Here is a 134,192-nt window from a genome sequence, read left to right on the forward strand (position 1 = left end):
TTCTATTACATCTGCCCAGAGAGGATAAATCACTTGGCAAGGCATTAATAGGAAAAAAACCTCTTGACAATAAACTAAAAAGAAGGATGATTTGTATGATTTAAACAGTAGGAAGTTTAAAATCTTAGAAAATGGGTATTTTAGTTTTTACCCTCAACTTTTTTTACATTTTTTGTACATTTAAAAGAACTCTTAATGTTATTTGACTCATCACTCCAGCTCGTTGTTCTAGTTTACTAATTTTAAGAGAACATGTCATGATTTTAGTTGAAATGTAGGTATGCTAGTAATGTAATTATTATAACAATTACCTATGTAATCACTTCTATCTGTAAGACAGCAGAATATTGTATTGACTTTCACACTCAAAAAAAGCTATCAAGCAGTAGTGGTTTATTCAGATTTTCTCAAGGCAGAATTATACATATTCACATCAAAGCAGAGGAGGCTCAGCTGTTTTGGGGAAGGCTGGCTGTATGACTTTGGCAGGAAGAGGCAGATCAGAGGGGAGCATGGAAGGCTCTCATCAAGTTGTCTTCATCAAGTTGCCTTTTCTTCACTGAAATGCATCTTCTAAGCCCTAATTTAACAACATGGTACTCAAGACTTCTCCTTTTCATTGTTTCTTTTCTGAAGGAAAAGAAACTCCACAGGAGCTGTGTAGCACAATAAATGTGCATTTATGTCTTTGTCATTCAGCTGGAAAGTAAGCCTGGAGTATTAATGGTAGCAGCTTTATTTTCCCATTTCTTTGGCAGGTTCAAAACCAAGACGACCTCCATTTTGTAGTACCTCTCTTTAGAATTAAAAAAGCAGATGAATTAAATGCTTCTGTTACTCTTTACCATAATTAAAATTTTTCAGTTTGGTGATGATTCAGTTTCAAAAAAGATAGCTATTTCTTCTAACTGGAGCTTAACATGGGATTAATGGCAAAAGAAATTAATTTCTGAGCAAAATTTAGCACAAAAAATGAAAAAAAATTAGAATTATGAAAGCAAATATCACACTTAACAGGAAGAAACTTCTTATTACCTCTGCTACTACCCAAATTCAGCAGTTTGCAGATTCAGCCACCAGCCATCCTATCTAATACAATTTTATTGGTGACTGAGACAAACCCCAAAGGCTTAAGACATGGGCATGCTTATTACCATTCAGTATTCTGAAAGAAAATTAATAGAACATTTCAGGTAAAATCAAATCTGGGAAGAGGTTTGCCTGTTGGCAGAGTATCCTTTAGAATTCCAGAATGATAGAATGGTTAGGGTTGGAAGGGACCTTAAAGATAATCTAGTTCCAACCCTCCTTCCATGGGCAGGGACACCTTCCACTAGACCAGGTATCTCAAAGTCCTGCCCAGCCTGGCCTTGAACACCTCCACAGATGGAGAGTCCACAACCTCTCTGGGCAGCCTGTTCCAGAGCCTCACCACCCTCACAGTAAAAACTTTCTCTCTAATATCTAAACTAAACCCAACCTCCTTCAGCTTGAAGCCATTCTCTCTGTCACTACACGCTGTTGTGAAAAGTCTTTCATTAGCTCTCTTGCAGGCTCCCTGTAGGTACTGGAAGACTGTTATTAGGTATCCCCGAAGCCTTCTCTTCTCCAGGCTGAACTGCCCCATCTCTCTCAGCCTATCTTCATAGGAGATGTGCTCCAGCCCTGTGCTCAACTTAATGACTCCCTCCTGGACTTGCTCCAACATGTCTACATCTTTCTTGTGCTCGGGTTCCCAGTCCTGAAAACAGTACTCCAGCTGGGGCCTCACCAGAGCAGAGTACAGGGAGAGAATCACGTCCTTCGATGTGCTGGTCACGCTGCTTTTGATGCAGCCCAGGATACAGACAGCTTTTTTCACTTCTAGCACACACTGCTGAGTCATGTCAAGCTTTTCATGTACCGGCAGCCCTAGGTCCTTCTCCCCAGCCCTAGCCTCTTTCCATTCTCTGCCCAGCCTAAAGTTGTTTTTGGGACTGCGCCAAACCAGGTGCAGGACCTCACACTTGGCATTGTTGAACTTCATCAGGATGACCTGGGCCCACCTCTCAAGCCTGACAAGGTCCCTCTGGGTGTTATTCCTTCCCTCCAGCGTGTTGACCGCATCACACACCTGGGTGTCATCAGTGTCATCAGAGTCATCAGGGAACTCACTGAGGGTGCACTGAAACCCACTTTCCATGTCACTAATAAAGATGTTAAAAAGCACCAGTCCAAACACTGAGCCCTGGGGAACACTGCTTGGCACTGCTTTCCATTTGGACATTGCACCATTGACTTCAACACTTTGAGCATGATCATCCAGCCAATTCTTTATCCACCCAGTGGCCCACTCATCAGATCCACGTCTCTCCATTTTAGAGACATAGATGTCCCGTGGGACAGTGGCTTTGTTCAAGTCCAGGGAGATGATGCCTGTTGCCCTTCCCTCATCCACCACTGCTGTAACTCTATCATGGAAGGCCAAGAAATTTGTCAGACATGATTTTTCTTTAGTCATGCCATGTTGGCTGTTACCAATCATCTCATTATTTTCCTTGTGCATTAGCAGAGTTTCCAGGAGGAGCTGCTCCATGATCTTGCCAGACACTGAGGGGAGACTGACTGACCTGTCCTTCCCTGGTTCTCCCTTATCCCCTTTTTTAAAAATGGGTACTATGTTTCCCTTTTTCCAGTCAGTGGGAACTCCACCAGATTGCCATGACTTCTCAAATATGTTGGATAGTGGCATAGCCACTTCCTCAGCCAGTTCTTTCAGTACCCATGGTTGTATCTTGTCAGGTCCCATGGACTTGTACACCTTCAGGTTCCTTAAATGTTTTTGAACTCGGTCTTTTCCTGCAATGGGTGGAGAAGAAAAATGGAACAACTTAGGTTATTCTTAATACAGAGCAAGAATCAAGCCAAAGGGAACACAGGGGCCACAATTTGAGCAAGAACATAATTTTCCCTTTGAGAATAAGCAATTCAGCCAAAGAAAAAGGCTCAAAGTTGTAAAGAGATTTTACCTAGTGAGTATCGGTAAAAGAGCTGTGTAATAGAAGTGGTATCTGGAAAGTGCAATTTTTACAATACTTTTCTCAAAGGAAGCATTACTGAATGAATTGCTAGGTTTTTGGACCAGGCAAAATAAAATGTATTCTAAAATTTTTACTAATCTCTATCATAATAAAAGACAAAACTGAAAACTGAAGAAAACTCTGCTTCAGTGAGAAGTATTTACAACAATAACTAACCCAGTCCTTGAGAGGTGAGGACTTCAGAACAAATGGCTATGTGGAGTATGTATCACAAATGACATGCATACACAAAAATCCATCAAGCAAGAGAAAACCCAAAAAAATGTTATGTTATTTGATTGTAAGAATTCAGCATTGGGAGGTATACTCTGTTTTGCCCATAGGTGAATAATGTGACTCCTTAGGTATTTGGCTAATTGGGAATTTCTGGAGAACTTCATTCAGGATAAATGGATAGTATACAAGCTAGAGATCGAGCGACATTTTCAGGTGTATAAATATTACATGTTTCATATTTTCACTTGCCTTTGTATTGCTTCCTTCTGGAGAACTAAAAGGTGGTAGAAATATCACCTCCTTTACAATGAATATTTAGCAAATACTACTTTAATATGTGGTTCCTGCCTAGGAACCCTCATAAAGCATTTTTAATGTCCTTTTATTTTGTCAATTCCATCCCTTCACATCTGCACTTTCAACACTACTATTCATGTAATACTTTTAATTTTTTTCTTGGCTTCCAAAATCTTCAGTTCCTGGAAAGAAGTGCTGCCAATGGCATGTAACTGAGGGCAGTCAGATGCTGACTGTCTTAAGTTCAAAGCAGCTTAAATGACCAGTGTTCTCCCTAAGGGGGTAAGTCTCTCGTTTCTTACTATACTAAGAGGTGGAAGAAAAGTTTTAGAATAGGAAAGGGAAAAGTGTTTCAGCTGCTCTCCTGAGTGCCTGTGTCCTAGCAGATAAAGACATCTCTCTAAAACTGTGCTTACTGCACTTCTATTATGTTGTCCCAGAGTTTTTATCATGGAGAATTTGGCACCTAAGCAAGACTACAATAAGCAGTCAGTTGCTGTGTATAAAAAAATCTAGCTGTGAAGTTCTAGAGCTGGGGATTGGTGGAATAAATTTTTGTGGCAATGTACAATTTACATATACTCTGTCTTCTGTTCTAAGTGGTGACCTGAAGTGTGTGACAAATAGCATTTTGTTGACTTTTAGTAGGACATGTAAAGCATCTGTGTAACAACCAGCTGTGGTGGGTCAGCCTTGGTTAACAACCAAACCTCCAACCAGCTGCTCACTCCAGACCTCAGGAAGAGAAAATTGGAAGAACAAGAATGAGGCAGCTCATGGGTCGAGCTAAGGACTGGCAGATTGTTTACTAATCATTGTTGTGAACAAAGACTTGGGGAAAATAAGCTCACAAAAATGTATGGTTTTGTGATTTGGATAGTGGGAAACAGAAAGGCAAACATTAATATCTTTCCTCCTCCTTTCTCAAGCTTAAAGTCACTCCACACACATCTCTGTCAGTAATGGCTGGCCCACAGTGGTTCCTCTTCACTGCTTTGTCCTTCTCAGACTCTCAGCCTGCTCTGGCATGGATGTTTCACAGGCTCTAGGGAAATCTCTGCCCTGGTGTGGAGCAGCTCCTCTTCCTCCTCATCTTCTGGTCTTGGTGCTCCACCTTCTGCTTCTCACTCTTTTTGTTCCTCCCCTCTTTCTCTATGGCATTTCCAAACCTTCCTTACAAATGCTTTCCCTGGGGCATCACCATCATGGCAGCAGGGCTCAGCTGTGCCCTGAGCTGGGTGTCTTGGAGCCATCTGGAACCAGATGTGTTCCAGGGCTGCTCCTCACAGAGGTCACCCTGCAGCCCCCACCAGCACCTGGGCACCTGCAGTGCTGTGCTCCAGCACAGTTAATCACTAAAGAAGACCTAAGTCTTCTTACCCAGACTTTCTGAGCACCCACTTGCTCACTGGTGCATTAGAAACAAGCCACTGAGGAAAGCTCTGTTTTGCTGGAAGGTTTTAAAATGGACAAAACTGGACTCCAGCTGTGACATAGGTAGAAGTATGAAACTGAGCACGGTCTGAGGGCTGTGGTGGGGTCTGAGGACTGCACCAGCAAGAGTGAATGGCTCTGGGTTAGGCAGCAGTGATCTGTGACCAAAATTTATCTCACTGGTCTTGCTGGAAATTCACCACTCCTGTTGACTTCATCAGGATTTTAGCACCTCAGAGAAAATTGTGCAGGCAAACTGCTAAGTGACACACCTCACATGGGATGGCTCACCAAACTCTGTGGGGCAAAGGACTCTTGAGCCCCAGTGCAGAGCTGAGCAACTGCAGCCGTATCACCTCTAGGCTGTAGTCTGTTTCCCACACCAGATCATCTGCCTTAACCATTGCTGATACAGGCAAGCCATAGTTCCTGTGGGGTGTGAGAATTGGGGATCTCACCATTTTTTGCACTCTCAGTTTCTTGGTGGCCATTTTCCTAATTGTCTGAACTATAAACTTGTCATTGGAGATCACAGCTTCGTCTGTACTGGTTGTACAGTTGTATTATACATAAATAAGCACTTTGATGAGCATGAATTATTTGGTATAGATGAAGTCCAACCTTGAATGACTGCAGCAACCATTTAGCTTTCCATATGTCAGAGTGAAATCAATAAAGTGTGTAAAAAAGCTGGCTAAGTATTGCTAAAAGCCCATTAGGAGTAAATACAATGCTGGATTAGTAAGTTTCCCAGCCTAATTGCATCTTCATAATCAACAGGTTTCTAAAGATTGCATATGTAAACCCTTGTCCTGCACTTTTGAATTCACAGAACAACATATCACAGCCACTGAAGCAGGGTTTATATTTTTTATTTTCCAAAATGTATAACAAACAGCATAAGTTTGTGCAATATTTCAGGCTAATTTGAGTAAAACCATGCAAACCAGGAAATTTTTTAAAGCTTCCAGGTGAATTTAAAGAGAAAAATGCTTGCGCTTCTGAGAGTGGACCTGTTTTTTTCTGTTTTTCTAGGCAGTGACATAGATGAGGAAACAAAATTAAATTACTGATTTTACATCACTTATGTAAAATTTTTATATTTATATTTTATATTTACTGTTATATTTATATTTATAGTTAATATAAATAAAAATATAAATATAAATTTATATAAATAAAATATAAATATAAATTTATATTTTATATTTACTGTTTATATTTCCAAAGCTTTCAGATATCTAACACTGAAACATTCTTAATTGAAACATTATGGAAATGAGATCCAGAACAAATTCTGGTTATCTCCCATCTCAGATGGGAAGGAAGGATTAAGGCTAACTATAATGACTATAATGAAAAAAAAAGTTCCAAAAGAAGATGAAGATAATGAAGGCTTATAGTATACAATTTTTTTGTCCTGATTATTTGCATTAGATAAAATCTTGAATTAAATGATTTTTCAGAAAGTTAAAATCTCATTTTTAAGACAGCTTTCACAGTAAAAACCTAGGGCAATAACATCCATCATAATATATACAAAATCACGAATTGGATGTAAAAAGTTGCTGGAAATATAAAAAGAGACACCAAGAGAAAATTGAAGATCATAATTCTACCATCAAAAATTCTCTGTTGGCAGTGCTATCTCCAGACCAGATCTCACAGGGTCTGTGGGGACATTCAACATGAGCACTCATGTCTATGGTGTGATTCTACATGGGAATAGCTACTTCTAGAGCAGGACCTGTTCCTACCTCTTTCTAGTCACCACTGCCTAAACTGCTTGTTGCAATGACAGTTTTTGCAGCACATGACCTGTGCAATATTAGAGCACATTAAGACCAAGGATCCAGTTCATGTAAGGCCATGACCAGTAATCAGAAAATACCAACTGGACCCAGCAGTGTAACAGCAAATCTTTCTGAATTGCAGTAATCTGTCAAAGAATCAGCGGTCCAAAACTCACATGAGTCAATTATTTGATTAAAGTAAGATGGATGGGCAGGGAGAGTGTAAGAGGGAGGAGGCCAATGCTATCTTGGTCTATACTAAAAATAAAAAAGTGATGTACAGTTTTTGGTGTGTAGTAGTGGGTTTGCACAAAGAGGATCATGTTGCTTCAGCAGCCAACTACATAACTAAGGTCACTGCTGTATATTTCCCAGGTTAAATGCAAAAAATACAGTAAGGAAATGCAAACAAATAGCAGCTTGCAAAAAGGCATTATTTACATTGCCAGACATAGACTGGTGATATGCCAATTTTCATTCATGTGCCTTTAAATAGATCAAATGCCATCTTGTCTCTTTTTTAGGGCAACAAATTCTTTATTTCTTCATAAATGCACAAAAGAAGGTTGAGGACAAGCACATCTACTTTCAGTTCTACTGTAAGCCACTTACAGTAGTGTGCTGTGAGGAAGTTCTTTCATTTAATCTAGTAAAATAAGATACTTGGATGATTTAATGCGTTTATGTTTCATTTTTTTTCTGATTCTTTGTTTGTTTGGGTTTGGTTTTGGTTTTGTTTTTGTTCACTGATCTGAGACAGCATCAAAATCACATAATTACTGCAAATTTGGGTTGCTTTAGTTTCATGAATGGCATCTCACATCCTAGCTTTTCATCTGGCTTAAGCTAATAGCAAATTGTTGGCTGTTATATTGTCCATTTACATGGCTTTTGCTGCAAAACAATCTGATTTAGCCACGGAAGAGAAGTGGAAGCACTATAATTACTTCATTTGTTTCTCCGAACCTCCATGTCGGTAAAACAGTGTTTTTCTTAACCTTTGACAGCTGGTTTCCCTTTCTCTTCTCACTTAGGGCCTTAGGAAGAGAAGAGCTTGTATTTCACCAACAGGCAGGGCAAACAGTCCATTTAAGTTTCAGATTAAATAGAAATATTCATCATTAACATGACTTGTGGAGTCAACTTACTGATAGTGTATTGAGCTGCTCCGAGTAAGTGTGAGATTCAGGCTACACTGGTCAATGAGACATAAAAATAGCACCAGTCACAGAGCACATTTTCATGACTTAGTGAGGCATTTTCCTGTCAGCAATTTGATTGAACATTAAGAAGAAATGGTTTAGGATTGCAGCTAGTCTTGCAATCTTGCTGATATAAGAGCTACATTCAACCTTTCACTCCTTAGATAAGATTAAATGGAAAACAGACTCACTTCAATGCTGAGCATGTAGGTAAAGAAAAACAAGAGCGAAAGAGGCATGAAAACACACGCACATGCTCACACACACAGTCACATCAATGCCTTGTTAGCATTGCAGCCTTTCCATGAGAAACTGGGCACTTTTACATTTCTATCTTTGTTAAACACCGTTCATTACTGCTTGTTCTGCCGCTGCCCCATGGAAACAGTTCCAGGTACATGCGTGCAAGTGGATCGCGTTCCTGCAATGACAAGTACCACTGTAGCTACTGTGGACCTCAGCAGAAATGATAAAGTGCAAAATGTCAGTGATCACAGGACTCAGTCTCTCTACTGCCCCGGTTTCCTTGTCTTTCTCTTGGAAGTCTTTGAGTGAGTCTTTTCTTCCTTGTTTGAAGGGGAATTAATAGGAAATTGCAGCCCAAATCCATTAGGTCCATTTAGGAAGACACATTGAAAGTAGCGGACAGGAGCTAGGAAAACAAGGAAGAGATTATTAATGTTTATGGTTTCCAAACTGGGGCCATGAGTCTATTCCATGTTCTTTTGAAAACATCTGCATGATTTCATTCCCACTAAGTCAGTTATAACATCACAAATCTCTAGTGTGATCACAAGCCAGGTTTCACATATCAACAAGATTTTAGCTAAAAAGCTCAATGAGAGATCTTGTAGCACACGATGAGAAATCACGGACAATTTCACATTTAAATACATAATTTTTCTCAGAGTTATACTACTCCTTCTCCCAGGGTACTTGCATTTTGGGATAGCTGAATGTAAGGCTCCAAAACTCACACATATATTTTCGGGTTTTTATATTTCACAGTGACTTTCAGATACACTGAAGAGTTCCAGAAAGACTCATATTTAATTCATATCTAACTCATCTCTATTTTATTAGACTTCAGGTGAATTATCTTTTATTGTGAATAAAGGGATCATAAATTACTGTACCTATTTTCTGACCTTTCACAGTCATGGATTTTTTTCTCCCTTTTAATTTTTGAGTACTGTGTATGTAGTCACACTTTTCATCATGTTTTAAAAGCTCTCAAGAGCACATGCTTCAGCACAGATGGAATTGATATCATTTGCTTGAAAAGCTGAGTTTTGCACTGTGAGATTAACATTGACAAGATTTTAAGACAGTTTTTAATCAGTTAGGTGTTTGGGAAAATGGCTGGAGGAATGTTGGCATTGGAAACAAGTCAGTTTTCATTCAGATGATTTTCTGATGACTTTTTCTTTCCCCTGATGTTCATCCCATTAAAAAAAAAAATTAGTTGTTCTCTGTGACAATTCTAAACTGAGATGGACTCTTGGGCTCCCTGCATTATAAACTGGGGTGCAGGCTTTATTTATTGACTTCCAAGTCCCATTAAATGGTGGAAAACAGAGCAGTGTGTCAGAAATGCTGGTATATTCCACCCAGTGGTATTATCCTCAGTGGTTTTCTTGCCTGACTCATGCAAAGGTTTTTTGTCTGAAAACCCACTTTAAAAGAAAATTGGAAATTAGATCCTTCTGGATCTAATGACTTACTGTTTTTTTACTAAGTCTTAGAATGCATTTTTTCCCCCCAAATTCTCAGTGTTTCTGTTTCTCTGTGAGATGGATCTCAGCATTTTTTAGAAAACAGAGATAAAGCAACTCCCCTGATTAGAGTTCACAGCCCAAATGTGTCAGACCAAGATTCTCCTGTGAGGCTTGGCAAGCCATGGACTGGGTGAATGTGCTAAGTCCTCCACCACTGACCCTTCTATGTACATGCTTGGGCAGAACTAGAAAGCTTCTGAGACATAATTTCAACAAATAGACTTCATTCTTGAGCTAAGGTAACTTATATGAGTAAAATTAACTAAAAACAATGTATTGCCACAAAACCCACTATGATTAAAATCTGTATTGTCCTACCAAAATACTTAGTCAGAGATTTTTCAATCAGATCTTTTAAAAAAATCCCACTAACACAAAATCCCCTAAAATTTAATCACAGTGGATGCAAAATTGACAAAGAGAAATTCCTTAAAGGAAGAAAAATGCCAATTACAAATTCCCCTTTTACTGTTAAAAGGAAACTATTTCTGTGTATTTCTTTTATGGATACAAAAATGAAAATTAAAAAAAGTCAATTACAATCTTCTTCATGAAGAAGGCAAGTAGGGCACCATGCACTTTCTAGCCCCACTAAATATAAATAAATATTTTACTTGTAGGTAAAAAAAATTTACTACCCCCCTTGTGTTTTACATGCTATCAGGATGCAAAAATGCACCTCTTTTTCCTTCACTTGTATTCACAAACTTCTGTAAAAAAGCAACATACAAAGCTACATACTTGCAAGTATTTTAAGGATGGTTAGGTTATTTATGTATTGCAATTATAGCATGCCTGACAGCACAGTGTTTTCCAGAAGTGTTACTTGATAATTATTCTAAAACCACTAGTAGAACTAGCTGCTGCAATCTTTCATTTGAAATCCTCATGTATGATCTCTTGTTAAAAGCCACTAAATTCCTGAAGGGGAAAGGAAAGGGCAAACTTTATGATTTTTGCAACTCAGCCAGCAGCTACAAAATAATAATGTGGCCCACAATTCTAAACTGGAAAAAAAAGATGTAGAAATTAACTAGGAATCATGTTTATTTGGAATGTGTAATGCTAAATATCACTGTATATTTTTTTATTTGGAATGTTAATACTTTGTTGCATTATTTCTATCTGCAGTGTTTGTGAAGTGATACCAGAGTTTTTTTGGCTGGTATGTACTCATGTTGATTTCAATATGGTGAAGTGATATTCAAATGTTTATACAGCCCATTACTTACCATCTATCTTTAGAAAACATCAGAAAAATGTTGCATAAAGAGGAACCTCAGGAGAAATAGGGATAGTAGTAATGAATTGTGTTAAATTTTCTCGTTATTTTCATAAGACTAACATAATTTGTTTCCAATTTGTCAAACTTTCAGTGCTGAAATTGGCTGCAGGCTATATATATGAATATATATATTTTTTTTTTTCTTTTTTCCTGCATAGATCACCAAATACCCTCAATAAAACAAAACCAAAACTCCCCAAAACCCTCAATGAACAACAGGGTGTTTTGTTTATTTCTCTGCCTGAAGAGTAAAAGCAAGATGGGATAAAGAGTGCAAAAAAGAGGACAGGAATAAGAACAAGGAACTAGAAAAGGCAGGATATGTAAAACAGGTTTTAAGGTAAGGAGGAAAAAACAATCATACTTCTTCCAGGATGTGCTGGTTTTGGCTGGAGTAGGTTTTGTCTCCTCTGTAGTAGGTAATATAGGACAATGTTTTGGATTCTGTCTGGAACAGTGTTGATAATTGAGGAATGGTTTAGTTCCTGCTGAGCAGGACTAACTCAATTGAGGCCTTTCTGCCTTTCACCCCACCCCACCAGTGCGTGGGCAGTGTGTGCACAGGGGTAGGGACAGCTGAGCCCAAGTGACCACAGGGAAATTCCATATCATATGGCATCGTGCTCAGCAGATACAGCTGCGGAGAAAAGACGGGGAGGACATTTGGAGTGATGGCATTTGTTTTTCCAGGCAATGGTCATCCATGATGGAGCTCTATTTTCCTGCAAATGGTTGAATGGAAAGGAGCTTCTCTATGGATAGGAGTGAATGAATTCCTTGCTTTGCTTTGCTTGAGCATGTGGCCTTTTGTTTTATCTATTAAATTATCTTTATCTCAATCCAAGAGCTTTGAAAAAAACTTTTGTGGTTTTTTTTTTCAACAATCTACAAATATAAAAAAAAGTTTATATTAATAATTTTTAATTGGATTTCCTTGGAATTAATCCAAAATATTTCATTCTGAAAAATCCCCATTTTCTTCAAATGTTCTTTTGAGGATTAGACAAACTAAAGGCACAATGCCTAATGAGTTTATCCTAATACTAAGGCAATGTTTACACATGATTTAAAACTTAAACAGATTCACTTGGTAAAAGATTGAACTATTTTGATATGTTGTAGAGTATGTGTGATTTAGTGGCTACACTTATAAGAGTACAAGATTTGATAAGCAAGGTGTTATGCTTCCAAATGTAGGTAGAGAAAGATGTAATTTTCAGGTTTTGGAAACAGTCAAACTATCAAAAAAGTCTTTTTTCCCATACCATCTTTGTAGATTGTGTCTTATTAATTCTCCCAGTGCAAAACTACTCACTTATAAAAGCAAATTCATCATCATTCCTCGATGGAACAGATATTTTATATTTTAGCTAATTAACAATCAGAGCTTTGAAATAGACATACTGTAGGTTTCCATATTTTCTGGTAAGTCTCTCAGATTTCTTTTTATTTTTTTTTTTTATGGCTGATGAACCTCATACTTTTTTAAAACTGAATTGTCTGTCTCTATCATATTCAAACTTTTTTAGGTAAAATAAAGTCAGCTGTCCATATAGTAAATCTATACAGGATGAAATAGTTTCAGTATTACACTTTTTATTATGTCTTCTTTACAATTTCTGTTTCATGTTACCCTTCTTAGGCTGCTTTATGTAGCAAACCTCAGCTGCAAAACATGCAGATAAGATATTCATTCAGAAAATAACAACATTTTTGCTACTGTGTCTGCAACAGTGTTATGATACAAACCATATTCAAGAGAACAATTTGAATTTTGGCATGCAAATAAGAATACAAATACTTTCCACACTGCTTTTGCAATTCCTACATTCAATATGAATGCAGAATGTGTCTTTAAAACTGAAGAGGGTTCTCACTTTGAATGTATTGTCTCATATTTTCAGAGCAAATGTTGCCAAAAACAAAAAAGGAGGAACAGTAGGAGAAAAATGTGGTTTATCAGTAGACATATTAAATAGACATTGTTATCAGCTTAAGCACAAAGAAAAAGAAAAAAAGCCTTATATTTGGGCTATACTTTAGTTTAGGATGTAGTTTATGAGAATTAATATAATTACTTAAATTCCCCTTGTGAATGCTACTGAGTAAACAAAAAAGTCAATGCTGGAAAAGTGTCATAACACTTTTTTAAGACATTAGAACTGGTGCTCTTATATGAGGACATCTGGTGCCCAAGATGAATTAATTTCCAAAAGGCTGGGGGAAGGGATATTAAGGAAATTTCTCAAAAAAAAAAAAAAAAAAAGAAAAGAGTATAACTTTAAGTCATTTTTGCCAGGATGGAAATCAGTTAGAGAGAGAACAGCCAAGATGAGTTCCAGAAAGAGAAGAAACAATCAGAACCCCCTGATTCAAAGATTCTGTGAAGTTGTTTAGGGCTTATATAGTGGAAATGTTAAGTACCTACCACAGTTGCCCAATAATGTATAAAAATGGAGCTTATTTCTGCTCTTGATCTCTAAGTGATATGCATGTCACACAGAGGGCTCTTGCAATATTCCAGTGTGAGGAGTATTGGAAGAGCACTCTCCTGGAGTTTTCAATTCTTTAGCAGAAAGGAGGAACGCATCCTATAATAAAATTTTATAATCCTAAAGAGTATAAAGGTGCTCCTGTTTATGCATTACAATGATTAAAGTCTCCTTTCTATAAGGAGATAGCTGTTTGTAATGCAAGTCACCAAATTAAATATTCATTAAAAAGAAAACTCTTTTAGGCAATAGCAGTTTGGTTATTAAGGAAAAATTACAGAGAATGTGTGACAATTATTTTCTAGTTTGAATCCAATTTCTTCACTCAGAGGCTGTCCTAATAGAAATAAAAAATGCAAAAACACAAAAATTCAGACAATCATAGTATTAGAAACTACTATTCAGTAAGCAATTACAAACAAAAGAAAAACTTTAACAACTACACTTATTTACTTCTCAGGAATGCACATGAAGTGCAAACAAATTTCAGCCATCAAAACTGAACCACACAACAGCAAAAGATTTTGTTCCAACGATTTGGTAACCAAAGATTTTTTCACTTACTAAAGGGTCAGGAAGAGAAGCAAGTGGTTCCCCCTTTCTCCCCTTCTTTTCCTGCCAATTTCAGCCCTGTTATGTAATATTTTGGTAACATTACAGTATGACAAAGTGACCAGACAAAGCACAGGGCAGATGGGGAAGATAAATCATGTGGAATCTTTTATAAATATCACAATTTTTTGCCTTCACACTTGCTAAAAAGAAGAATGTAAATCTCTTTGCTTAGTGGGCCTGTGAAACTTTTAATTACGTCTTAGTTTAATCACATTTAATTGCATTTTATTTCTTCAATAGAAAAGTTGAATGCTGAGGGCCTCTGAGGAGACCAAATACTGTTTTCTTAGGTTCACAACAAACATGGCCCATAGATACCTGCTATTCAAACCAACATATTTGGGTCAAAAATTATATTATTTATTTTTCAATAAATTCTTTTCAACTCCTTTCTTATTGATCATGCTATACAGTCATACTACTGTCATTCTCAGAAATTACAATGCTTAATGGGAAGAAGCATGGGAAAAAGAAGGGGAGAGAACATTTATATGTCCATTACAAATAAACAAGAAATATGACTACCACTTTAAGTCAATTCTATATATCTAAAAACATCCTCTACAAATGACATTTTTCTAGCATTGTATAGAAAATATATAGACAGGAAAAATAAAGCAATTATACCATGAGGACACTTATTTTGCATCTAATTTTGTGCCTTGAATAACAAAAGAAAATGAAGAATATTTGGAAAGTAGCTCCCAAAGCTCCTTTCAAAGTGTCTGTGATGCAATACAATTAATTGCATATCTTTGCAAAGACTGTCCAAGTTTTCATACCTGTTTTATCAAGGGGTTTGTCAGATAATAAGTTATTTAATGAAAAAGGGCTAAAGATGTTTGAGGAGCAGAATTAAATACTAGCAATAACATTGTTATTATAGCCATGAGAATTCAGATTCTCCTTAACAGCTCTTTTTCAGGCATTTGAGGAACTTCTCCAGCAAGGTCTGGAGAAGGTAAAATAGATTTATTCTATAAGAGTTAATATGCCTTTTCTCACAAAAAATGCTCAAAAGTGAGAAAAAGAAGATTGCTCCATAATGTGGAGTGTCTGTGGTCCCAGTTTGCCCCTAATTTTTGCTGAAAACACAAAAGAAATCAGTCTTCATCTGTGTTTCAATGTGGAAAAAAAATAGTACAAAGTCAGTAGTACATGTCTCTAATAACACTATCTTAGTATAAAATATGATGAAAATGTATCTAATCAATTGCACTAGAAGGGCACTCTCATTATAGTTAATGTCATTAGAGGGGAAAATATCACCACATATATAAAAATATATATAAGATTAAGGGAACAGAACTGGTTAAGAACAGTTATGATCTGTCATTTGTCAAAGTCAGTGCTCTTTTTGAAACATAGCAACAAAGCTCAATGAATGTGATCTTTATTCTAAGAAAACCAATTTTGCAATAGGAGGTGAAATTTATTATTTCTGTCTTTTAGCTTGAGTGTGATAGATTACATCTAACAACCATTTAAGGAAAAAAATTTTGTTAACTGGCTCTTGCCTTGTCTAGCAAGAAGGCTAAATGGATAAATAAGCTGTATATTTATGGAATATTGTTACATTCCATGTTACGGTCACTGCACACAAACCACGTAATTCTCCCGTAAATGTGTGAACATCCCCAAAGTGACATTCCCCCAAGAGTCATTACAAAAAATCCTTTTTGTTAGACAGTAAAACCATGCAAGATGTAACAGTGCAACACATATGTGGCAATGCAGACATTTCCAACAAAGCATAGCAATAATCAGAGCACACAGGTTTTACAACTTTGCTAGCATTGAGTTTTCTAAGGAGTCCAGTACTGGCATGATTTGTTGTATTACTGAAACATAGGAGCAAATGGATGAATAATTTAAAAATTGTATATAAGAAGGACCAGAAGTTATCAAACTTTTTCACAGTGCAACAGTAATAGTAATAGTACAGTGGTTTTGGTGGGCAGCAAAATCAAACTGGATTCTCTTGCTATTGCTCAATAAACACTGACAGTGTCATGGTAGGACACATTGTGTACTGGACATGAAATTTAGGCATGTTGAAATGACATTGACTCTGTCAACTTTCAACTAATGTAATTTCAACATATCACAAGAAAATAATTGTTTTTAAATAACTGTTATTCAAATTTAAAAATTGGTTTAAATTTTATAAACAAACACATTTATGTGCACAAAAAAGGATGAAACCAAAGAAGAAGGAATAAACAGTTAGGGGTCTTTTTATGTTAATAAGAATGGATACCAAGTAACTGGATGTTAATACCATATATTTATTTCACTGTAAAGGCATGGAGTAGAGAAAGAAGGTAAGGAGAGAAGAAGAGAAAGGAGAGGAGGGAAACAGTGTATGATAAGGAAGTTAAGCAGATAATTAAAGGGAAGTTGGTGTTTGAATGATGCAAGTGATTTCTTCATTTCAGTTATCATTCTAACTGAAATCTTTATTAAATAAAGGTTTGAGAGATTTTTGGATTTTGTGTAGCATTATGTTCACACACTTCCTCAATAACAACTGCTCTGCTGGGAACAGCAGGACTTCTTTTATGACAATAAAAACTCAATAAAGAGACAGTGTTGAACTGTATGATAAATTTGAACTGCTGGCAAACCCCGGTAGAACCAAATTCACCATGCTTGACAACAGGAACTGGAGGCACTACATTCTGGATTTAGCTCTAGCCATGTGACATAAAGCTGGGATGCAATTCAGATTCTGAAGGGATGAGTAACCCTTCAGATGAGAAGTTCCTCTCTGATTTACCATGGAGAAAATATGCTCTTTTCTAAGTGCTTAAGATTAGAAAAGATCAGATCTGTGCCTGTGTGCTACTTACAATGAAAAATGGAGCTAAATTAGAATATCTTCATCCTGAATTTGCACAGTTCTGGGAATAAGGAAAGACAGGAAGAAACTGTAGGAACTCAATAGGCTGCCTTCTTAAAATATTTCGAAACATCTGCTGCTACTTATTTAAAAATTGTATCACATAATTAGGATTTTTCCACAGGATTTCACTATACTGATGATAGTCTAGAAACATGAACTCACTCCAATATCCAGAAGCCTGGTTTCAGCTGATAATTTTTTAAAAACAAAACCTATGCTGATGAAAAAATATGACAGCAATTACTTTCCTAAAGCTGAAGAGGGATTTGAAGAAATGGCCATTTATCTGAAACAATGATAAATAATCTCTGACTTGGAAAACTGCTGAACAATCACATTTTTTATATAGCTTTACTTCCACAAAGTATGTCATGGGAATACATAATATGTACTTTTTTCACTTCTCTTGCAATGTGATTTAAGAAGATATGCCAATCAAATTAAAAGGCAAAATGAACACAACAATGTTCACTAAGATACTAAACATTTATATTTTGTTTGTGGCAAAATTGTTCAGAGACTTATATGGATATATTTTTGCTTCATTTGTCTTGAAATAAATTTCACATATATTTACAAATGTTTGGAGCCTTTTAGTTTAATTTTAAAAAAATGTTTTGACCCAGTTAAAGGGAAAAGAATGAACTCATTGTTAAACCAGCATAAATAACATTACTAATTGGGTTCATTTTTCAAATCTAAGCAAAACAGCTTCTCTCTACTGGACCTAAACTGGTGTACTAAATAATAAATTTTTTCATAGTCATTCTTTTCCCATAGGCTTATATGTTTAGTTTCACCAGTCTGTCCCACATTTATAGAAAACACAGGTATTTCTTTAATAATTTGCTAGATAAATAAATTTTGGAATTAACATAAGAAGGAATCAGTTAATGAGTTAATTGCAAAAAACCATAGCTTCTGATTACTTTGTGCATTTAAAAATTTTGCTTATCCTCCAATTAATTTTTTTCCCAAATGTCCTTTATTTACGGAGTTGGTCTCTGTGAGTTTTGCCTTGGTGTATTCTCGGGTAGAACTTTTTTCATAATCTTTTAATATAGAAAACCACTCCTAGCTCATGGGGCACATTAACAAGTGTAATGGGAGAGGTCTAATAATGTTTGTGCACCAAGACTTAGGGTGGACTTCAGCCACTTTGAGCAAGATTTAGGTTGAGTACCAGTGCCCACATTTGAAGTCATGTTCACCAAGCAGATCCTCAAAGACACCAGGAAATATCTCTCCATTGTAAACTGCAGAGCTCTCCAAATATTAAACTTAGTGCTGTGCATATGCATGAGCCACATGAGCCATCTCTATACATTACTAGGTGTGCCTGGGAGCACCAAATTTAATGTGCAACTATTTCACCGGATACCTGTTTTGAAGTATTTTACATAAAGAGGTTTCTGAAAGAGAAACAGGCCTATCAAATAGATGTCTTGTATATTAACCTCAGGTACCAATGACTCTTGTATTGATGGATCTGGAATTGTGCAAAATTGAGAGGAACATGCAGCTTGCACTCCACTTACATTATTTTGTAACTCAGAAACACTAGTGCCCTCCTGGAGAATAGAAGCTGTAAAACTGAGGTTTTCCAGTTGAAGAGGGCTGTGAAAGAGTATCATCTTAACCCCTTAGAGACTGCACAATGACTACAAAGGTATAAAGAAACTATCATTGTCTCTATCATTTTAAAAGCAAAGTACCTACAGCTGCATTTTGTCAAGGGCCTGATGAAGGGACTTGGTCATACTCAAAACATGTCTGGCAGATAGGAATTGAGATTCAATCTCAGTAATTCCCAATTCTACAAATCAAGACAATAAATAAATTCTAGATAAGGTAATTAAATTACAAAATATAGCCAAAAGTAAAAAAGATTAATTCAGAGCAAGGGATGGATGTTGAAGAAGCTCCTGTGGGAAAAACAACATGAACCCAAAGAACTTGTAGATTATCACTGTGAAATTGTTTTGTTTTGAAAGCTAAAACTTAAACATTTGGTCATTTAAGTAGAATCTCTGGAATTCATAATTTAATTTATAATCTCACTATGCTGAGAGGCTATTTATAAACTCATTGTTAACATAAAACCTGATATTTAGTTTTCCTTTTGGTATGTCTTTACAGATTTTGAGTTTCAAAACTTATTGCAATCTATTAGAATTTTTCCAGTGACATTTAGTCAGTTTCAGGACAGATCTTAAAGTTTTCATTCAGAAAATATGGCTGAAATTTCCCCCTTGGATGACTTTTCTGCATAGAAAAAATAAACAAGATTAATTCAAGGTAAATTAAAAAGAGATTAATTAGTGCATATAAAATGTTGTGTAGATGCTCATTCAGAATTAAAGCAGCCTCAGTGAAAATTCCAGAGTAGGTTAAACTAAATTAAATCAAGGTCACCTTAGTTCTTAATAAATGATCACTCCAGCATTTAGCATGGTTTAACTGTGCTCTTTAAACATATGCATCTTCTAAATGGTCAGTATTCCTCCACGTCTTCATTTAGACAAGTGTGATAAGATTAGTCTCTAAGTATTTGCTTAAAAGCCAACTTCAGGAAAATGGAATGACTAATAGCAAGTTGCTGGAAGGTCTACATATACAGGTTTGGTCCTCACAATTCTGACCAACATGAAATATTGAGACATTCCTGTATATCCACAGAATGGAGGATGTTCTACATGGACTCTCCTGCAAGCAGCCTTAGTGCACAGTTCATCCTGCTCTATTGCTGAATTCTTGTACTAGACTGTGATGAAAATCTTAATGAGAATAACCTACAGAGACCCAGGTCTTGTAAATAAATGAGAACCGATCTTTTACAAGAAATTCTGAAACTTAGAGTGTCAGTTCCTTCTAATGACATTCTAGCAAACAGCAGACTGTCTCATATCCAGAAAACAACAACATAAATATTAGTGATTTATTGCTGAATTCTGGTGATAAAATTCTAGTCAGTACAAGTTCATGCTGCTGAATTTCTGGAAGAAACTGCTGAGAGTATATCAGAACCATCATACATCTGAGACACAGAGACTGGGTGGCAAGGAGAGCAGAGAATATAGTTTCTGCAGTTATAGTTTCTGCAGAACTATAGTTTCTGCAGAATATAGTTTCTGCACTGCAAAGTTCTTACTTTCTCTTTTGACCATTACACAATGTTTTTAAAGTCGTTCAATGCTTCTGTATTATAGAATATTACCAATGTTTGTGCTTAATGAATTTGACAAAACTTGCTACTTCAGAATGATGAAAAAGATCATGTTTTACTCCAAAGTCTTCAAAAGCTCCAGAACCAAGGAAAAAAATGAAGCCATCTTACTCTCTTTCAAAATAATTATATATGGGAAAAATCTCACGCATTGCACTGCTGACAAGTTTACATTCTCTCAGTACTGAGGAAACCTCCTTCATAGTCTCCCAAATGGCTGTCATTTCAAACCTCACACCAAATAAAACTTTCTGCTTTTGCAGACTTGGAAGTCATCTTAACTTTGGAAAATATATTACTGAACAGAAAGTGCAAAGGACTGAAACAACCTCAGTAATAAACCAATTCCCACATGGTTTTATGACATATAATGAATTCACCCCCTGCAGTTGCTGAGGTTTTCGTGTGGTGATTAATATGGAGCATTGAATATAAATTGATAGTATGATGAAATGATTGCTCTTTATTCTAGAAAATATTTGAGAATAGGTATTGTATTTGAGAATGTCTATCATTGCAGAAATACATGAAAAATCTAGGTGAGGTGCTTTTCCTTCCGTCTTTCCTTCTTGCATAGTATGTTCATATAAACAGTGTTCCAACTCTGCTTAATGTTGATTTCAGTTTTCACAGAAGTACAAGTTCTTTAACTAAACAGTAAGTATAACAGTTCCCACATTAAGTAAAGTTTCAAACCTCTAATAATGTATGAGGGTAGATGCACAAATTATCTAAGTCTATTTATGACACATCTACAAGGAAGTTATCATGACTGGTTTGGTTTCACTTGACCTTCAGAGTAATCCACACTCTATTCTAATTAAAATAAAAACCAAACCAAACATATGGGAATAGTATCAGTTTAATGAATTCTCACTTTTCATGCTCTTGCCACACAGCCTCTCTTTATTTCTGCCACATTTGCACATCTGTGGGCAGTAAAAACGTCAACCCCTTCAACTCACTGTATTATAAATGCAATATACATTAGTTCCAGAGTTTTAATTTAAGAGGGCAGTTGGAAGGTAATTAGGATAAATATAATGAACTTTTGATCCATTTAGATTTTCTTTCTCTGATGTTAGCCTTGAAAAAAAATTCAACATGTAGAAGTGTACGGCTGTTCATATAAAGATTATGGTAGATAATCCTCATGAGAGAGTTGAATTTTTACTCTCCTTAAATTTCATTTCAAGAGTCAAAAAACTGCTTGTGTGTGCTTCCAAATACATTTGTTATAAGATAGAAATAAAAATGAAGTTCCAAGAATTCTCTTTTTTTTTGCTGCTGGTAAATTTCAGCCTCAGTACAGGTGTCAACTATGACATTTAGGGGAGGAAAAAGAAGAGGAAAGCATTCTAATTAATTGCTTGCAGATCTACAGGAGAGTGAAATTTAGTGTCTACTGCACGTTGCACCATTATTTATGAAAGGTACAGTAATGCTTAAAATTCTGTTCAAATGTGGCTCATTCTAAAATTGCAGCTATATACAGCTTTTAAAATTGCCTAATCTTTATCTGATTGCTTTTTAATATCAGGGAAAGGTTGAAGAGTTCTGATCAAAATCTAAGAACTGGGAATCTCTTCAGCTTTTGAAGGCTGACTGAAGATTTACTATTTAAAGTTTTAGATTAGCTCAGAATGTGTAAATCCTTTTCTACTTTCATTTATCAGAAAAATAAACTTATTCAGTGTATTCAGTGAACTGGGGAAAAAGCACTGTCTTAATCTGCAAACAGAACAGGTGAAAGTCATAAAGTTCCAATTCAAGTATACATGACCTAGGACTTGGTCTAAACTTTTAAATTCTCAATTTGAGCAAATACATAAAACCAACATCCAAAAGAGTAACTTTGATGTTCTTCTGGAAACCTTTTATCCATGGTCTGAAAACTAAGCATTCTTTTTGGTGGAAAATGAATATTTTAAGAACACTTACATAGTAAGTTCTGAAGCCAGTTATGAAGAACTGATTTTGCACAGAGCTGCTCATGATCTGAGAAACATCTAGCTGAGAAAAATTGCCCAGTGATAACATACAACTGAATTAAACAATCATCATAAGTAATGTAGATAAAAGTCACAGAAACACAGTTTTTGAATGATGGAAACTTTGTAGGAGTCTGGTGGGCAAGAGAAAGTCCAGTGAGAGAAAATTTGTAGTACATTTTTGTTTTACACTAAATTTGAGATTTTGTTGCATAGGAGAATTCTTTTCTCTCCTGGCAAAATCTTTGGTTCAATGTACTGGTTATATATTACGATGAACATTTCCTGATCTATAAAAAATTCTGTGTTATTAAATAGCAATAAAATTTTGACAACATGGATTCTACCTTCTGTATCTGTCAGTTGATAACATAATAATCAAGAGGAATAAAAGTGTATATCTTATCTATGTCTATATCTTATCTATGTCTATATCTATATCTTATCTAGTCTATATCTATATCTATGGACTCCTTATCTCTGTGTTCTTGGTTAAAGAAAATGAGATGAAAAAAAATGAAGCTGTATAAAACAAAGTGAGCCATGTGTGCAAATACTTTTGTATAATACACATGGTAACCAATCCAAGTTTTATTTAGCACTTAATTTGTACTCTCTCTTTCTTGAAAACAGATTGTTCTGCACTTGTTTTATACTTAGGTATCTTTTTTATTTTTCTATGATTTAAACTTTCTACATATGGATAAATAGTTATTTCTAAATAAATATATACATATAACTGCACATATGTTACACATCTTATACCATGATTGTAGGACTCTAAATCATTCTACTTACAGTAAAGAAGTCAAAAAAGCATATACAACAAAATAATCTGGATAATTAGAAGTGAAATACTTTCCTCAGTAGGTTAAGGCTACAAAGTTGCATTAGGAGGAACCATATTCATATGTAGCTCATATTTTCTGTGTAAACCAGTTAGATGTCAGGTGAGATTAAAGACTTTGATCCTTGTCTGTCATGAATTAATGCAGTTCCACTGAAGTCATAGCTATTAATTTAATTTATACTAGTCAAGAATCTGGAATATATATTTCCTTTTGCTGTAAACTAGTAAAAAAATTATTATACAATGGAGGGAGATTTTCTCCTGAGATGCTGATCTTTATTCACCATTTTTGCTGGAGTGGAGTGGGGGCAGAATGTGATGGGAGACAATATTTATTAATGTGGGAGAAAACAAATTGAACATGTGACTTTGTTACAGAAAAGATTTTCTATGAGGAGAAAACATTAGTTTTTAACACTGCACTGCCATATGAATTACAGACCTCTTGTTTTATAAGGTAATCAGATGAATATATGTTTAAAAATTTAGAAAGGTGGTAAAGCAATACCATTCCAGCAATTCATTCTTCACAGGAACAAGATTTATGGATTTGATTTGCCTGATTTGCCTGGCTTGTCTCACATTTTGCTCCATAGACTTGAATTAGAAATGTGAAAATATTGCGTGATCTCCCTTAAAAAAAACCAAAAAAAACCTACCCAAAACAAACCAAACAAAAACAAACAACAAACCAACACTTTCCTGAATCCTTTACAATAAAGAAAAAATCATGTACCTGATGTCAGGTTTTGATGTCGTGGGTCTTCTTTTACTGGTGGGACACATTAAAAAAAACATAGATAATAAATTAATCTACAGTTTCAGCTCAAAATACTGAAATAAATTTCAATAAGAAATATGTTTGTTTCTTGGAATCATCTCTCAGATAAGAATTTCTATATACCAGATTTTTTTAAAGCCTGACTCTCCTAGTAAATTATTTAAACAGATACATTTTCTGTCCAGTATAACCATATAAGTAAACTGCTTCTAGGCAGTAGTTTAGTGAACTGGCACCAGTGCTATTGCTATCCTTTGAGGTTTGAGATTTCAATGTGCAAATTTTTTATGCAAGTCATTGCATTTTACCAATCTAGAGAGGATATTTATGCCTTCACTCACTTACCTAATAAGATACTGTAATTTATTGCTATTAATTATCTTTAGAGGAATAACAGAAAGTGTTTCTCTATTTGCATATTACTGTGAGGAAACAATCAAGGCAGTGCTGTGACCAAGAGGTTAGCCAGAATATGGGTGATCATGAAGTCTGTCTTGTGTATACAAAAGGGCTTCTTGTGTAGCTATTTTGTATCACCAGAGTTATTTTATGGAATGGATGGTGACCTAAGGCCCCAGACAAGCTGTGGAAATGAACTTTGCACTACCACTTTAGGGAGCACAGGAGCAGACTGGGTGGGTCCTGCTGATCCTGGGCTGCAGTGCTGGGGCTGCACTGGTCCCTGCTGTGCCAGCCAGGGAGGTCACAGGCAGGGCAGCGCTGCAGCCAGACTGGATGCACTGATCTAATCCCTGATATTCATATGCAAAGGAGGCACCAGACATTCAATTACTGGGGATTTATGTACAATTTCGTCTTTTTGGTTTACTTGCATGTGTGTAGAAAGACTAAAAAAGCTCCTCTTTCTAATCCCATAAAATCCCCCAAACCTGAATGTTTGCATTTTTATTGCTGTTTGCAGAGATTTTCATCCCTTTATTACCTTTAGTTTTTTCATCTTTCAGCTGTTTCTTCGCAGTTGTTTTTTCTACAAAGAAAAAGTAGCACAGTAAAGTTTGGTAAACTGACAGTTGAATAGATTTTACCTAGAGTTTTCAACTAAAATTCTTTGAGAATTAACACAGATATTTTAGGGGTTGCCTCAAACATGCAAATTTGCAATCTCATACTATTTTTATTGTGATCTTCAACATATATATGAACACATAGAATAAATTCCTACCTTCTTTTTCCTTAATTGTCTTTGGTTTTTTTGTGGCTAGAAAGATTTGAAAAGAAATAACATTAAGTGACAGGCATAAGAAATACAGGGCTCTTACAGTAAGTACATTGTGCAAAGATTGTCTCACTGGTAATTTCCCTGGAAGAATTACTGTGGTAAATGTGTCTCATGGCATGTTTACAGTGTCTGTAATATTGCAACAGTGCCTGCTACTCTTAGTGGCACTAGCAGTTCAGGGCTTTGTGTAGAGTGGTTAGAAATTTTTTGAATATTGCTGGTTGTAGAGTAGTTTAGAAAATCCTGATAAAGACTAGCACTTGAATTCTGAAATTCCCTAACTACTGCCAGATTTACCTATTTGTTTGTTGCCAAAATACACTAGGGAAGGACTCTGCCTGTTGCTTGCCTCTTACTCTCCCAGAGTGATCTCAAACATCTGAAAGAAACAAACAAAAATCTCCAGGATACAGAGCTAGATGGACCTTTATACCTGCCATATGTGATCATTCAAAAGTCCTGCAGCAATAGATTGTGATTTATTTAATTGGGGGTGTTTTTCCTAGTCTACATTCACTTAGAGCATGTGCTGTTTCCTTTTCTGCATCCTTTTTCCCCAGCTGCAAAAGCATTTGGTCTGTGACTCCATTCAACCAATCATGGCAGATTGAAATTAAGCAAAGTATATCACTTCAGGCACCTGAGCCCTTTTCAGTATTGCCTGTTGACTGCAGCACAAAAATAGCTGGCTGCCTTCAAATGGTTCATTTGCACTTTGCATCATCCAACCAATAGCAATAATGCTTTCTTCAGTGTCCTCTGGCATGTGTGTCATTTCATTCACACCAGCTCTTGCAGTGAGGAACACCTGTGTGTAGCTCACCAGAACATGCTGCAGAAGGTGAGCAGTGAAAATCACATAATCAGATGGAAAGAAGAGCCTATGGCAGAGACCTCTGTAGCTGCAGTGCTCCACAGTCACTTCACCTATTCTGCTCTACATTATCGCTGTTCCTTGCTCATGAGCAATGTGCATTAATCAACACTGGTATGTTCATTAGCTCTTTCCATGAGGCATACTAGAAAAATGCAATATTTACCTGATGTTGGGATTTCAGCTGTTGGCTCTCCAGGAAAATAACCAGCAATGAAGAGAAAGGGGACAGGGAAGAGAAGGAAAAGAACAAGAATTTCAGTACCATGGTTTTTCAGGGCAAGCAACCATTTAAATAGATGATCTCTTTCATCTGCAACTTTTCTTCAGGGTATTAATTTACAAACAAATGTGTCTTGACAATGGGTATGTATGTAAAATTTCACACTGAAAGCTAACAGTCTCACTCCTTGAAGTACTATAATCCAGCATACAACGGTTCCTGCAAATGCAAACACTGTGCCAACCAAAGCTTTCCAGCAAGCAAATATTTTAAGAGACTCATTTTTAAGTGTGCCTTTAAGGTTATAGCTGACTATGCTATTTTCCAAAAAATGTATTCAGCTTAAGTGTTACCTCTCTTTTCTTATCATCCTCACTTCCCCCATCCAAAGACTGACACTGACCTTGAATAGCTGGCATTGACCCCTAAGTGTTTCTCCCACACTAGCAGTTTGACTTGCCTTTTAAGAATAAAATCTCTTGAGAGATTTTGACTAAATCTTTCCACACCACCTAGCACAAGAGAAGCATATATTCCTGTGCTATTTTAATACCCAAAATAATTGATGAAAACTGGTCAATCCAACAGATAGAAATTCTCTGATGTAAATCATCATCAGTCATTTTAAATCAAAGAAATTAATTACATTGTCATTTTGAATACAATAATTTTTAACCCATCACTGCTTCATTAGTCCCACTTTTATGTAAGAATACAATTTGAAAGAAAAAGAAAAGCCTCTTTTCTTAGAACTTAAGAGCAGGACAAAAAAGGAATAAGATCACAAAGCATTTAAGGGTATTCCTTTGACTGAGCTTTCTCTGTACTTTCTTCCTGCTGAGTTTTGGCTTCAAATGAACATCAGCTCACACCAAGGTGAAAATGTTTCAGTCAATGCTTCTTCCACAGGAAGACCGAGCAATTAAGCATCATTTTCCCTAATGCATCCCAGGAAACTTTCACTCAAGTCTTGGCCCATAAGGAGACCTGTAAATGTCAGTGCTCAATGCTTAGGTACTACTGGCATTCAACAAAGGCCAGTTTTGCTGCTATTAAATGCTAACATGCCAAAGTCCTTTAATATTTACTTTTTAGTTATGATCTTGCTCGTAGCTTCTTAAAGATGACACATTACTGCATTATGACCCATGGAATAATTAATATGTTTTTTTCATTTTCAGAAGAAAAAACTAAGATTTTTTTTCTGAGGTACTGAATCTAGGAAAGAGTTTCATGCTCTCACTTCTTAACTGAAGGAGTGTCTCTTTGAGGGATCTGGATGGGCCCAGTTATGTGCATGTACCCTAATTTAGGATTAATTGATTTCCTTGGACAGTCAGGTACAGGAAGACTGTTGACCTGAAGGGCAGTAGGTTTGACCCTCTGTTGTATGAAATGTTAGGGTCATTTCCTATTCTCAATGCATCAACAAACTTTGACTTTGAGAACATTGGGACACATATTATTCCTATTATGGAGCTTTCATTTTAAACCTAAGTGGGAATATAATTTGCCAATTCTTAAGGTCTTTTTTAAATATCAGTCTACATGTTCCTCTTGATTGCAAACTACAGTTTGGCATTCCTGTGTGTTTAAGATCTGCCACCAGCTTTGTTTTCTGTACAAGGCAATGTCTCACAATTTGTGAGTCTTTAGTCAGTATGCAGGGAGTTAATTCTGTTTCATTACACATTCAAGTTTGATGTACGGTCAATGGCTGTCAAAGACCCTCCTGCACACTAAAACAGAAAGAGTGAAAAATAAGATGATTTACTAATTGCTTTTAAAATTGAGTGAGTGACTATGTGGTGTATACCTGCCTGCAGGTTAGATCATGGCAGCAAGCTCCTACTCTGAAATTGTCTGTGTGATTAATTTGGGTAGTTCTCAAACTCAGCCTTGTCTTTCTGTTTATACCTGCATTCCCTAATTACCCGATTTCTTTAGTAACTTAAACCACATTTGCTTTTACAATAAGACTGAACAAGATTAAATGTGTGAATGAATTCAGCCCAGGATAAATATATTAATTTATTTTATATTCCACTGGACCTGAACTCCAAAATCAGTGGGTATTTTGTGTCTATTGCTACAACTCATACTGAATTACATGACAGCTACATTCATGTTATGGTAAGTACACTGTACACCTGGCTAAGAAATACATGAAGCAAAATGTATTAAATAAAGGAGGCAGTGATCTAACTAAGTGCTCTCATTTAAGTGGAGAAAATCAATTTGAAATAGACAGCTCTGGTGTTTAAAATCTTAAGCTTGATCTATTCAAGGATCGTTTACAGAAAAAGGGGCAGTGTATAGAGAATTACTTTTGTAAATGACCATAGGTCTGGGTTTTTTCCTTCTTTTTCTTTTTTCTTTTTCTTTTTTTTTTTCATTTTTCTAAAGGTACTGTTAACCTTTATAATCATTTCAAGCAGCAGAATATAAGCTCAAGAATGTGGTACAAACAACCCTCTGCAAAGGTCAAGGGAAAATATCCTGGCTATTCCTTATATTCACAATATACCAGGGTAATATAGCTCTCGATAAAAAAGCATTGTAGACAGTGATTTTTATGATGAAAGCAAAAGGAATTAGTTACTTAAATCTGTGATGAGCTTCTAACAGTAGTGAGTGCCATCACTGGGTCTCTCAGATAAATCACTGCAGAAGACATTACGTGTCAGTAAACAGATCCAGAGAAACCAAGACTGAGCAAAAGTGGATAATATAATTAAGTAGAGCAAAATTTTCTGAAAATACTGGCAAAAATGGAAATAAGCCCATGGATAGCTTCGCAGAAAGTAATAATTTTGCAATAATAACTCAAAAATGGAACATTGCAGTTCAGGGCTGAAGGATATCCTTCTGTGTAGGCACATTTCAGATGCCTTGTGCTCACACTTTTGTTTTACACCTGGGGTTCAGAGTAACCCTGTTTTCCTACAGGTGTTTCAGAGCATGATTCATCCTCTCTAACTTTAAGCACCTAGCACAGGTGACTGGTCTAGGAAGTTAAAGTGAATCACTTTGCTTTGCCTTGTCATCAGCTTACTTTCCACCAGAATAACACGTGGTTTGGTCTTGAAATGTCAGGCACAACACCAAAAAGCCCCCACAGATCCTGTGCTAAAGAGGCAACAACTAATTCTTCTGTGAAGGTCTACACTTCAGCATTTTCACTATTCAAAGCAAGCAGTACAAACACTGTCCTTCTGATTCTTGTCTGACCATGCTTTGCAGTATGTAATGTGCCACAATAAGCATAGATCCCAGTCTTCACCTGTTCAGAAGCCTTTCTTAAAAACAACCTTAAAAAGGACAATATCCCATGACTTCAGTGGAAGTTTTTGCAATGTGACAAATTCCCCTTGAATCCTCCTTAAAACTAATCTAAATTGGGAATATTTCTTTCTTTTCTTTAATTTAATTTAGGTTTTTTATTAAAAAAAGATTTTATTGGAACAAGGCCAACAACGTGCTTAGTGAATTAATAATGTAAGTAATTTCCAAATGGTAAAAGAATTAAGGAAAAGGTTCTCTAATTCAGTTATACTACATGCTATTTTCTTGTTTTCAATAAACAGTATATTTGCATAGATATAAATTATACATCTACACTCATCTAAACCCACCAGAATATCAGTTTTGCTACCAGTGTAATTTACATTATTTTCTAGGGAGCAAAAATTGCAAATACAGTTTGAATCTTGCATCTTCACAATATTGCATTATAAATGTGCTTGATTTTGTTGTGTTTGGCTGTCAGTAAGCAGACAGAATACAAGAGTATCTGTAGTATAAGCAAGAAAATAGCATTATCTAACATGAGAAAATTGCAAAAATGCAAATTTAGAGAACATGCATCTGAAAAGAAGATTTATATTCCATAAGAAATAAGTCATTACACGTACTTGCAGTGTTTTTCGGTTTGACTGGGAAGGAAAAAGAGGAAAGAAAAATGGTCAAAACAGTCAGGTTTGGCAGAATATTGTTATGGCAGAGAAAGGCTTTATTTATTCTAGATGTTTCCATGTATCAAAACATATTTTTACTAATCTCACAGCAATTAACAACAATTTAATAATGAATGATATTATTAGGGGTGTTCTCATTTATGGACTGAAATTGGTTTGCTAGAGTTAAGGATGACTAATAATAATAATAAAAAATTTTAATTCTTCCCTTATTTCCTTTCATGAAGAAGCATGGAGCAGACATTTTTTAAACCCATGATGACAGTCCACAGTGAAACTGAACAATGCTCCTTCCTGTACCAGCATCAATTTTGCTCTGTCATGTGCAAGTGTGACTGTGCATGAGCTGTGATATCAGAGACATTTGCCACAGATTGTGGATGGTGCCAGACCAAGATCTAAATACTATATCATATGATACCTGCAATGGATGAAAATTTAAGTATTGCTCATCCTGGGAGGTTAAGTGTTTTCTGAAGTCCAAATGAAAGGCAGACCCCCACAAATAACTAGAAAAATGGAACCATTTAAAGTAAGCAGTTTCAGAAAGCAGTTCAAATTCTTTGCTGACATATGTCTTTGACATCAATGGAATTACAGAAATTTGACCTTTGGTGTGTACATATATCTATATCTTAAAATGACAACCAGCCTTACAAGTATGTACTGTGCTATTTAGTTTGTGGTACAATATGTCAGGGCCATTCTATACATCAAAATAGATCACAGGACAATGGTTTGGACATTTGTCATATGCAATTGTATTTCACTATTTCTTTAAATAACATTTTCAAAATAAATATGAAAAATAAAATACAGGAGTGCTTACCTGGTTTTGTAAGGGGAACATTTTTTTCGTGTCTGACTGCTTCATGCTCTAAACAAAAAGCAATAGCATAAAAAAATTTCTATGTTTCTCAGTTACATTTTGCACTTTTTTTTTTTTTAGTAAGAAGGATAGCATGTATGTTTTTCAGGATTAAACATTCCCCTTCTCTTATTTCATGCTGTTACTTGCAAAATGAAACCCACAAATGAATGGTTATTAAGAGATTATCTGCTGAGGGATCTGCCACAAAATAGCAAAGTTCATTAGTACTGCACAAAGCTTCACAAATATAGCTACTATTAATCTACTAAGAGTCGTGCATGTGTCTTAAGGAAGAAGTAAGTTAGAAGTTTCTTCTGTGATTTCTTAAATGTAATTTTTATCCATTTTCAATTTTTATTATTGGAAAGGAGAGTGCAGAGTAAAAAACTCAGCAACCGTTCACTCATCCTTTATTCTTGATTCAGATACACTTGAGCAGAATTGCCAAAGTCTTGGACAAATACTATTACGTATGAATAAATTATATTTAGGTGTGGAAAATACATCTCATCTCCACATGTTTGTTTTCCTACACTTTCTCCCATCCTTCTACTTCATAATTATTACTGAAAAAATTATAAATTATGTTCTGTTGCTGGAAATAGAAAAGTTGAAGCAGCTTTTTTTTTTCCAAATAGGTCTAACAAACAAAAGTCAGACTTAAGAAAAACCCCACCCCACAGATCTCATAGCACAGTAGCAGCTATGCAATGGAAACTGTGGCCAAAATACATTTTATGGCTGTGGAATAAATGGACAGCTCTGCTGGCCTTGTTTCATGGTGATGCTCCCTCAGCTCAAGGACTGTGCATCACTTTCCTTTTGAGGAATCAGGACCCAAAAGCATGCTGTAAAGGGGAAAGTGCTGAAAATGTGAATGGCCTCTGAGAAAAGGGCAATATGCCTCAGCCTTTCTGCTACTCAGATGAATAATTGAACTCCTGGTAGCTGTGATTTCAGGTGGCCAGACAAGTTGAGAAATGCTGAGATGAAGACACCATACGGAATTTCAAATGGGAAACACTTTTATGAAGCATGAATGAAAAATTTGTTCATTTGAGTGAAGAGTGATTCATTTCCCACATCTGGACTTTTTTTTGATCATTTAATTATTTGGGCAATTAATTGACAGTTTAAATTATTATTATTGTAGTTGAATCTGCATTCTGAAGGTGTGAAAGGTATAGAAAATCAATAAGCAGGCTGTGTGGTAAGTTAAGGTATTGACTCTCTTGAGTCCTTTTTGACTGAGAAGAATTCAGGATGCAGTTAATATTAATTTCTATTTTTTTTCTTTAGCTTAGCAGGAGCATTCATTCAAGCTAGGTAATTTTTAATAGACTTTAACTCCTTTATGAATTTTTGTTGATGGGACTTTTGATATAGGAAGCATGGAATGAATTCACTCCTGCACTGAAGCAATTGGTTATGTCAAATGGGCTTTTAAATAGTAATAACAAGACAGTATATTAAATGAAAGGAACGGGAGACATGGTGATAAAGACACTATAATTTTAAGCAAAACTAGAAATTGCCAAGGCATGCTTTCTTATGTAAAAGTAGAAAAAGATACATGTATCCAACAATTTTACAGGAATTTTTCTAATTAAGGTAAGAATAACATACTTGCTGGCTTTGCCTGGGCTACAGAAGACAAAAGAGATAAAATTGTAATAGTTAGATACTGAAAGAAGAAAAAATAAACTCTTTTTTTCCCCTTTCTTTTTAACATTCAAGCATTTTATTGGAGTCAGTTCTCACTTGTTTTTAGCTTCCCCTACTTGTGCAGGGATGCACAGCATTCAAACCCCTAAAGTTCAGACGGCTTTGTGTTGACTGCCAGTGATGATGAGAATGTTATAATTCCTTGTCTGACACTTCACAGCTTCTAGAACACTCATTGTTACTTGACTTTTTTTCCTGTCAACATTACATTAAAAAAACTATACACTCTTAATCACAGATAAGACCCAAAGATTTAGAGTTTAGTCCCTAACATTTTCTCCATAGGACTGATCCAAAGTCCTAATCCATCTGGTAATTTATTCTCATATTTGGGATCCATTCAGAGGTCTGATTTACAGCTAGACCTCATTTCATTAGCCCAGCTCTGGCTAATGACAGGCTGAAACAAGCAGCTTAGGAGCTGAAAGACCTTGACCTGTCTTCATCATTGGAAAGACAATTCTTAATAGAACAGAAGCTGCAATTTCCACTCTGCTGGTTTTTCTTTGTGATCAGTTACATATTTCAAAACACTGTGAAAAATATTGCAATGCAAATATACTACTCTAGATGAGTGCTGAATAGTGTTTAGTACCTCCCTCCCCCTCCATCAATCAGGGGAGAATCACTTATTCTTACCTGACTTCTCAGTGGGAGTTGTTTTTTGTTGTTTCATTTTCTCCTCTGTATCATGAAAACAGCATTAAAATCACAATGTGTTAGCATAGGTTCATATAATTGGAAATATAGTTTTATAGGTGATATTATGCATATGGTTCACAATGACAAAATAAATGCATGTCTTCACCACCACTATCCCATTATAGCACTGTAAAACAGCATGCAGGCATTATGAGTTCTGACTGCATGGTGAGATCATGTTCATGGAAAAAGTAAATTACTGGGCCTAATGTCTCAGCTGCCAGAAAACAGCTGCATACCCTTCAGCATCTTTCAGGCAGGCACTCAGGTGGAAGCCATCCTATTCCTGCATCCATTACACCTTTGCCAACAGCACCTTCCTGAGTGTCTAAGTCTAACAGCTTGGTATTAAACAACACTAAGAACTTCTAAATATCTTCTAGAACTTTAAAGACTGTCTAACTACAAACATGGTGGAGGTATTCATGTGTCTACACACTGAAGATGAAAAAGGTATGGAGATGTCCAAGCACATAAAAGGTCACAGAGGGACACATGGGACAGTCTGAAATGCCAGTCCATACCACCTGCTACTGGACAAGCCTACCTAGACCTAGCTGGACATCTGTCACAGGACCTTGGACCAGCCTTGAACTTCTGCTAATCTTATGGGAAAAGCTGTCCATGCCCACATGTTCTTGAGCTGCCTGTGGATTTGCTCAGCACAATTCTCAGATGATGTAGACCCATGTCAACATTGGCCACCAGACCTGAACTTCCTCTTCTCCAAGTCAATTGGTGGGATTACACTTTCTAATCAAGTGGGGTTTGTTTTACCTTCTCAATGTCCCAGTCAGGTGGAAACTGGGATGTTTATGTTCAGATTTCTGCTCTACCCAGTTTGGTTGATTTTAAATTCACCCTACCTCATCCTTTTATAGCTCAACTCCATTTTAGTCTTTTTCCATAATTGAATTCAAGCTCCCCTCCTAAACTCTACCTTTCAACAATCACATACATTCCTAAATTCTTCTTGAATATGCTTAAGACACAGTCAGACTATATTTGCCATTCCTCTTGCTGAAAGCAGCTTGCAGCCACTGCCTCTGACCCCATCCTTTCCACTAAGACCTCTGGAAGGCATCATATCAAGGATGACAATGACTGTGTGGAGATCAGGTTGGGCAGATATCTCTTGGTCTCCTTCTCTTGCTTGTTTGGTCTATTTCTGGAAGAAAAATCAGTACTGATGGGGTCAAATATAGGGAGGGATAAAACTCTCCGGTTACTAATATTTTCTATTATTTGGAAATTGAACATATCTCTGCATTGCTATGCTTTTCATTTGTTTTCTGGTATGTTTCAATTTAATTTCTGTTAATTTGTATTAAGTTTGGGGCACTTTTATTGCCCTTACTCAGCTATTGCTACTGTCAGTTTCTTATGAAAGCCATGAATTTAAAAGAAATAAAATAAATAAATAAAAATCTCAACTCTATGTTGTGTATGTCTGTGGAGCTAGAAATGTTTTATAACACAACCAGCAGCTTGAAGCAACTTATTGAGAGAAAGTGTCTTTTTTCTGCTGTTTGAGGAGCTTTAACATATAACAGTGCATTTCACTAAATTAGATTAGGACATTAAAATTTCTATGTACCAATACAGAAGAAAACCTGGTATGCTGCCTTTAAAGAAAGACCCTGTAACATGCCCTGGATTAGTGACAAGTAAAAATAAAAAGGGTTCTCTTTCTTTGGGTATTATCCTGATACTTTTGAACAATAAATAAGATATTTTTCCTTCATAATTCTGTTGAGAATGTACAGCAATATTTGTTTGTAACTCTACGATAACAAGTCTGTGAGGAAATAAGTAAGGAAATATGTTTGTGAGTGGATGGCACATCTGATTGATTTGAAGGTAGGGGCAGTGTTTCTTCTCAGAATTAATTTATCTTGAAAACTGGACAGGCCTGTGGATTTGCATTCATCTGGGAATGAACACAATAATTCTTTGGTATTCATTTACCTACTTATTCTGCAACCTAACCACACAGCAGATATTGGTCTGCTGATTCCACTGGAGAACAGCCTGATGCATTCCCTGGCAGAACTATAGGTGGTGGCTGTTTGGCTTTTTCTCTGAGTTTCCAGACACTGGTTGTAGCCAGAAGGGAAACTGAAGGAGTAGAATATCCAGACTTAAGGAGAACTGTCTTATAAGGGAATACACTTCAAGACATCAGGAAGCTTCATAAAATCAATCTGTTCACCATATTCAGTATGAGGAAAAGCAGAGAAAAACATATCATGAGGATAATATATATTATTTTGCCAAGAACAGAAGTAATATTTCTAATTTTTCCTGTATTCTTTTTTTGCCATATCACAGGGAGTCCTCTAAATAAAAAAATTAAACAATTTTGAGGACTTCATAAAGCTATAAAGAGTAAAAGAATAAATGTTATCAATATTAAAAAAATACTGATTTTGAGTAAGCCCGAAGTTTAAAGTTCTGAAATCCTTCATTGAAGAGAATTTATTTGCTCTGCAGGGCTCCAGTTTTGCAGCACTACAAGTATTAATATTAATTTTTTCCCTGATGTACCTAATTTAAATGGAAAAAAATAAGGCTGTAAACATTTCTCTGTGTATTGCAGTATTGCAGGCAGTTTCAGCAGAATTACATCAGGAATGGATTCCCTTGCTTCACTTGCCTTCACTGACATACACAAAACACTCTAATTTAAACTTTTCCCTGTGGGATCAATATATTTTCTGAAATTCCATAGTATTTCAGTCATGTGATACTTCTAAGTCTGATGGCAGGAGGCATAAGAAAAATGGTTTGAAGCTGCACTGAATCAAGGTGAAAAAGGAGGCCACTGTTTTGTTCAGAATGAAGCTTTTATAATTCAAGCTGTTAACTCAAGAGCACTCCTTGGCACACAGCAGGCAGAAGCACTATTACCACCAGTGCCTGCAGATTAATACTTCCAGTCATCAAGTGAAACTCAAAACAGCCACTGTTCTCCAAAGCAACCATTTATCATCTGAGAATAGAGATTTTATGCTAAAGGAAATTTAGCAAGCATTTTCCTATTTATTTTCCCTTCAAGCACCTAAATACCAAGGGCTTGGGGTCTGGAGTGTGCTGTAGTATGCGAGAGTAAAATCCCAATTGGTCCAATATACTGGTTTGTGACACAGTGCTCTGATGTTCAAGAATGCCCTACCAAGGAAATTAATTTTCCTGCAGCTACGTGGATGAGATTGAACTAATTGTGCAGCAGGACTGATTTCATTTAGCAGGAAAGGTGAGTGATTATATCATCCATCCAGACAACCCACTTTCTGGCCACCACTGTGGCCACCAAGCTTGGCTTCCTTGTTCCTGCCTTGACTGAATTCACCTAATGCCTGAAGCATTCTGCTAGCTGTTAATACACAAAAAGTGATCAATGAGTTACATAAAAAGCTTGGCCTATGTGTCTTTGAAAGAAGAAGAGAAATATTTTTTCCCTATTGACTCAAAACCAATATATCTTCAGTAAATCAGATCCTCAAGGCTTCCAGAAACGTGAAAATGTCTATGAAAATATTTAACTTAAAGGTAGAATATTGTACATTAGAGAAATTACTGAGAAAAGTTTTTTTTCCTATTTTTTTAAGAAATAAAGACATTTATTTCTTAAAAAAATAGGAAAAAAATTAATGAAATAAAGCCTGCTTGCTTATCGTTGAGCACATAAGGTTTAAATGGTTTATTTAATCACTTATTCATGAGCACTTCATTTCAATGTGAAGTTCAAACAGCAGCACTTCCAGCAAAGGTCAATGGGATGTGAATACTTGCTTTCCAGTCCCCACTGCTTCTGGAGTGGGTACTGGAAAACCACTCAGGAGTGATGTAAGCTGAGCATCAGTAGCTGAGTTTTCTGTGAGGTTACCCTCTTAATCTTGTTAATTCACACCAGACCCAGCTGTGGATCCTTTAGGGCCTTCCTCCTCAAAAAACATGATTAGAACAGAGCCCTGGTTTGAAAGGGGGACCCTTTGTCCTGCTCACTGCAGCCAGGTATTACTTACAGTTTACCCAAGTGTACAGTCAGTCCAGGATTAGTATTGCTATTCTTAGTTCAGCTCCTGTTACTTTTGAGATTCAGGAGCTGGAGGCTGACTCTACTGCAGAGTGTGTACTCAATAAGATTGTAGCTTCTCCTTTTTGGGGGGCCCACACTCACTTAATGTGATAACTAATTTACTGAAAGGGTTGAGAAGGGTTAATTCCCAGTGCACCTCTTTGATGTAGTGCAGGCCATTAAAGCACTCCTTCCTCACACTCTGGGAAATGGGTTTTGCTAATGCTTTTTACTACACCAGTGAGAAAAGTCACAAGAACAGTCAAAAACTGTGGTAGATGAATCCTTTTAGTTAAATGTCACCCTCATATTTGTTCCTCTCCAAGACACTGAAAAAACCCAATGGCACAAAGCAAAAACACTTGTGCCTAGCTCAAGGAAGTGTCCAAGTTTTGCAGACCACACATATCCTGATTAAGTGGAACCCGGTGTAAGTGGAGGTTACTTCACCAAACCTACCTGGCTTGCTCTGAGAGACAGCTTTTTCCCGTTTAACACGTTCATGCTCTGAAAATAAGAACCCCTATATTAGAAGGCTTTTTAATTTTTAGAAGATTTTAAAAATAAAAGATTCTCATTATTGTTTTAAAAGATAACTTTGCATTAGAAGAATTTTTTGATAACTATATTTATCAAGAAACAATGTTGAACTATTTTTCCCCTATAAAATTAAATTAATGAAAAGTCCTTTAAACTTTTTAATGTGGTTTAATTATTTTCTGTGGATTTTTATAAATATAATAGAATTTCTAAAATTATAAATTGCTTCTAGTATTAATTGTGATTGCTATCACTGATCTTCTGTATAGAAGATTTCTCCTTGATGCTTGATACAGAAATGATGGCAGTTTTTATTACAACAGAAGTGGGGTTTTCTTGTAAAGAATGACAAATAAATGCTCAGTATTCTGCATAAAGGAAAAGAAAAAAAAAGCTTTCCAGGTTTCCCTTTGTCCTGGATTTGGCTGGACTAGAGCTAATCTTCACTAGTATGGAGATCCCATAAATATACTGTGAGGCAGCAATAAAAAAGGATATTATTCTGTATTATAATAAACATGTATGCAATTTTGTGCTATTTAAAAGCAGTGTGCTATCCAGATACCAACATTATGAGACAGAAAATATTTCAGAGGAATGTTAAAAGTATGTTTAGTTCTGATTTGCAGCTCCGAAGTCTAAGCTGTGCAGCAGGTGAGCATTGCAGCATCCCAAGAAATAAATCTCTAAAACTTGGACCAGAGGCCTGGCCAGAGAATTGCAGAGACCCTTCCCCATCTGTGACCCCCTTGATTGTTTCCCAGTGTGAAGCTGCCATGGAGACAAAAGGCATAGGTGGGTCTCAGCTGAATTGGAAAAGTGTTTCCATGCAAACTGGAACCTGTGAAACACACCTGGTCCTGCACTAACAGAGCGAGTCATTGAAAACCAGTGTCATAAGTCAAAATGTTGTGTGAGTTTGTGTTGATGAATTCCACCTTAGGCTGCAAAAACTTTTTAAAAATAAGGAAATACCTTCCTTCTGAAAGTTATAATAACAATATTGTATATTGCCTTGGTACTTACTGTGTTCATGCGGGTTCTCTGAGGTAGCTAGAAGTAAAAAAAAAGGCATATTTTAATAATTTTGTAGCTGTGATGCTAGAATTTAGTTCATTTCTTAGTGACATTTTAGACATATAAAATTTCAGTGAAATCTATTGAAGTGTGCAGAAGTTATGTTGTATCACCTACACTGTCCACCCCTGATGCATAAAGGGGACACTTAGCTAAGGAACACAGGCACCCTGAATCCCTCATTTAGCCAAAATTTGGTACAAACATCCCTGCAAGGCTCTGCACCTCTTCTGAGGGCTGAGTCACCCTCACTGAAGGCTGACCATATACTAAACCTTGGGAAACTACCTGGCTAAGCAAGGTGCTCACCTTACTTAATGCCCACTAAGAGACAGGGCTAATTCAGACCATAAGGTCTCTACCAGACAAAGACAGAAAATGAATTTTAGCTTGAGTGAGGAAACAGCACATAGGACAGTCTAAAGATGACAATCCCTGACAATTGCACCTGCTCTATGAGGGCAATGAATTTCAGATGGCTTCAGTGATACTCCAAGAAGCAGAAAGACATTTGGAAATGTTCATTAGTTAATGAAGTTTCATGAGGCCACTTCTAAACAAAAGGATTTCAGTGCTGTGACTTCTAAACTTTGTGCCATTTCATTTTCTGCATTTTTCCAGAAAAAAAATCCCAGAGGAGATAAAACAAATGAGTACTTTCCATGGATGTTAAGACAACATTTCTCAGGTAAAGAAATGAGAGCTTGGCAGCTGTACCCAATGCCATTATTGGTTCTGCAGAAGGAAGCAAAATGTCAAGACCTAGCCCTCCAGCTGGATTTTTCTTCTTGACTTGCTACGCAGCTGTTGTTTTTGAGAGAAAAAAGGCTCTACCACCTGCATGTCTTCTGTGTGTGAGAGAGAGATGCAGCAGGGCAGGGGATGAGCTGCCTTTGCAGCCCCAGCAGCACAAGCAATAAAATTGCTGCTGTGAGCTCCCAGGCTGTGATTCACTGAGCTCCTGGGCTCCTGAGCTCCCACTTGGGACAAAAACTGCTGTGCATGTGGGTTTCTGTTTCAGTTGTTTTCCCTGCAGTATAAAATCCACTCCCATTTTATATCCAGTCTCTAATCCAAGTTGGGCATTTAAGGAGACAGCAACTGGAGATGGTATACAGAACAAAGTGAAAAAAAACCTAGAACATTTTTCTGGGTAATAAAGAGTAAAGATACAAAGTAAGTGCATATGCTTGCTGCGAACTGAGGAATCAGAAACAGGAGTTCAAAAGAGAAAAAATATGGACAAAGCCACATTCGTTATTTTTATGTGTGTAAGTAAAAATGTTTTGTAAATTTAGGCTCATTTAACACTGCAAGACCAACCAAAATGTAGTTCCCTAAGCATCATAAGTTGAGGCAAATTCTACTGCAATTGTGTTTCCATGAAATATGCCAGAAATTTGTAGAGGAAATTAATTTTTTGTTGTGTCAAGACATAGTGAGATATGTTCAGGAAATATGAATTTAAATTTTCAAAAAGGAATTTCAGAGCAAATATTTAAACCAAATGTGAACATTATACCAGTAGCTAGTGTAATGACTTACATAACTAATACAGAATATTGTGCCACATAACTCTTTCAGTAATCACCCAAAATAATTAGAGCTAGGCCACATATGAACAGTGTTAATTTAAATACTCTCTACTGATGCTGCTTTGCAAATATTACAAGCAAACTTCTGTAATAACATCCTTATCTAATATCTGACTAAAATCAAAACAAAACCTTTACTCCTTAACTTTCCAGTGAAGCCAATACAGTTATTTCCCCTTTTATGCTGGTAAATATCAGCCATAGAGAATGTTTAAAGCAATAGGAACTCAGCTAAAGTCTGGTCCTTGAAGCTTGTGAAAGTATCTCTGTTGTCCTTTTCCATCTTTTCTGTGGAAGCATTAATTAGACAAATTTGTATAATGTGGGCATCAAGACAGATTGAAGACTGAGATTACTGCTATCTGTGCTTTGCCTAAAAGTCCAGCTTCCTTATTTCTGGCATAACACTCAGAGATATTTCTACCAGATATTTTGATGAAATAATGAAGATATTCTAAAGTTAAGTCTCTAGAGTGTTGGTTATTCTAAAAATATCTATAGTTTTTCTATAAAAAAGCCAAAAAGAAACACTGAGGTGAAATTTTGAAATGGTATTTGGGCCATAAAAATAAACCTTTATGTTTTGCTAACTCTTATTTCAGTCAATTCAATGTCAATGTTATCCTTCTTGTGTGTCATGATCTCATTAAAAAACGCAACTCAAATGACATGTAGACTAAGCAGAGAGTTGAAATCCCAAGACCATTAGATTCATTTTTATAGTATCACAATTATCTATAGCATGGGTACCTTGATTTTTATTTTATTTAGTGAAAATAGCAAGATGATAGCCCAGGTCAGACTCTGCAAAGTGTGTAATAATATATGTAATTTAGCCTAAAGGGTGAGAAATTAGAGGCTGTGTTATGCACCTCTGGGAATCTCACACACTTCATGTTGTGTCTTGCACTGGATGTGCAAACAAGCATTTTTTGTTTTGGCCACTGATGGCGAGAAGGTCTTGGGCTAAATCAACTCTTTGTCTCATTTCAAATGGTTGTTCTGATGTCATTAGCTAACAGGACTACCTACTGGGTAAAAAAGTACTTATTGTTCACAATGGCAGAAAATTCAGTCCTAAGTAAGTGTTTTATCTTCATTTGTTTAACACTTAATTGTACTAGAGGAGGTCAGATTTGAATCAAATGAAAACAGTTGGATTTTTGATGAAGTATTTGAAGCTACATAAGAATGGATCAATGAAATTATATGGTTCTACTCCCAGCAAAAATTTGCAATGTCTTTTCTGCCATTCTAAATTAAACTTGGAAAACAGACTTCATAGATTTCTTGCTGTTTTCCACTTCAATTTGTTTTTTACTTGCCTGGAATTCTGAAGGCCACAAGGGTATTAATTATATATGGCATATTTTTGTAAATTAGATTCTGATACAGCATTTTATTGAACCATAAATTGGTAAAGCTAAAAGCAGAATGTGCTTTTTGATTATAACATCTATTTTCTATCTGGGTAACAGGTATTTGCTGTTCAGACAGCAAATACCTTTGCGAGTGTGCACATTCTACAAGAAAAGAATATGTTGTGCAGGAAATAAAAGTAATGCCAGAAGTACTTGTTTTAGTTAAGAAAAACAGAATAATAACACGTGCTGTGGGTGGGAAAAATTATTTCCAATTAGATAGTTACAGGTGTATTATAAATAAGGAATTTACTTTCCATTAGACAAAGTAAGAGCCTGGTTTATTTCCCTTTAAAGATAGCACAGAGATTCTTTACCATGTTTTGGACTGGACATTGCATGAACACACAACACACTATGTTAATCTGTAACAACATTACAGGCTGAGAGAGATCAAGATCAACAGGAATCTTCTAATAGAATTATCAAAATTTGAAATGCATACCTTCCAGTTTATGCATCATGACAAAGCTAAAATTTGTTTTCCCTACTTAATATGAGTTCATTCTCCCTCAACTACAGACCAATGAACTATTTGTCCTTCGGACAAATTAGTGGGCATTTTTCCTTCCAAATTTAAGTTTCAAGAACTTAAGAGACCACATCATTGTGCATAATTTAAATAAGACAGTTTTGGTCTAGTTAGGTCAAGGTTTTTCAAAATGTAGCGAACTGTATTATAAAAAAGTCAAACAGAATAAAATACATTCCTTATATGTCTCAGAAAATAAATTCAGAAAAAAGGGGACTATTAGGACTTACCACTCTGTTAAGGAGCATTTCCCTACATTTGTGAAGCTGTTGCCTGTACTCTCTGCCATTCAAAGGAGAAGTCAAATGTTTGCATAAATTTTTTAGATCAGCAGACCTGATCTGTCATATCTGCCTGTGTCTTACTCAAGTTCTTCTGGCTAGATGAGGAGCAGGCAGACTGTGTTGCAAAGCCAGTCTACTGAGCATATGTCTAAAAATGTGGCTCAAAAACCAGATTAGCTGCAGCAGCATTCCTAAAACGAGAATGGCTTGTGCTCATCCTGCTCTCTGCTCTACATTAAAAAACTGCCTTGACAGAGTATGACCAAGAGTTACCCTGTGGCCGAGTCAAAATAAAGAAAGCAAGAAGTGTGTGGTGGTGGCACGAATAGGGGAAGCTGGTATATGATTAAAATACACTATAATGTTAATTAAAATGCTGTAAGAGCCTTGTCCTCACAGGATCTCTTAATTCCCTACAACATCCATTTTTAATTTCTGGCTTGCTTTAAACCTAGTATTTTCCAGGATATTTTTCCAGGTTTCTAAACATTAAGGAAGTATTATATCACATTAACATGACAAGTATGAAATGCAAAGTGATTAAGACTGTCTGGAATATTTGTAGGGAAGCAGAGAGCTTGGGCTCTTTGTCTAGGAATGCTCCTCTGAGTCTGTGCATCTCCACAGATTTCCATGGATCACTCTATCAGTAGTGGCTGAAGTATAACAATAGGATAAGTTGTTGAGACAAACCCTCCTAAAATGCTGTGGTTTTCCATTATCATTAATACTTAACCATTGACATTAGACCCTATATGGTATTCACTTGCAACAAACTGATCTTCCTATTGCCACTTTCCACTAAAAAAAGCTGTCAGGCTGCTCTCACAGTTCTTTCTGCTTTATTTTCTTTACCAGAGCAGCCTAGCCCAAGATATCTATCTGCGTTCCTAGAGCTGTCATGTTTGTGTCCTTGCTGTTTGGTTTGTTTTATACCTCAGGGCTGCATATTGAAAAATGAGCTGACTTTTGGTTTTGGAGGATTTTGTTGACGTTGTCTAGAACAACTTGTTTTGGAAGACTTTTTTTTTAACTGGCAGTTCAAGAGTACTTTATATAAAAGGGAAAAACAAAAAGTAATAGAGAGGAGAGAAGGGAGAAACTTTATCATGGTGTAAATATAATAGAAGTAGCAAAGAAGTAGAGACATTTCCAACATTTTTAAATGACTTTTAATAAGAGGAATTGCTTCAGCTTCAATCTGAGATGCATGCCTTTAGGAATCATTAGTAATGATCCCAATCTTTCTCTGTTTCCCAGTTTGTCACTTAAACAATAGAAATGCTCTGGGAAATGTAAGTTGTTGAAACAGCAATCTTGCATGATGGCACTGAAAACTAATATCTTTAAAGTAGTATAAGTCCTAATATCCCAGGAGGACAAATCTTCCATCAACAGAGCTGGAAAGAATAAAATTTCAGTCAAAATAGATGAGGTACATCTGCTGCATTAATGCATTTCATCTTTAGGCACGTGTAGTGAAAGACCTGAAGAGCTTCCTCTCAATATCATCCTCAGCTTCTGACGTTTTCATGTGCTGCTCCCTGAAACTGTGGGATGGGAACATACAGATGAGGGAGAGTATGCTAACAAGCTTTCACTTTTAGAAATATCAGTTTTACATTTGCATATAGCTAAGGCAAAACACAGTGGAGCTTGGGATGTCTTTATTGTAACATGAATTATTGACTCTTAAATGGCAACTGAGTGAAATCAAGCAGACTGAAGTTTATAGGATGTTAGAATGATTTTTCAGAATATAGATGTTAGTTTATGCAAAAAATGTTCACCACTCTATATAAAAAATTGGAACCAAAAGTAGCACCTCTTGCTGATGTTAATATTCATTATAATTCAATCTTCAGTCATAATGTCTGTTATTGGTGAAAGCTGGCAAATTAACCCCCCTGGGCCCAGATTCCATGCAAATACTTTGAAAAGGAACTTCTTGGTTGAGGTCCTTCTTATCTATGACTGGATTTGTAAGAGCATAATAACGGCTGAAAATATATTTATATATATTATTAAATAAATGTGAAACAATAATAAATTAGAAAAGAATAAGATGACCATGGAAATCATGCAAAGAAGAATTTTGGAGGAAAGAGCAGTTGATATAAGGGGTGGAGAACAATAAAAATTAATTGACTTTTGAAAAAATGGACTTTTCCCAGTGTGCTACTCAAATTAACATGGTGATTAAAGTGCAGGGCTAATGAGTAACTTCTAGAGGCATAACGTACTGAACCATCTTTGTTCCTCATGAAATGCTGCTGATGACTGCTTTTGCTTTAATTACGACTCTGTAAAAGTACATTTCTGCAAATGATGTCTGCATAGATAAGAAAAAGAAAGGTAGATTGACACTAGAAGAACTATTCATTCTGGAATTGTATCTGAATAGAATACCTCTGAGCATTCATTTGCACACATCTTTGTGCAGAGCAATAAAGTAATAGTTTATCCCATGGGGAAATTTTTAGCCAATTAAACATGTTTTATGTGGATATGCAGGTGTTCAAGCATATTATGCTGATTGACAAATGTGTTTCTGACATGATGCCAATATATATGTGTTATACCTAACTTACAGTAACAACCCAGGCCACCAATTACACAGAGCACTCTTTCTTCAGAAATCACAGCTGTTTCATAATCATTAAAACAGTAGTTTATCTGACTCCAGTTTTTGGTAACAGGGGCTGAATAAATTACTGTTGTACTTTAATGCAAGTAAGAGCATTAACACAAGCTGTAATCATAACTGCAATTGAAATGTTATGCCAGATCTATCAATATGAATAATTTTACAGGTTTGTTATTTTATAAGACTTAAAAGAGAGTAATCTTAATTTGACCTTGAATAGATTACAAAGTTGTAACCAATCAAGGTTACAACTAATTAGTTGTAAGGTTTTTGTAAATCCTACTAAAAATTAAAGTATCGGCATTTTTTGAAAAAACATGGATGCAAGGTAGCATCACTAGTTTTATGTGCTTCAACTGTGAGTACACAGAGGTGTTAGGTAGATAAACATGGAGATTTCACCTTATTGTTAAAATGTCTAGATTAAATATTTGCATTAGATTCTCCATTTAAGTACAGTGAGAGTGGGTATTCAATCAGTTTTTAAGATGTACAAATTACTTGCTCCTTCTTCTGACTTCTCTTTCAATGTCAGATTATTAAAAGAGTGGGAAAGTTGTTAATTAGCAACAAACAATCCTAATATTCATCAATGTTTGTTTTCTGTTCTTGTTACTAAACCTAAACTATGTTCCCTGTTATTATTAAGTGAGAAATATTAATATCTCCAGAGGGGCAAGTAATTGCATTCTGACACAGATACAAGACAGATGAAACACTCTTTGCAGATGCTTATTTCTCTCTATCAGCCCTAAACTGAGATTAGGGTGAACAGTTTCAATGTAGATTTACAACTTTAGACATAAAGTTTGCATGAGGTAAAGTGTCTTAATGATTACAATAATCTGAGTATCTAAAAAAAAATCTTAAAATTTATGAATTCAGTGAATTGTCATGAGCTTCAGACAGTCATTCCTCTACCTGCTTATATTGAATGGGTCATGTCTTATCCCACTGAAATATACAACCTAAACAGAGGTTGTACAGATCATCAAGTCTCACATAACCCCCTAAAACTGACATAAATTATTTATACCCCTAAGATAGTTGAGACAGGGCAAACAGAGGTCAAGAAAATTTCAGTTAACTGATTTAGTCTTTTCAGATAATTTTCTTTATTTAATATAAATTATCTGTTCATCAATATTTCTTGAAAATGCTGGGGACTTGATATTTTAGCATGGGAAATCAAAGCTCATTAGTGAGTGCATGGGTAGCCATCTATCAAATTGAAAACATCTTTAGTCAGGAATGGATTTACATTGAAAAACATCTTGTTTCCAGTTCAAAATTCCTGTAGAGTGTTCTTCAGTAAAATCACTTTATTTAACTCTTAATCTGATGCAGGATGACAATATTAACTTCAGTTTGGAAGATCCTTTGGGCTCCATCTTGTGGCTATTTCAGTGACTGTTTCCTTTGAGAGAGCTGCCTGCCTTCAGCTGCTCAAAATATCACTAATAGTTTCAACAGCACACTAGCATATGGCTGTATTTATTATTTTCTAGAATATTATACAGAATTTTTGACCCTATTTTAGGAAAATGGTTTTAAAAGTATTCACAATGATTTGAGGTTTTTGATTCCTTTGTTTTGCACTAAAAGTTCTATTGAGTCCGTGTAATACACTTTGCAGTTATAGAATCAGTTTCTTTAATTTCTTATCCTTTGACTCTTGTTAGACGTAGTGACGCTGTGGTTCATCATGAACCAGTGGCATCTGCAGCTGAGCAGAAATCCCATGCTACCATGATCATTTTCTTTATGAATAAGATGGCTGACTTCCAGTTTTTCTGGTCAATTACAAAACTAAGCAGTTTTGAAATCTCCCCATTTTGTTTTGGTTTGTTTTGTTTGTTTTTTTTTTTTTTTTTTTTCAGTTTGGAAAGCATCTTGATTTTTATATATATATATATATTGAAAAGGGATGCCACTGTGCTTTGGCCAGTTTATTCTACCCTCTGTATGCAGAACAGCAGTTTCCAAGCCATACAGTACCATTACATGGAGTACAAGAAGGAAATTGTTCTTTACTGAATTGACAAAAAGATATAGTTTGGAGCTTGAATGTACATGGCTTGCCCATTTTCTCCTTTTCTTTGATTTTAGCTGCACTCAGATGTTACACATTTTTTGCACCACAATGCATTTATTGAGAAAAAGACTGAATGTGATCCTACACACTCTCCTGTCAATTTATTTTGACAAAACCTGTTACATGAATGTGATTTTCATTTTGCTTTCTAAAACCTAGTAAATGAATTTAAGAGCAAGGTGTCAGAGTGTTAATGCTGAAATTCAGAATGGGAGTGTTGCTACTGACAGGCAACCAGGACCTGCATCTAACTAACTTACAAGCCTTCATAATATCTGACTGTAGGCAGTCTACAGAGCAGGTGAGACTCACAGAGGTCTTGAATTGGATATGCTCTCAGGAGCAAGGCAGAGTTTTCTCTCTGTCTCTTGCTCATTAGCTCCAAGGAGGATGGAGAAACCAACTCCCTGGCAGCTCAGGTTCACAAGTCACTTTCAGAAATGAGAGTGTTCTTACATGTACTTGTGAGAATGAGCAACCACAGGGATTGTGTAACGGCTGAATCCTCTTTGGTCCACTAGAAACACATATGTAAAGGATCTTTACAAAACAAGACTTTCTGACACTGACTGGAGGGACAACTCACTACTCTTACTTGCTTGACATCCCCTACTCAGTCCGTGTCCTCCATAGTCAGAAAGAAATAGGGAGGTATGAATTGAACTAAGAAATTCTACTTTATGCAAAATTAGAAAAACTTGAAATTTTCTTTGATCTGGCTCTGTTCCAAACAAGGATTTTTGTAACCCTCTGTAGTTATAAAAAAATTTTGAAATATGAAAATGCTCCTTTTGTTTATAGAAACAAAAATAATTTTAATATTTCTTTCATTTAAAAATGGCAATTAAATGTGAAAAAATGCTGAAATATTTCAGCATGTTACATTTCTGTTTACTGTTTCCTGGAGATGCCTTGGAAATTATGGGATTTATATCACTTCACCAACCCCTGGATCTATTTTAATTAGTTTGATTCCTTGCTCACAGGAATGCTTTGAATTATTAGCAAGAGTTAAAAATTTTTGTGTACTGGGAGCCAGATTTGCTCTTGGGAAATTTAAGAAGTGCCTTCCTCATGCAAAGGTTTTCTCTCTCTTGCCCTTTTGGAATTGACAAGATTTACAAATTTCTGTGACAGCTTCTCTTTCCCACACATGTTGAAAGAAGGCATAACATGATGCTGGAAGGTAAAGCTGCCCATTTTCTAGGACTTTGTGACCAAAAAGTCCTAGAGACCTAACCTTTGAAAGAGAAATAGTGAATGCCTAAATTTCATGCATTAATTGTGCCTCAAGGTTTCTGTTAGAATCATCCATATTTGGAGAAATCAGCACAATATGTAATCTTTCTCCATCTTAATTTTGTTCTTTTCTGTCTCTTGCCAGCTCCTTCAAATCTGATTTATGCTATGCACAGAATGTACCATCGACTGAACGCGTCATTCCATCTTCTTCTCTTTTATGATGGCTTGTCACTCTGTATGGCTCATTATTCTTGTTTTTCTAGATGAGGGATGTATTTGAATAGGACAAAATAATTGGAGAAAGCTTCGTGTACAGTGTGTGTGCTGTATGATTCACAGGAGAAATGGTAAAGTGCTGTTTGAACTGTGCATGTTACTACCACAATATATTTTGGATAATGAGCCAGTCAATTTAGAGCGCTGCCTGGCTACTTCTATTATTTTTGCAGCTGTGCAAAAAATACTGTATCCTTAAGCAAAACCAGTGAACATTATCCTTTTTTATTGCCAGTCAGAGGAATACACATGCAGCCTAGAGCAATTTCTTGTGACAACAGAATAAGCAGAAATAAATAAAACCTTATATTTGGAGTTAGCTAGTAGCATGCAAAATTTCCCATATGAGGCCTGCAGAGAAGGGGAAGCTAGATGAGAAAGCATGGCAACTAAAGCATGGCAACTAAAGCATGGCATGTTCATTTTTTGGAAGAGGCCTTATTACTTCTCTCCAGTTTTTCAGTTTAGCGCATATCTACTAAAGGCATGAGCATCACTGAACCAGTTCGCTTTAGTTGCTGGAAGATTTCATTTTTCTGGCATTTTTTCCCCTAGAATCACTACCTTCCTTGCTGACAATGTTGGTTATGATCTCAGAAAACCAGAGAGTGGTATAATCCAAAAAATAAATAAAGGGATGATAATCATAAGAATGACTAAAACTGAATTTCAGTTCATGCTTCCATATTTCTGTGAAATAGGTTGGTGGTAAATAGCAGGATGAGATACAGCCTGAGCCAGGTGCATGAAAGTAGCCTACACATACTTGTTGCAAAATCCTTTCAACTAAGAAATCAAAGGAAATTTTTTCAAGCAAAAGAAATATAGAAAAGAAAATGAAATGGAAAAATCAATCTAACTTCAAAGAATGTTCATGAAAAATGCATTTTTCAATCAGTTTTGCTGGGGAAGATTTTGGTTAAGAGGGAAGAAAATCCTAGCTGGTGGAAAATGAGCACTAGATGTTTAAAACAAATTCCCTTGGTTTTCTTCTGTAAAAGAATGGGCCCGCATCTGACAAGGGTGAGAGAAGTAGCATCCTTAAAAATTACCTCATTCTTTTCTTTCCATCAAGGATGTAGCAGCTCATGTTTTTGAAAACTGCAGACATTTTGATATCTGAAAACCAATGGCTCTGTGAGTAGCTGCCAGTTTTCTGATTCTCCCTGCTTCATGCACTACCTTTCACGCCTCAGTTGCTGCAAATTAATCTTTGGACAAAATATCCTGCTTAATACCTATTAAGCATGGTTGTTTTTGATAACTGAAATTAATTTTATTGTCCTGTTAAAGACATGAAGTGAAATTTTGGCCTCAGTGGAGTGAATGGGAATTTTGCCACTAACATCAACACAGCCAGGATTTCACTCATGAGCTGATAAAACAGTTGAGACTATAATTTTGTTTTTTCCAGTTCAGTTAACAGCTCTATACAGGGATAACAGAAAAAAAACAATAAATTAGTAGGATTGAAAATGTCTTCATGTATAGGCAGTAAAGGTTGGCTCCTCTGTACAATTATGTGAATCCTAGAATTTCCAAATGGCAAAAGACACGCCCTAGCGCCCCCCCCCCCCACCAAATCTCTCATCAATTATAAAGAGCTATTTTTTTTTTCTCATTGAATGAAAAATCTTTCTCATAAAAAAAGAATCTTGAATAATCCTAAGAAATATATGGATATGTTCTGAAAATGTTCCCATTACTCGATTTAATGAGAAAGACAAGATTTATAAGCCCAGTACTGAATAAAGTTGAACAGGTTAAAAAAAATACCACCTCAGTGCAAATATTTCAAATTATTTTTGCTGTTTGAATAAAATAAGAAATTTAGGAAAAAAAGTTTTAACTCAGCAAATCTTATTCTGAAAGACCACATATAAATAGATATTTAGGTTTTGATAAATACATTATATTTATCTTTAAATAAAAGTAATATCTTTTGTTCTGATTTAGGGCAAATTTTTCCACTAATCTGTTAAAATATCAGAGAATGACTTCAGCAAAGGTTACATGCAAGCTCCATATATATGTGAAAAGAGGAAATTAAATATGTCTAGGAAAGCAACTTCTGCAAAGAACAAGCAGCCAGGTCAGCATGCATGGTGCACTGCAAGTTTGTTCTCGTTGACAAATCCAAATGTGGTAACAAAGGCCTTTCATTTTCCTCCCAGCCAGAATGAGGAAGTGTCTGACACTGGTATGTATTGGCCTGTTTTAAAAAGGAGCTACCAATAGTGGAAATGACAACAGTGTTATCCCAGCAGGAGCAGATAAAGTTGGCTGATGGTAGCACACGCGGTGCTGTATGTCATCACAATGCTGTAAATCATCACAATTGTATCACTGAACGAAAGAAACATTTCTCACAGCAGTCACAGCCTGAAAGATGTTTCAGTCAAGGGAAGAGATTGATTTACCTTTCTTCTCCCCCTCCTTTTTCACTGCAGCTGAAACAGAAACAAAAATACAGTGTTTTCAAAATTGAAGTTAATAGCAGTTATCAGTAAAAATAATTCAAACACCTATATGAACATTTGTGCACATATATCAAATCATATATATATTATGCCATAAAGGAATACATTTCTTTGCCAGATGAAGAAACTGAAACATTTCCTCTCAGACACCCAGCTCTGCCATTGATGAGAGCATAGTCCAGCTTTCTACAGCCTCACACATAATTTTAGACACGGTTATCTTCCTCCCAGACATTGAGAATGGGAGAGATTCATAGAGTGAAAATTTCAAAATCAACAATGAAGGAGGAGGATAGATTGAAATGTCAAGGGGTAAGAGAAGTATAGAGAAAGGTTATGAGACATCATCAGTTTAAGAGAAATGTGTACTTTTTTGCTATGAGAAATTGTAGCATTAAAAAAGAGCAAAAAATAAGACATAAAAAACTGCCTGAAATTATGTTTCTAAGCCTCTGACGAATATTGAGACTTTCAAGACCTGATTATCCAGCAATCCCACCTCTAAACCCCATAACATGAGTTTTGTAGGAAGGAAAATGGGAAAGAGACTGGAAGAAAACTTATACTTTAAAATTTAAACCAAATTTTAAAAACCTGGAATTAGTTCCTCACTGGAAGCTGTGATGTGTGCCCAGTATTAAAATTCTGGAGACAGAATAAAAGTTCCCTAAAACTCAGCCCAGTATTCCAATAAAACCTTTCATACATCTACAATGAGTGCTGTGAAACCATAACAAAATTTTACTAGAAGGGATGAGGTGGCTAAAGTGAGAGTTACCTGCATTTACAGATAACTGCTGCAACTCTGATGGAGATGAGCCAAGCTTATCCTTAAATCTCTTCAAAATCCATGCACTACCCATTCCCCAGCCCACATTTATAGGACCAAAACTTCTAAAAATGTAGTAACAGATGTCACTTTACTTTGAAATGTATGTTAGAAGTGGTCTTAGTAAGCCTCTGCCTTAGGCTAGCATTTGCAGGCAAAAGAAGAGAGAGGAATTAAGATTCAGGGCCTATGCTTCCCAGAAAAGGGTGTTCAGCACCCGGTTGCCGATATGAATGGATCTGATGTGATATTGTAACTGGAAATGAAACAAGCAGAAGTGTGACTCTGCATTTATTGGATAATGTGCCCTGGTATAGAACAGAAATCAAGGATCATGAGGTCAGAAGAGGGCAGACACTCCCTAGTAGTTTCAAATGTTTGCACTTTGTGTGCTGATCTCTGTCTTTTCAGTGTTCTTAAAATGAGATATCATTTTACTGCAAACTGTTTGTACATTTGGATAAAAAGAGTCAAGAAGGAACTGGTTAAACCTTGAATTACTAAAATGCTATTTATCAATGGCCTGTGGCAAAAATATTCTGATTTAAAAAATTTTTAATGTTTTCTACCACTCACCCTCCTTTGAGAATTAGATAAATTTTAAGCATCTCAAGAATGTGCTCAAAAAAAAAGGTTTCGTGGCTAGAATCAGTGAAAATCTGGCACAAGGTTTCTGGGATCTGGTCCTCTCTGCAATCACTTCCCTTTTTTAGGTAATGTGTGTAGCAAAGATGTGCTGTGTACATTTCACAAACTGTGGTTACAGCAGATTGAGTAGGTTTTACCCCCAGAGACTGCTCTAGGAGCCTCAATGGCTTTTGAAAGGCATATTTATATAGCCACTTGCCGTGTTTTGAAGGGACTCCCAAATCAACCGAAACCCCAAATGTTGCAGTGTGTCGCCATTTCCTGTCTCACCTATCCCATCCCCCTCATGATGCCAACCTTTCCCCCTCCCCCTTTGCCCTCCTGCCTGGCACCTTCCAGCAAGGTGTCGTGTGATTGGCAGATGCCCCCCCAGGCCTGGGCTCATTGGTTTGTCCCAGAGTCCACATGCCCTGAGCCTTCCCCTGCTCCCACCTGGTTGGCCCTCACCTGTCCGTCCCCTCCCCCTGTCCCCGGGGCTTAAAAGGACACGAGACCATGCAGTCGGGTTGGGAGTCTGTCTGTCTGGAGCTGTTACCACATTCAGAAGTCTATCATGCTATAATAAAACTCTGGATCTAAGCTCCACGGCAGAACCCGCTCCTTTTCTCTTCACTGTCTGAACCTTTTCTACCAAAGGTAAACTGAGTTCCTATTTTGCCTGGACTTGTTCTGAGCGCCCAGCTGCAGCACCCAGCCAGCCAAAGGCATCTCTGGGGTGAAAACGCCACAGCTGCCGCCTTTGGTCCAGCAGCGAGGCCAGACGAAGCCAGGCAGGACACACCCCAGAAGCATTCGGGGTTTAATATTTAATACCCAAATACTGAGACTCTGGGAAGGGCTTATAGGTGAATGTGCAGTGCGCCTCTGGGCTCCTCCTGACTTCTGTGCTGCCAGCTCATGGGATGTGGCTCAGTGTGCTTCTGCTCCCCAGGCAGAGCAGGGCCCTTCCACGCCTGCCACTGCACTTAGGGCTGGCCAGCTTCTGTTATCATGCTATTATATCCTGTTGGGACATCTGCTGGAATTTTCACCTTGGCCACCGTCTTTCTGATGGGATGTACCGTAAATACTCAACAAATCTCATGAGACAGAAGAGGCCTCATTCCGACCACTGTAGCCAGTAACATCGCTCTGGTCAAATCCTGCTACTCAAAAGTAAAATGATAAAGAATAAATGAAAAAGGGCAGAACACTGTCCTTTACATTGCTCTTTCAGAAGCTGAGCAATGTTTCTGAGTCTGAAAAGCAGCAAAAAGATGGATAGTTTACCCAAGGAACTTGGTTTGCAGGTGATAAAAGGCCAGATTACCTGCTGAATAATGTATGGTAGCTAGGGAGAGAAGGGCGTGAAACAGAGTGATGAACTAGAAAATGTGATGCTCCAATATATGGGATGCTCTTGGCTGTAGAACTCATCATTGTAGAGGAGTGCTTTTTACCCTGATTATTTGCAGAAAGAACTAATTCTTGAGTCAACTTGTTTTTCTCTCTGTGCTGAAGAGACCTGCCTTGTAGTTCTTGAATTACGAATTTGTGCACACAGAGCTATTCAAAGAGGGTTCTATTAGCAGCCTAAAATCACAGTCTGTCTTTTCTAGGCTATCCAAATCCAATCATACTTTTTCAGTTACTATAGATAGTATACAAAGCAAAACACATTTATCAAGAATATACACACCATGTTATGGAATTACAAATCTAGATTGACAACTATTCCAGAAACCAGAAATGAGCATTGTCATATTTTAGGTTTTGTGAAGAGGTTAAAAAAATCATTTCAAACCATGGAGGACCCTGTTCAATTTTTTTTTTTTTTGTGTTGAGTGGGAAAAGAAAGGTAAATTCCAGTGGTGGAAAGGTCAGAAAACTGGGATAATGCAGTAAGTATTTTCAAGGAGGAAAAACATTCAAGTTTAAGATTGTTGTATTGTTTAAGACTTTTATCAGAAACTTGAACCTTTATCACCAGCAGTCCTTCAATCTCATACATAATGGTGTTTCCAAAGGACTTTTTTCTGAGTTGTTGAGCAAACACAAACCATTTCAAAATTGTGAAGATATCTTGAAAGCAGCAAAAATCTTCAAAACACTGGTTCCTACTCAAAACCAGTTCTTTCTATGTAGCTTTATGACCCAGAAATAGCCAGAAACAGATATTTAGTCTAAATAGTCTTTTATTTAGTCATAAAAGTATCTTCTACAAATTCTCCTTTTATTTTCTTATAAGAAGCAGTTGGTTTCCATCCTGAAACAGGGAAGTTTAACTTTATTTCTAAATGTGTAATAATTAATTATGAAAATTACATTTCCATACAGATATCCAGTTCCTCTGTGTCATTTCTAAAGAGCCCTTGACTTAGATTTGTGATTTTCAGTCTTATCATGATCATACTAATTAATCTCAGAGGAAATCTTGAATCTTTCTTATTTCACTTTGTATGAAACTTTTGTTGTTTTTCCTAGCCCACTCCAGTGCCACATTATCGTGTAAGGGTTTTGTACACAACACTCTAGACAAGATGCAGCTTTGATTTATGCAATAGCTTTGGAACATTTTATGCCTTTTTCCTAATGCATTTGCATATGGAAGAAAGTTTTTCACTGACTTGTCTGCAGCAATACTTTGGTACTTTTCTGGATTTACATAGTGAATTTAGAGATAAATATTTCTTTAATATTTTCCCTCTACTACATATTTCATTATATTTATGGACACTAAATTTTCTTTGACATCGCGCTGTCTGTTCACCTCATAAATTCAATGTATCACAGCCCCTTCTTATCCTGCATTCTTTAACTGATTTTGTCATCTGAAAATTTCATTACATTGCTATTTCTATCTTATCCTGTTAATTAAGGAATATAACATGAGTCCAGACATGGAATCATAAGCAATTCTTCTGTAAACAAGATGCAAGATGAAAATTAATCAATTGCTCTCTAGTTCCTAACCAGATATTTATTTTCTTTAATATTGTAGGTCTTAGGCAGCAGCTCCTTGGCTTCTGCAGTAATTCTTATAATGAAACTTTATAAAGGTCTATTTAAAACATTAAATAAATGTTGCGCTTATTACTTTATTAATATATTGGAAACAGTTATTATTAAGACATAGTTTCCATTTCTAGATACAACACAGGCTGGAACACAGTGTTTTTCCAGATATTTGGCTTTGTTCTTAATTTAATTATGGATTCACCAAATTTCTGACAGATTTTTAATTTCTGAATAACTCTGCTGTAATTTAAATGCATTTGCCCTGACAGAAAGGGAAATACATTTGAAAGTAATTGATATTTTGACTAAGTTCTAGTACTTATTTTACTTATAAACATGTAAGCTGTGGTGAAACAAGATCAAATGCAAACTCATCCCATGTGTCAGGTACTCTGTGATAACTGTTCATATGCATGCTGTTATGCTGAAGTGAAAACCACCTCATGTAGACAGCTACAGCAAAGCATCTGGCATTCACTGAGTTGATACTGTCTTTGCCCATCTCACCATAAATTGTCCATCTGTTCATAGCTTGAGAAGAAGATACTGTTTGAAAATACTTAAGAACCATATACAGTGATATTTCTCTCTCAGACCTTCCTAGAACATATTTTCTCTCCCTCTTTCAGTCTTTTTGAGTTCAGAATTTCTCTTATTCATGTCAAGTTAAATCTTACTCATGTTAAGAAACCGCAGTTAAGAGAACCAGTATAGTGAGTATCAGAGAGGAGAATTTAGCCTTTAAATTGGCTAGAGCATCTGTTATTTGGAATGATTCTAATTCAGTAGCAGGAAAAACCTTTCCTGCCCTTTTCCTCCTCTGGTCCAGATTTTAATGAACAGTTTTGGAGAAATAACCTCTTATTCAATTATAGTCATGCATTTTATCACTAATGGGCAAGAATTATGTTACAGTTGAACTCCCTCATAACCTGCCTATCCCTTTTGCCTTAATTTGTAAGACATAGCTGCTGACCTACTAAGAAAAAAATTATTCACTAGATAACCCCCAAAAAGTTTATAGTATTTTTCTCTTTATTACCAACAATGCCTTCTGCAGAATACAGAAAGATCTTGTCTAGAAGGAAAGTGTGCAAACTCTGCGTTGAACTATCAGTATTCACACTATATGGATTATTAACCCCATGTGCTGGATCTGGCTACAATAGGGTTAAATTTTGCAGTAGTCAGAAGGGAGCATAGCCAGGACCCAGAGGTGATTCCATACCATGTCACGTCATTTTCTGGGGATGGATTCCAGGTTGGGTAGGTGGTGGACAGAGAGGTCAGTTGTTAGTGTTTCCACAGGCAATATTTGCATGTGAATCACTTGCTTTTCTTCTTGTACACTCTGCCATTAATATCCTTGCTGTTATTGCTCATTGTCTTATTTTATTGCTGTTTCCAGACACCCTCATGAGGCACCTTTTGGGCTTCCAGTTTTCCTCCCCAGCCTGCCTCAGGGGGGAGTGAGGAGAAAGTGACAGAGCAGTGGGTGGTTTGGAGTGTTCCAGTGGGAACACTAAATTGAGGAATACCATTCCTAAATCCCCACAGTCTCTGTCACTTGGTAGAAGAGGCAAGTGTATGGTAATGTTCCTGAGCAAGTTCCCTTTGACTGTGTGTGGTCCAGTGCAATTTGGGCCATAAATCCAGAGGGACTGTGACACACTTGAGAACTTGTTTGAACCTCATGAAGTTCAACAAGGCCAAGCACAAGATCCTGCACATGGACTGGGGCAATCCTAAGCACAAATACAGACTGGGCAGAGAATAGATCGAGAAAGCCCAAAGGAGAACTATTTGAGGATCCTGGTGGACAAGTTCAACGTGACCCAGCAATGTGCATTCACAGCCCAGAAATCTAACCATGTTCTGGGCTGCATCAAAAGCAGTTGGGCCAGCAGGATGAGGGAGAAGATTTGGTCCTATTCTGGTGAGATCCCAACTACAGTACTACATTCAGTTCTGGGGATCACAACTTGAGAAGGACATGAAGAATTCCAGTGAATCTAAAGGAGGCCATGAATATCATCAGAAGGCCGGAGCACCTGTGCTATAAAGACAAGCTGAGAGAGTTGGGTTTGTTTGGCCTGGAGAAGAGAATTTTTTGGGGACACCCCCTAGCATCCTCCAATAGCTGAAGGAGCATACAAGAAAGATGGAGAAATACTCTTTACAAGAATATATAGTGACTGAACAAGGGGAAAAGGTTTCTAACTGAAAGGAAGTAGGTTTAGATTAGGTATTAGGACGAATTTTTTTACTGTGAGGGTGATGGAATAAGTAGAGGCTCTGGAATAAATCTCTCAAAGAGATTGTGAATGACCTATCCCTGGAAGTGTTCAAAGTCAGGTTTGATAGGGCTTTAAGAAACTTGGTCTTGTTTGATGTGTCCCTGCCCATGCCAGGGTGAGTAAAACTAGATGATCCCTCCTAATTTAAACTATTCTATAAGTCTATGAGAAAAATGGCAATAAAACGAATAAGCCTGATTCTATCAGCTCTTGAGAAGCAGATTGTCCCAGTCAGAGAGAATCCTTGTTTCTGATCTAAAATAATATTCTAGAATTTTGATTTATTGCATAAACATGCTAAAATAAAAAGTTAGACTGATTTCTGGGCCCCTCACTTCAAGGAGGACACTGAAGTTCTGGAGTGTGTCCAGAGAAGGGCAATGAAGCTGCTGAAGGATCTGCAGCACAAGTCCTGGGGGTGTTTAGCCATACTTTAATTTACAAACCTGTTTTTACTACCAAAAGTGCATTTCTACATACCTATGCAGATGAATATTACTCAGCTTGAATATTTTCCTTAAGGAGCAGTAATAAAAAAATCAAGTATCAAGCCACGAGGACAACTTCACTGTAGTTTGCCATAAAACATACTTTATCTTTATATGACCTACTTTTTGGAATTAAAATTTCTACTCACTTTTCTAATATAGTGTTCATTCACATTATGTATGTTACTTCTGTTCTTTTTTTTCTTATTTTCTAGTGTCTCTTGAAGAATATTTACAGAGAAGTGCTGACTCAAAATGGGAATTTTATACTTGCCATTATGACTCAGTCTTGGTTAAAAGTGTGTCATTATGCTAGTTTGACTTTCAAAGCTCTGGTATTTTCTTGAAGTATTTCTTACTGACAGTGTGAAGCAATGATGTTCTGTAATGGATGGGTCATTTGAACAGGCTGATATTGAGATTTTTGTATACCAAATCTATCTACCTTACATTTTAGTTCTCTCATATTCGTTCTCTATTTTATAATATAATTCTACATTGAACTGCTGTGAATTTGATTGTCACATTTCAGCAATGTACTTATCATAACAAAGGGGTTGCACTGAGGCCACTTCTGTTACTGCAATTTATACTGGATTTGACAGACTTCTGTAAAGTAGCAAGTGCTAATCCAAACACTGTTATTTCTCAGGGCATTCTTGGTTGGCTAGTTTAACCTGAGATGTCCTCTGAGGAAGCACCCTATGCACTGTCAGTTGGCTAAAAAAAAATAAAGAGCTCATAAAGGTGACCTCCTGCTCACACGTGGTTACAGGGCAATGGCCAAAAAATTTCTGGAATACTTTTCTCCAGAGAGGCTTTTCTCAAACTGTCTGCCTGATGTATGTGACATGTCACTTATCATTGTTAAGAAAGAGAGGGTTAGTGATGTGCAGCATCCTACACGAATGCTTAAAGCCACTTTACGCATTGGGGTTACACTCTTCTGACAAAATGTCAATGTCTTGTCATGCATATTCAGTGTCACTGAGTTAGTTGTATTTACTTTTGGAAAAGTTGTACTTGTTTGAATCCCAGAAACTAAGAAATAGCGTATCTGTCACATGAAACAGAGAAGACAGAAACAACTTTTAAAAACCTGCAGCCACTGAGCTGAACTTCCTCCAAAGGAAGATTGTACAAGGTTTGCTGTGTCATGAACTTTGATGATTAGCAAATTACTGAATCCTATTGTTGACATAAAGTGGTGTCACTATGTATGAGTATGCAACCTGAGATCTTCCCACTCAAGCTCAACTTTCCTATTCAACTTTTCTGTTGCAGTCCTGCTTCTGGGCCTTGAAGGATCTATAGTCCCGCTCACTGGGCAGACATAAGATACACAAGACTTAGCAGGCAGTTGGCCCAATCGTGTGTCTGACTGAATTTAATCCAAGTATTTTAAGTTCTTATAGAGTCAGCTATAGAGTCAAAGAGAAATGCGGTCTCAGGTGTGAGATATCATTTGTTCTCAGTGAGCTGTGCAAGGCATCAAGTACATCCATAGATGACATACAAGGTTGTATGCAATGCAGTAGGAATAACTGAAGTGGGTAGTGGTCATCTTGCTTGGGAAGCTGGTAAAGGCTGTGTAAACCGAGGGATATCAAACTCCACTAGAGTTTGATAGAGTCCATTGCTCGTCCAATCAATAAAACAAATCAATTCTATTCAGACTTTGCCCACACTTCTTTAAGAGAGCAAACATAGGTGCTTCTAATGTGGCCTTAAACTTCAGTAGAGTTAAACTTGGCATTCTTCACACTAAATATTCAAATTTTCATTCTTGTGCTTTGACAAGCAGGAAACTTTAAGACTGTAAGACAACACAGCAACATAGATTTTTATGTTTCTTACAGTGTTTTAATTGTAGGTCAAAAAGTTAGGCCATGTAGAAAAAAATCTGCATGAAATGCAAGTTCATTGCTGAACATAGCTTGTACTTTCTACTGCTATACCATAAGAAAAATCTTGCATATGTTCTATCAGCTACTACCAAAAGAAGACTTTTTACTAAAAAGACAAGAGAGATAGTAGAGTTAATCACTTCTGGGTAGTAACGTTTTCAAATATACTGAGCATAAACCGTTTCATATGCAGCCAGTGGAATTCTACAGTGTTTAATTAGACATGTCCTTTCTTGAAATAATTCAGTTTTGGAATTTTACAGGACAGGAGTTGTTATTCATAAGTTGTTTCACTGTCTGATCAAACTGAGTAAACAAAGTAGTTTTTAAATACTTATTCTTTGTATAGTTGGGTGGGTGTTTGACACTTCACTGAAGGTAATTCATTAGCATTGCAATTAAAACACTTTTACAGACATGTATTTCTTCTTTGCGATTCTTGATCTTTTGAAGTAAATAGGATTTTATTCTCATTATCACTTGAATAACTCAATCTTCCAACCACAAATATTTATGATAAGAATTAGAGAATAAACTCAATGGAAAGGTCAAGAGTCAAATACTCAAGGGTCTAATTAATGTTTAACTGTCCATTAACCTATGTTTCATAGACATTTGTGCAAGAACCTAACAGGAAGACCATAGGCTTTGAACCAATAATCAATATAGAAAAATCTGCCCACACCTAGAAGCATAGAATTAAAGTTGTAAAAGACCTTTAAGATCAAGTCCAAGTGTCAGTCTAACACCACCACCATTTTTTACTGCTAAACCGTGTCCTCAAATGCCATATCCATAAATTCTTTTTAACACTTCCAGGGAAGATGGCTCCACCACTTCTCTGTATGGCTGCTTTCAACACTCGCCAGCTCTATCTGTGAAGGGTTATTGCTCCCTGTTGGCTAAATCAAACTAAATGGAATGGTACAATAATGTGTCCCTATTTTTCTAATGCCCTAGACCTTGAACTGACAATTCAGGTTCATCTCCTTTGACTGCTGCAAGGAGTTTCAGACTATTTAAGCCCTAGTTCATTTTCATAGAAATATAAAATGGTTTGGGTTGAAAGGAACCTTAAAGATAACTCAGTTCCAACCACCCTCCCATTGCAGCAGGGACATCTTTGACTAGGCCACATAAATCAGAGACCCATCTGACTGGCCTTGAACACCTCCAGGGGTGTATCCACAACTCCTCTAGGCAACCTATTCACCAACCTCACAGTAAAAAATTTCTGCCCATAAACCTACTTTCCTCCTGTTTGAAGCCATCCCCCCTTGTCCTGTCACTACATGTTCTTGTATATAGTCTCAGTCCATCTTCCTTGAAGACTCCTGTCTGGTACTGGAAGGCCACAATTAGGTCACACCAAAGCCTTCTCTGCTCCAGACTGAAGAAACCCAATTTGCTCAGCTTTTCCTCATAGGAGAGGTGTTCTATCCCTCTAATTATCTTGGTGGCCTCCTCTGGATTTCAACAAGTCCATGTTCTTTCTGTGCTGGGGACCCAAGAGCTGGATGCAGCACTGCTGGTGGGGTCTCACCAGAGCAGAGGGAAAGAATTACCTCCTGTCACCTGCTGGCCATACTGCTTTTGATGCAGCCCAGGATACAATTGGCTCTCTGGCCTGCAAGAGTATATTGATGGTTTATGTCCAGCCTCTTATTCAGCAGCAGCCCCAATTCCTTCTTGACAGGGCTACTCTCAATAGCACTTTTTTCTGGCAGCACTTAAGCCTTTACTTTAAATCAGACCAATACAACTATGCAAAGTAATAGCTGATGTCTGCTATTCTGCTATACTCTAGGTGAAATAGCTGCACTTAAAAACTTGCAAATGGTGTCTCTCATAACTTTGTCAGAGAAAATATTACATCAATACTTCTAGTATTCCTTAGGGAAACTCTAAAGATAGGAAGCAGTATTATTCGATTATCTGAACCAGTTTTCAAAACTGACTGGAAGATTTTAAGATAGACTACTACATTTCCGTGACTCAAATGACTGTTATTAGCTAACAAGTTATTACATATTTTTATCCATATTATCCATTATTTACACATTTAACTTGAGCAACTGTTTTATAATGAAAAAGTGGATTTAATCCATATGCAAATAGGATAAAAGTAAACTAAGTTTTGTTTGAATTTATTTGATATGAATAAATAAACCTAAACATAGTTGGTTAATTATAATTACAGTGCCTAAATATGCCTAGTATTTGAGATGTACCATAAATTGTAATTGAATTTTATTTGATGGCTAGTGCTGATATTTCAATATAAGAAAAGAGAGAAAAGTGCAATCAAATTATATGTAGAAGAAGTAAAATGCAATCTGAAATGACTAATTTAAATAGAAAGAATAAGACAAAAATCAAGAAAAAATAAACTAATTCCTTTTGACTTTGGAGTCTATAAAATACCACAGCTACAACTTTGTATAGCCTCATATGCACCTGTCACTTGTTCAATCAGGTAAAAAGAATGTTCAGCAGCAAAGGATGCCATTCAAGGATATTCAGGAATAACTAACCTCAGAAACTGAGATCTGATTTGTGACACCTTGAACAATGGATTTATTTTCTCAACTGAAACTTAGGTTAAGGTTCAGTTCAACTTGGGATTGTTACCTTTTTCCTTAGGATTATTTGAAGCCTTAATTTCTTTTCGTTTTGAAGAGTCTGAAAAAGAAATCAAACACAAAAATGAAAGAAGAAAATTAGCAACATAAACATACGCTGTTTATAATTAGCAACATAAACATACACATACATTGGTACTGTAACAAATGTGCAAAACACCAGATCAGATAAATGCAGAAAAGAGATGTGTTAAGAATTAGAATTTCCATTTAATTCAATAAAAGTCAAAAACTAAAGTTGAAAGCAAACTCAAAATAAGTCCATTAAATTTGCTGGCAAGGTTTCTGAGGGGTCAAACCATACACTCATTCCTGTGCAGCCTATCATTTCAGCCTGCCATGTACATTCAGCAGCAGCTCTGTTATAATTCACTTAGAACAGACTAGCACTCCCACTGCAATATTGGCTGTGCAGGTCAGACAGCAGTTAAAGAACACCACAGTAAGAAGTGTTATGACTTTATTATTTTTGAATCATGTCAGACACTGCTCCTTTCAATATATCAGATCTTTTAAATGAGAAGAATCTAGGTTTGGTCCCTTTTTGCCAACAGCCTGTAACTCAAAATATATCAAAACTGCACTGAGATACCAGCAGAAGACTTGTTATTTGCCAGTCACATAATTATAAGACATTACCTTTTTCCTTTAAGGCTGTTGGAGGCTTCACATCTTTTCTTTTTCCAGCCTCTAGAAAGAAATATTTAACATTTATCACAAGTCAGGTTAGGGAAATAAGATGACATTTGAATAGAAGGCAAGTCAAACAATTTGATATGTGGAGAGCAAAAGAGATGTGGTAATTAAATAGATTTAACGGCATGGAAATAAAAAATAGGACAAAAAAAAACCAAGGTCATCCATTCATCTTACTAGTCTTGGATATGCAAAATAATAAGCCTTCAAAATGTCATTAGCTTCTCTGAATTTTAAGGAAACTATGAAGCCCTCTCTCAAGCAGGCAATGAAGAATTACTTAAAAAGAAGAAAGAAACTCTACAGAGCAGTTGGCATCAATGACTTTTCTTTTGCTGAACCCAAATAAAAACTAATCCACATTGATACCATTGAGATATTAGGAATACCTCTCTTGAAAGCCAGAGGCTGCTGACAAAGATAAGTGGGAGTTTTTTATTCAGGAGTGACAAAAGGACCAGCTACTCATTCAGGACTCCAAAACTCTTTTAATATTGAAAAGGCCATATGGGTATTGCCTGTGAATAGAATTTCACTTCCTATGTATATATAGCCTTTTAAAATGACAGGCACACTGGCTATAAAAGAAGAGCAGTGCTCATCCTTCAAATGTACATTCATATATTTTATGTCAAAATGAATAGTCCAGGGACTTAATTGTACCTTTAATTTTTTTTTCTTCAGTATATGACAAAGTATTAAAGGAGATGAGAACTCCTGTTATGGCAATATATGTTGCCATTATATTGCAAGGGTTCCATAGTGTTATTTCCTTATTACAAGAGTTTCATAGCTCCTTGATGTTTCTCATGGGCATCTCCTCTAAGCACTGACTCTTCCTCCTTCTTCTTCTCACAGCAGCCAACTGACTCCAGTTCCCCCTCAACTAACCTATCCACTCTTTTAAACCACTCTTCTTCTTATTGGCTACAGCTGTGGCCTGTTAAAGTCAGGCCTACTCCTAATCTTTAATAATTAGCCCAGCTGCAACCCTTTGGGGGTAAGATTACTTTCTATACTACCTTTATTTTCTTATATTCCATTTCCCTTATAGTGATATTCTAGTTCTCCCTTTCTAGTAACTGACAAGGGAGAACTCAGGGACAAAAAAACCCAAACCAACCAACTAACCAAATCCCCAAAAGCCCCCCAAAAATGCAGTGGTTAGATAAGCCCAAATAAAGGAAAAATTTGATCTTCTTTTGGTGCCCAGGTGAGACACAAGGACTGATAACAGTGGCATAGAGGAGAATTCTCAGCCACGAGGGACGTCCTGGCTTCATTTCCTACAGTTTTTACAAGGAACAATACATTCCTTGCAGAAGTGTGTCATTTTGTTCTAGATCTATTCAGCAGCCATAATCTGGACTGCATCCAATATCTCCAGCTTCCAAAAAAATGGGACTTTGTAACAATTTGGACTTCAGACGTGCTGCTCCAGCTCAAGAACCAGGCACAGTACTGACAGCCTTTGCTGTTTCATTTAAAATTTTCAGCTGTTTCAGTTCTTTCCAGAAAGAGAGTGCTCCATACACATCACATTGCAACAAATAGGGTTTGCTCCAAATAAATGCTACCAAGCAACCCATGACCCCTGTGTAAACCGTTAGCAGTGGTCTTGCAACTGAAAGGATTAGACACAGAGATGTATGTGCCCATGGTGCCAACAAATTAAGAAAAAAATTTGTCCTATCAGTCACCCTCAAACACCTGGATGTGTCAGTAGCCTCAGCCAGTTTCATTCTCAGACACCCACATTCCTGAGCTGTAGCCACATGGACCAGATTCAGTCTAGTTCCCTTCAGTAATATTGCCACTGTGGGATTTAAACAACTCATTTTTGACAGACCAACATCCAAAAGTGGTATAAAACCAAATTTTAGTATTTCCCCCAAGACATAAATTCAAATATTAGCATTTAAAAGAAGCCCAGATGATTTCAAGGGATTCTACTGGGATCTGTACAGCACAAATATTATTAAAAACAATATCATGGTTAAAATAATCTAAACAGGAACAAGGATGGGTTTGGTTTTCCACACTTCTATATACCTACTCAAGAGCTCTTTCTAGACTAAATAACTGTTGTGATATTCAGGTCTGGATTTTTTAACTTCTTCACTTACCTTTTTCTCTTATGCTCTCTGGATTCTTGAGATTTTTTACCTTCAGGGAATCTGTAGGAAGATAATTATGTTTCTGAGACTTAGAAGACAGGAGTACCCTTCTACATTTAAAAGACAAGTCAAGAAATATTGAGAAACCAAGACGAAAATTGTGAGCATAAATAGATGCAAGCTTGATCTCTCTTTATATACTCTCTAGAGACTGTCTCATATTTTTAAGATGCAATAACGTTAGTAGCAAAAGCGAGAATAGAAATTGCTTTTGGTGACTGTTCGTAGAGACCACATAGAAGAGAGAAATTTGAAAGATGAGGATAATGAGCAAGCAATGATACAGGATTAGGAATTCTTTGGGTCTTATCCAAAACTTCATGAAGACAGTTTCTGCTTTCTCCTTCTGAAGAATATATCTTTACCTCAGTCCTTCAGGGAATATGCATTCAGGGTCAGCAAGCACAGGAAAAGCATACACTATGTTGTGTAAATAGCTAAAGTTTAAATATTTTTTTTCAAGCAACAGTTGCTTGACATCCTAAGTGTATTTATCAGGGAAATTAGGAGAAAATAGCTTTTTCCAAAGTGAAGAAAGAATTTGATAGGCTTTTGAATGTATGCTGTTTGAGTGAGAGAATATCACAGCCTGCAGAATGCTAAATAGACCCAAGTGCATTCCATCTGACAGGATATAGCACCTAAGCATATAGAAAAAACCCATGCCATTTATTCCAAATGAAAGTAAACTAAATCTTCAGCAAAACAGAAAAAGCTAAAAGAAGATTCTTTAAAAAATAATTTTAACTCTGAACATCCTCCTGGCTACCATGGTACCAGGAAATGATCCCACTTATCCATCTGGATTTAAGTGTGAGTTGTAACAGAAAAAAAGCCCACTTCCAGGGTGGCTGAAGCTGGTGGAGAAACCACCGCACAGGGATAGGTTATGAAATTAGGAGCCTGATCTTCACAGCAGCAGGTGGATTCTTTTTCAGGGGACTGAGAGAAAACTTCCAGTGTGAATCCTGAAACCCTTTGAAGTAGCCTCTATATTGAACATATGAAAAGGCTTGAGGGAACAGGTGCCCCACTTGACCATTTTACTCTGGGCACACTGGTGATCTCAGTGATCAGCAGCCACCCTTGCAGCCACAGCCACAAATCTTGCCTTGTGGGTTTTGTCCCACGTGCCCACGCTGGCGTTTTGTCATCAGTGTAGCAGATCTCCCTTACATTTCCTATCATATTTAGCTCCTAAAGAAGGTTCAGCACTTTTGATTCTCACGACTTTTGGATGTAATTCTCAGTGCAGGACATGTTATATGGTGTACCAAGTTCCCCACCCTGTGAGCCAAGGATACTGAGATCACCAGTTCTGCTCTTCTTCCAGGGAGCAGGTTTTCATTTTCAGAAGTTTAAACAGAAGTTTAAACTCAATGATGACTTTTCAGAAGTTTTCAAACTTCTGCTCCCAACTGACCACTTTATTGCTGGTCTCAGAAGGGGAAAAACATAAAGCTGGCTTAAAGCCAGCTTTCACCATAATGCTTTCCTCCCACATTCTACTCCAGGGGTGAAGCTGGGTCAGGTTAGGAAGATGGTATAGAATGATGAAACAGCAGCAGTGTGATATCCTCAGGATAAAGATACAATTCTCATGCAAATGACAATGGCAGATAAATAAATGGAAATAGACAGAAATGTGAACTGCTACTGTTCACGATATAACTCCATTTTTAAGGGAAAAAAATGTTACAAGTTAAGAAAAAAAAAGCCACAGGCAAGATCATATTTCATGTTACATTTGCTTTAAAGGAAGTGTAAGTATTGCATAGCAGGTACAAATCAGCTCATTTGTTTCTTTAATGACAGTATACTATAACATATATGGCAAGAAAGAAATACGCACTATTGAATTATTTCCCCTATCAATCTGTGTATGAAAATAAATAGGTTTCTTATCCACACATAGCTGACATAAGAAAATATTCAAAGACATCCCAAAACATGTCAAAAAGTAAAGAAGAAAAAAAAGAACATTTGTTTGGAAAATAAATCATGGAACACAGGGTAAGAATGAATTTATGTTATCTATACAGGATAGATGCTGTCAATAACTCAGCACAATGAAAATATGTTAGAAAAATTCAATGAAGAGTTATATATGAAATATTACAAACTTTTAGTGCCACTGTTACACCCTCTGGATGAATGAACTTCTACTCTGGTTAGCTGGGTAAGATACCTACCCAAAAACCATGTGGCAAATTATAACTTAGAGTTTCATTGGCCTCAAGTCATTTGAATGCACTTATGTCAACAGAAAATCAGCTTTTATATTCGTGAGTATAAATAGACTTCTTTACTCTTCTTCACTGCAGGGAAGAGCTAAAAAACTAGTTATAAATTCAGAGTCTTGAGATGTCCTGTATCACTAAGAAGTGGAAAATGTATTATTCCAGTGTTCTCTTTAACTACTCTCAATAAAATTAGGCTTCAAGACTGAAGTAATTTTATTCACCTCATAAAATAGATAAAGTAACTTTGTAGAGTTATGATCTATAGAGTATCCCAGCAGCAACTCCAAATTCAGGGATTTAATTTTCCTCTTTCTGCTTTAAATAAAACCACTGTGCTTCAGTTTATGAAATATAGCCTGCTTTAGGATAAGGTTTTTAGTCTGGACATCATCCTTGTTCATTCAAACTTAGCCCATCCTTCAAAGGGAATGAGGTGTGATGATAGGTCTTTTATTGCATAAGGTGCCAGACACACATTAATCACCACAAGTATTTAACACTTCACCTAGAAGTGTTCCTTTATTTTGTTTACATGAATAGTAACAAACTCCCAAGATACATAAATAGGAAGTATATGCAGTCTTAAAAATCCTTACTTTCCCGTGTCCTTTGATATATTTGTATTTTCCAGAAAGATCCATTTTAAGAAAAGAATTGCAAAACATCAAGTCACAAAGGGTAAAAAGAAGTCCCCAGTGACCTGCTCAATAACATTTAGAGGCCCACTCATGAGGCTTGAAGAGGTGGTGGAGAGGGGAAGGAATGGCATGCAAATAGGCTTTGATTCATTTATGAACCACAGTTTGGGCAGATATGATGACAGAAATGGGGGAAAAATAATGTGAAATATATGTTTATGCAGTAGAGTAATCCATAATGCAATAAGAAAATACACAACTAAGAAAGGCACCAAAGTTTCTAGAAGTTTCTCCCCAAAGCTTTATAGCTCCCTATAGTCTTTGATGCTGATATATTTTCAACTGAGCTCTACAGCTCACTAATCAGCATCCTTGTTTTTAGGCACAGGCACAGAATTTTGCCAGTTTGATGCCCACTATGGGAAACAGTGATGGCTGCATCAGCAAGAGCTCTCAGGATCTGAAGGACAGGCTCAGCTGGGCTGGATATCAGTGCTACTGCAGGGGGGTCGGGAGCCTGTGATGTCTTTGCAGGTATATTCAGCAGCAAGTTTTCAGCTGTATTGACATTTAAAAGAAATTCCTACCTGCTCTTTTCTGAAGGTTGAGTGGAGAAAGTCTTGCCTCCTTTGTCACGTTAGAAGGACCTGTAATTACTAATTACTAATAACTTAGTAATTGAAGTTGCTGATAAGTTAAACAGGAGCATAGGAGACAGAAAATAGTGCTGTGGCCACTCTCAACAAACGACATACAATGGAAACTTTTAGTGCTGGCAAACCACTATCCATTTGCTCTAAAGAAACTCTTATCAAAGAGAAAAAAGTTTTGTGTCTTCTCTCTTTTTTTTCTCCTCTCCCTGCCTCCCTGTAATGCTTTGAAAGGAGCAGCAGGCTGAATACAGATGCTCCATGCAGGGATAGAGGGGGAAGAGTTGTCACTCAAGTGCCTCTTTTAATTTTCCAGCACAACACCATCAGGCAGACACAGATTATAGGCAGTGTTTGGAGAGGGCCATAGGACCCCATAGAGTTTGGATATACAGCTCTGGTGCAGATAACTAAGGTAGTGTAAATGGGACAGGTGTTCATTAGGAGTAGAACACACACCAATTAACAATATATGCACCAAGAGAATTTGCAGATTGCCATAATTTAATTCAAATTTTTGAACAAAGAAGTAATTGAATGAACATAGATTCTAGGATTTTGAAAATATACCTAGCAATAAATTATTCCTCCTTTGCTGTATATGTCTTTGTCATCTTTCAGTACTGCTTGAATTGATCTACTTCAGTTTTTCTTTGAAATCACATGGAATGACTATAACTTGAAATAGTTACAGACTAAAGTCTATATATTGCAGACCGTATCTATCTATATATAGCTACAGGCTTATGATAGTTATAGACTATAACTTAGAATAAATAATAACTTGACTATATATGTGGTAGATCTTTTTATTCTGAAGATGTCAAATAAGACTTATCCATAAGTAACTTCTTCCAAATAAAGTTATTTCTAGAAAGGAGGGAAGAAATAAGTGTAAAAAGCACCAAATAAAACAATTGATGAAAGGAAACTTAACTGCATTAACCATCTACTCTGATCAAATTGCCAAAAAAAAGGAAAAGGAATAAAAAAAGATTCAGACCAGCTCTCATGTTGCAGATGGTTGACTGGATGAAGCTCTGGGGTTTTAGCTATAACTTTTACAGAGTATGGAAAGCATGTTTCCCACTCATGTGCTCAAAAACCTTACTTTCTTCCTATTTTGTTCACACATTTGTGAAATTATTCAGTTTAACTGGCCCCTATTAAAGACGTAGCATTGTTCAGACCTTCTTTACAAAGTACTTAACTATTACACAGAGTGATTAATGATATTGATTTAATTAATTTTGAGAACTCTAAATTTTGTCTCGATATATTCTATTTATATTCCCCCACCTTTTTAATGCTGTAGATCCTGTAGAATATTTTAACTAATTAAATTATGATTGGTTAAGATTTATAATGAGAAAGACTGCTAATGATTGTTTAAAAAATTAGCATCTTCATTCTATTTTGTGTAGTTTTAGCAAGGCCTGTATTTTATTATATATTCTTACCTTTCTCTTTTAAAGATGTAGGATTCTTCCCTTCCTTTACTTTAGCATGTTCTGTAAAAAATAATTTATTGATTTGCAAGCGAGAGTGTTAAATGGTTAATGGTTAAATGCCGCTAGGATAATGATTGATTGAATAATCAGTGGTTTCTAACTGACACAAGATACCAATTAAATGTGTAGCACAAAATTAATTTTCATCAGTTTTAGTATGCTCACAAAGTGAAAACACAAATTTTCTTAAATTTGAAGAAAGAACAAAGATCACTCAAAACTTATTTCACTTTGCAGCTCATAATACCTGTTAACAAGTGTTCCTAAATTCTGGGTTTAGCCTACTAAGTTTTCCTAACTAGTGTAAACAGTGTACTCTTTGCACTTCTAATTCAGGTAATGCCAATTAAGTTTCACAGTAAATTTACTGAAATAGTATATTGGTTATAAATTCCTAACTAAACCATACTTTAAAAACCAATATGGCAATGCATTCCAAGGTTCCTTTTTTTTGATGCACATAGGTCTTAGTTATATACAAATTCGTCTTGCCATGTTACCTTTATTTTTTGTGGCAGCTGGAGATTTCAATTCTTTATCTTTCCCAGGATCTGCAAAAGAATTAGTCACACCAATAAAGTCACAGTCAGAAACCACAACTGACTTAGCAATGAGATTTAACCAGAGGAGAGAATGAAGCATACAGATCGTGCAACAGACTAAAACTATATATTGGAAGACATGGTTAAAATTGAGTTATTGGAAGATTTGTACAAAATTCACCAGGTATCTTTCAGAAAGTTCAGTCCACAAAATACACAAAATATGTTTTGTTGATTAACTATTGTAGAATTAATTATAAAATTTGAAGACTTCAGCTCAGTATGAGACAACAGTTTTTCAGTGCTCTTAACCAGAAAGGTCAAAACTGATGCTTTGCCAAATTTGTCTCATTGGAGCTGAGATTGCCCAAAATAATTGGAGAAAATAATGTGAAGATTCTTGCTGAGCAAGGCCAAGGGTCTTCTTCTTATAAAAAGATCAGAGACTTGGATTTTGGCTTCCTGCATTTCAAGTAATGTAACTGCTGGTTAAACTGTTTTATATGTCATCTGAGAAATTCTGATAGGTGGTTTCTGGGAAAACTAAAAATTCTAGGTTCTCCATCACATATGAAGCAAAAATTCCTTCTATTGAAACACTCAGCAGCAATTCAGTGCCAGGATATATTAAACAAAATTGTTAGAAGACCCTCTTGTTTTGTACACATAGGATAAAAAGTCAAGACTCTTGATGAGGAGGAGTTTGTGTTTAGGAGATGGAGGTTGTGTTTAGTAGATAGATATGAAAATTGTATAAGCTACAGTAGGTAGTTTTAGTGGAAATTGTTTACTGCCTTAATGACACACAGTTCACAAATTGTCTCTTTTATTATAAAAGCATAGACTGTGTAGCAGTCTAAATAGCAATTTATCATGATATCAATAAAGCTTCTTGTTCATGGCTTAGTATTTGTCTCTGACTAAGATGAACTGAGGTGCTGGGGAATCTGAATTGAAGGAATGCATAAATAACAAGTTTTATTTATGGTAGAAATAGCCATCAAGTGGAAAAACCTAATTTGCTGTTGACATTGAAAGACCTCTTCCATTGGGACTGATGTCAAGAGATAAATTTTTCATTATTTTTCTCCTTTTACATTGTGTTTCTAAAAAGGCAATACTAGATACTTCCATACAATGTAATTTTTAAAAGAGAAGACTTGGGAAAGAAATCTGTTGAACAAGGTCAAAAATGCAATTTTAGTGAAATAAAGCCGTCTCTTCTATTCCTCATTACACCTCAGACTGACTGCTTCAGAAACTACTCCTGCTCTCCAGCTTTGACCTTCATGTTTTGTGCTCACCAATTTATTATTCAGTCCCTTATTTTCAGAATGAAAAAATACACAATTTACTGCAGATATCTGTAGGCATATTTGGTGGACATATTCAGACATATTCATAGTCCTAATAAAAAAATAATTCCAATTTTTAAATATTAAGTTAATCACAGAAGACTCTGTGAAGAGAAATAAAATTCAGTGGAAAGACTGAAAAACATTTTCTTCTGTGCTTGTGCATAATGAAAAATTTCCATGAGGTTTCATATTCAGTGCAATAGTGTCTACAAACAAAAGAAGACAGCTGAAGACAGAGCTCCAGCCAAAATAAGTAATTTAAAGCATGACATAAAGCCTTTACTTTCAGAAGCCCATTAGTAAGAAATTAAAGCTGTTGTTCCATTATTAAGAGCAGTTACCCAAACTCTTATGGAAGATGTTACTTTCATAAGTAAAACTATAGCTTACTTCCTTGTTTCATCTTTGGTTTATCTGGAGAAAGAGAGGGGAAAGGAAAGAAAAGTGAAAACAGAAAAGAAGAAGGAAATGTTAGAATACATGTTCACATGGGAAATTTTTTAAAATATAATCAACTAATGAAAATGTATTTAAATGCATGTTGACCCTAAGTGCTTTAATATATCTTTAACCTCCACTGTTTCTTGACAGAGTATGTGAAAAAAGTTCATGGTTCCCACTTATTTCCTTTCATACATGCACAAAGCATATGAAATCCCCTAGTCTGATATGATCTTTTTTAACTGATGGCAAGTCTCCTTTCTTGGTACTATTGGATACCACCAGAAAGAAAAAAAACCAAAACAAAACCTTTTTATCATCTCTTTTAAATATTAATTCTCAGTAACAGGCATTAACTTGCTGGAAACCATCTGATATTTGCTCATGACATTTTTCAAACAAATAGGTCAAAGAATTAAAGTTAAGTGCCTTCTTGCTCATCTTCTAACAGTTAAAAATATTACCTGTAGTTTGGCTTTACAACTAATAAAAGACTATTGAAGTGAGATGTTGCTACAAACTTTCAGCCCATTTCCAGATGGGGGAGTTTGAGATCAAAGCTGCAATAATCACTAAAACCTTTGTTTGAAACAATGAAATTATATCCTGACTGCTAAGCACATCCAGCCTACAGCACTCCAGATTTTCTTGCAAGTCTTATACTGTTTTTTGTAGATTGCAAGTCCCAGTTTTGACCAGGACTGAATCCTTCTACTTTCTGAAGAGTGTTCTGATGCAAATACTTTGAATCATAGAAGTACATGGTAATATTAAAAAAGCATCCAGAAGGTGTTTTTTTTGGACTTGTTTGTCTTTTGGTGATCAATGGGTTGGCAGCAGCTCCATACATATAAGGTGCAGAAATGAGAAGCAGAGGGAATTGCTGTGTAAAAGTGTTTGTGCATCAGAGGAACTGAGCTGCTGCCAGCACTAGGAAGTAGCTGCAGAAATAGTTGTGACAGACATTACATGTTGCTCTTATTCCTTTGACTTGGAGACACTAGATAGTGCTGGCATGGGGAGACAGTGCTGCTGCTGCTGCTGCTGCTGCTGCTGCTGACTGCTGTCATGGGAAACAATGTGTCCCCCTTTTGAGTTCCTTGGGTATCACAACCTGGGGTTTAGAAAACCCTGCTCCATGCCAAACGTGAAAAAATAGCTTGTACTCTTCAGTCTGTGCTCTTTATGGCACAGTTAAAATGTTTGGCAGGAAAAATCCCAGCTAGTGGTGGTACATTGTAGAAAGGATAAATCTTACAGCAACTCTCTTTGCATGAGAGACAAAAAGAGGGGAAGCAGTGTAGATGTCTGGAGAAGCGCTTGTGTGGCAATGGAAAATAATGTGAAGATACCCAGCCTAACAATGCCTGAAATCTAGGCCAAGGCCCACCTAATTATAACATTTTCCATGACAACTACCAAGCAGCTGACAGCTGCTGCAGGGTGTCTGTGCTGGCTTGAGTAATTCTAAGTAAAGCTGAAGCTGAGAAACTGAAGAAAAGGAAGGGATAATAGCTTGACTGACTAAAGCTACACCAGTAAACATGTCGTACACCTTATATTAAGGGTTACTGGCAAATTCATCATCAGGGCTCTAGCTGCCAATTTGAGCATGAATAAGTATAAAAATCACCTCAATCACATAAAGGAAGTCTGAGATGATAAGCTTTGGGGATTTAGATATCCTTTTTATTACTTCGCTTCTTACCATAATAACCTAAAAAAGAATGGATTGCGTTTAACAATTGTACAAGAAGCAAGTATGCAGAATACAGAATATAATGCTGAAGTTAATAATAATAATAACAATAATAAATAGTAGAAATTTATATAATAGGAAAGGACACATCTTTAGATGGTTTAAGGCATCAATCCTTCTCTTTTTGCATTCACTCAGTGGCTTGAGTTTTGTTTTGGCCTTGGTGTAGACCATTCCATGGTATTCCTGCTGTCGTTGGTTTGGGACACTGGATATAGACTTTGTGTCCCTCTGAACTATATGCCATGCACACCTGGTTCTTGCAGCCTTTCTTCTGCTGTTCCCACTCAGACATTCCCATCCATACCAATCCTAAGATTTTTGTGAAAATTTCTACAAGGTCTGGTCTCAAAAGTTTTTGAGATTCTCTGCAGTGGTTCTTCATGGGGGTGATGTTTCATCTGGAACAAGAAGAGTAGCTCAGCTGACTTCGGAGAGCCCTTTTACTTCATTGGAAGTTATTCTCTCAGACTGAGTAGCAAAGGCTGATCCCTGTCCAGGCTACAGGGGCAGGAAAACTCTTGAAAGATCAGTGGGACACTAAGTCCCAGAACGTTTCATCTGAAGTGGGAAGCCATCTACCTGAAGCTTTTGGTTGGGGTGGTAATTTTGTGGGACAAAGCCAGTTTTATAATGGAAATTCCCTGTTGCTATGACAAATGCAGCAGAAAAAATACTGGTGAACCAATGGATTTTAAGGTTCCTGTCATGCAGCTCTCTGAATCTGAGGTTGTTGTTTCTGTGCCATTGTGTTTTAAGAGAGATAATGCCATCACATTTTGTTTTCTTTTTACCTTGCACTGCTGCCTTCATTGCTTTTCCTTCTTTTTTCTCAAGGCCTGCTTCAAATAAAAGATATGGTTTAAGTAAGATTTCTAATCGGAGGTGTTGCTACATCAGACAAAGCTCTTCTCAAATGCTTACGCATAATTTTGAGTTAAAAGATTTCAAAGATTTCCAATCATGAGATTCCCCCCAAAGATATGAATACATAATGAATATTTTTATCTGTCTGAAAGAAGAGTGATTTCTTTTTTTATTTTCTTAAATATTTATCTTATTAAAATAAATAGTAAGTCTGATCAAGCAGATGGTGTGGCTGCCCAATGCAGGGGCTTGGAACTAGATAGTCTTTAAGGTTCCTTCCAGCCCAAACCATGATATGATTCTATGATGTCAGGTGAAACGGGGGCTAAACTGCAGCACATATTTTGTAATGGAGAAGAGAGAAAAGCAAGCAGATCTTTACCTTGCCCACCCATCCCCAAGCAAGCATGATTTTCTGTTTGCACCACCAGAAACCTGCACTCTGCACCCCTGACACAGCAAAACATTGCCACATATTCTCGGTTTTAAGCATGAGGCTAGTCTCACTGGCAGGCCACAGATGGACTGTATGTTATAGCATCTAACTTGATCCTTCTGAATACTGAGATTTCTGTGGGCAAACAAGAAGTCTGAACCAGACCACTTGTGCAGCAGGGCTGCCTAACCTTTATTGACACCATGGGAAGCAGCTGTAACAGCCCAGGTCATGATGCTTGAACATATCCAATTGCTTATTCACAAGCTTGGCAAGCACAGTTTGTAAATCCATTTACACATCTTGGGAGACAATGGATATTAGGGATGAAACTATCTAAGAAGAGGTGATGCAAGAAGAGGTACCATTAGACTTTGCTCATGGAAATACGGGTATCTTTTATAGTTTCTCACAATTTACACTTCAGGTTTGGTCATGTACAAGATTATATCTGTAGGACAACTTATATATTTCTCATTTCATTGAATTATTTGGGGTTAAAGATTGTAAATCCATAAATGTACATGTTTAGCTGTAAATGGCACTTCCAACACTTCACTTCTGTGAAACCGTGCTTATGTAGCTATAATTTATAACTATTATGCTAAATAAAATCCTTGCTTTAATTTAAAAAGCTATCATCTTACAGTGTTTGAGACAAAAAATGTGGCATTAAGAAAATAAGCTTCACTGTCATTGTTTGAAAGTACAGTAAAGAACAAAAAATCAGCATATGTGGCAGGATGTAAAGTGGACAGGGAATATTAAGTTACATATGATGAGTACAGAAAATGTCTGCAGCTTCAGGGTCATTAGCACATATAATAACCTCTCTGTTATTTCACCCTATCATTTTATTAGAACCAATCACAGTTGAAAATTAAGAGTCTGCCCTTTAGAAACAAAGGAAATTCTGAGGGTCATGTTCTGTTATCACTATTTATGCTGGGAAAGTCAGGGAATTCAAAGGACCTATGAAGTTCCTCCATGTGTGCTCACTGCTTCCCTGCCACCAGGACATCCTTTCAAGAACATTCGGGAGCTGCTGGGCATGATGGCTCAAGCAGATCAGCTCAGTTAATAAGCTACAGTCTGTCTGCAATGTCTGCTGGTGGGCTGGTGGCCAAAGGAATGATCTTCTGATCCCAGATTCCCTGAACCTGAGATTCAGTGAAAAGTCAGGTATCAATAGATGAGCTGTTTCAACTTGAGAGGGATGAACCCATTCACAGGCATCAATTACTCCCTTGTGATATGAGCAGGTGTTTGTGAGCAAGCTCCATGTAAACAGTGCAAAATTGCACTTCTGCACCTCAGTTACCTCAGGGAACTCATTTTATTGAAGATAATCTTCAATTTCCCTGAAAATAAAATCTAGATTGAAAATATGCCTGACTCAATCCTTAAAGAAATAAAAGGAGTATTCCATTTCTATCCAAGTACCTAATTTTTAATCGGTGTTCATGGACAAAGAGAAAGCCAAAAAGAACCAAACACCCTTAATATTTATTGTAGACCTCTGCTATTATCATCCATATTCCCTGGGCCTAGATCAGCTGTACTACTTATACTAACCATGAGCATGACTCTGACAAGCCAAGATGAATCTGAGCACTGAACCCTGCCACTGAGCAAATCAATATCATGGTGCTTCTAAAATGCTTACTGAAGTGGTCAATATCTTGAAGAATAAGCCTATTTGAATATGGAAAGAAACATATGAAAAGAGCCACCAGAAACCTGTCCCATACTCATTTCAAAATATATTTTTAGCACTGAAACTGCAGAAGCAGCTCTTATGAGAGTTAATTGAGCTATTGAGAACTGTTGTTTTCTTCAAAGCATTTTTATCCTTTTTAGCTGAAATGAAAGCAGTTTTGGGTTGTGAAATTTCTGTAAAATTTTTCACCTGCTCATATCACATAAATACTTTTATTACATTTTAATGGAATAAAAGTATTTTTTCTGGATATTGAACTGCAGGTTAGAAGAGCAATACAGCTTTCTGAGAAAATCAGGTGTTTAGTCATCAAATGTATGTAGTGGTGGTAGACTATGAGTGTGGTTATCATGAAGGAACCATACATCCTTGAGAAACATTGAGGCTGCTCTAACAACCAGTTATATAGATATATTAGCAATGCATTCAGTAATGCAACACCACTTCCATGAGGGAGTGAGTGCTTGTAAAGAACTTGCTGAGACAGAACAGAGCTTCAGTAACTTTTGGGAACTGCCAACTATCATCACATAGACATGGCAGAGCACTATCTGGGAGGACAAACAAGACATTCTGTTATTCCCTTTGCTTTTTCAGAAGAGAAGCATGAGCTACTTTGGTGATGCTGAGAGGTCTTTTACCATGAAGGTAAGAGCTGTCATTTTGAAAGTCTCCATAAACAGGAGGCCCATCCATGTAGAGTCAGTGTTTGGAATAAGATTCAGAAGGTCTGGTTATCTCTGTTTCTCTCAGAACAGAGACAATTTTTCTGAGTAGGTCAAGATGTCATCCCTTCCACTGGGCATTTTTAAAGTTCTTGTCACTTCTGAATGGCAGCCTGAAAGATTATCTCCTTGTGAAAAATGATTCTGTTCCAACTATTCCCAGTTTGAAAAGCTGATCTTTTAGCCATATGACCTAGGTAATATGATTGTTGTAATGTATTATACTTTTCTCTGTAGAATGGCAGGCATTAAAAAAAACCAATGAAATAAAACCCCCCTATCCCAAACCAACCCCCCAAAAAAAACTCCTGCATGAAACAATACAAAATAAAATGAAGGTAAAATCAGGAATTCATCAGGGATCTATATTTTCAGTAAAATATAGTTTCAAAGAATAGATTAAATAAATGGAGTAATACTCCCACATATATTTTGTCATTTCTCAGCAAAATTCTTAACAATTTGGCATAATATAGATCAAATGGGCAATTTACTTTGTAATTGTTTCTCTGATTCCATCATAATCTCTTAGGAAACAAATGAGAGGCAATTCAGCAGATATTGTTTTATGCTGAGAATGGCCAGGAGAGCAATTCATCAGTCAAATATTTGTGCAGTCTCAATAGTTGTAGGCTATAATCAAATTTGTCAGAATATTTTTATCCCAAAAGAGACAGGTTGCATAACTAGCATCCACATCAAAAATATGCATTCTAAAATGTCACTGATTTTAAAGCTATTTTGAGATATTTGCTCAGTGTGATGGAAGACTGAAAGAAATCATTCCCACTGGAAACAAAAAACATTTCACTCACTGAACCCCGAGGCCAGAGGCTCCTCATTGTAGCATCACAAAAATCAAGAAATCATTAACCTAAGAAGTGTATGTTATGGTTTAGGAACTGTTCTGTTATATGGAGAAATGAAAAAAATTCATGCTGTAGTAGCTTGTGAAAAAATGCAAGAAAGCTCCATGTGAGTTTGATAGTTCATAAAAAGTACAAGCTGGTGGGAATGGCCCAGACCTCCTTCTATGCCAGCAGATTAATTTTCTTTAATTACCAAAGAAGAGAATTTCATCAAAAGCCTTGCTTTTTTCAGAACAGAATTGTTTGCTTTCCATAAATATGCTTAAAAAAATTTACATTTGCCAACACCTACTGAATATTGAAAATTACATTGTGTCCAGAGAGCTGCTAAGTCTCTAAGGACTAACAGCAGAAAAATGAGAAAAAACCAAATAAATAACAACAATGTAGAACAAAGAAATATGGATTTGATATCTATGACTTTCTTCAGACTTAAAGAAAGATTAAACACTACTGATGATTACAATTAAACACTACCAGAATTTGTCTGCATTACAATATAGAAGAAAATAACAGCATTTCTTTGTGATTCTTACTAATTGGGAAAAGGAACAGCTGTAACATTTTCATATAAATAAGATTTTCCCCCTGGAGTACAGGCTGTGTTTGAGTTTCAAAATTAGCAACATAAAGTTAAATTTAGATGACGTGCTAACAAGAAATTTTTAAGAAATCAACAATTTCCCCAGAGCTAAAATCAGCTCATTTTTATTTAATGAAGAATAAAACAATTATTACAATTTCAGGTTCAGTATTAGGTTGATCCTATGGCAAAACTAAGATGGCTGAGGCCAACACTTTCAGTTGTGATACTGTTCTTTTGACAACAGAAATAACAGAATTATTCCTATATTATATAATGGAAACCCACAGTTTCTACGTATCCTTAATTAACTGAACTTCCTAAAACTTTTCTTTCCCCTCATTTGTCTGAAAGAGAATGCTTATAAGAAGTATGGTGGTCATTGACATGAATAAACATGGACTAAGAGTGAAGGACAGCTTGCAACCTGACATTCCACTTTCTGTTTTTGTTCAAGTTACAACTGAGATCTTTAATGTTCTTGAGGGCAATTTGGAGCTAGTAACTTACACTGTACATATGCAAAAACCAGACACTGATATAAAACAATTAAATATTTGCTATATTTGCTCAGGTTGATCTTACATCCTTGATGTTTCTCACCAGTCTCAGTTCCCTGTGCCTTGTGGAAAGGAGGAACCTTTGGAGCAAGCATTGATGCTTTCACACCTCCTACCTTCTGCCATCGACAGTTCATGTATGAAAAGCAGGCAAAACCTGTTACACCAAACCCCCCTGCAAAACTCCCTAGACTCCTTAAAGAAAACAACTGTTCAGTCACTGGGTTTGTCCTGCAGTTAGAATGGCAAAAAGAGAAATATTACTTTGTGTCATGTCTCTGTAGAAGATTGGCTACTTCCCCTTTCTGCCTGTCACAAAAGGCTTGAGTTAGGGTTAGAAACTGAATTTCAGATTGTTGGAGAACTAAAGTTAATCCATGAAAAATTTGAGAAAAAGATGCCTGCTTTGAGATGCTGCAATGAAGACACCATTATAATTTAAAAGGCTGTTTGTTTCAATTAAATCATACTGTTAAAAGTTTTTTTCACAAGCAGTTTTTTTCATTACAGTCAAGTTAACAGCAGCATTCTTCCATTTCAATTTTCAAAACCAAGCAAATTACTCACCTTTTGACTTTGGAGTTTCCACAGCTGCTGTAAAATAAAACATTCACAGAAACAAATTGCATAAATGAATAAAGGAGTTAAAATTGATCCTAACACCTCCTCCCTTTATCAATATGCTGCTTATCTATGCAAAACAGGAGCTCATTTTTTATGTAGACAAAAACTGACACACAAATGTGTTGCTTGTTTAGATAGTCTCATGGCAGATGACTAATTAACCTGCAGATTAAAAGCAGTGGAAAACAAGGCCAATGGATAAGTTATATATGGAGTTTCAATAGCTCTGCTATTTTCAAGTGTGAGGATGAGACAAGGAGTAAAATAGGCTCCAGAATGAGCATATATTAAACATAGCTGGAAGGTCTGCAATAGAAATGGTTTTTTTAACAATTTGCAGAAGCCAGGAATTTTTCCACTTTTTTTTTGTTTGTTTGTTTGTTTGTTTTTTGTTTTTTGTTTTGAGTTTATTGAAACTTCTAGAATTGATACAGAGGAGGATCCAGGTTCGAAACTCTTCCTTTATATAAGTTTTCTCAGTTGTGTTTCTTTACTATTCTTCACAATTGCATTACCTAAATGCAAATTAATTGAACTACCACATTTCTCTTTTTTTTTTTTTTATTATTCACATCTTCATTCTGAAGCACTGTGACAAGTTTTTATGTTATAGAAAAGGACATTCATTTTCCTACAAATTGACTTTCTACTGTAGGTATTTCTTGCTTGGAATTTGTATCTGAGCAAATAGAGTCATCTGATGAATGAGTCATCAAGCTTGGCTGTAAAAGGAGAAAATCTTTATGCTCTCCTAAATTTGGATAAACTAGAGAAGTGGGTTCCACTTGAGAACAAGAGCACCTTGCTGCAACAATAAAGTGCATGGGTGCTTGACATCAAGAAAAAATAAACAGCCTACTTTTTTTTCCTACCATCCACATTCTGAATCTTGTATTTTGTGTTTGTTTTTCTATCCATTTACTGTAACTTTCTTTGAAAAGATAAACCTTCTAAAAGATTAAATAAAGAATTCTTTCCCTCTTGTTCTTCTCGACATTTAATTATATCTCAGTTCCAGAAGACCGAATGGTTGCTCCACATCCATTCAATTGCTTAAGTAACTTTAATTAAACCAGAAAAATTATATTCATGGCTTTATTCTTTTTATCCCTCTACGTAACCCTGTCTCAACTGAAAATCAAGCCAGATAAATGAGACTCTAAAACTTACAGTCTTTTACAAGACTTACCATGGACTTTTGCTTCTTTCTTTGTTGTTTTGCCTGTAAAAGCAAATTTTAAAAAGTATCAAATATTAACTTCTGACAAGAATTAATTTAAAATATTAAAATTGTTTAAAAGTAAGATAAAAAGGAGAGAATATTCACCAGATTCCATTATTTTTTCTTTTTTATGTGGTTCTGGAAAAGAAAAAAAAAAGTAAAATGTACATTTCTCTTCTTGTAATGCTTTGTTTGATTGCTTCAGACAATGATTTTTTCTTGTTACTATTGGCCATTGGATGTGCACATTCTTATGGACTCTCAGTTCAGTGAGTCCTTCCCTGCTATCCAGTGTGTCCTTTATGTTTGTAATCCATCTGTTCAGTGGTTTTTCACACTGGATAAACAGGGTCAGATTAGCTGTTAATAAGGGAGAGCAAAAGATTCATCTTTTATATGGCGCTGAAAGGAAACCATAAAAATGGTGTAGGTAAAAACATCTGCAGTTTTACTCCAGGGTGGTTTAAATGGATCTCTGCAACCCAACTATATGTGCTTGAGGACAACTACATTTTAATGGTAGTTTCTGTCATATCTCTTTCCATGCTGCAAGAATGTGCTTTAACGCCCCCTCACAGAAGGAGCAGGGCAGCCTGCCACAGATACTGACTGAACAACATCTACCAGCCAGCGCTGACATTCACAGTAGCAAAAAAAATAGTTAAGATTTTTCTGTCTGCAGATGCTTTTAAACAGCGTGTGGAAAGGCTGTGCAAGTTTGGATCCACACAGGAACATTTCCTAAATTCAAGACTATCTGAGCTGACTGATCACAAGATAGATCCCAGAATCATCAAATCATAGACTATCCTGAGCTGGAAGGGATATTATTGAGTTCTAACTCAGGATATTCCATGATTCTATGGTTCACAAGGATCATTGTGTCCAGCTCCTGGCTCTCCACAGAATAAGCCCAGCAGTCACACCGTGTGACTGAGAGCATTGTCCACATGTTTCTTGAACTGTGCCAGGCTTGGTGCTGTGACCACTTCCCTGGGGAGCCTGTTCCAGTGCCCAGCCACCCTCTGGGTGAAAAACCTTTTCTTGATACCCAACCTAAACCTCTCCTGATTCAGCTTCAGGCCATGCCCTGAGGTCCTGTCACTGGTCAGCACAAAGAAGAGATCAGTGTCTGCTGATTTTGTTTCCCCTCAGGAGGAAGCTGCAGACAGCAATGTCTGCAGAAGCTGCAGACAGCAATGAGGTCTATCCCCAGTCCCAGCTGTACAAACCAAGTAATTTCATCCACTCCTCATATGACTTCTCCACTAGACACTTAAGTATCTTCACAGGCCTCTGGATGCTCCCTAATAACTTTATACCCTTATATTGTGGTGCTCAAAACTGCACACAGGACTCAAAGTGAACACTTTTAAATACAAGCTCATCGCTTACCAATATCCAATGACTGTATTTTCTCCAGGATTATTATAGGTTGTATTTGTATTAAAGCTGTGATATAGAGTTGAGCAACACTAGTGTTTAAACAGTTTCTACTCTAGAATCAAGATATAAAGTTCCATGTTCAAAGTGGTTCTGAATGTAGCACCCTCACTAAAAGCCTTACAGATGTGACCTATCATTCAATTGAATAAGAAAAAGGAAACAAGACCTGCCAACATAAAATTAAATATACTTTTCAACAACATTAATATGAATAATATTTCCATTAAATATTAATTTGTAATCAATGCTTACACTGACTGCACAGTGAGTAAATAAAAGACATATTTCCTGCAGAGCTATGAAAATAATTAATATTTGAAAGGCCAGATTGATCTTAAACATGAAAGACTCCACAATTGTTGTTTTAAACAAAATATGTCATTACTCCATATTCCCACCCCAATAAAAGCTTATATCGAACAACATTTCAAAGCAACAAGATTAATTGACTGAAATCATGAACGAGTCTTAATATAGTTATGTAAAGAACAGTTTAGTGCATTGATTACCTAACAAATGTTAAAAATATTGTAGGCTCTTTGAAAATATTTTATATGAGAAAAGAAATTTTTGGTAGAAATGATGATGGAGCAGGTTTGTGTCACCAAAAAAAAAGAGTCATGGCTGTGATTTTCCCTGCAATATGAAAAAGTGATGGAAATAGAGAGCAAGCTGGTATTTTATTGCCTGAATAAATGTACTTTCTTGATGGTATCCTACCCTGGGTTGCAATTCTAGTACAGATCAAGGAGGAAAAATATAGCTAAAACTGAGAGGACAAAAGTTTGGGACTCAGTGGTTTGGCCGCCTCAATGCTCTTAATCGTGACAACATCTGCAGCTTTGGTTTTGTGCAGCCTGAGTGCTCTTCAAACTCTCCACTTTCTTGCAGATATTTTAGGACTCGTTCTGGAAATTATAATTTTCACTGGTATTGTGGAGGTTTCTGTTTGATTATTGCTCAGGACAGCTTCATGGAAATGAAAGGAAATGTAATTCTGTCTTTAGTGGTTCTGAGGCAATTATTTTTCTCTCTCATTCTAAGATCCCTCAGCTCTCAGGAGATCAGGGAACAGAATGATCCTAGCAACACTCAAGCAAGTGTTTTTGCAAAGTATATCCATAAAGCTAAATAATCCATTTATTTAGCTTTATTTCACAATTTTCGTTTCCCTAAACTGCAAACATAAGGGAAGGCCTGTAGAGCTTCTTTTGTAATAGTTTTATTTCTAGAGGCATATGAAATAAAATCCTTTTCCATGAGAAAATTTATAAAAATGAATAACAGAGAATTTGATATCAAGCATTTCTGGGAAATCTGACATGATATGAGATTTCAGGTGATTCATGTCCTGATACTTGAATGGAATGAACTGAAAACTTTTATTGCACAAGCCATAAACTGCAGGAAATTTCAGACCTAGATCTTTCCTGTTTGCTAAAAGTTATCATTCCTTGATGTCAATGTCTTATTCTTTACTTTTTTTTGTACTTTCAGTAGTTAATATGACACATGAAATGATATTGCCCACTGTAAACACATCAGACATTTGCCATGGCATTTGTCATTATTTTTATATTTAATCATTTTTGCATGTATATGAGACTGTACAGCATATTTTTATTCAGGGAAGTTTTGCTGGTAATATAGTATTTTTCTACCATGCATGGAATTGAGATTTGATTTAGTTTGACATTTTACCATCTTTATTTGCTCTGATGCTTTAAACAAATGGCTTTTATTTTTTATGAAAACTGGCAAAGTTATGTATAAAATGCTCATAAAACCATACAAATGTGTTTTTTGCTTCATTACTAGTGACATACTCCTAGGCAATTCAGAGTAAGTGGGAGAGAGAAGAAAACCTGAACCTGTCTCTGTAGCTCTTCCCTAAGCCACATTATTCACTAAAGGAAAAACAGTGCTGAAAAGCATCTAGGCTGGCAAATTTGCTGAGGTGTATTTTAAGTTTTAGTACCAGAATAAAGTCACAAAGTGTGACCCTCTGCCACCTGACAGGAAAGAACAGGTGATTTCCTGTCATAATTTATATAGGTATGGGATGCATGTATGAGTGTTTCTGTGAACCTGTTATTTCTTAATTCAGATAAAGCATTCATGTCCAAGAATGGGTCAAGAAAACAAAAATTGTATTGGGAATGACACAGATTGGAAAAGCCTAAATAAATGGCATTTCAAGTGGATATGAAAAAAATATGCTGTTGTGTGGGATACACCACATGTTAATTAGCCAACACCATTTTGTTTGCACTCAGTAGCTGAATAAAAATGGTGCTTTCTGTAGTTTTGTTTATCTTTTACCGCAAATATTTCAGTGAAGCCTGTTGTCATATTCTATGCAGTGTCTTAGATACCTAAATCTTTAGCAGAAAGTTAGCTTGGTCTTTTGGTTTTGTAATCGAGGTTTTATACACTATGCATAAAACTTCTTGGAACTTCATATCATGTTGGTTAATTAAAACCAAATAAGACAGAGTGGTAAAGCTCTCCAAGCTATCCTGTCATTAAGAATATTACAAACATAAGCATTTAGACAATGAGGAGGTCCCTTTAGTCTCTTCTGCTTTTGGGAATGTTGCAATGTGTGTTTAATCATGTTGTTAGACCTGAGATAATCCACATGATAAAGTCTTGCATCAAATTAGATTTTTCCTGTTCTCCTGCTCCCAAGATGTATGTGTTCTTCTCTATTTCACTGCTATTCTTATTTTCTTCTTCATTGTAGAAAACCTCACCACTGTTTTATGCTTTGATTTATAAAGATCATGAGCTGTACAAATACATTTCTTTCTGGTATAAGAACATACCAAGGAAACCTCTTACATCGTGAAATCATGCAACACATATACTCACTCCTCTATATATGATCATCTGTTGAGGAGGGCAACAGTTTTCCCAATGGATTTTTGTGAAGAAAAGGAAAAAGGAAAGCAGGTGAAAGTTCTCTGTATCAGTATCTTTGTCAGAAATCTACTACCTTGTTGGGAAATATCTGATAAAAATTTGATGCAAAGAAAAACAAAAAAAGCCTGCATGAAATGCAACTGAATTTAGTTCCATCTATTTGGTCTGAGGCTTTTCATCACAGGCAGAAAGCAATGGCATCAAAACTGTCCATTATAAATTGTAGATGTAATATAAGCACATATATTATAGAAAAGTCTATTCCACACCACTGCTCCCCTGCAAATCAAGTGGCATTTTCATAATGATCACAGTGAAATGGATGAGGCCCATTTATTCCCATTCATGCAAAGTGAAGTTGGTACCACTTCCAAAACATTAATGCCTGGAAAGATAAATACATCTGTAGGGTATGTGATAGTCTGGATTCAACAAAGCTTAAGCATGCCCTTGAATGCTTTGCTAGGTGACTCTTCTGGTGGATGCAGGAAAGGCTGTGGATGTTGTCTATTTGGACTTCAGCAAGGCCTTTGACACTGTCTCCCACAGCATTCTCCTGGAAAAGCTGGCAGCCGTGGCTTGGACAGGAGCACTCTGTGCTGGGTTAGGAACTGGCTGTATGGCCAGGCCCAGAGAGTGGTGGTGAATGGTGCTGGATCCAGCTGGGGCCAGTCACCAGTGGTGTCCCCCAGGGGTCTGTGCCGGGGCCAGCTCTGTTCAATATTTTTATTGACAACATGGATGAGGGGATTCAGCCTTTCATTGGTAAATCTGCAGACTACACTAAGCTGGGAGCGTGTGCTGAGTTGTTGGAAGGTAGGAGGGCTCTGCAGAGAGACCTGGAATGGTTGGATGGATGGGCAGAGTCCAATAAGATGAAGTTTAATAAGTCCAAGTGCTGAGTCCTGCATTTTGGCCACAATAAACCCCTGCAATGTCATAGGCTGGGCAGTGGCTGGACAGTGCCCAGGCAGAAAGGGACCTGGGGGTACTGGTGACAGCCGGCTGAACATGAGCCAGCAGTGTGCTCTGGGGGCCAAGAAGGCCAATGGGTCCTGGTCTGTTTCAGGAATAGTGTGGCCAGCAGGACCATATTAGAGGATGGAGGGATTAGAGGGAGGTCATTCTCCCCCTGTACTTGGCACTGGTGAGGCCACACCTTGAGTGCTGTGTCCAGTTCTGGGCCCCTCAGTTTGGGAAGGAAGTTGAGATGCTTGAGCACGTCCAGAGGAGACAACGAGACTGGTGAGGAGCTTGGGACACAAGGGCTGTGAGGAACATTGAGGGAGCTGGGGGTGGTTAGCCTGGAGAAAAGGAGACTCAGGGGTGACCTTATCACTCTCTACAACTCCCTGAAAGGTGGCTGTGGTCAGTGGGGGTTGGTCTCTTTCTCCAGGCAGCAGTTGACAGAACCAGAGAACACATTCTTGAGCTGTGCCAAGGGAAATATAGGTTGGATATTACGAAAAAGTTTTTATGGAAGGACTGATAAAGCAGTGGAATGGTCTGCCAGGGGAGGTGGTAGAGTCACCATCCCTGGACGTGTTTAAAAAAATATTGGATGTGGCACTCAGTGCCACGGTCTAGTTGAGGTGCTAGGGGATGGGTTGGATTTGATGATCTTGAAGGTCTCTTCCAACTTAGTCATTCTGTGAATTCTGTGATTCTGTGAACTCAAGATGGAGTTAAAGATATGTTAAATCCTTGTTGAAATTGGGCCAAATTCTAGCCAAAAGTGTACTCAAATAATTAAACAAGTTCAGGGCTATGAAAGTTTGCCAGCCTCAGAAAACAGAGCACCTTAAAATGTCTTTTCTGTAAAGAATGGACACTTCTAGAATCCTTTTAGCTCTGATTTTTTAATTGCACTTTATTTGACCCTCTTTTATTGATATTATTGTTACTTTGATGTTTGAATAAAAATAGTTTTTATAGTTAACTTGCTCCCCCTGCCTTGCTCTTAAAGTAGTGCTGTCTTTGTGTTAGCAATATAAAAGTACTTTGATGTATAGCAAATACTTGGTGACAAAAAAAGAAACAAGACTGCATTTACAGTACCGGTGTCTTCACACACATTGTGATCTGAAAGGAAGTACTGAAAATTGTATTAACTCCATATTATCCTGAAACAGAGAATACTCTAAGGAAAGTATAAGTGCAAAATAATGTGCCAAGCTATGAGACTGGGAATCTCAAATTCCTAGCAAAAGCAGAAAAAAATATCATGGATTTTAGGCCATTTACTCAAAAGCATTTTAAAAAATTGTTGAATTAAAACTGGGTTTCAGATTAGAAAGCCTAGTGTAAAATAAGCTATTTCATGCTCTATTTAAATAAATCCTACGTCTAAAGAATTCATGGTTGTAAGGTAAAATCTTCTAACATCAGAAAATTCTTCCCCTTACAGGGCATCATCTATTGTGACATAAGTACAGAATTCATTTTTCCTTTCCTATTCAGAGTCAGATAATGGCTCAGCTTACATAATCCTGTGGACAATTTAAGACATCATGCTCTGTAATATTTTCTCAGACTTCAACTGGGATGAAAATGTCAGTGGGTTAAAATGATTTGTGGAATACATCTCCATCCACACAATAGATTCCTGCAGATATTAAGTGGCTGAGTGATGGACTACTGCACCAGCAGCAAGGTTTTAGCTGCTGAGGGCACAGTGCATTCCTGGCAGACCAGGAGCAGAGGCTTCAATAAATTCCTGGCAGACCAGCTCTGAGGCTTCAATAAAGCCTAGTGGAAGCACCCAAGGACAAACAGTTGAGGACCAAGACCCAGTTTCTCCTGTCCTTTGGCATATTGTAGATAATCTCCATCAACTGTGCAAAAATAGGCAAGCATGGAACCATCCCATTGAAACCAGAAAGAAAATTACTAAGTCAGAGAAGATATGCTATTTTACTTCCCAAAAAGCTAAGGTGGGACAGAGAAGATTATGCTAAAATGGACTGAAAAGAAAGCTTTGGTGATTCAGAAGGACTGCAGAATGATCCTGGATCTAAATCCAAAGACCCTGAGCAGCAGTATTAATACAGGTAGGGCTTCATTATTTTGTTTGCTGCTGCAGAAACACCTGCTATCTGAGTGAAGATTTTTTTGTACAGAAATAAACTGCAAAGCTTGTCCTTCTGCATTCAATAAGTTATCTCTAACATTTGTAACCAAAAAGATCAACTGTAAACCCGGAATATAAACCCTGAGAATGGTTGTGCTTATGTTCTGAAAAAGACTGGGAGGGTTAACTTCAGGAAACAGAAAATTGAACTGTCTACTCCAGCTACCAGAATAATTTTCTTGGTAACATCAGTACGACAGAAATACATGCAGAGATGCTTTCACCAGGTGCAGTGGCTGCTTATGAAGAGAAATTTCAAGGCACACAGAGGCCCTCAGACATAAGATTCTGAAGAGAATGCAGGATGGAAAACTTTACTATGTCCCTACAGAGAGAGAGATAGGTGCCTTTTCCTTTCTCCAAAAGTACTTGCAGGGGTGTATAACATAAACTTGACCCTGATTTTCGAAGTCTCTCCTCTTGGACTGACTACACATATCTACACAAGATAGGAATACATAGTTTGATGGATGATGCAGAGGGTGTGGTGCTGTGAGTAAAATACATCCCTCGCACATGACTTGAATCTGAGAAACCTGACAAACAATCCATAAGTTTGCCTGTTCCACTGTGTTGCTAAATTATGCAATAGAATTACTGAATTTTATTAATCTTCTGTAGCATATGGTTTTAGCTTTCTATATACTTGTGTTCTACAGGTGATAATTAAAAGATAATCAATAATCCAGCTCTTTGATAGAACTTTTCTACGTTTCAGACATACCTACTGTGCCATAAACTTCTGGGGTTTTTTTCCTTTTCACGTGGAATAAAACTGGTTATACTTTATGGCAATAGTTTTCCTGCTGCCATTTTGATTACAATAATTTATCTTGAACCAAGAGTTAAAATAACTTCTCTGCTAAGTAAATAGTGCCCATTACCAATAAAACCAGTAGTTTCTTCCTGCTTTAGACAGAGTGATCTCAACCTATACAACCCATCCTCCAACCAAGTTTTTCAATATAGCCTGCATTCTAATACCCCATGGACCCATTTCCTATATTATTTAATACAAAATGTCCTCTTTCTGCTTCTTACAGTGAAAAGATTGGTGGCATAATAAAGTAATAGTAGTTCTGATACAACTGGCAGTCAGTTTGGGAGATTGGATGCAGCTGACATCTGAGCACTTAAAATTAGCTATTGTATGTCATATTTATTTTATTCTTTCTGGATCCAGACTTATTGATTTTCAAGGGGGAAATTGTGCTTAAAAGGAGTTTCTATTATGAACCCAAAGCGAGTGATAAATAAGATTTCTTTTGCATGTGTGTGGAGAGGAAGATGGGGAAAATTAGGCATTAAGACCCAGTAATTAGGCAGTTAAATGACAGTACAAAATCTGTTAAACATACTGTAAAATTAATTAAAAATTTCAAGACCATTCCAGGGAAATTCTAAGCAGCAATTAGGATTTAATTTTTGCAGTGTTGAAAAGAGTTAGAACTGGTTTCCAAATCAGGCAAATTATCACTGTCACTGGTGCTTAGAGGAAGTGCAGGAGTCTTGCCTGTGAAGTGAGGCCATCTCCTGAGAGGGACTCAGAGATGAGCTGCTCCCATCCCTCTCCCTAGCTATGGGAGCACCACTAACCAGTGGCACTGAGGCTCCTCACTGCCTGTCAGGGAATGCAGTCAGCCTAAATTAGCAAATTTAGCTGGAAATGCTCTCTGCATGGTTTGAGCCTGTGCTCCCTCCCCTGTCATGCACCTCCATGCCCTAACTTTTCCCACAGAGAAAAAACAGACCCAGCAAATTTACTAAACTCTGCCCCACCCTGCAGAATTTGCTGCAGCTGTGGGCATGGTAAGGATTGAGGTGTGAGGCTCCAGAAGGATGGGAATAAGAGGCAGATTTCCCTCCTAGCCCCCCATCCCCTGACAAAAGGTGTCAGGATGAGGCAGCTGCTCACCACCTACACCCCTGGCTCTGAGAAATGAGAAACCCTTCAGAGAGAGCCTGCTGGGCCCAGCACACAAGGGGTGCCTGAGGAAATCCTGTGAAAGAAACCCATGCCACTCCTCAGGGCAGAAGGACAGACTGATATTTTGTAAGGGTGGGTCACTCTCAGACCTGTTCTGCTGGCACAGCTGTGGGGGACAATGCACTGTGCAGAAAAAAGGAGGGGATGCCTGCAGGATTTAGAATGGGAACAATGTAAAACAGGATAACTGAGGAAGACGTGTAACAAAGCATCTTCAACCCTAATTTCTCCCCTTAGAACAGCATCACTTGCTTATAGCTAAGAAACTGTTCTGCTTTACAGCCAAATACTGGGATCTCAAGCCCAGTTTCTGATGACTACCAGAGAGGTGTTTTTTTTTCCAGTTAGAGAAATCTGGAAATGTTTGAAAATATCCACTTTCAAAATTAAGTGATGGAAATGTATTGAGGCTGGCTTCCTAGAGCAGCTGGGAGGTGCAGCTTGCAGATGCAGAAGTTCTCATAGACTTCCAAACTCCATATTCACTTTCTTTGTGTCCTCTGTATACATGTAGGGAGATTAAAATAATGCATGTTGAATTAGGCAGGGATTTCTCAACCAGTGACATTAGGATCAGGAACATATGTGATGTAGATGCACTGTGAGATGACCAGCTGTGCTCTCAGTCTGTTCAATCTGTTAAGAGGAGTAAACCTTGAGCTTTAGGCATTCTTGGGTACAGGTTGTGATGTAAAAGATATGTGGAAGAAAATGAAATATGAAATTGGATAATGTATTTAATTTACTGTGCTAATAGGAAGCAGTCTACTTATGATGTTGCCAAACAAGCATATTTAATATTTTGCCATGGTGAGTTATTCTGGTGGTAAATTAATTTTCAGAGAACTGGAGAGGAAGCTAAAATGTAGAACTCAAAACCTACTGCCCTTTATAATTTTTAAGGCAAACTAGATATTTAGAAATGTGTCAAAACAACAAACTTATTTTATTTTTTCATAAGAAGCCATGCCAGTTTTCCCCTTTTCTTTTTCTTAAGCAGATTACTGTCATCACCATTCCTGCCAACAAGCAGACTCATTGGAATATTTTTCAAACATGAACACAAATATTGGATGCAAGCAGGTGGAATGAATTAATTATAAACATATGGTTCTAACATAAGGATTTCTACAGAGTACTGTTGAGAATTCTAAGGGTCTAGCTATACAACACACTGTGGCAACAAAGCTGCTTTAAGAAATTATCAGTGACATGAATATAAATGTTTGTGGAGCCAGCCTCACTGACAGGCTGAACACCCTGTCCCACACACATTCCTAGCACAGCTTCCAGCTGTAAGCCCTGGCACTGGGGCGGTTTGCACTGCTCCCCCTGTTGTGTTAGCAGAGGTGAACGTGGTGCCAAGCAAACGCAGCAGGCAGGGATGGGGAGCACTGGTGGGCAAATGGTGCTTCCCAGGCCAGTTTCACACAGGGCATGGTACAGGCACACAATGTGTGCTGCAATAGCCCACATCCTCTGTGACTCCAGGCTATGAGTCCTTCTGTGGTAGAGACAACAGCAGTGTTCCTGGCTTGCAGTGGGCCTTGACCAATTCCCAGTCACCCCTACTGATGGAAGACATTATTCCCTTTTTTGGTGGAGGAGAGCTCTGAGATAGACTACTGAAACAACCTGAATTAGAGAAAGATAGCCAGAAAGCAATCTTAAAGGAAAAAAAAAGAAAAGCTATCTCAGATCCATACAGGGGGATCAGCTGGAGGCAAGAAGCAGCAGAGGAAGTGTGGGCTGGGCACTGCTGGGATGCCAGCACCAGGCACAGCTCAATGGCAGAGTCTGGTGCAGCACCAGCTATCCTGCTTTAGACTAGAATAATATTATGGTTTTATACTCCCACATTTTCATATTGGAATTCCTGAGGGGTTTTTTGATAGTTAATATAAAATGTAGTCAAACTACAAATATAATGACTATTCAGGTTGTTATTCATTATATTGGGTTTTATTTAATTAAGAAGAAATGAGATATGGCATTTTGAAAGATGAGTGTGAAGCAGATGGGATAATAAATAAATAAAAAATATTAGATTTTTACAATCCAATCAAATTCAGATAGGAATTTATGCCATTATTTGTTTAAAAAAGTTTGCTTGTCTTTTCAGTGCATATTTATGATTATCCAGGAGCTCCATTTTGACAACCTACTGTGAGACAGCACTTTTAAATACCAGGTCCCCTTCTCAAAGGCCTTGAATACAGCTTCACACAGAAAATAGTTTCTATAAATATTGCTTTTAAAATCAGACTTTACATTCAGATTAATTTTTTTATCTCAAGCCCTATAGAATGGCCCAATATAGCACCTCATAGCTGCCATGGGAGGACAAGAAGCAAACATAATGTTAGAAATTATGTTGTGCTAAATACTTTTTTTCTTAGCAAATATTTCACATACACATATTTGCTTTTTTCTTAGCAAAATTTCACAACGATTTAGAGCAAAACAGGCAAAAAAATCATCCCAAAAACTGACAAGAACCACTGCCTTATGTGCAGTCCAGCAGATGGTGCTATGATGCAATAAACTGGTTCACAAGTACAAGAAATTGCATGCAAACATTTTTCTTCTTTACCTGGTGCTGCTGCTGCTTTTTTGATGGCTGGGTTGGCTGCAGGAGCTTTTGCTGGCTCTTAAAAAAATTAAAAAAAAATAAAATTAACCATTTATTACAAAGCATTGATTATAAAAACCCCACAGAAATCTGAGGAAAGGCTTCCAGGAACATATTTTTTAACTGAAGAGTTAAACAAATAGATTACCAAAGGGAGAAGGGCTGAGTTGCTTTCAATAAACTCAAAGGCAACGACAGAATAACCAGCTGAAGGGCTAGTAAACTCTTGTTGTTAGGCATTGAATCCCTTCTTTCAGCTTTTTCTGCTCACTAGTTGGCAAAGCAGAGGAAAGAAGGCACGTGGGGGTTCCAGCACAGCCTTGCCCCTCAGGCAGCAGCTGTGTGCTGGGAGCCTCTGCATCTGATCTTGCAGCTAGGAGAGCAGAAGGTCCTGAACCAGCCTCTGGCAGGTGTTGAGGATTCACTCTTGTGAATCCAGCAGTGGTACCTCAGGGGATCCCACAGCCATTCCCAGCAGCATCCTTTGCCCTTGTCTGAAACTGGCCCTGGTTAGAAGAGGTGAAATTGGGCTGCTTTAGCAAAGCACATCCACTGAGTTGGCTACACCAGGCATCTCCCTCCATCCTGAAGGATGGAGGAGCATTAGGAGAACGCCTTCATGTTTGATCCTGCAATTGAAAGAGCAATTGCTGTATTCTCCTAGCAGAGAAATGTGCCCTTTCTGGCCATTTAACTGTTCTTGGTCTTTTCATGAAGCATTTGCATTATACTGTCTTTGTTTGTAGAGTGCGTGGGTCCTTGCAAAATGAACGTCCTAATGATAAATGGTGTGTGCATCCCCATGTGGATTTGGGGAATCTTCGCCCCATACAGAAGAACCTAAGTAACCTACTAGATTTATTCACTCTTTATTAGTATTTTGTTAATTGATTTTATCCTCAGGAACTACCAAAACAAACTGTACTTAAACCACAATAGTTTAACAAATATCCATTAGATAAACTTCACCAATGGTCATAAAAGATGTTTTTGTATCAACTAGAAGGTTCTTTAAATTAAAATTCACATTTTCATATCTCGAGAGGAAATAACTAATAATGTTAATCACAAGCTGAATTACAGAATGCCAAAAAATGTTAGTTAATCCTGCACATCTGTCACTGTATTATTACAATGAAAAAGAACATGGCTAAATCAGGAATGTAATTTTGACTCCTTCCCCTCCAGTCTTTTGAGAAGTTCATAAAAGATGCATCAGATTGTCTTGTGAAATGGAATGAAAACAAAATATAGTTTGCATGTGCAATGTGGATTGCTTTATTTCCATCCACTTAAAAGCCCACAGCTGATAATTATATCCTAACTTAGTTATTATCACAGCACTGTAATTATTTGGGGTGCTCATCCCTCCTTCAGGCAAATTTGTAGAAGACCTTGAAGAAGAATTTACTCAGTATCCATTTTCTGAGTGCCTGTTTTTGCACAAGAGGCCCAACACACATGTTCTACAAGTGTCAAATGGACCTAACACAAAATAGCAAGACTCTTTCCTTTATCCTCCTCTGAGTTCTCAGCTAGAGTATGCTTGACATTGAATGTTTTTAAACCTTTTTTTATAACATTTGTGAAAAAAAAAAAACCCTAAGGATTCTTTGTGTTATACAAAGATTTTGATTTTAAATATTTAATATCTGAGAAACTAAAATAATTTTGAGAAAAAATAAAATTAAGGATATATTTGACTAAAAAATTCTGTAATTTATTTAATTTTTGTATAATTTTTAAGAGGCATTAGAACAAAAGTGCACAAAGTTTAAAATGGCTTTTGCAAGCATACCATTTCCAGTTTGCTATTCACAAATTATTTAAGTGCTAATGATTCTGCATCTTTACATGAGCTACCTTCAGCTGGAAATTTCACTCATGTGGCAGAGATGGGAAATTTTGCTATGAGAGCTGCTGTGGAATTCTCTCATGAAAGGAATCACAGAATGGTTTGGGTTGGAATGCACCTTAAATATTATCTCATTTCAAACCCCCTGCCAGGCAGGGACACCTTCCATCAGACCAGGTTGCTTAAACTCCATCCAGCCTGGCCTTGAGCACTTCCAGGGAGGGCACATCCACAGTTCTCTGCAGAACCTCACCACCATCACAGTGAAGAATTTCTCCCTAATATCCAATTTATACCTACTTTCAGTTTAAAGCCATTACCTCTTGTTCTATCATTGCATACCCTTGTGAGAAGTCCCTCTCCAGCTCTCCTGCAGGTTCCATTTAGGCACTCAAAGGCTGCTCTGAGGAATTATGTCTCCAAATTATAAGGTAATTTAAGACTGCTTGAAAACAGGTTCTTATTTCACTAGCAGGACATTACTTGTAGAGTAAGTGTATGAAATGTTTTGTTAAATATTTCTGCAAAATTTGCATAAGAACGCAAAGTATAGGCTTTTTTTTTTCATTTCCAAAAGAAATCTTTTAATAAATTGCTGCAAAACTGAGGATGGCTGGAGATTGTTCTGCCATAGAAGTCATGAAAGTTCATACGTGGAAATCAGAGTCAGTGCACTCTTTAATTGTGAATTTGAATCAGATTTTGAAGCCCCATATTTTTCCTATTTTTTTATATACTGTACTTTCAGAACAGAATGTTGAGCAGGTGAAGTCCTACCACTGTCTTACTGTCCTTACTGTGTTGAGGCATTGCCTCTTGCAAATTTGCAGAAAAGGAAGATGTAGCTCTTTTCTTTTAAATGATACCAAGTTCTCAGAACATTTTTTGGCTACTTTTTCAGAAGGGCACAATTCTCTTCAGCTCCAGAGGTTTCTCTGTTGGAACCAGAGCTGCCTAGACAGGCAGGGCCCTTGTTTTGCGTTTGTGAAGATAAATTTGGTCTTCAGCATGTTCAACTCTGAGCCTTCCCAGCCTTCTTATGAAAATTGCTGCCACTGGGATCACATTCAGCTGAGACCTCAATTTGACATTTCCTCCCCTATGAAACCTTTGTTTTTGAAGACAGTGATAGGAAAGACGGGAAGGCAAAACTGTCAGTCACAAAGAGGAGTGTGCAGTTAGAAGCAGGATAAGAACGGATTAAGAAAGTAGGAGGCAGCTGAAGTGTAAACATGTCATTTTTCAATTACAAACAGTGTAGCTACTTTCTTTGTATTTTCAACAACTCAATAAATATTATTTTTGGAATAATGAAATGAACTTTTGAAACTGCACGGCATATAAAAGAGATAGTAGTTTCTTACTTTTGAGTTCTTTGGATACAGCAGCTTCTTTTTTATCTGTAAGACAAAGAAAAACCAAACACATATGCATAAACACACAGTAAGGGTAAAGGTAGACAGAAAACTGCAGTGTGTGCTTTAGAGGTGAAACAGCTTATTTGCTATAAAGTGCATTGCAATGATACAGTGATTCTTTCCACTTCTGTTTGTTCCATGGAACAGTGGCACTAATTTAACCCTAAGGGTAAATACAGGAAAGCCTGTGTGACCCTAAACACTTTTGTTTAATTTCGGTATGGTAATCTGTGGGGTTTGACACGTGGCTGAGTTACCATGGCTCACATGCAGCAGCTGAGCTATGGTTGCTCACCATGTGCACATGGTCAGGCTGCAGGAACACAGGGGAGGATGTGCTAGCAGCCTAAGAACAGAGATTTAACAAAAGGCACTCTCACTGCAGCTGTTGACAATCACAAACTGAGGCCTACTTTAGAAGATTTTCCACCTAACACCTTTTGAACTTAGAGGAACTCAGGCCTACATATGGTCCATGTATAGCAGGCAAAATTCATCCCTGGTTGAGTTGAGTAAAATTGAAATTACTTAGCTGAATCAAAATGCAGCATGGCCAAGCAATCTACCAGAAAGACTTAAATAGGCTGTTCATTCTCACTTAAGGTAGGATTTTTGTGCAACATTTTTTCAGGACTTTTTTTTCTGATTGCTGAGAGATTTGGAGTCTTTACTGGGGTGATATAAGCATGCAGAAATATGCAGAGATAGCTTCACTCTCCATTATAATTTTTGGTGCTATTCTACCTCAAGGCTTTTAACTGGGTACAGAATTACCCATCTTTAGAAACATTCTTGGTGCTTCACATACCTTTTTCACTTGTCTCAACTGTACAACCAATAAATTACTCATGGGGATCTTGTGAGACAGGAGCAAGGGCATGCATAGAGCAGTGGTAGAAGATGCTCCTCTGGATGGTTACAAGGAAACCAACGTCATCTCTAATTAACTATAATGTTTCTGGAATATAGGCAGGATAATTCTTCTGTCCACAACATATATGAATGATAAATGAATTGTGCTCTTAAACACTAATATGAGAAATACTTCAGGGCAGAAACTGTCAAATTAAACCACTTGCAAATCCAAGACTATCCCATTACTGCTAATAATACAAAGTTGCTTCCTTTTCTGTTGCTTTCTAAATTGCTGTGGAGAAGTTGATATGAGATAAGGTAATGCAAATGACTGCCAAGTAGTCTAATAATCTTGAAAAATTTGGAAGAAAATATATTTCTGCTTGGGTGATATGTTGCTCTGAACTGAAATATTTCTGGGTTAATCCTCTGCTTCCGCTAACTCTGTGTGAAAGCATGTTCTGCAGGCATTACTTCAAAGTATGATAATTACCACATTTGGATGAAATTAATCATGAAGCAGCTTCCAGACATGTTATCTGGCTAAGGAGCCTATTGAAGCCTTCAAGAAGTGCCTATTAGTTTCCAGATATGGAAATTTTGAAAGGTATATATTGCAATGATATGAATCATTTATCACAATAATCTTCCATTGCTGGAGGTTATTAAAAAACAAATAAATTGACAGCACCATTTACAATAACAGACTGGATCTAAATAAAACCTTCAAGTTATTTATTTCCTTTTTTCATATAAGTTGCCATTTACTAGGGCAACATACTTTCATATATTTTAAGCCCATAATTTATTTCAAAAGAATCAATGTGTTTTCCCATCATCTGAAATATAAAGCATATAGTAAATAGCTGGACAATTTTTCCAGTAAGAAAATCTTATAATCTGGGGGGTTGTGTATTTTTGTTTGTTTTTAAAGTGCAGAAAAATTACCAATACCTGATTCCAACAGCACATATTAATGTGAAAATGCAAATAGTGTTAGGATATTCTTTTCAAACCAAGATCTCACATTTGACTTTTAAAGCTGTATTTATCCAGCTAGGCTGGAGTGATTAACAGAAAATTGTCCAGAGGAGGTTGTGTGGGACCTTGAACCACAGAAGTACCTTTGAAGGTGTATACAGCAATTGCATCTACACACTTCAATTAAATAAATCACCAAGTTGCAAAGAAACAAACAACTGTAGATCTTGCGGAAGGAAAGAAAGCTGATCAGGACTTCTGAAGTCCCTAAATATGGTCACCTGCTATAAGGCATAATTAACACACAGCTTATCAACTCGATGGAAAACAATACCAAAAATGAATTGGCCAAAAAGTTATACTGGTGCAATTTGAGATAGTGAGAAATTGGTCTCATTCATTGTTACTTTGCACAGGTCTAGGGTTTAACTTTTAAGCTATGTGAGTGTGGTTGGGAACATAGCTTATATAAAATCAGGTTTTAATAGTCATTATGTATTTTTCTTAAAAACAGCAGCAATATGTTCTCTTGCTTCTTGGTGGGTTTTTTTTTTTTCTATGTTCGTTAAGAAGAGGAATGGCCAAAAAACCCAATTTCTTCATAAAATTTTGAAGACACATGTGAAGACATATTTGATATTTAGGTCTTCTTAAAGGACTCCAGTAAACCACGCAAATACTGTTCAGTTCAAAGATTTGGGTACCTCTGACATCCCTATCAATTTCCTTTTCTTGAAAAAGCCTGCAACAGACTTTAAAAGGCTAAGCTGATGAAATAATTGATCATCTGTGGAACACTGTGAAGCATCCTTTTTACAGTTGTTCTCTGGAGGTATTTGAAGACAATTGTATTCTGGCCTATATTCTTAAAAAGTAAACATGCTTGTACAAGCTCTCCTCAGGTGAATGAACAGGTTTTTCTTTTATTGACTCTTGTGAAAGACTAAAGTACAGTAATACTTAAAAAAATATTTTATTAAAAACCACCAAATATTTAAACAAATATGATCTTTGTTCTTATCTCTACAGGCTAAAACGATCAGTTTTGAATTCAAACTAGGAACAAGCATTTGGCAGCCAGCACAGATGTACCTCAGTAGAACAGCAAAATTGTATTTTATTTTTTTTGCCTCTTTTTAGCACATAGCTCAATTTTTTCCTCAGGCCTCAATCAGCATTTGTTTGAAGTAAACTACCAGTACACATTAACTGCAAATGACATCTAAACTACACATGGGGCAAGGAAAAAAATCCCTCTAAGCTTATATAGTGCCTTTCATGGCAGTGAGTCCCTGGGAGGTTTGTAATAAGCTATTAGACAAGGATGCCCCAGTGCTCTGGTACAGAATTTGGTTGTTTGAGTTTAAAAAAACTTCCAAAATGGAATATTTCAAACACTGCTATGAAGTGAATTCCAGATCAGGGGTTCACAAAACTTTTACAACTTTTTAACAATGGATTTATAATACAGTGTACATTGTACATTTCAGAACAGGAGATCTGCTCCACGCAACGTATAATTTTGATAACTAAAAGGAAGTTCTGGGAAATTAGTGGGTTTCAAATTGTATTCTGATGAAAGACTTCCCTGTGTCTTTTTTCCTAGAAATCTTTAATTCAAACATACCTAGGGTTATTAAGAAAACCTTAAACTATTATTCAGATAAATGAGTATTTCAGAGACTGTATGTTGATAGCTCAGATAATGATGAACCATGCTAAAATAGTGGCTAAAACCCTCCTAATTAGAAAAATTCTTGTATATGTTGTATCTAAAATGACTTTTCTATTTGGAAGCTTAGAAAAGAACATGTTGGTAATATCAAATTTGCAGAAATTTGATAGAAATTAATTTCAACATCAGTGGGCAACCACAGTGTCCAAGTTGAATGGTAGCTAATATCTTAATCAAACATGCTGTAACCCCATAGATTCTTCTGCTGCTGATCTGGACTAAGCACCAAGACCCCAGGGAATTACCAGATCCTCTAGAAGATACGATTCACTGAATCAAAAGAAAAAATTAAGATGTTAAGCAGTTACTGCAGGAGTAATTCTCACCCGAAACCTCAGCTAACACTTTCAATTCGTTTTGTACCTGATTATCTCATACTAGAATTGACTTAGTCAAACCCCACTGACTGGCTAATGGTCTGCACATACCCACAGAAAATAGGTTGTGTGATGAAAATGCCTCACACAACGTGACTGTAGTTCTCCAAGCAAAATGTTCCTAGTAAGAATCACACATATCTCGCCTCATTTCTTGGTTCTATTGTTATTTTGACATAGGTATTCAGTTCATCTAGTGATTAAAGGTCAGAGAACAAAAAGGCAGAAAAATGAACAGAAACTTCAAGAATCAGAAAGAATTGTGTTGAAAATAAAAATAATATTTTCCAGTGCTTTGAAGTCAAAACTCTGTTGGTTTTTCAGAAATAAAACCAAAAGCTTCTGGCTGTTATTACCAATCAAAGCACAGCCCATCAAGTGCATGCTTTGGGAGCTTGGTTCTGGCTTTGCAAGTACAATGCAATAGCAGAGTTTTCATGACATTGCATCTTACAAATATGACAGCTAAGGTTCCCTCTGCTGCCCTGAGCAAGGGTTCACATGACTGGAAATAAAAATGATAGCAGGTGGCATCTGATGGCTGAGAACTTCCATCATGTGAATGGAAAACATAATTAAAGTCGCCTAGAGACCAGTCTCACTACTGTCTGCTCCCAAGCTAGCAGATGTAGCAGAATTTGAGAACAATTTATTAAGTGGCACAATTTGCAGCTAATGTGATTTACAGAGGTAACAGACGAACACACCCCAGATAGCTGAGCATTTTTCAAAATGAACTGCTGTTGAGCATATAGGAATTAAACAAGAATTGTCAAACATTCTATTAAAATATACTGTGGTTTAACTTTTTTTTTCATTTACTTGGAGTTCTTAAAAGTATTTTCCACAATGTAGTATTGATTTCAACTAATATTTCAACAATTCTGGGAAGTGTTCATTCCTGAAGTGCCTTTAAGAATTTCTTACTAAGTTGCTTTTTAGCTTATATTATTTTTCATAATTTTTCATTAATTACATGGCATTATTGAAGTAATTTTTACTTTACCACACCGAAAAGCTTTTTAGAATACTTTTAAATTTTGATTTCAGGCACTTCTGAAACAGCAGATGCCCACATATAGGGGTGTTACATCAGAGCAATTACACCTTTCTGGTGTAATATGTCCATTTTATGATAAAGATTTTAAAAATTCCCTACAACATAGAAAGAAATAATATTTCTTTTCTTACTAGACTTAAAATCTATCAAGTTTCTATCAAAATTGCTCATGCTAATCTAGGATTAAATTTTTATTATCACTGAACCCTTACAATTTGACAGAATAAAAGAGCTATTTTGAAATATCAACATTTCTCCCACATGCAAAATTCTGTGTTTCAACCAACACTTAATTTTGTTCCCTGTCTTAATCACTGAACACGGTATTGTCATATGCTCTGTGACAACTTCTGGCAAAAACTCTTGCCTTTCCAAAGTTACATTTCTTGGTGGGCATGAGAAAGGCATCTCATTTCACCAATGAGGCTGAAGTTGTGCACGAGGGAAAGCAAGGTACAGTGCCACCACCGCTTCAGAGCTGTTCCTGACCTGTTACATGACAACAATAAACTCTCTGACCAGAGTTTAACTATCTTCCTTTGAGAATAATGGGAATGACAGGGAAATTCATTGGTGGAGACCAGTAAGCCTTGAACCCCAGACTACAGGTTTTGCATTACTATCTTTTGCCTGCAGAGATTTCTGCATGCAAAAAAAAAAGGGGAAACTGCAGATAATGTTATTATAGCTGAGTAAAACGGGCAGATGCAGAGCTTCTGGGTGTCAAAATCAAATTTCCTCAAGCAACAAGAGACTGGACTATAAGATAGAAATTTAAAAATGAACTGATAACTGATATGGTATGTAAAGGTGCTTGAATAATGTAGAAAAAGGAGTTAGCTAACTAAAATTCCTCTGTTGTTGATTACAATGGAAAATCGGTGATAATACTCTTAAATGTAGGCAGATAATTTTCCACTGAAGCAGGAAAAACATGCAAAACTTTCCATCTATTCTCTGAGAACAGTATCTTCTCACCTCAGCATTGTCTGTATTTCCTCTCCACTCAGAGTAGCAGGCTTTTTGACAATTTCTAAATTTCTTTCATGTCTCCAAGTCCCTTCTGATCACCAGCCCTTGGAGGTGCTGTTTTGTCTCTGCAGTGTCTCCTCACACCACCATTTGCAAGGCAGCTCTATATTCAGTGCAGCCAATGAGTGCCTGCAAGCCCTGGGCACCAGAGCATCAGAAGCAGATAGTAACCTAAAGCCCCAGAGCTTTTCAGAAAGTGTTTTGGCAATACACATGGATGAAATACTAAATGTTATCTCAAACAGATTTCCCCAGATCATTAAAAGGGTTAGCTCAATAGAGCAAAAAATAAAGCAAGTAGAGGAGGGATGTGAGCAGACAAGTGATTCAGTTACAGTAAGAAAAAGCCTGCACTTTACAAATGGCCAATTTCAAGTATAATAGTGGTTCGTGGTTCCACTAATTGGTGATTTCTCCTTTCTACTTTGTAATTCCTGGAATGAATTCAGTCTCTCGCACTGCAGAGCAGGTAGAAACTTGTTCATCTTAAATACATTCTCATGCATGAACAGTACCCTCATTTGTATCAGAAATCCTGTGGCCAGACAGACTATGGCAGGGATCATCTCCCTGTACTCAATACAGGTGAGGCTGCACCTCAAATCACCTCCTCAATTTTGGGCCCCTCACTTAAAAAGCATTGGAGGACTGGGATAAGTCCAAAGATGGGCAATAGATCAGGTGAAGGGTTTGAACCACAAGCCCTGTGAGGAGCAGCTGAGGGAGTTGGGCTTATTTAACCTTGAGAAAAGGAGGCTCTGGGGGTGCCTTATCACTCTCTCTCCCAATTACCTGAAAGGAGGTTGTAGCAAGATGGGGATTGGCCTTTTCCCCCAGGTAATTAGCAGTAGGACAAGAGGAAATGACTTCAAGTTGTGCCAGAGGATGTTTAGATTGGATACTAAGGAAAATTTCTTTGCAAAAAGGATGCTCAAGCATTGGAAGAGGCTGCCCAGGGAAATGGTTGAGTGATCATCCCTGCGGGTATTTCAAGTGTATGTATGTTCACTTGAAGACATGGTTTAGTGGTGGACTTGGCAGTGATGGGTTCAAGGTTGGACTCAATAAGCTTAAAGGTCTTTTACAGCCTAAAAAGATCTTCATCAGGCATGGTTTAAAAAAGCAAAACTCAGGAGCATGATATGAGTTTGCAGTCATCCACACACAGGAAGCTGCAAGTGCAGCTAATTCCAGAAACTGCAGTCCTTTCGAGAAAAGGTAGTGGTTTTTATGTAGCAAATGTGAGTAATAACATTACTTCCTAAAACTTAGGAATCAGATATTTCCCTGGAATAACCTTTCATTTGAATTAGCATAAATATTATAAGAGATGAGAATTTTCTTTAGCTTTTTTTTTTTCATTCCTTGAAACAGCTGGGGGATGCACTCTAAACTTTTCCTAATAAAGGTCAGCACCAATACTGTTTGAATGATTCAGAAGAGAATTTTGGGTTAGAATAGGCTTTGTTAAGTGCATGTATGGTACGCTTCCTTGTGATATCTCTTCCTGTACTCTTCAACACATTTCCATTTCTTTCTGTCTGTTGGGTAGATAGATGTACAGATTGTATCTATAGGCATTATCACTAGGAAGAAGATATTTTCTTATGTCTGAACACAGATTATGTCAACATTCTCACTCTTTGAGAAGGGAAATCTTAAATAAAGAAATGTCCATCCATTCATCTTTATAGGTGACACAGTACTCTAATTACACTCTCATAAATGAGACAGAATCTATGAGAAAGCAACTCCATGCAGAACATACTGCAATCAAGCTAAAAATCAATGCTTTTCTAACCACAGTTATGTACGGCTCTTCTGTTATAGAAGATTTGCCTATTCTATTTTCCTAATAATTCAATAATACTTTATCTGACTTAGTCTCTCAGAGTAACATAGCAAACCACAAAATTGGCTCTGCTTCTTGGAAAACAGGTCAGGAGAACAAGCATGGCCATTGGGAACATTTACTGAAAGGATCATAACTAAAAGTGAAGGGTAAAGGCTTATATTTAAAGTCAGAAATACCTCTGATCTATGAACCTTTATAGGGGAAAGGCACACAAGAGACTGAAGTATACTTTCAATTCAGTGACATGAATGTCTTTATCTAATATGTGCTCATCAAAACTTAGTAAAAGCTTTTAAAGCTTTATTTCAAGGTCAAGGGAAAGATATTTTTTCTTTTTAAGTGCAAAGCAAAAGAAAAGAAAGAAAATCCTCCTGATCTCAGACTCTGAAGATTCCTCCTGACTGACTGTGAGTCAAGCCATGAACTTATCTATTTAGCAACAGCAGAAAATAATACTGCATAGTTACATCATTTCAACTTGGTAGACGCATCTGTGCATGGACATTTAACATAGAATAATTATCCCAAATATCAGGCCTGCTGACTCAGATATACATCTTATTTTGAGGGCATAGAACAGTTTTCCTTCATTAAAGAGATTACCTTGGTATAGTTTGAGACATAGGCATATTCTAATCCTGTTATTTCTGGATATGACTGGAAAAATAAATATTACATTAATCCCCAGACCAGCATAAAGAGAGTTGAAGAAAAAAATTAGGTTCTTTAATTAAAGCTATGCCACCCAGCTGCTTGCACAGGACAGGTAGTTCTTTCCCTATACCTGAAAGTCTAAAGGCAAACTGTTTATTTGGTTGCCTGTGTGGGTTTTAAATTATTTATCACATTCATGCTTGATTATTCCTAGTATCATATCTCCCCAAAAAGTTCTTTATGAGATTGACTGTACAGTGTCAGAAGAGGCTGCCTGTCAGACACTAAATTACTCCTCTGCTTTGCTCAAGGAAAGTTCTCTCACCAACTCATGAAAAAGTGAGTGGTAGTGCAAACCCAAGCCCCCTCCCTTTTATCTATATTTATTAAAGGGTTGCCATTTCTAATTCTTTGTCAACCAGGTCTTACCTACATCATTCACCATTTGCCTCTCTTACATCTCTCCCTACTTTGTGTATTCCAAGACAGAAAAGAACAAACACAAAATGTCAGATCTGGATGGAACAATACTCAGTGTTGACTTGGAAGCATTCAGCTCCTAATACTCTACAAAAGAGCCACTGAAAAGTGCACTGCATTTATTTATCTGCTACTAACATTTCATGGACAGGGCAGCTGCAGCAGATAGTGAATACTCACCTCTTTCTCTGCTAGAGATCTCTTTGCACAACATATTGGGGGGGCAGGAGGGCATGGGAAGTAAATAAAAATATTTCCAATCTGGAAATTACAGGGGAAAATACTGTTGCTACTGCCTGGGTGGAATGTGGTCAACATACCCAACCTGTCTCACACAATATAATCTGAGGTGGACTAAACAGAGGGTGGAGTGCAGACTGCAGACAGATTCTGTCAAAACCCTTGCACAGGAGGGAACTCAGTGGTATTTTTTAGTGGATAAGCCACATAAGAGCTGAAAACCAAGAGAGATTAAGGAAGAAGACCTGCTGTGAAGTCAAACTCTGGTAAAATCACTTTCCTTGGACTGATGCATGTCCCAGTCCCAAGATAACCTCAGATATTATACAGAGATACCCACCACCCCTCACTGAGTAAAGGCATAGATGCATGACTAAACTCACTCAAGCTCTGCCTGAATGTACATAAATAACACAAAAGTAAATTAAGAATCACCAGAAATTAGGGAAGACTCCATCATAACTTCTGAGCTCAGTCAATGGCCTGAACCTTTCTTCTCCCCCACAGGGACACATATTGGGTAGGAGCTGTATTCAATGCATGCTGATGATCATCTCCTTCATACATTGCTCTGAATACATTTTTGCATTCAGACACTATCACTGGCAATCCTTCAACCTAAAACTGTCACAATTTTATTAATGGAGTGCTATTCTGTGAACTGTTAATGAATGAGAGTCCTTAATATGTGCAAGCAGTCACTGGCAGAGGTAAGGATGTGGAGATCCAGGAGGGGATCTCTCTGTTTGGCATGTGAGCCCAAGCAAATCAGTCCAAGCACCCTCTGATCTGGAAATGCTCAGTCAACAGTCCCCATAATGGGACCCTTGTCAGCATTGGTGCTTGGCACCAGTTGACAGGAACTATCACCATCAGTTTATCATCCTACTGTAAAGCTTTCATACCTTCTCTCTGTGAGTTCTTACAGGTAGCTCCTCGCAATACTGACTCCTTTTCTCTTTCTTCCACATGGCCAGCTGACTCCTTCTTGCCCCTTACAGTATAGCCAGCCAACCCCAACTCTCCTCTCACACACCTAATCCACTCTTTTATAACACTCATCCTTAGTGGACACAGCTGTGACCTATTAAGGGCAAGGCTGTTCCTACTCTTTGGTAATTAGTACAGCTGCAACTCCTCAAGGGCAAGATTGCCTTCAGCACTATCTCTATTCTCTTACAATTCATCCTCCCACAGACACTGACAGGCTGGTTGGGCACAAGGGTCTCAATTTTCCTGGGACATGGACAGACTAATCAAACATTAAGGGTTTAAGAAAATCTTCCTTTTTCACATGACAAGGGGGCAAGTATGAGAAAGGATCAATTTCCACTAAAGCTGATTCCTAGTAAAGTAAACTGGAGTTGAGTTTTCTATCTGAGAGTCACCTCATCAATTGCAATGAAGAGTCAATCTTAAGACTGAGTCAGTTCTTGTTGTGAGGTGAAGGAGAAACAAGGGGAAGGTAGGAAAAACATTTTTCTAGCTCTTTCTCTCTTTCATCTAATTTCTATCTTTTGAACACTGAAAGCTAACTGTGTCCTGGAATGGCACGAGTGTTTGGTTTTGTTCTGGTATAGATTAATGTTATCATTCCCACTTGAAAAACTCTTTCAATAGCTAATAGGGCAAGAAACACCATGGTGACTTTGCAGCCTCAGTCCTTGTTATAAAAGCAGAAGAGGTGTTTAGGAGCTCAGTTCTCACAGAAAATCAATGGGAGGTATGTGTCTGGCCTCCCATGACGTGTTTGTATATCCACCAGGATATACATGCTGCATCTTTAGGCATGCTTTAAAATCATGTTGTCAATCATTGATGATGATGGAGCATAGAATTCAAAGTCCACCAAGTGCTTTGAAGGACATGTTTGAGCTGCCTTTTGGCTTAACAACAAGTTGTATGAAGACCACGGTAATTGTATTTCTGCTGTGTTTGCATCTCTATTCTGCCAGATTTTTTTCTCTTCTCCCTCACTGTGAACCTGTTTTTATTGTTATGTTTTTATCTGTTTGGGGAGATACAATTTGATTTTTACTAGATAGTCATATCTGGCTTGAGGATTTCTGGAAATGTCAATTAGGAAAGCAGGCTTTTCTATTTTCCATGGAAGACTAAATACTTAGAGCATGACCACTAGTCATGTGCTCGGCTGATAAAAGTAATGCAGAAAGGAATTTCTGTTTTTCCAAAGAACCTGCAAGGCAGTTGTCTCCAGCTGCATTTCTGCATTGACTCTTCACTACATTCTCTTTTAGCTTATTATGTATATCTCTGAGGGTTTACCTCTGTAATGCTCAGGGCTAGAACACACCATCAGGCTCTCTAGTCTGACGTTTTGTTGTCAGAGACTCCTATATTTCAGCTAGGCACATTTTCAGCTGGTGTGTATTTTTCATTAGGTAAACAATCATCTACTGCAGACACCAGGGAAAGCAATATCCACCCTGTGCTGTGGTAGTTGATCACTCTTAGTGTTAAGAACCTGTACCTCATTTTCAGTTGAGATTCACTTAGCTTCAGCTCCCAGTCATTCATTCTTGTTTAACTGTCCCTACTATGTTAAAGGGAGCTGTTGTTGCCAGAATATTTTTTCTTTTTTGTTTATTCTTTTCTGCAAAGGTACTTAGTATCCACAATAACCAAGTTACCTCTTTCTGAAGAGATGAATTGAATAATTTATTCTTCTATGTGAAAAAAAATAAAAATCCTTACTTTGTAAATAACTCAAGCGACTTTTTTTTTGTTCTTCCTCCAATTTTACATGCAACTTCCAGTCTTTTCAGTGCTTTGTAGACAGGTGAAGTGTGGCCATGGTCAGTGTCCTCTGTTACAAGGTTTATAATTTCATGTCTGTATGAAAAAGTATCAACCTCTATTTTCCATTCACCTTGTCAGTTATAAAGCTACCTTCCAGATGTAAATGTAAGTGCCAATATAACATGAGACAGTAGGGAACTGGGCCCTGAGGTTAGAAAGACTATATTTGGGTGTCACAAGAGAACATAACTCTGAGTAATGGGATAAAATTAAGCAAGGGAAAATTTAGGCAGACTGGAATGAAATACTTCTTAACTGTGAGATCTATGAGGTTGTAGAATAATCTTCTGTGGGAATTGATGGAGGCCTAGTTACTTCAGACATTTAGAACTAAACTGGTTAAAGCACTTGAAGATATTCTGTAAGGAATTATCCTGCATTGCCAGAAGGAAGGATTAGATGACCTAGCAGGTCATTTCCATCTCCTCTTTCTGTGATTTTGTTGTACAAAGCCCCATGAACAGGAAATTGTTATCAAAGTTAAGAGATGCCCCTAAACCCTGTTTGTGTAAGAGAAAAAAGAATAAATCACATCTCTTGCTGGTAACTGTGCAGGAATTCTAATCCAGCATTTCTGTGAGTTAGTAAATGCTACCAGTGCTGATGGCTGCATGCATAGTTTGTGAAAGCAGAAGCATCTGCTAATGAAAAAATGTCAGGAAACTGCAAGTGAATTATGAATAGGATGCCAGAGAAGAGCAGTAGGAAGGGAAAAATAAGAATGGGCCTGACATGCAGAATAGGGTAATGAGCAAGTTATTAGTCAGGAATGGATTGGCCTGTAGTAGAGGAGATGAAACCTGAAGCTGCAGTCATCCATCTGGGAAAACGAGTTGGTTTTATAAGCTTTTGTGCATGGGCATTGATTCATATAATGATATTACCAATTGGAATCATAATTAAGATGAAATCAGAGCCAGGGGCTTTGCTAAAGGTTGTATGAACCCACAACAAGCCAAAGCTCTGCAGAAATATATAGATGGATGAGCAGTCTAGGAGAGAAAACTGTCAAAAGAATATTGGTAAGAAACAACTTAGAGAAGGATCACACAGTTCTAAGGTCATTAAGTTCCTCCTTTGATTTGTGTGTGTGTGCTTTAATGTGGTTTGTTCCTAAAACATCTCTCAACTCATAACACATTGTTTTCCTTAATTATTGCTCTTATACATTCATCTGCATGAGGAATCACAAAACAACTCATTGCTTATTATTTCTGTTGCCTAATTTTTACATTTGTCTCTTCTCCTAACCTTTCTAAATTTAGCTGCAAATAAAAGCAAACTGTAGGTTCCTGTTCTGGGTTCACCTGGGAGGGAGAAGGTAATTTCCTTCATAGCAGCCTGTATGATGCTGTGGTTTGGATCTTTTACTCAGACATTGTTAGCAAACTTGAGTTTTGGCTATTGTCAAGCAGTGCTTGAACAGCATCTGAGCTTTTTCTTCTTCCCACTCTGTCTGTGCCTACTACTAGGAAAAGGCTGGGAGATGACACAGCTGGAACATCTTAACCAAATTACAGGGAACATATGGTAGGGAATACATCAAATACAGAGGTGTACTCCCTACCATATAATACCATGCTCAGCAATAATAGTTGAGAATAGAGGAGGAACAGGGAAAGGGTGTCCTCTGCTTCAACTGGTTGGGCATTGTTTTGCTTGGGAAGGTGGTGAGCAATTACAGAATTTGTATTTCTCCTCTTTATTTTATTTATTAATCTTTGTCTCAACCCATGAGTTTTCTCATTTTTGATCTTCCTGTTCTCCTCCCCTTCATGTTGATAAAAGGGGACTGAAGGAGAGGCTGTTTAGGTGTTTAGCATCTGGCCAGGGCCAAATCAATACAGTGTCTTCTCATCATTAAAAATAAAAAGGTAAAAAAAAAGTCAGACAGGGTTCTACCACTCAAAATGCCTACCTTCTACTTGTTGTAGCAGCCATTCTGAAAACACATTTGATCAATCCAAAATGCATAATAGCACTTACATGTGCACTCCAGTTCCTAAGTGACTCAGTTTTTACCTTTTCCTCAGAATTTGTTTAATAAGAAAGAAAATTTGTGAATAAACATATTTCATTTTCTGTATGTGACCAACCACTTTCAAAATACCTTAGGTTCTCTTGTTCTAATTTCACAATTCCATTTTTTCCTTGTAAGCAACCTAAATTGTGACAGCCTCTACATCTCACTGGCTGTTGCAGACCTTACATTGTGGCCTCCTCTGAAACACACATCATCCTCCCATCTGCTGGCATCTGTCATGTGGCATCTCTCATACAAGGGAACATGAGACACATCACAGTGTCCAAGCTGGGCTGCTTAACGTTGTCAGACACTCAGCTAGAAATACACTCCTGGCAGTGGGCAGGGTAGAGTGAGGAGTTTCAAACTCTGTTCTTGAGAGGCAACAGAGATGTCTTCCTACAAATGTCTTCCTACAGCCCACTTGCTCATCAGGAAAAACCTAGGATCAACTTTTGTGTCCCCAATGAAACATTCAATTTATTACAGTTAGATCAGTCCAAAGCTGTTCAGGATGTCTGGTATGCATCTACTTCTCTAGATCAGTGTGTTAGCCAAGCATGTTTTTTTCCCTAGTTATAGCTTTTATTATATTATAATATGTATATAATATAATATGATATATTTTAATTAATTTTTACTTCTCTGGCTGTACTGAAAGTATTTACATTCCAAAATTATTCTTCTGAGAACAGTGTTACATTTAGATGGCATTCTAACATTTTTCTAGCCATGAAAGCAGTAGGATAAGCAGCATGGGGAGGTAAGTAGTAAGTTCATCATTACTTCAGCAAACTCTTTTTAAATAGCCATATTTGAAAGCAAACAACAAAAAACCCCTTAGGCATATGGATTGAAATAAAAAGATAATTTGCCACCAGGTGTCAGTAGTGGATCTTTTATTGTTATGGAAGGCTTAATATCAAGACTGAAAAGGTAGAAGCTGAGACAAGGTAGTCACAAAATTAAATGCATTTTTTAAATTACTGTTCAAACCAGGAATTTAAAAATGATTGAGGGAATTTCTCTTCCTGCCAGAACAGGGCAATAACGAAGAAGATACTATTGGTGTATAAAATGGACTTTGCCCTCCATGTCCTACTAAACCATTGTGGGTTTGTTTTCAAATTACAAGGACTGTCCTTTAAAGAAAATGCATCTGTGATCAACCCATGCAAAAATTTGCTGGTACATGGTCAGTCATGTTTGCTTCTTGTCTGGTCACCTCCACTCTGCTCTACTAATAATATTCTTCTTCCAAGAAGACAAACTTAGACAGATTTTCTTGCTGTCTTGATCTCACTGGGAAACAGAGTAGTGAGAATAACCTGGTTATCCCAGTTTTCCGGCAGTCATAAGATACTGTTTTCAATTTTTATGTCCAAGATAAACTTTTAGTTTGCTTCTTTCATGACTGCAGAGAGACTTCACTTGGTTGTTACAGTGCCATAATTAAAATGTAGCTCGGTGTCTGTAATTTTAAGCCCCCAGAGACTTTACCTATGCAGGAGGCAAAGATTTACTGTGCTATCTAAAGAGAGACATCAGCACTCCCCAGCTCTGCTAACACAGCCTGGTGTGAAACATATGACACAGTATCATGCCTCATAGATATATCTTTACCATATTAATATCTTTATCAGTGATCTGGATGAAAGGATCAGGTGCTCCTCAGTCAGCCTTTTGGACAATACCAAGTTGGGCAGGAGTGCTGATCTGCTGGAGGGCAGGAAAATTCTGGAGAGGGATTTGGGCACACTGCATTGATGGGCTGAGGCCAATTGTATGAGGTTCAATGAGGCCAGGTGACAGGTCCTGCACCTGGGTCACAACAAACCCATGCAGTCCTACAGGCTGTTGGAAGAATGGCTGGAAAACTGACTGGCACTAAAGTACATGGGGATGTTGGTTGACAGCCAGCTGAAAGTAAGCCAGCAGCGTGTCCAGCTGGCCAAGAAGGCTGATGGTATCCTGACCTGCATCGGCAGTAGTGTAGCCAGCAAGACTAGAGGAGAGATTGTCCCTCTCTTCTTAGCATTGCTGAGGCCATACCTTGAAACCTCTGTTCAGTTTTGGGCCCCTGACTTCAAGAAAGTCATTGAGGTACTGGAGTGCATCCAAAGAAGGGAGACAGAGCTGGTGAAGGGTCTGGACCACAAACCTAATGAGGAGTGGCTGGGGTTGTTTAACTTGGAGAAGAGGAGGCTCAAGGTAAGACCTTATTGCTCTCTACAACTACCTAAAAGAAGGTTGCAGTGAGGTGGGTGTTGGTCTCTTCTCCCAGTTATCAAGCAATAGGACAGGAGGGAATGGATTCAAGCTGTTTAGGGGAGGCTTCAACTGGATGTTGTGAAAAATTTCTTCACCGAAAGGGTGGTCAAGCCCTGGAGCTCGCTGCCCAGGGAAATGGTTGAGTTGCCAGCTCTGAAGGTAATTAAAAGATTTTCAAATGTGTAGGGATACAGTTTAGTGTGCCTTGGCAGTGCTATATTAGTAGTCGGACTCAATAATCTTAAAGGTCTTTCCCAACCTGAATAATTCTGTGATTGTGTGGGAGATGCATCAAAAAAATATGTGTGCAACTGCTGCAAGCTAATTCCTTTATTTATGGAATGGTTCCAATGCTCCTTTGTAGGGGTTTCTATGCTCTGTGGGGAGCATGCATACACCAACACAACAAAATGGAAGTCAGATCATGCTCCCTGATCTGGGACAAGCAGATCTGCACACCAGAACTGCTCAGGGTGGTATTTAAGTGTGGTGGTCTTAAAATATATGTCCCTGAGGTCAGAACCAAGGGATTCTTGAACAGTAGTCCTGCTGATAAGGCTTTATGATTTTAGCAAAATCATTTTCTTCCTAGACATCAGTTGCATTGTCTGATGTCTCTGGGTTAACACAAGGGAAATTGTGAAAGTTTACAAAAATTTTGGATCTTTAATCCAGCTAGCATTGGTTTATCTTTCAGAAGACATGTATAAACAGAAGATAAATATGTGGACAACTGGCCTGGATTGCATTCTGTACCTGAATTTCACCATATGGAAAGTGGAGAAAATGACACTGACTATCTTCCTAAAGCAGTTACAAGATTTGTTATCAAAATTGCAAGAATAACAGGAAGATCATTAATGACAGTTGAAGCAGAATTTTAGGTAGGAAATGATGTGATGATACAGGCCACCATTATTGCTTTATAAACTCATTTTACATATGTGATTTGTTTTGAGAAGCAAAATAAAGTGGGAAAGGAGTTTGTAACAAAGACAAAGGCTGGTGTGAATATAATTTCTAGGAAAGTTGATTCAAGAAGGAGAAGGGAAGCTTGAGACTCTGGGAAAGGGACCATCAGGAAAAAATCTGCAAGTAAACTATTAGTGCCTGAAAGCACCAGACTCTGTATATTCATTTTCATGTAGGGCTGGACACCAAGCTTTAACACAGAGGGTCCCTTTTCTCAGTCAGATTGCAGACTGGAGCCCCCTGGGCTGATGTGTCCCAAGCACCAGAACAAACTTTGGGAGAGCCTGGCAAAGGTTTATATCTGCTGAGGTGTAGCAAGCCCCTTAAAGTGGATTTGGAGATGCAGCTCCTTCTCTATCCAGAGTAGCACTGGATAGATTTTTGTAAAAGGTTTTGGAGTCTGACTGTGCCAGACCCTTGTTTCTGATGATTATGTTTGTTTAAGTTAGACCTCTGAATTTGTAACAATGGAATTATCTATTTCTCAGGATAATTAACACAATGCTTTTGTATGAGCTGAAGGTCAGAGGATTAATGTGGTTTTATCTATAAAGCATTTTTAACAGCTAATTAAGAATCATCCAGTTTGCTCTGTACTAAAGACTGAGGACATTTCATATTAGATGACTCTTGATTCTCTGCAGCAGCAGAGGGTGGGGGGAAGAGAGAGAGAGAAAAATAGAGGGGAAGAGAATTGGAGAAAGAGTGAGCTGGCATGCAAATAAAAATATCACAGGGATGCAGTTAATGAAGTGCAATAAAAAAACCTCCATTCCGGTAGCAGTAGAGATAAAATTGTCTCTTGGACCAAAGGACCAATCTAAAATATTAATCTGAAAATATATTCAGTATTTGCAATTACAAGCATTACTTGTTAGACCAAGAGAGATGGAGAGGAATATAGAGAAGTGCTTCTCTCAGAACATTATTTTAGAGATGTTTTTATCACTTAGTGCTTTCAGAGCACCACTTCTTCTCTCTCTCTTGAGCCTGACAGCCTGTACATGCCACCATTCCTCCATAGGGAATGCCTGGTTAATGGGCCTCCAGCCAGGCATGAGTCTTCTGGGAGAAACTGTGCAAGGGTGTGGAGCAGCAGTGGGACTTGGCTGCAAGGAGGACCCTGGAGCAGAAGGAGCTGCCCACTGGTGTGGGGATGAGTGTGGGTGGCAGTGAGAAGGCAGCTTGCCCTGAAAACACCTCAGCTTCATGGATTGCAAAGGTCAGGGGACGCAAAATGCGACACAAACCAGAGACATTCAGAGGCAATGCAAGAGTTTGAAAACTAGGGTGAGGAGTTCATGTTCAATGCAACAGCCTCTGCCTAGCCTTTTAAAGGGAAAAGGTAAGAAAACTGGAAGGTGTTATTTGCTTTTGGATGCTTATGTATTCTGCTGATTCAAATGTTCTGAGGTTGATTTTCTGTGTCCAAATTATGTAAAGACATTGAGGTGACTCATTTCAAAACTGGGCTATGCACTACTATTCTGTTGATCAAATATGGCAATTATTTCAGGCTTAAAACATATTAAGGATAGCAATGGGTGCTGCCAAAGGTAGAAAGTCCATATGCATTCAAAGAACAAGCTGAAAGAGGAATAACAGCAACACGTGCAGCTAGAATACATTATGAATTACCATCCTCTTACACAAAGGCTAGTAAACTCCAAAAATGCAGCAACTTACAGAGCTAATAAAAGGGACAGAAATGTGCAGATATCTTGGTTTGTCTAATTTGTGTCTTTCTAGCATTAGGCTACAAAGGATGACTCACTGGATTTAGCAACTGCTTTTGAAGATGAACATATTAATAACTTCATGCTGCAGCTCTGCTATAAAATGTAATCTTTTACGATTCTGTATTCTCAAGTGAAATACAAGCTTAGGACCAGAATAAAATTACAAAAGATATTTGAATTGTTAGCTTATGTTCTTTTAAAACCTGTGTTTATACATTAAAATATGCAACTTAACTAGTAAAAGGATATTCTCTTTCATCCCTATCCCTTCCCCAGTGTGTACAACTTCCTACTATAAAAGACATATTTAAATATGGGGCTACCAATATAGTTGTCCCAGGTAATCTGTGCATTTTTATGTTTTCCCAAACATAAATTACTATTTTTCTTCCCATCCATAATCGCTTGCATAAGAAAACTTATGCAGTCCACATATGATTCAGTGGCAAAGAAACCAGTTGCTTATTGAAATTTGCATATGTAAATCACAATATTAGTAAACAATGGGATATAGATACTTTCAACTTTTCACAACATTCAACAGATTTAAATAACTAGAAAACAGAATGCAAGGTTTGCCTTGAGGACATAGTAAATATAGCCCTGAATATTTACATCCTATTTTGAACCTTTCTCCGTGGCTTTAGGCATTGCACTAATCTACAGAAAGGTTAATCTGCGTACTTGAGGGCTTGTAGAATGTTATATAGAAAGTGACAGATAAAGCATCAATTTGAATCTGTGTTTCTAGGTATTCAGATGGTGACCAACCACTGAACATTTTGTTTCTCCTTGATTTTAATGAGACCGTTTTGCAGGCTGTGTCATTTACTGAGACACTTTTGCATTTCCACATTAAATATACTTGCAGATTTACTGAAATAATGGGGAAGAAAAATACAGCATTTTTCGTGTAGACAAGACCCAAATATTTATATTTCTATGCATGAAACAATCAATTAGGTTTAGGATATTCACTAATTTAAACTTTTAAAAAATTCTTTTCTGGGCATGAGTAAAAATTCAGAAAATAACCATCTATTTTTATATGGTAATATTTCCATTTATGACTTAAAAAAAAATCTGTATTTTTAAAATAATTAATGGAAAATATATACTCTCCATTCAGTCTCGGCCATGTAGCTTTTGAAATTAGTTATGCTCTTGATAAATTAAGTGTATGAGTGAAAGCAGTGTTTGTAATTGGTTTGTAAATGTATTTATATTTACAAATTATATTTGTAAAAGTCTCAAGATCATAGAACAGGAAATTACATGTATTATATATACAGATATCTATAATAATATAATATAAACATATATATATATATATATACTGTGATATCTATCTATCTATCTATCTATCTATCTATCTATCTATCTATCTATCTATCTATCTCTCCATTTGGATTCTTGAATGATAATGTGCTACATACACCCTTATCTCAAATCCTTAAAACTTGAAAGTGATTACACTAAATAGTCAGATACCATTGCAGAGAAAGCCAGAGTTCAATTTCTTACCTGCTTTTTTAATTTCAGGGACAGTTGTCTTCTCATGAGCTTTCTCCTTTTTTCCTGTTTTTTCTAAGATTTAATTAAAGAGAGTAATTTGATGTGCTAGAACTCTGAATCATACACTCAAATATGCAGTCAACCAAGTCCTGGTGGGCACATACTGAAAAAAATATGACTTATTTGGGAGTTCAGACTATTCCCTTATAGCGCTCGCACCCAACTAGCCACAGAGCAATCAGCTGAGAATGAAAATTAATCAGTATGAATCAACTGTGGATGATTTGGACCCTTAATAATTCATCAAAAGTTAGGCAAAGATCATCAGTGCATGAATGTGGCAGCTTCTCGCTTAAGTTCCAGTAGCAATGAGATTATTAAAAAATAATGAATGACTTAAATATTTCGCATGAAGCAACACCTTAGTGGATTTTAGATTCTTTCTGACAATTTATGATTGGAATATTATTTAGATGGATATCATGACTTTGCAGTTTGGTCGCTGTAAGTCTCAATTGTGATTGTATAAAACAAACAGATCTACACCACCTTCAGAAACTGATGTGCAATCAATTAAGTGATATCTTCCCTGAGTTTTCTGTATTGCAGCATAACTATGTCCTGTTAAATATGGACTCCATTAAATTGTTTAAAAAGCCCATTGATGGCCACCAAACAGGACATTTCATTTGTCAGAAAATGAGTTTAGGTAATATTGGATGCTGAACATATTGGACACATAAGACATTAGATACAGAAGAAGTGGAAACATGCAAATAGTGACTGAGTAACCAAGAGAAGTACAATGCAGCCAGTAGCATAGGATTAAACTAACAGAAAACAATGGGAAATGAGCCAGAAGTGTGAGTAAAAGCTGAATGAGGCCAGTAAGAAATGTTTCCAAACCATACCTTTCACTTTAGTTTCAGTCACAGTCTTCTTTTCATCACTCTTTTTCTTCTCCTCTTTTCTCTCTAAAAATAGAAATTGAAGTTCAGCTGGCTACTTTTACACAGAAACACACAAACAACCATGTATATATGCATGTATGTATAAATGTATTTGAGATGGGGCATCCACTAACTGCAATATGTTCAAGATTTGACAAGTTGGTCACTTATTGTCAGCAGCTCAGAAGTACAGCTTAATACCCAGAGAGTGAATGTGGTGCTAAGGATAGAACTGGAACAAATATGCACACCAGATTATTACTTAAACATTAATTCAAGAACCTATGCCCATTAACTTGGTGTAACGAAGAGTTTATTGTGGTCACTCAATAGCCATTCACTCGCTCTGCTTCTTTTGTAAGACCTGACTGAACGACAGCAAAAACTTGCACATGGTACTTGGGAACAAGTGTAGAATGCCATGAAAAGCCTGCATATACAATATACCTTTATTACCCCTTTTACTAATTGAATCTTTGAAACTGTCATTACAGGGCTTCTCTTATTCATGGAGAATTGTTGTTAAAGCACCATCTACAAAACTACACGACATTATTTCAGAAGCATCTGCCTTGATTTTGGCAGTTATTAGGGCAATTATAGAAATAAGGAGAATATTTTTTTTAAACAAGCTTAAACAGTTTAATTACTTATTTCATGAACGTTTTGAATTATAAAGTTGAGAGTTTGGTAAAGGATATGAGAAAATTATATTTTTTTTTCCTTTGGGAAATGAATCCCTTTTTTTGATGGGAAAGAATACAAGAGTATAAGAATAGCTAATCTAAGTGCTTTTTTAATTGTTCATCCATAAAAAGACAAATTTGTTACCTTCAGTTTGTGCTGCATGCTTCAGGTATTGATACTCAAACATAGTTAGTGAAACTATAGTTTTCTTTTTGCGATCTTTTACTGTTACAAATGTGGATAAGAAACCAAGATTTATTATCTTACAAAAGATAGAACCATAAGACTTTAAGCAAGAGACTTTAATTGAAACTATTTAAGGAATATTTTCAAATCCAAGAAACAAATATACTCCTGGCCCTTGCACAAAACTAACATGAAGAAAAAGGAAAAAAAGCAAACCAAAACAAAACAAAAAGCAACTTACTTTTCACTTCTCTAGGTACCACAACAGACTTTTCTTCTGCATGGAAAAAATATATACACACAGGGGAAAAAATTAAAAATTGTAGAACATTTTACCTAAACTAAAAGATATCTGTCTGTTTGAAATTTGAAAAATTGAAAAATTGCTCTGTTTATAGAGTACCTGAATTCCACAGTGTTTCTATGATAATTTCATGAATAAAGTTATTTTGCCTATTGTGGAGGCAATGTATTTATCAATATTCAGGGTCTCCTCAAATGATACTTCTGCTGATTTTCTGACAATTACTTTTAACATCAAGCATGATATAGATGTTTGCCACTTCTTTCTTGTTTTAAACAGATTTGTTCAATGCCTTTCTCTGGCTATTGTCTTCAGAAAATTCTCATGTACATTCTACAGAATGTTTCTCTAAGTTTTATGCGCTTTATTCTTCCTCCTGAAACTCTGAGCACTACACTACACTTCAAGCTACAAATTCCTCTGTGTTGTGAGGTTTCTTAGGTATGTGTAGAGCATCAAAGTAGTGATTATCCTACACTAACTTATTTGGAACTTCATATTCTTGTATACTATAATATTCTTGTTATTGCCTATCTCTCTCTCCCCCTGACACACTTCAGAGATTTGTACTAGGCATTGTGCCTCTCTGGTTGAAATGGAATCACCTTCAGATTTCACAAAAACTCTTCCACAGCTCCACTCTTCTGTGCCACCTATGACTCTTCAGTGGATTATTTCCACGTGTAATGTGGATCTACTCTAATTTCTAAAATGTGGTTTAATTACTTGCATACTCTGCCTGAATTAATCAAACTGTTACACATACGAAGTGTGTGTCATTTACTGACAGAGAAGAGGTTCCTTCTGTTTTCCTTCCATGAGGCTTTATTAATAGTAATTAGATGTTGAAGTGTGCTCGGACTTCTGTAATGTCCATTTTTTTCTGAGTGTCTCAGTTCTGGTGAGTTAGATTGATTTTTTTGGTTTCTTAAATTTCTGGTGCTAGGTGATGCATGAGAATAATTTGTAAGCCCAAGGTCCTTACAACAAGATTCTCTTTAATCTGAGACCATTTCTGCCTTTGAACTTGTAGCATTTTGCATGCCTCTGGGGTCTAGTAAAAACCACATGAAATCTGCCTTAATTTGCACAGCAAGGTTTGGAGCCATATACATCTTGAAAACCACAAGCTGAGGCGCTGAGCTTTGAGAAGTGAAGCCTTTTATAGAAGATATACAGGAAGTGGCAGGAATGACTACTGCCAATAACCCAAGCAAAGATGATGATATCCATGGCTGCAGAATCTTCATTGCCAAATCATTCTATCAATTAATCCCACTGACATAATTTTCTTCCATCAAGCTCTCAATTTGTATTATTCAGCATCCAGGCAACTTTGAGATTCTATATTTGTTATGAAGTCTCTGGGGGATGATTACATGGAGGTATTAAAGGACTGGGCCCCCTATTTTGCTGCCTAATGCAAGATAAGCACTCTTGCTCAAGTCTGAGGAAAACAGTCACTGAGCTTCCATTCACATCTCAGCTGCATCTAGTCCCACTGGTGCCCCTTACAGCTACTACTGAGAGAAATTTCTGTAAATAAGAGTGATGGTAAATGGGTATTATGGAAAGAGCCATTTCTGACTTAAGGAAGTAATCCCATTTCTTGAATAAATATATTTCCTCCCAATTTGAACAGCTCACATTTAGAATGTTGTATATTAAGTGTATATTTAACACCAGCAAAGCTTGTAATTTCTAAAGCAGTTAATGTAGTGGGCTCTATGCAGATATGTACACAGCTAAATTAAGAGGCAGGGCAAATAATTAAATAGGAATTTAGGCTGGTCTTTTGCTCTGTAAAATATGAACCTCATCTGTTAATTGAAAGCACTTACTTTTTTAGCTCAGAACAGTTACAGAACTACATAGGGCCAACTACAAGAGGGATCCTAATATGCACAAATTAGGGGTTACACAAGGAAACACAATGTGCTTTGGAGGATTTGGCATTGACCACAATATGAAATTCAAGTGCAATTAACAATTGAAAAATCTATTATTATTGCTACTGTTTCTTAATTAACAGGATTTTTTCACCAGTAGCATTAGTCCTGAGCCATACTTCATGGACCGTGTAAAACATACGAGTACAAAAAGACCTCACTCTCCAAACCCTGCAATGCATTTACAAGTATGAAATAAGGACCTATGCAGCTGGAAGAGTACATGACAGAATCAGCCAGCAAGGCCAGCAATGGACTTTTCATTTAGTAAAGTTTTTTTTCTGTAGACTCTATGCAGAAGCTGAGCTTTATGTAGCATAAGAAGGAGTCCAGTGAACATGAGTATTGTGAATTAAAGCAGTGATGTACTACTGAATGAGACATTCAGGTAAAAAACTTATTCCTGGGTGAAAAATAAAAAGAAGTAGCATAGAATAATTTTCTTGCAAAGTGAATGGGTTGAACAGAACAGACCTTGCAGCAAAGTAACCTCTGAGATGGAATTATTTTTTTTAATAAGGGATGAAGGACCAAGGCCAGTAGAAATCCAAGTAAGATTCAACAAAGACCAAGAAAGGGGTGTTTCAATCTGAATTTTCTCCACCCATCTTGACAGCACCTTGTCTTTGTGTTATTCTCATAGGAGAGCAGCTAATTCTTGGACAATGGTGGGAGGGGAGATAACAGAAGCATGCTAAGAACGTGGCACTTGAAATCAGGCCTGGTAAGACCAGTGCGCTACTCTGCCAGTGCTGAGTGGAATCTAAATTTAGAGATGCACATGAGTTACGGGGCATGGTGACACAGAAATGCTGCACTGGAAGAAGGAAGAAGAAGGTGATCTTAGAGCTTCTTTACTATACTTCTCCAGACGGTCCATGTTCTTATGGAAAGTCTGATTCTGGAAGGAACTCTCAGCTCATCCCAACGTGTCAGAGAAACTGAGGTAAGCAGGGAAGCAAAATATAGCCACAGATTCCTTCTGCTGGAGAGGCATGCATATAGCAAACACTAACTAGTGGAACTGAATGCCAGAAGTTTGGAGATGTTTGGGTCCACATTAGCTTTCTAAAGTTCAGATCCTTATATGAGGCTTATTTGCATTTATTGAAAACCCTCTTGTGAGGAAACCTCAGGAGGAAAGTTCCTGTGAGAGACTTGGGATATTTATTGCCTGACTGTGAAATGCTACAACAGCTTTTCTTGCCTACAGATTCCAGTCCTGGCAGAGCTCAGGATCAGCAGAGACACATGTATACTCACTGACATACAAAACAGAACAAAACAAACATTAATTCATCTTTTCCTGAGAAACCGTAATTCAGACTGAACACGGTGACTTCATTCAGGATAAGAATTCATTTCATTTTTGTCCAAGCAGCTCTGTACACCTTAAGCTGTCATTGGCATAATTTTAAAGGACCATTCAAGCAAAACACAAGCTGCCTTTTAAAATTTTTTTCCTTATTAATTTTGAAGGGATTACAGTTCCTCTTTGTTTTACTTGGTGACTGAAATCCTTTCTCTGCTGGACTCAAAAAAAGTTTTGTTGTTGATTTCAGTGTGAGTTGGATATCCTTTTAAATATTAGCATAACTCATTACATTTCAGTTTTTGATGATATTTCTTTTCTTTCCCTTTGGTCTGTTGCTTAGGGTAGAGACTGAAAATGACTGGTCAGTTGCACTTTTGGTTCTAAACAATTTAACACCCATTCACAAAATAGGATCCCCTAAGAGTTACAAAGCTTTTGGAGAAATGAATAAAAAATGAAAGGAGGTATTTCTGCTTAGTTTAGGATGTCATGGAAACTCATACCTTTAAGATTAAATCTAAATTTCAAGTAAAAATTGACCTTAGCTCTCTCTTTGAATAAAAAAATCTCTTTCTGGGGTAAGAGAGTCCTTGTTGGTCTGGTTACTTTCTCTGTGAGAAATAATTCTGTCTTGATTCAGCCAAACTGCTGAAAGGCCAAGAAAGATCAAAGAAACCTAAATAGTATTAATCCAAAGTTCATAAAGTTCCTACAATTGCTTCTGTTCACACGCGAAAACAAAGAAGTGTATGCACACATGCACAAATGTGCTCTCTCTAATTTACAGGTGAGTGTTTAGGCCAAAATGAAGTGCATTTATTTGCAAAGCTCTGTTTAAATGACACTACTTTTTTTTTTCCTTTTTTTTTTTTTCTGCAGAGTAAGGAAATAGAATTTCTTTTCATATTGGGCAAGTGAAACTCTCTTGGGGCATTCAGATCACTGGAGATATAGCACACCCTGAAGGCCTAGGCAATCTCTCCAGCTCGATTCTGCTTTTTTTGAAACTGCTTCACTGTTTTCAAATCCCAGTCTGAAACACTGTTTGGCAGCTGTGAAGATTGCTTGTGGAGATAATTTTGAGGTCTGCAGAATCTATGCAATAGAAATACCATGCTTGAAATTCCTAATGCTTTCATGTGACCTACATAAATGTTTCTTATTTCTTCATGTAGTGATTATAGACTTCTTTTTCATGGCTCTGTTGCATTAAGCACCAGAACTCTTTGTTAATAGCATGGCCCATATGTTGCCCACACTAAACAGCACAGTGTGGAGCAAAGGAATAAAACCACAAGAGAGATGAAGCCAGAGTAGGCATGGCAAGTCAAAAAAGATGACAGAACAACTTCCATAACAAGACCAGCAAAAGAAACTCTACTGGACAATGGTCAATGGTAAATATGATTAGGATAATTACTTAAATTCCCAGGGGAGCACTGATGTTTTATGGTACAACCATTACTAGTGAGAGCCAAACCAACACAGCTAAGGTAGTTTGGCTACCCTTCTCCCTTCTTGTGACTGAAATTCCTACTGGACAATGGGAATCAATGTCAGGCTCAATTCTGTTACCAGAGCTGGGAAGAGTTTTGCTGATGCTCTTTATGCAGTGTGCTTTTGGGCAAGCATGTCTGAGCCTTAATAATGGGATGATGAGGTTATGCAGGACTTTTGTAAGAGTTTCATTTTTCTTTCCAAAGAAACATCAGAGTTCTTCCTTTGAAAGCCCAGATTAACTTAATTCCAGTAAGTGTTTTCCTTTTGCAGGTGCAACATATGCAAAAGACTATGGTTTTTCTACTACATTTAAAAAGCACTATGGAAAGTTAAAATAATCTCCCAAGGTATTTGTTTGTGTTTTATTGGGTAAACTTTGGGGAATATTTATTTTCAAATGCATACTCTAACATTTTAAATTGTATTATTATAAAGGCTGAGAAAATGAATAATATGTCTAATCAAAATATACATATCTTTATGCATATTTTTTCTTACACTAGTATGCTTTTTTCTCATGTCTGTTTAACTTTTTGCATTTTATGATAGAATATAAGAAGTACAGAACAGCCTCATGTCATTAAGGAAAAAAGTCAAGGACTTTCTGGAACAGTGAAGATTTAGGAGATTTAAGGGTTTTTCCATCATTGCTAAATCATTAGAATTTACTGCTTAAATGTCTAATTTAAATCATTAAATAGTTCACTTTGCAACCCTGTTCATATTATTTCAAAAGTTTTATTGTCTTCAGTAGAGACTCATGGAGATATAAGGCTCATATTTCTCAAAAAAACCTTTTTATGCTGTAAATACAGCAATGCATTAAAGCTAACTAAACTGTTCATCTATTAACCTAGATTAAACCTAACCCATTGTATTACAGCATTTCTAATATAAATATTTTTCTTTTTTCCTGTTTATATTCTCCCTTGGATTAAAATTTATCAGAAAAATGGGTTTTCATCCACAACTCATGTCAGTACTATTAAGAATATTCTAAATGGGGAGAAAATTTTCAAAAGGGTTCTGTTGTGTCTTGAATCATGATGTCTCACTGATAGGATTTTTTTAAGGTAATTGATTCTATAGTATAAAAGGAAAACAGACCTTTTTTATAGAACAATCCATGCACAGAAGAGAAGGCAGACATTGACAGAGTGTACAGAAGCAGATTGATTTGTACAAGATTTATGCACTCCTGTACATCAAGGGAGCTTTGTCAAAACTTGTATTGACTTCAGTAATTTAGATATTCTTGGTTATTATATTCATGAACAGAGATATAGACCAGAAATTCTTCTTAAGACAGTCAGATAGTGTACATTCTATATAGCAACACAGATGCAGTTGCCAATTTAGCCTCCACAGGGGTTTTGGGGGAAGTTAAACACATTTCACAGCAACTTGCTTTACTGCATTCTGCTAAATTTGTAATTAGAGGATTCAATGACCTAGAGAAAATACTCTTTTTCCTCATAGATCCTCTGAAGATGTTATAGATTTTTTTTCCCTCCTCACTTAATATCACAGATACCATCAAGATGACAAGGAATGGCCAGTATACTTCCGTCAAGGAAGGGGGATATTTCAGAACTTGTCATCATTCATTAACAGATCAGAATGGTTATGTTGATGACTCTTCCATGATCAATGCTCTCCCACTCAAAGATACAGGAACAGACTTTTAGGACAATATAACTTGGAAAATCATACTCAGATACAATCCTGTTCAAAATTTTTTTGTCATCCAGTACTCTTCAAAGCGGTAGAAAGCACAGGTCTGCTTGAGATCATATACCACATGCATTAAGATTCTTTCCACCAGGAGAAGGATTTTGATACAGGCTTCTCACAAAGCTGCTGTGATCTTGTGAGAGGGCAAAGACATGGAACAATTAACATGAAGATTCACCAGTAACTAGCTAAGACTCTGATCTTAGTTTTTTACGCTTGTTTAACTGAGTCTTCCTGAGCGATTACCCTGCCATGCCAGAGAGGGAAACATGGGAGGACTATCAGAAAGGAAGGTCCTTTTCATGTGAATGTGGAAATGGAGGAAGGAAAAAGCTGTGTGAACTGAGCAAAAATTCAAGATCTAAGAGAGAGAATCTCAGAGAAGCAGTATACGCTGCAGAGAAGTTTTAGGTTGTCAGTGAATAACAAAATAAAAAAAATCTAGAGTTAAAAGTGGTGTGGAAGACTACCACCAAGGAAGAAGGAGGATATTAAAGTCAAAATTCAGATAGTCATGGACAACTGATCTGTTCAAATTCCTGGTGACACCAGTGTCCTGACATGGCAGCATCAGTGTCAGCCAAGCTGAGAACACTGCTTCCAAGTATTTGTGAAAGCTCCATAAAAAGATAAGATAAAGAATTTAAAATTAGTTCTTTAGTTCCTAGTTTACCAAACAAGGTTTCCAAGCTTGAAATACAAGTAGATGTTTTATATCAATGCCTTTATCTTCACAAATTCTTTTATCTTCTTTCTCTTGTTCACTGTTACAGGATCCTATCGTTTGTTTTATTATTCTCTGCTGCTCGTGATCTGAAAATTCAAACTCTTCATTGAAGTTTTATGGTAAGATCTTTGAAAAAGCCAATCAACCATGAAATAAAAAAGAAATTATTTTTTTCTTTCTGACCAGATTAGTACAAAGCATTTTGCTTTTTGACCAGGAGTTCTCTGAAAATTTCAACTCACACACTTCAATGCCATTTATTGCTTTGTACTAGAATCTAGCGTACAAATTGAGATAGTCTTAAATAATTACCCCCTTTCCAAAAGATTTTCTGTGGAGCTGAAGGAAGAGAAAAAGGCAATGACAATGGGAGGAAATGTGAGATTTAATATGTAATAACGATATGCTCTTTTTCTAAGGCCTCAAGAACTCAGCAGAGCATAGTTTCTACAGGACATTGGATACTATCCAGGAAAAGAATTCCATTTGAAGGTATCAAATAATCTAAAAATTTTAGACATATGTGGCACATACACATCACTATTTCTACCTTATCAGAAAACAAGAATGGTCCAAGATTACCTAAGGCAGCAGTGGCAAAATGGAACAATACTAAACACATGTCAATCTAGAAAAAGAGTAAGATCCTTTCAGCCTTCACCAGCTCCATAATTACATATATAATGTCTGAATATCCCTGAGTTGGAAAGCCTAGGGTGTAAGTTCATTGGTTTCATAAATTTTTTTGTGTGATAAACATTCTGTTACTTCCTACAGTTTTACCTTTTTTCAGAGCTGGTTTCTTCTGTCAAAGGCTAAGCAAGGCTTTGATGTTATATAAAGTATATTTTTCAATTAAAAAACACTTCTGTCTGTTCTCTATTCTAACAATTTATGATACTACTTTCAACTATATTTATAAGAAGACTCTTTTGTTTCAATCTGTCCCTTCTCCTGATCAATGATATTTAGTGATGTACCAGTCATAAAAGTATCTAAGCACTAAGAAGTCACATGCAGATGTCTCTTCAGCTATTTTAAAGATTTAAATTTCCCTGCCTACTCCTCTTTTTTCCCTTCTGACATTTTGCCAAATATTCTCATAAATTTTTTTTTTCCTCTAGGGCTGAAATAAAGCTTCAGGGTTTAGGGTTCCTCAAGGCACTGTGGCATATTTTCTCATATATGGAAAACAGCATAACAGCTTTTCATGATAACATTTTACAAGTAATTTTGCCTTCTTCATGTCTTCCAAATCTCTTGCATGAAAAGCATGTATCCTAGTGACTGGCCTTGAGCCTTAAAGGGAATTTAGTTTTATGGTTCTGAGCAGATAATCTCCCCCAAATTTGTTTGCCAAATGGGTGTCTAATTTACAGTGCCAATTACCTGAATTGCATGCATAAATGAGCTAATGAAAAACACAAATGTGTAACTGGTCATAAATAGTCATTTCTATGTGCAATTGCAGTAATTGCATTCTCCTCATGATTTTGAAAATCAAGAATCTAATGTTAATTTGATGCTAGTTCATCTTGTGTAACAGTTATATTTAAAGATTAGGTTTATCATTCAGCAAATGTGTCAGCCTTGTTCAATTATGTCTTTTTTCCATTATGGTTAATTGACGGATAACAGAGTTTAACATTGCAGGGACTTCTTTCTGCTGATAAGCAGGGTTCAGACATTTTCCTAAAGTAAGCAAGAGTGCAAATCTATTTCTACACTGTCTCAAAATAACCACAGTTTTATACTCCTTTAAACAGCATGTTTAAAAAGAAATAATCATTTGAGATAATGATATTTTTGGGGAAAGACATAATAAGTCGCATAACTATTTTTATCCAAATGTTCTGATTCACAATAATCACATTACAGAAATATCTAATAAATGTAACACTTTGTTTCAGTCACGGGTCCTGGCAAAACCTAAGTCTCATTTTCTGTTTTCAAATGCAGGAAATCTTGTAGCTCTTGTTACTTACTCTGCTGCCACCCCATCTGTTCCTCTCTTAGACTGCAATTGCTTTCTGGGTAACATAGAACTAAGACCTCTATGAGAGAAATTAGTAAGTGCCATGGCGTGACTGAAGGACTCAAGTATCATATGAAAACTGCTACATAATTACACTAACAGACTCAGCTGTTTTGTACTATTAAATTGTATGGTGAAAAGACCAAGTACATATATTGCAGCTGTAGTTCTAAGTCATCAGACATAGTTCATTTTAAAATTAAAATGAGTATTTCAATCACTTTACTGTAATGATCAGACTATAAACAATATAATTCAATTGCAGGGATTATGTTTTAATCTTCTGAACATAAGATCTGACTTTGTATTTCTCTTTCAGTGGTTTTAACAATAGGGTTGATAAATGCAGAGCCAGAAATATTACATTCATTATTACAAACAAGGCACAGAAAAATTACTGAATAACAATAGCTGAAAGAATAATCCAAAGTATATTAAGAGGATAATGTTGATTATGTTTATAGTTAGATAGAAGTTATGGCTGAATGCCATTCAAAGCATTTTACATATTAGGCCTCAATCCCGTAATCTGTTTCACTCAGGAAATCCCCCAAGCCATCTGTAAGACTACTATAAGGAAAATTTAACTTTTGTCATGCCTATGTCACTGTGCCATTCTTTTCCCAGGCCTAGTAAGGTGATCGCTTTTGGAATATAGGCTAAAAAAAAAGCTCATTAGAACAGTCAAGTTAATAAGTAGAAGCCAATAAAGGTGGGAAAACTTGAACTTGCCTTCAATAGCTGCTGGTTTCTTTCTTGGACTGTGTTCTAGAAGAAGACGAGGTGGTGCAAATTCCTTATGTCCTGCACCTAAGAGAGGTTATGAAGTATAGAAGATGTATTCACCAACAGGCTGAGCAGTTTCACTGGTAGGATGAGCTCCCTTCAAAATGGTTCATGTTAAAAATATTACATTGTGCATAAAAGCTAGTATTTTTCAGACACTATAAGAAGGAAATGTATTTCTTAACAAATAGACCAATTTATTTTTAAGGGTCACATTTGAAACCAATGAAGTCCACGTGACTCAAACATATGCTGAAATGATACAGTTCTGATTTTCTTCCTTAGACTCAAAAGATAAGAATAATACTATAATAATAAGGTTGCATACTCATGATGCCTGTTCTACAACAAAGCCTTATTTTCTTCTGTCAAACAAATGATCTTCAGCTGCTCCCTAAAGTCCACTTAATGAGCTCCTGGAAACAATAGTTAAAATTATGATGTTTCTCATCCTTAAGGCTCATTCTTAATTAGCCAATACCAACCAGGTCATGCATTGTAAACACTGATGAGGTTGTGATTCCAGCTGCTGACTGAAACACCTCTACTCTCTCAGAGTGTTCAGCTGGGACTTTCTGTACTGTCTTAGCCTCTGTGCAGGTACCATGTTTTGTACAAAACACTTCTCACTTCACTTCTCCACAGATTCACAAACATATTTAGTGTACCCTTATATTACTTATGCTTATTTTCTAGTTTATGACATATTTGAAGTCTCCTTATTTCCTTTTATTTCACTGGCATTTAGCCTCAGTAGCTATCCTGTCACTGTTGTTTGGAAAGTGCATTTTTTGTGACCTGAGAAATAAAATTAAATAGTTAAATATTATATTGATTCAGCCATATGCACCAGCATACATTCACTGCACCAGAGTCCACATGCAAACAGACTGTTAAAACTCAGCTCCAGCTTCACGCCAGAAACTCAAAGCCATGCCTCATGCTTGATGATAGATTCAGAAAAGGAATTAAGGCTTCAATAGGCCTTGGAAACAGCAGCATCTTACTTACCCCTCTCACTTTGCAAAGGTGTGTATACTCATGGGGAATGCATGAGAAAAATATCATCTTGAAGACAGCAGTGGGATTTGAGCATCATGGACTTAATGTTATTAAGTCCATGATGATGCATCTCATCAACACATGTACAATTGCAGGCACATAATTTGCGAGCATAATTTGCGAGCATGTGATTCAGTTCATCCAGTAATTTGTATAAAATATCAAACATAGAGCTGCTCAAACTTGACATGTCCCTGAGCCACTGACAAAATATTAACACATTGATAAAACCAATGTATTGAAGGTGTTTTGCAACACATGGTAATAATCCTACATTTTCCATGTATTTCCTGTCTTGGCAATAAACCCAAGTGCATATTTACTGATAATATCACAGAATAATTATAGCCTTAAAATGATTGTTAGACAAACTTCAGGAATACAGATATTTAGCCATGGTTTTCCAAATGCTTTATGTCTAAAAAAAAAAAATCTTGAAGTTGCAAACTGAACTAAGGAGCTGCTGATTACCTTTGTTGCCAACCAGAATAGAAAAGTTACATTCATAACCATGTCAACACACAGAATCTGAAGCAATTGAATTTCCAGTTCAGAATGAAAACAAAAAGCAACATAGCAATTAATGAAGAATGGGTAATCTTATTTTTCCTTCTATATTTCTTCAAAGTCCTAGAATAAACATTAGGATTTTTTTACCCATTTTTTTTCCTTTTTTTTCCCTTTCCAGAACTAGACCACCTATTCCCCAATTAGAGAAAGTGATAATTTTTATAACTTGGGTGAATATTTTGTGTGAAAAAGGATAAAGGGCAGTGGCTCAGAATGTTGAGTAGATGAGTAATGATGAAGGATAGTCGATAATTTGGACTGCAGAGTGGTATCTACAGTGTGGGGCAATGATCTAACTCCTCTAGGTCAAATTGTAGGCTGGCCCCATTATCTCCCTGTGCTTTGCTGTGGCAGCAGTTTTCTAATGATAGCACCAGTGTGCGCATTATGCCAGTATGATACCACTTATTGCTAATGACTTGTCAAGTTCTATTTTATAGCTTTACAAGTTTTAAGCAAATCATTTATTTCATGCAAATTGACCACATGATCCAATATCAGAGTGTTTTAAGTTTAAGCTTCAGAGATCAAAAACTTTCCCTTAGGCCAAAATGTTTGTTCTGAGCAGGTTCCCATCCACTCTGATAAAAGGCTTCTTCAATGTTTCCATGTCTTATTAAATGTCTCTCTATTCACTTTGATGGGAATGTAAAGGACAGTAAATGAATAAATATTTTATCCATTCTTTTGATGAAATATGTTAAAGGGGATAACCTAAGTCAAATTTCTTTTCTTTTCCTTCTTCTCTCTTCTTTAAGTTATAAAGCACAAGTGGTTTTCTGTAGTACAGACTGATAAATAGAAATGAGGAATTGGCTTCAACAGATCAGACCATTTATATTAATGTGTCTACTATCTTGACTCTGGCAGTGGCCAGTTGGACACATATCCGTGATGTAAATGAGAGGAAGGCAGGATGTATTTAATGCTCTCAGTGGACAATCAGATTAGTCCATGAATTACAAGAAGTTGTTATCCAGATTACACTATTATTGCTGGACATACACTTATCTCACAGCTTTAAAAATGCAGCCACAAAAAGCACTGCATAGTTATTTGCTTCTCATTTCCAACATAGCCTCCATTTTACTGCTAGGAGATAAGGCACGAAGGTTCATTTAAGCTGCTT

The 134,192-nt window shown here is 36.8% G+C and overlaps 1 protein-coding gene across 1 annotated transcript; it reads right to left on the reverse strand.

Moving 5' to 3' along the window:
* Positions 1-5,916: 5,916 nt before the first annotated feature.
* On the reverse strand, positions 5,917-120,215 carry LOC143693555 (uncharacterized). The gene is made up of 27 exons (XM_077175248.1): positions 120,170-120,215; positions 119,268-119,330; positions 98,596-98,631; positions 95,338-95,394; positions 83,362-83,394; positions 83,224-83,256; positions 81,978-82,004; positions 76,445-76,492; positions 73,841-73,864; positions 72,051-72,101; positions 71,500-71,550; positions 69,977-70,045; positions 66,458-66,508; positions 64,275-64,325; positions 63,625-63,675; positions 51,768-51,797; positions 39,205-39,231; positions 38,098-38,145; positions 33,495-33,539; positions 32,757-32,774; positions 31,089-31,136; positions 30,197-30,217; positions 26,226-26,252; positions 25,129-25,164; positions 24,889-24,933; positions 23,901-23,936; positions 5,917-8,674 (listed from the first exon to the last, which is right to left on the reverse strand). The coding sequence occupies exons 5-27, from the start codon at positions 83,369-83,371 to the stop codon at positions 8,532-8,534; spliced, it is 990 nt and encodes a 329-aa protein (XP_077031363.1). The 5' UTR covers positions 83,372-83,394; positions 95,338-95,394; positions 98,596-98,631; positions 119,268-119,330; positions 120,170-120,215; the 3' UTR covers positions 5,917-8,531.
* Positions 120,216-134,192: the final 13,977 nt, after the last annotated feature.

This window comes from Agelaius phoeniceus, chromosome 3 (genome assembly GCF_051311805.1).
Source record: "Agelaius phoeniceus isolate bAgePho1 chromosome 3, bAgePho1.hap1, whole genome shotgun sequence".
Lineage (NCBI taxonomy): Eukaryota > Metazoa > Chordata > Aves > Passeriformes > Icteridae > Agelaius > Agelaius phoeniceus.

Coding starts and splice junctions, on each gene's coding strand:
- LOC143693555 (XM_077175248.1), bottom strand. Junction 76,493..81,977: donor GGAAACTCCAAAGTCAAAAG/GTGAGTAATTTG, acceptor TTTTATTTGAAG/CAGGCCTTGAGAAAAAAGAA. Junction 70,046..71,499: donor TACATCTTTAAAAGAGAAAG/GTAAGAATATAT, acceptor ATTAGTAATTAG/TAATTACAGGTCCTTCTAAC.